This window comes from Syngnathus typhle, linkage group LG15 (genome assembly GCF_033458585.1).
Source record: "Syngnathus typhle isolate RoL2023-S1 ecotype Sweden linkage group LG15, RoL_Styp_1.0, whole genome shotgun sequence".
NCBI classification, from domain to species: Eukaryota; Metazoa; Chordata; class Actinopteri; order Syngnathiformes; family Syngnathidae; genus Syngnathus; species Syngnathus typhle.
In genome coordinates, this window is record NC_083752.1 from 1560897 (window position 1) to 1682792 (window position 121896).

General features: G+C 42.6%; 1 protein-coding gene across 5 annotated transcripts; it reads left to right on the forward strand.

Moving 5' to 3' along the window:
- Nucleotides 1–14677: 14677 nt before the first annotated feature.
- cadm2a (cell adhesion molecule 2a) lies at nucleotides 14678–116974 on the forward strand. Of its 5 annotated transcripts, none has more exons than XM_061299738.1 (11): nucleotides 14678–15063; nucleotides 84107–84133; nucleotides 89545–89694; nucleotides 94889–95041; nucleotides 96538–96675; nucleotides 103505–103666; nucleotides 103734–103824; nucleotides 103901–104079; nucleotides 106310–106420; nucleotides 114705–114827; nucleotides 115161–116974. In XM_061299738.1, the coding sequence occupies exons 1-11, from the start codon at nucleotides 15003–15005 to the stop codon at nucleotides 115277–115279; spliced, it is 1314 nt and encodes a 437-aa protein (XP_061155722.1). In that variant the 5' UTR covers nucleotides 14678–15002; the 3' UTR covers nucleotides 115280–116974. The 5 variants fall into 5 exon arrangements, with proteins under 5 accessions (XP_061155722.1, XP_061155724.1, XP_061155721.1 ...); XM_061299737.1 differs by having other exon boundaries at nucleotides 14679–15063; nucleotides 106307–106420; XM_061299740.1 differs by lacking the exon at nucleotides 106310–106420.
- The last annotated feature ends 4922 nt before the right edge of the window (nucleotides 116975–121896 follow it).

A 121896-nucleotide genomic window follows, 5' to 3' on the forward strand; every position in this document is an offset into this window, starting at 1 on the left:
GATTTGCATGCAGATTCACATTCGTATGTTATATAAATCCAAGAAGCTAGCCTACACTTTTTTAGGTGAATATAAAATGAGAGGAAACTGATTTTCGTGTCACTCTCGCACTGAATATTTCATGAAGAACAGCATATTCTCCATTCATATTTTGGAATTAGGTCTTGTTTTTTTTCATCATTGTATTTGCACGAATTGACAATAAAGCCAACATTGTGGCACTAAGCCGCTACTTAGTAGCATTCCGTCTAGTCTCTATATACATGTGGAACACAATCCGCTCCTTATTGACATTCTTTCAAACTAGAGAAGCAGAGTCCGATGAGCGGCGGGCTAACAATTCCCCTCCTTTATGATGAGATTTCCATATTACCGTTAATAAAAATAAAAGAACGCTCAGGTATGATGAGGGGGCATGAACCGAGACGAGGGCTTTTTTTTTTTTTTTCCGGAGTGTGCTTGGATGCAAATAGATGAGTGGAGGAGGTGTTGCATTTCCAAGTCAGCGTACTTTTATTACCAGTAATTTCACATTTCATTGCCAGAAGGTAAGCAGCAGTAGTGCTGTTTTTGTCCTCCCCTGAATTTAATTTCACTTTTTGGCAACAGACATGAAGCCCAGAATACAATATGCATGCAAATTGGAACATTACGTTTGCAGTTGAAAAGCAATTGAGATCTTTGAAATGTTCTTTGAATGAAATGTACGTACATTTAACACACAGTTGACATTTTAATGAGAAAAGTCCAACAAAGGAGCTGCGCTAGCAAGCATTTATATCTGAAATGATCGCACAAATGAATTTATCGTTCACTCCGGGACGCAACGTTTCCATTGTGTGGTTTTGTTGTCACAATTCACAAGCTTGACTGGAGTCCATTACTTTCCAGTGGTCCCAGTACATTTGGGAAAATTAGGCCAAACACGAAAAGGATTGCTGTTTTTCCTTGTAGAAATTTTGAGTAAACCTCTCCTGTGCTCCCCTATCAATTTACAGCAAGGCGGCTTAGCTCGAGTTATTTCAAGCATGACCAGCAAAGTAGCTCACAATGGAGTCAATCCTGCACAAAAAGACAGCCGGGAATTGCTACGCACACACCGAGCGCATTGGCTTTTGCTAAAAGTTGCCTTGCCTTGTAAATTCACACGAGGAACAAATGAGGAAATCATTGTAAAGCGTCCCAAATGATTACACCGTAACCATCACTGATGAAGTAGTTAAAGGCGGAACGGATTTTATTTTGACAAAGGGCTATTACAAACCAGTGACGCTACATTCATCCCACAGATTGCTGCTCGTCTATTGTTGTGCATCGTTTTTAAAGCTTTCATATTTACGGGAGAGTTTTCTTCGGCCACCTCCGATTGAAAATGAACAAAGCAGTTGAGCTTGGTGGTCAATAAAGGGCGACGCCGAATTAAGCGGTTCCTCTTGGTTTGAAAGAGTTCAGTGATTATAGAATCTCAATCTTATTACTGTTTGGAAGGTTTTGTTATTGAGAAGTTAATTGCTGTCTGACAAGGGACTTAAATGAATTCAAGCCATTTCCATTATAAAAGCCTCCAATGATTACGATACAACCCATGTGTGCATGCACATTTCAGCTTTCCAAAAAACACACACTTCTCGAGTTCAAAGTGAATTTTCTGCTCAACTTAACCTGTGGAGCCCTCCAGGCTGTTTTTGCAATGAGTGTTTATGATGGATGACATGTGGCTAGCACGTGTGGCGCACAGTCAGCATGTTCTCCACATGCACATTTCAGCGTATGGAATAATGTAATCCTTGAAGACTTGTAACATGCCAATTTGTCCCACTTGAGTTGATAAAACATGTGTCCCAATGCTCTGTTTTTATATTTTTCTTCCAGCAGGCACAAGGTTGCTCTGGCTCTGACCACGACGCGGCGAGCGACGAGCTTTGGCGGAGAATGGATGAGCAAGACAAAAAGCAGGTGAGGATGGCGAAAAGACGAGTGATGAATGAGGGAAGTGGCGGGGGATTTGATTAAGGAGGTGAGTCGTGGGACGGGTGGGAAAATGGGCTGGAAAGGGTGAAAATAGACGAGGGCAGATGAATAGCTGTCAGCGGGGTGCAATGGGTGGTTATTGATAAATCATAAATAATAATGAAAGCCTGCTGATGGGGACAATATGGATAACCTAGCGGATGGGAAATCATGAGAGCAAAGATCAAACGTTCCTCTAAAGCAAGGACAACACTGATATATGACGACACGTTTTATTATTAGAACATCTTCATCATCACTTATCTCACTTTCCCCTCATTTCTTTCAAGACCATTCTTTCAGTCACTTTCTATCAGTCCAAAAGAATATTGCGGCGCAGCGTATTATGCCCGCCATTATCTGTATGACTCTAACGGCCTCCACACTGATAACAGTAATCAATTACATCTCCCGGGGTCATTAAGTACTGGAGCAGACTTTCTTTGTACCGTAATAATACCTTGTGCATTTTTTTTTTTGTTTCAAGCACCTTATTCAGGTCTCATTTTTGCATTTATCCAGATTGATGAAGCCATTTATTTTTTAAATCCGCTCCCGTATGCTCCACCGTATTTGACGATGTTATGTACTAAATATTCCCAATGAGGAGAAGTTTGTTGTTGTGTTAATAATGAGAAGTTTTTTTGAGTTTGCGCTTGCCGTACTGCATTTTATTTCTTTATTTCCTCACAGATCGAAATGGCCGTTTTTATTTGTTGCACGACAGCAGTTGGAATAAGGAGAGCTTTATCGAGTCTAATACTCAATTAGCGTCTGCCGCCGTTGTAAAGAAATGATTTTCAAAACCAATATTGTGTCCGGAAATGAGCTGCTCGTTTTATCTGGTCTTTTTCCACGACACAGAGTTGAAGGGGTCAGCTCTAATTGCAAGATGACTCATGGCGACCTCTTATGACATTTCCTTTATGCTGAGTCACGAATGTCTGACCATTGATATACCTGGAGAGGAATTTAGGATGTTGAAAAGTTTCAGACTTGAAACAGACCTTAACTAATTCACCGCCAATGACAACTACACACGTCGATTTGTACCTGGGCTAGCAGTGGATAAGTTCAAAGGCATACGCTAACAACGTGAATCTCAAGATTTCATTTCATTTTTAGAGTTAACTGTGAGGACGGCTTAATTAGTTCTGAACGGTTTTCATTCATACCATCTGCCGCCGAGCAACGCTACAGGAAAGGTCATTTTCTTTCTTTTGCCGCGTCGAAGCAGCAGCTGGTCCTCACTGGACAAAGTGCAGGTATTTTCCTTGCTTCTGTGCACAAATGTGAGCTTTGATGGCTCAAAGAGGGCCTGTAAAGTTACTCAGCCTGATGAGCGGAACGTTTGCGAGCACCCCGAAATACTTCAAGCCTAGCGCGGTCATCTGGACAGCTGTCATAAAGCAAAGGTTCATTACATATTGGGGACTTGGAAAGGCATAGTGACACCTGAGTCTTTAAGAAATATTAAAAGTGATTTGATGAGGCATCAAAGTTAAAGGGTCCTGTGAGAGATGGATTTGGAAGGATGGCGCATTAGGAATTCTGCACTGATGCGAAGGCATAAAATGTCTTGATATGCTTTTTACGGCCTTGTGTGTGTTTTACGGATCGCGGCTAAGAATAAATCTGCCCTTTGCACCGTTGTTCTTTTTTCGGTTTGTCACATTTTCAGAATAATATAAATCATAAAAAAAGGAATAAATAAAAGAATAGATGAGAAAATAATGTGAGAAATTAAAAACTGCACAATATGACAGTCAAAATAATATCAATCATAAAAGAAGGAATAAATAAAAGAATAGATGAGGAAATATGAGAAATTAAAAACTGTGCACAATATTACAGTCAAAATAATATCAATCATAAAAAAAGGAATAAATAAAAGAATAGATGAGAAAATAATGATATGAGAAATTAAAAACTGTGCACAATATTACAGTGGCCTTTTATGAGATCAAATATACTTTGTAGATATGAAAACCTCTGCCTTGTTTTTTGGATAAACGCTTAGCACTACTACACTCCTGTATTTCAATGCTCTTGTGACTTGAAGTGCAAATTAATCCCGGAACTTGGTGTGGAAAGTTTTGACAACTACTCCTTTGTATTTATAAGCTACTCTGCACATTTTCTTTTTCAAATGAAGCAAAATATGTTACCGGCAGTGAATTTCCAAGAACAATTCCAAGCACCTAGTCCGTTAATACCAATGCCCGAGGCAAGAAGTTGCCATGTTTGAAATTTAGTTAAGCAGCGTTGTAATGCCCCTGTAGTTTCCCAGAAGTGTTAAAGCTTTTTCCTCATTGTCAATAACACAGCTCAGGAAAGTGTCCTCATTTCACACATCGCTTTGCGTTTGTGTCTTTAAACGCGACGCCATTGGCGGGTGGCTATCTGTCGCAGGGAGCAAAGCTAATGCACAAATGATGACCTTCGATCCAGACATGATTATAATGCCACGTAGCGCAGCCGAGTAGATGCAAAGCAGCTTGAGCTGTGAATACTTTGGATGGATTGGACACGTCAAAAGGAATGAATGGACACATCCGATTTTGCTCGTTTTCACGTATGTGGAAGCTCTTACCGGTTAAAGGGTGACAATATCAGGGAACAATTTCATATTTCTTCCCATTGAACCGTTTCCCTTCCACAAAATGCTAAAGCAGTAGCACAGCTCACCTTACCACACAACGGTAACACAATTTTAACAATGATAACCATTTCAAATCAAATGAGAAAAGTTCCCCGTCAATTTGCTCTGCCTTTGTCTCAGTCTGTCGTCTATTTCACACACACCCTGCAAGTGTCACCGCCACTGGGATGTTTTTCTCCCGGCCGGAGGATCACAAGAAAGCCGAGCTGTGAACGCTTCAGTCTCCATCCACCTCCTCTGGTGTGCGCACTCGCTGCGCTGGGAATTAACAGCTTCACTGCGGTTCATCAACTGAACCAAACACGTCGGCGGAAGAGTGTGGGAGCAGCCACCGAGACGGCACAAAATAAACGATAAACCAGGGAGCGCGTGTCGAATGCCGGTCGTGTGTATCACGAGGATGTAAAAGATAATGGTAGAAAGCAACCAGAGGCCGATAGGCATGGAGAGAACAGAAAATAACAATTAGTGGCTGCTGAGTCAGATTGCCCATGGTGCCCAAATCTTCATTTTGGGGACCAAAGCAAACTACTCTCGCATGCAATGGTTCGTTATTTTCAGCCTGCTTACTGTTCATGGGCCAGGCCATGCAATCACTCCTGCCCTGTAAGGTCCAGCCAGCCCAACTTGCGGGATTTCTTCTTTGTTCTAAAACTTTGTTTCAAAAAAATCCAAAGAATTTAAGATTAAAAGTAAAAAAATGAGAAAAATGAGACTAAAAGACTTTTTGATCAAAGTTTCTTTCCTTTGTCGTTTCATTTTTATTTCCCCTCTGTAACTGACTGCTAGGTGTTAGCAACTGTTAAAAAAAAAGTTAAAACAAAGTGCTGACAATGTGTCAGGAGGCAGCCAAGGTAGCTCCCCTGAGTTATTTGATCATAGCGTTCTAGCAAAGAGCAAAGTGCGTTGTTCGTTCAGATCGAGCATCTCTGCCAGCCTCGTAATTTACTCACTATATTATCACCTCTCTTTGCCCTTTTTTTACAGCAGCCTTAACCTCCTATGCAGTCCCAGACTTCACACCTTGACTTCAGACCTTTGTTAAAGGTCTCCTGTTTGTCACTTGACACGCAAACAACCTCAAACATATTATTTATTCACTTGACATTGTGCGAGTGTGTGTTTGTATCAGTGTGTATTACTGTTCAACTGTTCGATAGAATCAAATATCACATTTGTTTATTTATTTGTATTACGCCAGGCTAAAATCAATTAAGTTCAATTACAAATGACCAATAAGACATTTTCTGATTATAAATCAGTGCTAAAATGATATTACAATCACGGCGTCATATGACGTCACTGGCATCGGCTGCAGCCGGTGATTGAACGTAAATAGACAACGGCAGCTGTTTGTCTGTTTTGTCGGCGGGCTAGCAAGCGTTCTCCATCATGATCAATAGAGGGAAATGGTTGAAACCTCCTGTCCCATTCAGTCTTCTCTCTCTCTCTCCCTTTGCCTGACATTAACGCCAGCTCTCATCACTCCATGTGCTCCTCGCCAAGGGAACCCCTGCTGGCTCCATGCTAGAGGCAAGGCAGTAAATTCTTGGAGCTGTAGACGAAGCACCGTAAACAAGATTGAGGAAAGAAGAAAAAAAAAAAAGCCAATAACATTGATGTTCCTTAGCAAAACGTCTTGAAAGAAAGAGATAAAAGGAATGAGTTGGAGTTGCTGCAAAGGGCTGATGACTCTCCATCGCCTAGAAGTGAATCATTCAAAATTCTTTACTTTGGTCTCTATAATGGTAATAATAATAATCATACTAATGACATAATTGCACCACTGGAAGTGTAATTACCAATTAAATTATAGTTCGTACAATAACGGCAAACTGCTCTGTTGCTTAAAACAGCAGCACTTTTTGCCAGTTCAGCCAGTTCTGTGCAGGAAATAAAATATGTTAAATCCATGTGGGAATGTGCCGTATTTGGCACCCCCTGAAATATGCATGAGGCGGCCAGATAATTAAGTTTTGGGTATTTTCTGATTTTTCCAGAAATTATTTTCTCCATTTCCACCCGTTTGCACCCAATGAATCTGTATCACAATTTTTTTTGAAGAATTTTGTGGGTTCGTAAAACCAACCCATTCATAAACCCTGCCCCCCCGCCCTCCAAGAAAAAAATCCTAGCTCTGCCAGTGGCTGCAGGAATAAGTTTAAGCCCTCCCGAACGATTGCGCTTTTTAAAATCTTAAGCACATATTTGAACGGGAGGCAGCGATTGTGTGATCTGGTTGGAAAGTCTGAATATTTTGCTGAAATCTGATGCAGAGTAGTTAAGATAGTTTGCAAAAAACAACAACAGCAGCTTACCTCAAGTAAACAGAGAATCATTATTCATTCAAGGCTGTTTGGCATTATCAGGAGACGAGGACGCACGCACGTTTGAATCCGTAATGAAGCTATTTGAAAGAAAGTACAAAGACAACCCATCAGTTTGCGTGTGTTGTGTAGAATGAGAGTGCTCCATTTTGTCGTCTCATTTTATGAATTTCTGAATAGCTACTTTTTGGCACGGTGGCAGAGGGAATTAAGATGCTCTTGTACTACTACTTCATTCATTTAAGACTAAATGTGTCTGAATACTTTCGTTTATCAGAGCATCATTTCCAGTCCATGTAGGTAGCTTAGCATACAAAATGGCATTTTCTTTTTTTGCCCGTTACAATAGCAACGCGTCTCGCCGGCGTGTGAGCAGCAGTGTGAACGGATTCCTTTTTGGCAACAGCGTCAAAGTCCCAACAAGTATCAAATGAATTCTCACCCTTTCTTTGTCAAGTCATACATTGCATTTTTTTCCCCCACTGCTGCTCAGACATATATCTCTTCAATAAATAAAGACCTCTTTACTATTTTGCGAGCTGTTGTTTTTCCTCTCAACGCCCCGTAGCAATATTCGAATGGGATCGTGACAGGCGCGTGGCAATTAATCACAGAGTTAATTGACTCTACTATGCACGCATCATTGTGCAACAACTGGAGTTTTTGATCCCAAAACAAACACGTTCATTTGCATACGTGTAATGTGGTTTATTGAAGAACCATCAGGCTGTATTTGGCCGCACGGGTGGATAGTAGACTATGAGTTTGGCTTCCTTAATTTGATGATGATTTGCTGCCAAATTGGCTTTCATTACATTCACTCCTGCAGTCTGTAAGATGAACTGAATTCCAAGCTTTAACAAATTCCTGGAGATATGTACGGCGCGTGTGTGTGTGTGTGTTTATTTTTTAACGTCAAGCGCTGATAAATTCTCACTTACAGACTTTTATTTTTTCCTTTCCGCCTCTCTAAATGTCAGCGCTGCCAGATCGGTGCGCCGTCGTTCCACCTCTGAACACTCAGACGGAATTGAGGGGAGCCAAGAGGAACCGGAACAATTTGGCCTGATAGCGCACCCTCTGCTCAACATTGCTAAGCGACCACCGTGAACTCAATTTCATGAGCCTTGCCTTACCTAGAGGCTAGAAGTTGGATGTGTGCGTGCACAGTACTGACCCTTCTACTGAATCATTCCAAAATCTGTCCAAGTGCTGCTCTGCTGAGGTTCAGTAAGCACTTTAAGTGTGTGCGTGTGCATGTAAGCGTGTGCATGGTCATATGGTTCTGCATGAGTGAGAGGTCTCTGGCCCGACTTGGTAGCTCAGCTGTGGGTAGTCGCATTCATATTAGGAATAAATTACAAATGATGGCGCTTGTCATTCTGCTGCTGGCGGCTGCATGATTCACGTTCTTGGTGCTTTCATTGGGAGATGAAATGCCGTATTTACGCTTGTTGGCTGATGTTGTTGAAGATGTACTGTGTGTGTGTTATACGGTGGTTTACGTATATTAAAACACAGCGTTAAGATTCTTAGAGGTCAGACGTAAAAACTTAACGTCAAATAATAATGTTATTTCCATTGTTTTCAATGCGGTGAGATGTTTTGAGGTGCAAAGGATTTGTAATTCGCTTAGTAATGTGTTCTTGAGCGTTCAGCATTTTTTTTTTGCTTGCACGCCATTAGACCTCATGTGTTTTTCCTCATTTTTAGGGCATTTATACGACTTTATATTCTTAAGGTGTCCTTGGCCATCATAATCCATATTAATTTTGCCTTTCCATTTGTTCTTCACACAATTCGCTTTATAATGACTTGCCTGTACGAGCTGGATCATGCGTTTTTGCATATCCACAGAGTAAATCGTCTTCTCTCTCGGACTATAGATAAAGCATCAAAAAGTCATTTCTAGTCATTTCATTTCATATAAATACTCTAACCGCTCATCATATTGCATTCAAAATTTCCTCTTTCAGCCTTGATTTTTTTTCTCTCTCTCTCTCTCTCTCCCACCCGCCCTCACATCACAGTGTGCTAGGCAAATTAAAGCACTGCGAGCCCTCTATTTAGCACTTGATCTTAGCTTTACTCCCACTGCTTTGCCGTCACTGGCACCGCTTAACTGAATATGGCAATCTGAGGCGGAAATGTTACTTAAATGGACTGGCTAATAATTTATTCCAGGCTGCCAGGAAACAGTTGGCGCTTTCAGTTCTGGCGACATCCCTGCAGACCAGTGTACGATGTAGTCCAAACACAGACAGACACAGGAAGGGAAAAAAAAACTTTTTTTTTTAAATCTATTGCTATCTAACAGTCCCATCAAGCTGTTTATTATTCTGCACAAATAAACGAGCAGAGGAACAAAAGCTGCTGCAAGCCCTCCCACCACCCACCCAGCTTTGATGTTTAAAAAATGACCACAATTGCTTTTAACAATAAAACTCATTATTTTTGCTCGAAATAAGTACACCAATAATTTATATGCCAGTAACTGAAGTGGGTGGGGCCACGTGACTCCGACTCAATGTATGTTATTTCTCATAAATGTGCAGTTGTTATCGTCTGTGCTATGCCGAATAACCGGCAATGCATAATGTGACATTTCAGCGTCAGGAAAACATGCAGAAACTGGACTTGTGACCTTTTACTTTTCAAATGTATGTTTTTAAATTACTTACCATGCACCCATGTTTTTATGAAATCAGAGTATTGGATAGTTTCCCAGATTTAACCGCAACGACGCGTGCAACTATGTTTTAAATCAGCCTAGTTTATTTTATGATGCTCAAATTTAATGGTGCTGTAATTACTGACTGAATCAAGAGCCTCCTCAACTTGTTTCCATTTCCAATTACCGTAATTTTCGGACTATAAGTCGCGTTTTTTTCTCATAGTTTGGGTGGGGGGGGGCGACTTATATACATATATATGTTTTTTTTGACTTTTTGGGCATTTTATGGCTGGTGCGACTTATACTCCGGTGCGACTTATAGTCCGAAAATTACGGTACTGTTATGCAGACTTTGGTTTTTAAAAACAAGCGCATTCAGTTCAAGTTGGCAGCAAAGATGTTCTTTTCTTTTTTTTTTTTGCTGCATTCAGGCGAAAAGTAACCGATATGGTCGTCATCCAGTCTGCAATTCAGCCCGTTGCCATGTAAACTGGTGTCAGGGCTGACCTGCATGTAGAGTTTAGTAAGTGTCATCTCGGGGAGACGAGGAGAACATTTTAGAAAGTTGCCGCGATTATTTTTGAAGAGTTGTACTTTCTGCTGTCAGAGAAAATTTCCATGCGATTCTCATTCCCATGCACCAAACACCCGCTAGCGCCATTCGTAAACGTCCTCCGAATAAACCAAATTTGATTGGATGATCCCTTGTCGGTTGGGAGGAGTTGCAATGCGTGAGATTGTAAATACAATCTGTCCAACAGGTACGGAATGTTCCTAGAATCGTCAGCGGGTGCTACCGCAGTGACTAGTTATCGACCAGTTAAGCACAGTATCTGCCTAATCATCTCAAATGGTTCGGACAGCTTCTGGCTTCTACTTCTGTATTTTGGCAAAATGGCAGGTGGTCAATTTTGGCCGCTGCTGAAATCTTGGTTGAATGGATACTTTCATCACAGCTTTGGCCAGTTTTGACTCCACACTAAAATCATTCATGTGGATGTCTTCTTGGCAAAACAAGCAGCGGCTTACTAATTTTGGTAGCTCATCGCAAACCTGCCAAAAAGCACCCCTACCCAAACAGAAACATTGTTATTTGTGGATTACGTGGACAGCCAAAAGGCCAATAAATGACAACAGCTAAATTTACACAGTCCTGACGGTAAGGTTTATTGTGTATCCGTTACGTTTTCTGGCTAATTAAAACGAGGCATGCTGCAACTGGGATCGCTGGGAGATTCCGATTTATATTCAGACAAGTTTATTGATTCCATGAGACAGGAGCATTGCTTGCGCATGGTAGAGGAAGGTATATGACATAAATGTAGATTAAGGGGGGGAAGAAATGCTTTAAATAACAAGCCAAAGAGGTTTGTGGAATAAATTTTAAAAAAAAAAAAAGATTAAATAAATTTAAGACGGCCATCAATTTGTTTGGGTCCACATATCCTGGGATTACAGTATGATGGAGCCCATCTCAGGTGAATGATCATCAATGTGACAGAGAAGCATAATGCTGCATTCAAATTCGATTTTCCCACTAGGACGTCACAGCGTCCGACTTCAAAGCCTTCCTTTGGAAAGTACAGTCGATACATTTGTAGACGTCATCTTGGTGTCAGGATGCGGAATGGACAGGTTTGTTTAAAGAGCAAGCATGATTGAATTAAAACAGATGCACTTGTTGGACTGATTCAATGACACATTTGAATAGAATGGAACGTCGACGTTCCCGATATCAAGACGCTATTCCCGACGGTCCGTCTTTTTGTCCCTTAACCGACCGATGGACTGAGACAGCCATTGAAAGCGCCGCTGTGTTTTGCACGTGTTTGCGTTTGGCAGGCAGCGCGACAGCCCGCTAGGCGGCTGCTCTCTGTGGCACTTAATGCTTGCCAAAATTGGAGGGAAAGGTCATTTATACTCCACACGCAGTGGGAGGTTGCATACGCGCAGGTGTCTGCATGAGAAGCCCCCTGAGTCATGACTGGAACTCCATTTTGGAATGGTGGGCTGCGAAGGCTTTTCAGCCAACTGGCGTGTCACATTGTTTCTCTTTGCAGAAGAAAACCTACCGAGGTTGTTGCTTAGTTTCTTATTCCTGCCTTGGCCCTTAAACGTGATGTGTGACCTGGCCGGATTCAACTAACACCTGCTCAATAAGCTGCACCATCCGTGCACTGGCTCATTTCATGCTTTTCAACAGTTCCACGATAGCGTTAGACTCGTTGGCAACGCAGAGCATACTTTGGTGATTGGAGCATTTTGCCAAACAGGAAGCAGAAGAGCAACCGTGCAAAGAAAAAAAAAGATCATCACACTGCATTCACTCGCCTGCAGGATCTTGGCAACAAATATATATTTGCCCAGATGTCACTTTGCAAACTTCTTAGCTTCACCAGATGTCTTCAATTCAAAGTGTGAAGGAACTATAATTCCAAAATAGAATGCATGAATACATTCTTCTGTTTTTCTTTCCCTTCACTACAGGCAGCAGCGTCGCCATAATGAACATTGCACAATTCAATTAAGGTGCTAATCACAGCAAATTTAAAGGAACTGTCTACAGGCGATTGCTCACATATGGAGGATAGGAACAAACCCTGGCAAATGTAAACAAAGCTCCATAACCGTTATTACGTAAAATGGGCAATCGAGTTTGTTTTATTTTTACATGTCTGTAAAATAGAGAACATACGTCCTTTTTTTATTGCAGCTTGGTGTCCCTCAGGAGTCCATTCTAGGTCCAGTGCTTTTTAGGCTTTTCATTAACGACATAGCATCGAACAACTGTTATTCGCTGAATGATTCGAGAAATTCATTTACGCTAGTACTTAATGTGAGCAAAAGTAACAATATTATACTAGCAATGGTAAAGCTACGTATGTGTTTGCCAGCATGCTTTAAGGCATCCTCTGTTCTTTCAAAGTTGCAAGGGAGAAATGTTGCGTGTAAAAGGTGAAATGATTCATGCTGTGCCTTACCTTGTTCCATCTCAGCCTGGCGGGCTGCTCTCAGCTTGGTAACATGTCAGCCCATATTAGGTGCACCAATGAGCAATGGTCGCAGCCAAGAGCAGGTGGTGGTTTCTTCAACCTTTGGGAGGGGCCGTTGGTGTCTCCGTGTATGGGATGGGAGGCACACAATTGGTCCATTTGCCATCTGGAGCACCGGGACCATCCCAGGTGAGGCGGAAACCTCAATGTGCTGTTTCCATCTTTCCACATATTGGCTTTGATCCTGAAACCAAAACACCTTTTGGAGGCCAATCCTGGCGCTCTTTGCCATGCCCCCTAGTGAGGGTACACACCAATTCGGAGGGTGTGAAATGAGCCATTATAAGGTGTGTCGCAGCCCTACCAAATAAAGCCAAGTGACCCAAATACCGAGATCAGTGGGCCAGGCAGATTTCTTTATACAGATTCACTCGTGAAAATCTTCTGCTAGAGTTGAGGCAAAGAAGTGTAGGCCTAAACAATTCACTGCTTCTTGTATGAATGGACAGAATTTGCTTGATGGATTTAAGGACATTGCAGGACATTTATTGAAGAAACCTATGCACTTGCACGTTTCAACTTGTCTTTCTGCAGATGAAATTGGAAGAATTGCAGCCGAGAAGCTTCCTGACTAAAAATCAAATGGAGAGGTTTCTCCATTACTCCAGGAACAACAACAAAAATAACAGTAGCAAGACCAATAGTGTTAAAGAAAAAAAGAGAAAAACAATCTGCTCACATGCCATTCAAAAGCTGTGAAGTGAATTTCAATGCAATGGCCGACTGAAAAATCATCAACCATAAAGAGCCAATTAGAAGAAGGAAGAAAATCAACCACTTTGCAGATATTCCAATAATAAACAGCAACAGCAACTAAAGAAAATACAATGAAATCTATTTCTTTAAATATTACATTAGTGATTGTGTTAAACCCGACATGAAAGGAAAACAAGAATGACTCTCTCTTTGTCAAGTAGCTGCAATTGTGATTCAAAAGAAGCTGGACTGTTATCAGCATATATACCGGCCACTTCAATAGAGCCCGGCTAATTTGATAAATAATGCATAGGGTTCTGTTCAAGGCCAGCTCCAAGTCAAGCTAATGATGCAATTAAAGGGAGAGGCTTCATACAGTATGTATAGCGAGTGGAAATCAACATTGCTAATGTCTACTCACTCCTCTTGTGTCCTCTCTGCTCATTCACTTCCTTTCTCTTATGTTTTAAGAGGGTCCCCCCCCCCCCCCCCCTTTACTGCTTCCCCACCCCTGACCTCTACACACCCATACATGACCTTGTCCCCTCCATTCCTCGCCCAAGCTCACCTCTCCACCCCCAACAATTGTTCTTGCCGGGAAATCTTCTAAGCCAGTTTGCTTGTCACCCTTAATCCCTTACAGTCCTTGGACCAGAAGCGTTGGGATCAACGTAGTAGTAAGCCACAAAGTGTGTGAGTTAGTTCGGCTGTTTTGCATCCACTGCTTACACTACGTGCGTGTGTGCTGCAAAGGCCCTTTGCCTTTGTATTCCAGGGTTAGTCTAAGAGCTGTATCAAAAAAAAAAGGTGGCCTTTATAAAATAATCATAGTGTGAGAGATGTTTCGAATATGTTGCCAATTGTGTGTCAATCAAAACAATATGATACAATAGATCTACACAAATGAAAACTATTTGAAGGCCTGAAGGGAATATAAAGCTCAGGTTCTGTCTTTGTTTGACTTCACGTTTTCCATCATTTTGACTGAGAGCGTGTTTGGCAAAAAAAAATACTTGCAACCCCAAGGAGGGCAAGCACTATAAATAATGGAAAGATGGACTAGGCATTAATTGATTGCTTGTGTTTATTATAAAATAAACGGGAAGCCTTTGGAAAAACTCGAGCGAATCTCTTTTTTTTTTTTCCAACGAGTCTTAGGCTCCGAGCGCCTCCCCACATCACTTTTCTTCCTCTTGCGTATTGGCTAAAGGCTCGCGTCGGTCTCCGCTGTGTGGGCGGAACTTGGTCGACTCGCTCTTGCTCCACACAGGCAGGGAGGAAGAGAGGGAGCGAGCGAGCGAGCTGGGCCAGGCAGCAGTGCATCTCCAGTTTACCGGAGGACGCCAGTGTTGTGTCGCTGAAGGCTCCGCAACTGATCCCCACCGCTGTGCTGCACATCCTGTCCACAAAAAGTAGCACCGTTTTTGGGAAGCATTGCAAATCTTGCTCGACTTCACTTTGCAAGCCGAGGACTCGGTCCAAAGTGTACCTGGAACGGAGCAGGTCCGGTTGGGGGGGGGGGATCTACGAGGCGGACAAATCAGCGTCGAGCGCGAGGTGCAAGACAACAATAAGACAGGATGAATCTCAACACTCATGCCATCTTCACCCTCTACACGGTTTATGGGATTCTTCTTAAAGGTCAGCCTCTTTTTTTTATTCTTCTTCGAGTTCGGGATGACGTGTCTGTTTGTGCACCTTGCATGCGATCAGGGGCAAGATGATGGGTCAAGCAAGCGCTTGCCTTTCTGCATGCATAGTGCGTGCGTGCGTGCATGGGAGGATGCGCACCTTTGTATTTGGAAAGTGATGAGGGGGCACCCTGGGGGTATTCCTCCTCAGATGTTGTGGCCAGCAATGAGTAAGGTGTTTCTACAACACCTTTTTCCTCTGCAGCCGTGGCAATAAAAACGCGTGCCCAGGAAGAGGCGCAACGGAGGCGGACACACCTCAACGTGATCCGTGCAGCATCCGCCCCCCCCCCCCCCCCCCCTCCCTTACCTCCGCCTCCATGAGTGTTTGTCGGACATGCAGCTTTGTGATGAGTCACTGTTGCGATGTCGCCGATGCATTTTTGATCAAGAGATTTTTTTTTCTTTTTTTTGCAGCCATGCATTTTAATTGGTGTGAGGATGCAGAACAGGGGCATCACCCTAATTTGTCCATATTGTGGTGGGATGTGTGAACTGCATGATGAATAGTTCAAGCTGTAGTGATGTTGGAGGTCTAGGTCACATGGTTAAAAACCCCAACAGCGGGGTGCATGTTTAAAATGAGAAGCACCATACTGGATAATGGAAAAATATAGATTTTGTTTTTAATTCTATTTCTGCTGCACTCAAGAAGATGAACTTAGAACACCAAACACATCATTGAACATATCCCTGATCCGGATTCTCATAGCCCGAGCCGGATGTCAGGTGTAGTGCCAATTCTGACCTGTGTGGGGGCAGCACAGTGCTGCAAGCCATCTAGAATGCTGGCAACTGAAAAGAAGAAGAAAAGGAAACAATTCGGCAAATGATTTGAGCTTGTAACTGCACCGCAGTTGCCAGCTCTGTCATTTGTTTTGTGATACAAAACATCTCGTCATCTGCTTCAGGTCACGTCCTATTTTTCGATGTAATATCGCTGGGACTGTTGCTCGGCTGATTTCAGTGTTGTTTTGGGACCCAAAATGTTTCGCAGCAGAGGGTCGTCTATTAATCGACAACTAATCGACATCACATTTAGTTTTGCAGAGCGTTCACCAAAAGGGGGCCCGGGGAGAACCTGGGTAAGGTGGACGGTCTGCCATATTTGTCGCCGGTTGCTAAGCGACCCAACTGCAAGTGGGCTGATACCTTTTGCCAAGTGTTGCCTGCAGTTTGGCGTTATGTCGAGTATTTGACACCTTTAGAAAAGAAAAGCCCTGGCTTGTGATTGAAGAGCTGTATGGATCGATTTGACTTGTTTTGACTGGCTTTGCATAAATTGAGGAGGAAACAATGAGCGGCAGGAAGAAAAATTGAGGCTAAAACTATTTGGAGACGGCTTGGAGCTGGACTTCCTTAAGTTGCTAAATCAACGAAGAGGAACCTTTTCCCCATCAGATACCATTTTCCTTTTTATAAAGTGTCATACTAAGACTATTTTTGTTCGGACTTAATGATCAATTCTTAGTGAAGTATTTGAACAGTTGCAGTTTCATTTTTCTAATTTCATGGCGGGCCTGCTCCGTGGACCATTTATGGCCCACCAGTCATATATTGCCCACCGCCTCTGCAAAGTGTCATGCGTCTCGAGGTGCTTCTAATATTATTCTTCATTATACTCTATCATTCCCAAAGCACGGCATATTCCTGCAGAGTATGTTCAGTATGTGTGTGTTTACATCTCCCTGCGAATGTGTGCCGTGTTTGCATAGCTTATGTTGAAGAGGACCTGAGCAATGAGAGCAGAGAGCGCGCCGGCGTCAGTCTCTTTTCATATAATGCTGGCACACACAAATGCGACACAGAGTCTCGGCAACCCTGAAGAGGATAATGCTAGGCTGCTTGATTTGAACAGTCATTTCCCAGCGCAAGGCCTATTATTGTATAGGTCGCGCACAGCAGGCAGGTCAGCCTCCTCCTGAATGGAGTCGATACCGCTCAAGTCACGTACAGAGCACGGCGGCTGGTGTCGCCATATCCGCAGATTAAACCTGCGCAGGTGCAAATGGAAATTTGTGTTGTTGTTTATCCTTTTTTTCTATTAGTTTTAAGATGTCTGCCGCTTTCCGCGTTTTTTGTCCAGCCTGTGCCCGTAAGCCGTAGAAAAGCGCCTGTTATGCAAATGCGCCTCTTACGCAAGAGCCCCGGGCTGAGCGGCTGGGGAAGCAGAGGGCGACGGAGGGAGCTGATGTCAGAACAATATGGGAGCTGCGGAGGAGGAATCTCCTGACGATAAGAGTGCAACTACTGCACTTTGCGCGTTGTTTGGGATTGCCAGTTTATCTCGCCGGCCGGCTCTTTTGGAACTCTGATCTGGCGAGCCCCCGCTGAGGCATGTGTTTTTATCCCCTCAGTGAGTGTAAGCTGCTCAAGGCTGACCCTCCATCCCTCTGCGCTTTCGTCCATTCCTCCCTCGCTCTCATCCGCCAGTTCCTGGTGTGGAAGCTTTGTAGCGCAGCAGCGTGGGAAAGCTTCTGATAACAAGCGGCCTTGTGTGCGTCTGTCCATGTTTGTGTGTTTCCAGAGCCACTGATTACACGCAGGGAACAACTCTGGTTTTCCCTCACGCGCAACACTCTCCCCTCCCACTTGTGCATCTATTTTCATGGCTGTGCTCCGACAGGTAGAGCAGATGAGGTGCTCTGTACCTCCTTGCCATAAAGCCTCAAAGCTTGGAATCTTCTGCGGAGCGCCGCTTGGACCACTGTGCCTCCTCGCGCACGCATGCAGGCATGCAGGCAGGCAGGCAGCCAGGCAGGCTAACATGCACAGAGCCCCAGTGTGGTGGATTCACTACTGCCAAAGGATTTCCCTTGATCAAAGTCAGTCTTTTTGTTAGTCCAGGTGTTAAAAAAGTTGAAACAGTGGCTGGAGGGGATTGTGGTAGGATTCAGAAGCTACAAGCTCTTCCTGGCAGAGGAGAAGTACACCGGGTGCAGAAGCGCTCGGAAAAGCACGGCGCGCAATTTCACACCTGGGGTTGCTTGATTCCCTCGACTCACTTGATGAGTTTATCTTTGCCTTTCCTTTTCGCCCAACTGACACCAAAAAGGCCTAAATGAGAACATGGAGCTCTTTTTAGAGCCGGTGTCAGCGGGTTTATGGCCTAGATGACTTTTTCCTTGTTGACATGACACTGAGTTGTGCTCATCCCTCTACTTAGGACCAGCAATGACAATTTGGATCGCCACCCAACTGCCAACTAATTCAGGGCATTTATTTAGAGTGAACCCCGGATTATGATGACAGCTACCGCCATTCTGTGGCCGCCACAGCGAAAGGTTACACGGCAAGGTCGAGCAGATTTTCTTTCTTTTTTTAATGTGATAGCCAGAACCAAATACTTGGGCAATTGCAAGTTTGAAAAAATAGCCTTCATGGAAAACATGTGGAAGCCCTGTTTTCCATTTTGCTGCTCACTGAACTCTGCCACTGTGAGCTTTTGCACTTCTTGGCAAGTACATATTCCTCTGGAGTAATTGATGGTATGATGGCAATGACGCTCTGTCATGGCTTGTTACGATAATCACAGTACAATAGACGCATGCTAGTCATCAAACATCCAATTAGGTTGTCGGGCGTACATTCAAACAGCATGCAGCATTTTTCAGAAAATCATTTTAAGTCTGATGAATTGCATATTACTAAAGGATACTGATGAGACGTTGCTTATGCCTCCCTGGCTGCAAATACATGTTGTTCGAGATTGGAATTCATCAGAAAAAAAACAACAACATCTTTGTCTGGAAATACATTGTGGCTTCATTCATTTCCAAATTGGCAGTGCAGCTCTGCCTCATATTCTTCAGTTAAAGTGTATGAGAGAAGACGATAATGAGGCGGTGCCTTTTCGGCCCAAAAGAGACTCCCAATAGGCAATGGGGTTTGTTTATTTGATTGTAAACACTTCTTATAGAAACCAAACCACTAATTGGATGTGATTCATCTTAACTTTAAAATACAATTGACTTTTGTTCCCCATTTATTGGCACATTTTTTGTGTATTCTCACAAAACTACGAAGAAATCGTACATAAGGTTAAACATGATAGTATGCTCCAACGAGGCTATGATATATCGGTGTGCGGCTGCCCGCCTTTGCAAGGCTTGTGGCTAAGTGAGAATCGTTTCCAAAATAATCAACTTGATATACGGGGGGAGAAATTTGGATTTCTTTTCACCTACAAGACTCACAAAATGCAATTATTGGTTTGGAGCGAGATTTCGCCCCTGGCTAATCAAATTTACAAAGATCGATATTCTGTTTTAATCAAATGTGAACATGCCTGGATGTAAACACGCATGTGATGTCTCTATTAGCGTCAAAGTCTCGGGGATTAGCATGTGGTTAATCTCACAAGTCCTAGAACACCCAGGAGGATTTTGTACATTTTTGGTCGCCCCACCACGGCTAACTCACAAACATATGAGGTGGGTTAATGTAGCATGCAGTTGAACTTAACACGCTCTCCGGGTTCATGTATCGCGCTCCTTCTTAACAAGCCTTATCCTTGATAATGTTCTTTTCATCCTATGTGCCCTTTCATCTGACGGCTCCTTTTCATACAAATCCCCGCGGGCCACAGTCGAGAGACTTGCTGGTACGTGTCAGAGTAATCATTTTCTTGAGCCCAGATAAAGATACGACCACGACGCAGCTCGGCCTCCCCTCCCTTTGCGCTCCCGCCCCGCCGCCAATATTGTTTGGGGACTCTGCGTCCGCTTGTGACAGAAATGAATTCAGCCGAAGCCAAGACGGACCATATTGCTGCGCAGAGACAGCCAGCGCCTTATGTTTTGTGCACGCCAGCCACAATACGCACATACTGTCAATGCACCTTGCACACTTTCCGCCCCGCAGCTTGTAGACACAGCGGTGAGAGGAAGGGAAGAAATATCCACTCTTGTTTGGAATTACATTTGTTCCCATGTAATGGACTGTAGGGTGCTCCTATTTCGTCCACATCTTTTCTGAAATGCCAAGAAGAGTACACTCGTAGCAAATTCATAGATGTTGAAGTGAGCAGGTCCAAGGCCTATAAATACAGGCGTAAGACAAATTCTCTTCTCTCTAGTGCTTCATTGTCTCAAGCGTTGAAGGGAGCATCCATTCAGTGTCTAAACAGGAAATGAAGCCAAATCCACACATAATCCCACGGTTCCCACCACCTCCCACCCTCGCGGCGCCGATATTCGTCTTTGCTAATCGTAGCTGTAATTCAACAAAGTAATCCCTAAACTGAGAAGCATCCACGATGCCCATTTCCCTTTGTGGCCATCGGGTAGTGGCAATTGAGTCTCTCTCTCTCTCCGTGATTTGACTTTGAGTTTTCAAATATAGCCGTGTTAGTGATGCTTGTTGGACTGTTGTGTCTCTTGTCATATATTTCAAAATAGGGATTTAGAGCTTAATTGCCCTGCAAGTTCCGAAACATTATTAGAGTGGAGTTATGGCATGATACTAATTGAAAAGTGGGATTCATTGCACTATCTGCACTTGTTTGAGCATGGCGAAAGAAAGAAGCCTGGAAGTAGCAAAAGCTAATTGAAATATAATTCCCCAAAGACACATGTTCATGTTAATTGACTTTCTGTGTGCGCTTGTGTTTCCGTGTCTGTGTGTAGTTGAGTGGGTGTATTTTTTTTTGTAGCCTGAAGTAAGTTGCTAGTCGCTTGTCTCATCAACAGCTGGTGTCGCCTGGCGTTCCCTTCCCCCTCTCCACCCATTTTTTAATTCAACCTTCGAAAGCTATTCGGCTCCGTTTTGCGCATGGCACATTGACGTCATGGAATTATAAATTCAGATTCAAAACTTTCATTTTGGCGTCGAGTCGTTCGTCCTTCAATGCTTCCTTCACATTGCTCGGACTAGTCGGTGGGAAAATGCCAAACAATGGAGTTTCGGGCTGCCTTGAATTAGGGACTCTTTGTCAACTGTTTAGAATGGAAGACTGCAATTAAGGGATTACTTCAGGTTTCTAGCAATCGCCACCCACTAGATTTCACTTGACATAAGGAGATTTTGATGGGCTAGTTTTGGCAAAACCCAATGTTTTGTTTGATTGTGATGAATGAATTGTTGGTCCTGAAGCTATTGATGCAGAATGGAGTGCGCGATTTGGCTAAAGATTTAGTGAGAAAATGATTAACAGTTAAAAAAGAACGCTCAGTTCTGGTGAGCAATAGCCTCCATAATGTGCTTTGGGGCCCCCACATTATTGTGTGTGTGTGGTGTCCACATTTCATCACTTCTGCACCATCTGTCTTTTTTTTTTTTTTTTTTCCGCCACATTGCAAATCCATTCTAGGATCCTCAACATGATTCCTCCCCATTTGAAGTAGTGCACTCCCCGCCGCTTATTGCTATTGCTGCAGGATCCTGTGGCTTGTTTGCGACTTGGCAGTAAAGGCTCACCCATGTTTTGTGCAAAATGAATTGTCCATCGTAAAAAAGCCAAGCCGAGATTCAATTGAATTTGAGAGCTCGCCATATTTTGGAATATGTTAAAGAAATATGTCTTTGAAGCCTTTTTTTTAAATATAATCTTCCCGTCATTTAATTGCATATTAGCACGCTGCTCGAGCACAGCAAGACGCGCTCGAATCTCACTAGCGTTCGGCTCACTAGTTTTATAGCGAACTCATCCCCACTTCTAATCAAACTGATTCTCCGACTCAAAACCTCCTGCTGAGGAAACAAATAAGCTATAATGGCTTTAAATGGTCTCCAATTACGACTAATTTCAATGCTTATCTTAAAGACGTTTGCTTTTTCTTTCTTATTGGGCTCCAGTTGAGGAGCACAAGAATTGGCATCGGGATCATAACCAGACCGACTTGTTTGAAATACAACAGATGCCTTCTTATTAGAGAGCAGAATGGTTTCTGTTTCTTCTCAACTCTCATATTTAGAACTGAGAACCTTTATCTTCATTATTACTGTTTGTCTCCAATCCCATCCTGTTTAGTGGCAGTCGACACGAATTCATTCTCACTCTTTTGTAGACTTAATACCAAGAAATGACTTCAGATTCACATTCATAACGTTTGCCCTTGTTATGTTCCAAATAACAACCCTGTTATTTCATAACGGAGCTCATTTGCGAGCATCATCTCCAGACATTGCCAGACAAACATTAAAAGGGAGAGCTCCATTTATTTGCGTGGATTTAACCTTCGCTTTTTAACCTTAGCATTTTCCGTTGGTCACAAAATACATCTAATGGTGCTGCTAATGGTGTAGTGATAGGTACTTGGCTGCAAGCAAGGGAGGTCCAATTGATTCAGCGGCAACTCGATTGCTGTCTGAAGACCTCTGCATCCGCAAGAAAACTACTGTACATCTTTGCAAACCAATAACTCCTCCGAGCATTGGAATTCTCCTTTCCTAATCCCACACTGTTTTTGTAACAAGAGTTCAGAACATAATTAGAAAAAAAAACAAGTTTAAATGGCTTTGTTTTAAATGGTTGCAGTGAGGACACGCCTAGTGACAGCTACGCGTATCCATGCAGTTGAAATGGACCAGCTAATGCTAATCTGTGCTAATCCCTTGAGCAGCGCCCGTGGAGCAAAATGATCACATCACTCTGTAGTTGGGATGGATCACGGAGACGAAGAGGAAGAGACATGTTGTGCATATTCCAGGCAAATTCAATTGCTGTAGCTTTGTCGAAAAAAAAAAAAAATCTTATAACAACAAAACCCGGTAATTAGTAGCATGCTTTCTTGTTGTAAGCATACTAAGCCTTATTTAAATTGCGACCCCACATTTCTCATTTTGACTCACTCTAATCGAGACTATCTTCAAGAAGGTAAACGTAAGGAGATAACCCTCACGCCGCTTGATCCCGTCACAACCTTTGACCTCCAAAGGCCAAATTCTCCAAATGCGTAGGCCGGCAAATTTCATTTGTATTATCTTTTTCGATCTTTTCTCTTACAATCCAGAAGCTTATTGCACATGGCAGCAAGTAATAAATTGAAGATGTATAACAAAAATCGTGAATGTATTGTCAGCAGGATTCGCATCTCGCACATCCATCCAAGTTCCACTGTGGAGACGTCTAATGAGATTTCACACAAACTGCCTCTGGTCCTTACGCCCACTATTGGGTAGTATTTCTCGTAACAACACTGTTTTTTTCAATCCTGCTTTTCTGGATGAGCACCAAAATGTAGATGCATGGAATAGAAGGCAATGTAATGCTTCCGAGAAACTGATGGGCTTTCTTGAGGTGTCTCGTAAAGTCCAAGTCGTTTCCTGCGGCTCGTCTGGGATCCTTTCAAGACATCGACCCGGCGGCCGCAGTCTCGCCGGTGCTTCCCTGCGATGAGATGTGATGAGACAGCCACGGCGCTAACAGCAAACATTGCATTTTGGCGTGTCGTCAAGGTGTGGAGGGATGAGACATTTGGACAGTTGTTGAACAGGAGGGATCGGTGGAGAGGGGGATGGGGGTTAGAGGAGTTCACATTTTTTTCCCTCACCACAGGAAAATATGAATTTGGCATGGAGACAGCTGGCCCCACAGTGTCTTGGGGGAAAAAAATAGAGCACGGAGGAAATAAAAAGTAGCACAAAAAGAACAGCGACCAGGCGTGAGATATTCACTAAATGAGCCTTGACATTGCATCAACCATACAAACATGCACACACGATCTCTAAAATATGAATAATGCATTCAAGCAGTTGGGATAATTCATTATGCATGGAGATACGATCACAGATAAAGAGCCGTGCTGAAAAGGTGACACTTTTTGGCAATTTTTATTCTTTGAGACATAAATGGATGGTACGTGTTGGACAACAAACATCAGCGTTTCATTTTGTTCAGCTCCCAACATGGAAAGACTTTATTTTTTTTATCATGACTTCCTTTTTTTTGCATTTTTGTCTCACTCTAGCTTCTGTGACGCGGTTTCATTTCTGCCTTACCCCCTGACACCTCACCCCGGGGCTTTCATCTTGGCGGGGTGCTCTCTTCATCTCTGAGAATTCTCCAATTGGCACACAAGCGCCCTTGTCAGACACCATTCATTGCACTTGCATAGATCCGAAAAGTGTTTTAACAAGCACCGCCGAGTCTTGTGATGCGGACGAAAGTGCTTACCGGTGTAAAAGGAGATCTTGTGACTCATTTCCAAAGACCCGGAAGTTAGAAGCTCCGTTTTGTTGACGCTAGGTAAAGCATGATCATTGATTTGCCGATTAATCGATTGTTATGAAGTGTGTGGAATTGATTGGTGATGCATCTTATTTACCGAGTCGTCCTTTGATACAAACAACTCATAATTTAATGGTCACCAAAAAAAAAAAATCACAAGCAGAACCACTTTGAAATGATCACAAAATACTCGGCTCCAAGCTATTCCCGATGAAGAGGCCAGTAGGCACGTCCTGTTTAATTTCTAGCTAGCTTTGTCTTATAACGAGAATCAAAAGTGAAACAGTGCTGCAATCCCCGCAAGCAGCTTGTCTCACTGTTGCTGTTTCATTTCACAGTGAGCTCCAGCACTTGTTAATCAGTTTGCGAATGTGCACTCTATCTGCTTTTAATCAGTCACACAGTGCAGATGTCACACATGACATATTTGAAAAGACGTGGGATGCATATGCAAATGTCTTCTGTTTACATGTTAGAGTGCGTACTGATAATTGCAACCCCAGGCAGCCTTTAGCATCAAGCTTCATCATTGATGAAAATATTTGGCCTGTTCTGGCCTCTGAAGGACACCCAGAAGAGAGCGTTTTGAGAAGCATATATGGTGACTGCAGGGCTTCCAACGTCATTTTGCTCTTGCTCTGTTTTGATCCAAATATATGAATAAAGGGGAGAGGGAAAGTAGCTTGATCTTCTCCCGTCAGTTACGGCCGAGAAACTAAGTGGCTTAAAAAAGAGCCCATGTCATGGTGAGTGAGTGTTCGACATCCAATGTACAATGATCACAGCCGCAAGGATACAGACTCTGAAAATATATGAAGTGGCTGCTTTATAGACCATGACATATCATTTCCTCTACAGAAAGACACGTACTGCCTTTCCATCAGAACGCAGCCGGGCTGTTCTGATGGAAGTCGCCAGCTATGTTCTTGTACACCGGCTGTACCCCGACGGTGGCTTAAGGTTATATCATCCAAATGACTCATCCGTCAGAGCACTTTAATATTCTCCTGACCCTTATTAAAAATATTTCGCCAGTATATACGTAATACAGTGTGCAGTCAAGATCTGGGTGTTTCAGAGGTTTTTGAAAACTGACAGGGTGAAGTCCTTCATTTTATTCTTTCTCTTCTGGAAATGATTTATTCATCAGAATTTGAAGGATATCTGATGCTGATTGGTTTGCTGTCTAAAGAAGATGAATATGATTGAAATGACTTCATGTCGAAATAGGATTTGAGAGCCTTCGGCCTTGAACTGGAAATAAGAATGCATGAAAAGAAGACTAATTGACATTTGTACCATCGCAACTGTGTTTAATGTAAAGGGAATGAGGCTGTTGAAGATTGTGACGTTCAAATTAGCTTGCAAATCTCAGTCTGAGTCGATGTAGCTCTTAGGAGTTACCTACCGTCTTTCTAGTTCACCATTGTGTATAATTCTGTTTGCTTTCAAATAAACGGTGAACCGAATCGTTGAAGTTCTCATTGGGGTGAACGCTTCGGAAAATAAATTGGAACGAATGAGGTCCGTCAAAAAGTCGGATATTAAAGAGCTCACTCTCTTTCTTATTTCTCCTATCAGTATGATGCCTTTCATATAACACCATGGTACTTAGCGTGCCATTGTGTGCTTAATTGTGCTCCATTCCACAGGTCACGTTTGAACATAATGGCTTCATAAACCTTTACAGCAGACAGTGGTGCTGATTTTGGCGGCTGTCGAGCAGCTGCAGGTAGGCTCGCAAATCCTGACTTTGCTTCGCTGCTCGCCGCTCGTCATCTAGAGAGGAAACGTGACTTGTTTACGCAGTTCCATCGGTCGGATCGTTCAGAGGGCTAATTGAGGCGAGCGCTCCCATTAGCTGTCTGCCCACACTTTGTAAGAAGCCAGACTGATCAATGTTTAACCTGACTTACTGTAGACACTTGAACAAATGTCTGCTTTATTTTCGGTCAACATTCTTTTTCCTTAGAACTTTTACGGGACAATGGAAATGGCACAATTAACAATGATGTCATGCTTTCTGTGGTCTGAAACAGTTCATAGGTTTGTAAATGTTGGTTTTCATGTGGCATTGCTCTCTTCTTCTTTTATTAGCCAATGGCAGAGGCTTTGATATCCTGGCGAAATGAGTAAAATAGTAGAGTGATGTCATATTTACCAGGTTTCATCAACTGATTTCTATTCGGATAAAGTGAAAGCACCTCCCGATTCAATCGTACTAAAGTCAGAAAGCAGCCGAACACAAAGATGGATCGGAAACTCGGAGTCAAGCTGCTCTTCCTTCATCGTTTTGTAGCCTAAGAAGAAATCTGGCTGTTTCCCCAGTCTTGGCAAATTGCGTTTTCCCAAATCCTTCTCCCACTAACTCTGTTGTCCTGCCAACAGTGAGTGAAAGCGCACAAGTGCATTATGGGCTGGTCATGCATGAGTAACAAGAGGCCCCGCTAAACTGCTGCTGTGTCTCCCCCCCCCCCCCCCCCCCCCACCGGTTTAAAAACGTTGTGATTATGCAGTGGTCCAAAGTGACCGTAAGTGGCCCTCCACACCGCAATTATCACACACTCACGTGGCGGCCAACATGTGAAAATGCACACTTCAGCATTCACTAGACACAAGTATCTGGATTCCGGTGCTTGAGAGTCATGAATCCAAGCCACCCCCTTCCCGCCCGCAGCATCTCACGCTTCTGCATTTCCACAAATAACACTTGTGTTAGTTTCTAAGTGTAAAACACATTTTTGGACATGGGAACATGTGGTGTGTTTTTCCCACTGCGGACAAGCCAAGACAAACCTGTCGCCGTTGGTGTAAAGCAAAGTGTGACATCATTTTGGTGGCGTAGCAGGCAGCTGTCTGGATGCAGTCTTGGGAGGATTATGGTGATGCAGTTAGTCCGATCTAAAAAAGCGGCCTTTGGTCCAGCGTACCTTGGCAAAGCTTCGGAAAGCTGCACCGTGTTTGTTTTTTAATGCGTCGTTCTTGCCTTTGTGGCATGGAACAGCATTGGCCTTGTCCCTAGAAATCTATCGATGTATACTTTTTATTTCAGAGGCGCCTCGGTTCACCAATGACCTTGTGTAGTTCACAAAGGTGATTTTTGACTTTGCGCTATTCTTGAGAAGAAATCTTTCTTTCTGTATTCCTTTCTAAATGAACCCATAAAATCAAGGCAAACATAACATTGTTCTGGAACAGAGCAGAACCGGGACAGATTATTTTTGTTGCCATTAATTGTTGTAGAAACATTTGCTTTGGTTCAAGTTTGTGAATTGAGGTTTCAAGGTACATATATGTGGTTATGTTCACAAATCTGCCACCACAAGATGTGGAAAAAAAAATCAAAGTACAGAACTGCAGCTTATTGTTGATTTTTTTTATTTTTCTTAAACACTGCGCCTTATAGTCAGGAACACCTTACATATGGATGTCAGTGCCGGAGCTAGGCTTTTATCAATGGGGGGGGGGCGTGGGGTGGGCTAGGTTTTTTATTCAATTTTTTTTATTACAAAAGTGTGAAGCTTTCATTTTTGGATTGAGATCCTGTGAATGATTCAAACACTCCATTTGTTAGACACTCCCATGACCCTGTCTGATCCGGTGTCTCAGTGTCTCACTCACCCACAGGTCAGATGTAATCAGTCCGCTTCTCACTATCACACCAGAGCATACCTTTCAATCAAGGTCATGTTCTACTCATTCTGCACGCCGAGGTGCATTCCACGTCTCTTTGTCCTCCTTTTTCGTCACATATTTTGGTCAAACTCCAAAAGTGGAACAGCAGAGTTTGTGAGGCTCGAGATGCTGACCTTCCACTATGTATCCATGCATGTGCATTAGCACGGCTCCCAGCACTGTTCTTGGATTCATTCTTAGAGTGCCATTTCGAAGCAATTGTTTGTGAATGCGTTTGCATGCTGGCAGGGCTAAGAGAAACAACAAATTCCAACCATCAAGTGATCTGTATCTGTCACTGCGACTCATTATTTGACCATTTGCCAACTGTTTCACAACAACTTTACAGCCAAGGCAGCACAGCCTTTTGCATGGCTTAAATGAGTGCACGTATATCATATCAGCTAGGATCTCTTAATATCCTTTCAATTGAACGTCATTTCAGCCAATTTCCTGGAAGCTGATGGGCATTAATATAGCACTGTAATTCATTTGTTTCACAGAATGTAAGTGAGAACATTATCATTGATGCAGATTTTTCCACATGAAAGCCTTCATCAGCATTGCTTTTAAATGGATGGCACAAGTGTCCCAAGTACAAAGAGAATGGATGAATAATACAACCATACAAGCATTTCAAGATGTCTGACCATATGTAACATAAGGTAAGAGTTGTTTTCAGCTTTCAGTTTAATGCGAGGCATTTGCCATTATGTTTTCAGCAACATGCTATTTGTTATCTTTAACTTGCTTCAATCAAATACTTTTTCACTCAGCTTAATTCATTTGAAGTAATTATTGCTGCTCCAAATTGTGTTGACCTTCAAGATTCCTCTCTAATAGTTTCTATTCGTGGCGTTATAGGAAAATCCGGCCCAGCCTAGTTTTTCCATTTGATTTAATTCGCCCTAAACCATTCTATTGATTTTATTTTATTTTACTCCGACTTTGTGGTTGGGAAATGGTGGGAGTATTGTGTATGGTAAAGCACCCACTTTAACAGTGCATCCCTACCTTGACTGGTGGTTTTCTGCTCGCTCGCACTCTCTCTCTCTTTGCATTTGTTACTGTGTTGACTGCTTTGTAATATCCACCTGCAGGGTGTGCAGGCCTCAAGATAATGTGTGTTTTAATTGATTAATAGTCTCATACAATGACTGTAATGATATTAAACAAAAGACTGCGACACAAAACCAACATAGGAGTAATTGGCGTGTGTGTGTGTGTGCCCGTGTGTGTGTGCCCGTATTCAGTGTCATTAATCAAGTGGAGTTTTATTGTTTTCAGCATCTAGCCCAAGTCTACACATTAACATTTTAATGGCATTACCGTTCTATTAATCTGCTTACCCCCGCTTCCAGCCACTGCTGCAACTTATAAAACTATCATAGAACTTGAAGTACTTTAATATATATTTAAAAAAAAAAGAGGAGAAAACAAGGCCGTAAAAGGGAGAGCGAGGGAGCAGTAATTAAAAAAACGACTTCACTGAAAGAAAACTCATAAACAAGAAATAAGGGTAAACGAGTGGAAAAGTGCCGTAGCCGCAGTTTGGAATTAGACGGGAAAAAAAATGGATTCTGAGCTTAGAAAGTGTCTGTGTGCGGCAATACAAAGCCATAGTGAATGCCTCCGGCTTCACTTGCTATAATTCTAACTGCTCTCCCTTGAGACTAATCAAGATAACTAAATTAAAGACATCAACATACTGCCGTCTGGATTTAGCATCCGTCCAGATGCTTTTTTTTTATGTCTGCTTTCCAAAGTTAAAGCGGTAGTCCTCCATCTCGGTGACACTCTGTCGCACTGGCCTTTTCTAAAGCATTTTGCCGACGGACCTCGGTCAATACGCCTAATGAATGTGTGAAATTCATTGACATTATGGGCTTACTTGCATCAGAAGGGCAAATGAGGGGCAAATTGGCGCTACTCGCATTTTGTTTCCCTCCGCTTAATTTCTTCCACCTCACATTTTCAACTGAACTCATATTTAAGCAAGACTTTCCTTTTTAGTGGGTCTCCACAAATGCTTAGTGTTATAATACAGTCTTGTTCTATAATTAGATGGAGAGGAAACTTACACTATTCTTATTTTGTGGCCTTGGATAGTGGAACAAGTCATTACTATTGTATTTTCCGGACTATAAGCTGCTACTTTTTACTCAAATTCTGAACCCTTTAAAGTTCAGTGCAGGACTTTTCATGATTTTTGATATTGTATGATTTGTGCATATTCTCTTATATATGGAAATTAAATATAAAAACACCTGTGTCTTATAGTCCAGTGCGTCTTATATCTGAACAAAACAGGATTTCCCCCCCAATTTTAGCTGGTGCGGCTTGTAGTCCAGAAATCACGGTAATACAAAAGTGGAGTAGTAGAACAAATAAGTGAGGAGCTTGGCCAGCTGTAAGCGAACATTGCGAACTCACCTTTGTCATTGTGGTGACTAACCTGTTATGCAAACACTCGGTATAACCAGTTGCTCCAGTATTTGTGTCAACAGTGCGAGCTTTAGGTTGCGTCACATTGAGCAGTGGTGACAGCGGTTCAAGAAACCTCAAAGTTGACCACACCCGTAAACATTTTCAAGCAAGTCACGCTCGGCCATCTTTTCACTGAAAAAGTCTTTTCAAATTGCAAGGACTCTGTTTAGACATGTTTTATTGTCTGTTTTGGCCTTAAAGGTTAGGGTATTGTTTTTCGTCCCGATTTTACGATCGTTTTCCTCGACCTCCGACATACGAAGGACGGGGCGCTTAACAGCCTGGTGTGAGGTTGTCTAGGAGCCCGGTCTTGATTAACTACCAGCCATCTCACCATCTATTTTAGCCCTGCGCGGTGGTCGGAGCCGGCGATTAATAAAAGTCAAGTTCTCTGACGATTGTTCTGCAACGACTGCTTCAAGCGGCAATTGTCTGCACGTGTGAAAGAAAGATTATATTTGGGTTTAGTCATTTCATGTAACCCACCGATGCCTCAAGTCGATTCACGTGTGAGGAATACGGAGACGGCAGACAGACTGCCTGGCTTCCTACGACACAGGAGACACAAGCATTATTTGGGATTTGGTAAACAAAGACATATGCTAAGCTTAATCATTCACAGGTTTGCTCAACGGCTTGAAAAGATTTTCAAAAGACTGAATACGTTTAATAACGGGATGGTTTCTGTGAATGCTGTTTCAAATCCCCTATTGAACGGGATCCCCTTTGATAAAAGACTGCTGCCTAAATAAGCGTGAACAATTTGTCCAAACAAGTGTCTCCCCTTACCTCATTTTCACTCGTTTTCATTGGCGATCATGTTTCAGCGCAGGAGAAATCGAATAGCCAAGGTTGCAAGCGGCCAGTGAAGTATTTGCACTCATCATTTGGGTTATGTGCGGTTGCAGTTCATCTGAGAGCCTCTTAAATTTGACATCCATGTTTGCTCACTCTGTGGTTACGTCAATTAGGTTTCACTGAAATCGATACCGCAGGTTTTGCCATTTTGTTTGTGGGCCACATGATAGTTTTGCTCTGGACCCACCCTTCCTTTCTCGAATGTCCCAAGGGATTCCTAAAGGACCTAGCTAACCTAACCTGCTTGAGTGCAAGCAGTCTGTCTATGAATCCCTTCAACCGTGTCTCAGTGTCATTTGCACAGATGCTCTGACGAGAGAGAGGATTCCTAAAAGTCGCAAACGGCCTGTCCAAGAAACTGTCTTATTGGCTTATCGTGTGCTGAGAAGACCATTTCCCATAATCCTTAAGTAGCCAGAATCCAGAACATCCATCCCTGTCAGCCATTGTTCAGCTGCAGAAAATGGATCATGTGCGTTTGGCTGCGGAGTGGCTGGCACATGCCTATGTACAATGCTGCCTACTGGCTCATGCGTTCATGTATTATTGTTTGTCAAGAGTGTTGGTGAGCAGCGATCATCACTTCGTCAAGTTTCAATCGGGAGTTAGTGCTGTGTACCGGAATGGAGCGACCCAGTTGCGAGTTTGGGTGAAGTTGTCCTCAGCTCTTGATAGGTGTGTGGGAATTTACAGGGGTTGTTCCTCTCCCAGCCTGAACAGGGTCAGCATGTCACCCATGCTTCAGTGGGTGAGTATGTAAATGAGGCCAGTGCCAGCCTTCAGACATCAGCACCAGCGAGCATTTGCATATGATCGACTATTGCCAGCGGAAAAGTAGGCCATGAAAATGGAAGACAATAGAAGCAAGAGCGTGTAGACGTAGTGAGTTAGAGAAGAACAAGCTTTGGCGTTTCTTCATCCCGAATCGCTGTTTACACTGGGAATAGGAAGTCGAATAAATGTCCTGTATATGGTGTGGCCATGATTGAAATGAAATGGATTACTTGTTGATCCCTTGAAAAGACGATGAAATAACTATTCAAATGGCCGTTCGTATTCCAGATTGCTTTGTAACACGTTAGGTCTCGACTTTAATACTGCTTTTGGCCATAATCAACATAGCTTGATAATGGAATGTTAATGAGTACCTTTGAATACGAACATAATGTTTCGAGTGGATGATTGCTAATGATGGTATTTACTGAACAGAGTACATTTGGATATAGCTTTTTAAACGATGATTTTTTTGTTTCCAGTCTTTGATAAGATAGAGTGCTTTGAGTAAATACGGTTTTAACTTGCTATCGGTTTATGACAATACCGGCATATGACGTTTCAAGGTTATTGACAGAATGTGATTGGAGTAAGCGATGATCATTTCCACTGGTGGCATGAGAAAGCTGATGTGCAAAACATTTCACAGACTCAGTGCAGCTAAAAATGGAATATAATCAGAGAATTTTACCGCTAGCATATTTGTGTATGCTTATGCTTGTAATTTGTCTCTAATCAGCCCCTCACACGCCGAGCTGTGCTCTGGAGATCAGAAAGCCCGCACTTAAGCATCCTCCTTGTGGCTCAGGTGTTGAGATTCCAGCAGCCCCCGCCTCACTCTCCCCCTCGCCTCTGCCTTTATCTGTGGATTGCACTGTCCCTGTAGCTCATCAATTTCTCTGTTTATGTTGCACCACTGCAGCCTGCTATTGTCTCTGGCGCTGTGCAGAGAGAGAGTCGGCTGAAAGTGAAAATGATTTCGGATGAACATGCCATATTTTCTCTTTTCCTCCATCTGTGTCATATTGAGCTAAAGCAAAAAGACCCCGAAATGCTTCTCTCAAGTTGACTACCAATGCGGCGTATTTTAAATAACGCACATTGCAATAGTGTCTTTTAGTAACTTTCCGGCAAAGGGACACGAGAAAACGACATACGTACTTTTGTTTTCTTTTTGATTGTGCAAGAGGTGCATTCAAGGACCACAAAGAAAATGGATTTCTTTAGTCCTTTGGACCGAGCAGAAAAACAGCAGAGCCGAGGTTTTCAGCCAAAACAAAGGATGGGTTGGAAAGCAAAAAAAAAAAGCCGATTCGTAAATGTCAAAATCGCGACCGAGACAGGTTTGGGCGTATGAATGTTTAAGGATCTTGCAAAGGCAAGGTAGACGTCCCTTTCCTGTCTTGCCTCTCATGGAAAGGAAATGTGCTTTGTCTACGTGGAATACTCAAAACAGCGCTGAAAACTTAACACTGGGAACATTCAAAGGCTCTTTCTCTGGAAATGCAACAAAAGGAATGTGCAATAGGAAGCAATCTTTTCCCAGAACTCACCCACTTCTCACCTCGCTCTCCATTGTCTTCCCATCATTGCAGCTCCATCGTCGATTGAACAGGTGCCTGGAGTGAAAGCTTACGCAACATCCTCCGCTTCACACACGCACACCTACGCAAACCCAAAAAAATGGGCATTTGTATGTATGCACATTGTTTTATGGAAAAGGATGCAAAGGAATAATCATAGAAAAAAGTTGGCCAACTAACAGGCCAGGTTTTGCGACCTATCGAATCCCATTTGAGTTTACACTCAAGCCTCTGCCACGCCGTTAGCTTCAATGACTTTAGCAAATAGGATATGCATGGGTACATCTAATCTTGAAGTATATTGAAGATCTAAGATGAATGATCTGAGGCATGACAATGCACAACCAAGCATCTTCCCACTGGCTCAATGGTGAGCCATTTTAACATGACTTGGAGATGCCTTTTAGTTCTTTTCTTGGTTTTGCCAAACAACCATTGAAAGAAGGTATTAGGCTACATATTAAGACAGGGCCATCTCACTGCTTTTGATTTTCCGAGGAGGAAAAAAAGATCATCTTTAATTTAAAATTCATTATCAGATCGAGAAGGAGGACAGGTAAATGACAGGGAATTGCTTCCGAGTCAACACCAGCATGCTTCCAACGTCGCCGCATAGAGAACAAAGCAGGTGAGGAAAGAGAGACTGAGTTGAAGTGGGAGGAATGAGACAAAAAGGACTCATTTCTGTCATGAAAAGGTAATAAGGTGTGGTGTTCGTTTCAGTTTCAACTCCTGGCTCCAGGTCATTGTGGGCCACCAGCCATGCATGTTAATTCATTAACGTTCTCTTCTTCTTCTTAAATGTTAATCGCAATGTGTCTAGAATTCAGCGCACACTTTTTGTAAAATCCAATAGCAGCCTCCCGCCCAAGCTCGCGGTACATATGTGCACAACAAACACGCACAATACTACTCGCCACCCAGCGTCATGAATGATTTAGGACTATGCACATTGACTATCTGCCACCTGCCATGGGCTCGGCTCGGCTCAGGCGCACCTAGCGGCTACTGGCCCTGCATTTTAATGGACGCTGGATACGCACTTGCATGTTAACGTGTCAAGACAGTCGGTTGGGGAGAGAGAGTGACAAGGAGCTGACGCTATGTACCCTGAAGGCCCAAGATAGGATGCAGAAGAAGCTCCCGTCTTTTAAGTGGTGAGAGATAGGGGAGCAATCACAGCTGAGACGCCACACAAAAGGTCGATTTAGGCATTGCATTTATTAGGCAGCTTCCTTGGAATAGAGCTTATGAGTTGTTTTGAAATCAAAATATTTGCCCCACTTTCTTCATTAAATCTACGATTTAGAAAATGTAGAGGAGAACAGGAGATGTTTTGCCATTGATGGACGGAATGTTCCAATCAGCGAGTGCTGCTGCTGTTGCCAGGTTACTAAATGAAACTAAGTGCATTTCCTCTTTCCTGGCTGAAAATGATCTGTTTTGCGTTGTGTCATCAAACACGCTGGAGCGACCTTTGGTTCAGTTTTCAACAAAATGGCGCAGTTTTTCCCCCCCCCCCAGTGGGAATAGTGACCCACGTGTGCGTGACGTTTCCGCATACTGCAAATGTGCTTGGCTTCTATTTAAAAACGAAACGGGGGAGAAAAAAAAATGGAGCAAACAGATTGTGCTTTGTCTTGGTTTCCACAGCCTGCCAGTGTGTGTTTGCAAGCTAACGCCTCAGCTTAGGAAAGTAATTGAAATTCAGTGTTTGTGTACGGTCACTTTCTCCCCATTAATTTTTGTTTCCAACTCACTTGCTCCTCCAAATAGACTTCATTCTTTTTCAATTCCAAAACACGTGCTTGAAGAATATTAATGTGTGACATGCCGAGGCTTTGAATACATCACCGGTTTGGCGGGAGCGCTTCCTGAATAATAATTAGTGCATTTCTTAATCCAGCAGAAAGTATTTTGAATGGATACTGTTGATGAGTTTGCAGCTTTTATTCTTATTTTCTTTGTTCTTATTGAACCTGGGAATTGTATTGGCCAAAGCCGACCGACCGACGATGGCTTGAGACATTCCACTTAGCGGGTAAAAAGAAACAAACCGAAAACCTGATGTGAACTTCCCTCCACTGTTCAAAGATCTGCTGTTTGATTCGATGTTGAATGTGTTTTCTTGGTGATAATGTGCTTGGTGCATAGCTGTATAACAGGATTAACCCAGCTGGGTGGAATATCTCTCCCCACCATCTCCCACCGGCAATGCGGAGAGTGTCAAGCTGAGGAGGCTGTCAGTGGGTGGGCGACATATTCTGCACAACTAGAGGGGGATTTGATAGAGTCTGGCAACTGCTACAAATAGGGCACAGGCTGGCAGCTCCCTATCCTCCATCCACCACCCTCTGCCGTCTGGGCTTGTCACTGCTAAAAGGGGAACAAAGCGCAAGCAGCTCAGGGATTTGATTGTTCTTGTTTGCAGGGGGGGAATGTGTTGCTGGTGTCTCGCTATCACTTTAACAGGTTGTTCGGCAACATCCCCGACATGGCTTTTGAGCAAAGGTGTGCAGGATGTTCAAGCTGGCTCATCGGAAAATCTGCTCGCTCCACATTTCCTCCAGATAAACACCTCGGGGATATTCCCATTTGCTTAATGTGAGGAAGAAATATGCTGCCTCAGTGACATTTAATCCCACGCCCTTTAAAGCATGAAGGCAATACGCATGCAAAAGTAGCAATGTTAAATATCACCACTGTCATATTTATGACTGATGGACAGAATAGGGGGAATTTAGGACTCCATTGATTTGGATCAAATCCGAATGGAGATAAAAATAGCATTTGAATCGGATACATGCTGACCAACCAAATAACAAAAGTTAGAATGACGGACCACTAAATATATTTATTTGACTAAAGATTTGTTTCAAGGTATCGGTACTCGTGACAGGATTTAGTAAACTCTTTACATTTTAGGGATATTTTAGTGAATTTGATTGTAAAAAATAAATCAGATCTTACTAATTGTGTCACACATTCATCAGTCAGCGAATCAGTGCAAGATCAAAAAAAAAAACAATGTGAAAACAATTAGCATTCCCAACGTGACATGAAGGAACTTTTAATTATAACCCCCTCAGCCAGGCCCATCCCAACTCATGTCACAGTTGATACAAGAAGCCGATCAATCACAGTGGTGGTAGTCGGGGGGGAGAGTAATTTCCTGACATAACAACAGAGGCAGCTGCTTGCGCACACATGCAGATGCATCAAGTTTTGTTGATTGTGCCCATTAACATTCATAAACCGAATGGCTAACATCCAGTGAAGCAGTAATTGTAATCCCCATCACCCGCGACTTGCCGTTCCCCTTATCGTTCCTCATCTCTTGCAAATATTCAGGAACCGACACAATTGCACATCAACAATTGCTTTGACGGTAACAAAACAGATGAAGATGGAAGTAGTTGTTTTTTAGGGCAACCAACCCCCTCCTTCCAGTTATGGATGGATGGGAGTGCATTATGTAAACAAGGTGACATCATTTGAACGTGATTATGGTCAAGTCCTTCTTACATATTTACCACGAGAAAAGACTGTCACTGGTCCAGGTCTTATCCTTATCTGTGCATGTCCTGTATGAACCTACTAGCCCTCTGCCTCCCATATAGTGTTAACTATTCACCCTTGGTGGCGCTGCTCTGCTGGTAGTAATCTCTTCCCTCCCTGCCCGTGCCCTACTTCCTAAGGTCCACGTTGTACACAAAAACACCTGTGGCTATTGTCAAATAATAAATTCTCTGATTGTATTCATAATGCAGTGACGTCCATGACTCAAAGGGACGGCGGGATTAGAGAGCCAGCATGACATCTGTGTTCAAAGCTCAGACAAGCCTTATCTTACTCCAAGGAAGCACACAAACACTGTAATAGTAAACTGCAAACAATTCAGTTTTGCTGAATTACAAAAGCAGCGGTTGTTTATCTACACCTGCATGAGAATACACTCACTTTGTGTTTGCTACAGCGCCGCAAATGTGGAGTGCATTGAAAAAGGCCACAGACCTTCTATGATTTGGGCTCTGTCCCTCTGTGCAACTGAAATTGCACTGCCAGTTGGTAAACAGACGGAGCACAGCCATAGGGGCTGCAAAAGGGCTCATGGGGCCGCTCAGGGGACAGCCGCTATTGGTTCCTTTGAGGTCAGTGATGAAGGCCACATCACAAGGTGCCACATGCCACCCGGGTCATTGCGGACGGGTCGCCACCTTGTCCGGACCCTCCATTTTATTTTCCAACTAGTTCAGAATGATGCTTTTTACTTTGCTTTTCTTTGGGCAAATGGGCAAATAAGATAAACATCTTTTCAATTGATCAACTGATAGAGACCATGGAAAGCAACCTAGATAGTCTCAGCTTCGGCCATCCTGTGGGAAATTTGAATGTTTCCCCCCCCCTCAATATGCTTATGCTTTTTCTCTAGGCAATCTGGCTTCCTCCCCCAACTTTTTATTAGGTTCACTGAACTCAAAGTTGTCCTCTGTGAGTTATGAAGGGTTGTTTGTATGTACAATATGCCGATGGATGGATGGATGGATGGATGGATGGATGGATGGATGGATGGATGGATGGATGGATGGATGGATGGATGGATGGACGGACGGACGGACGGGCGGACGGATGGATGGACGGACGGTTGGTTACTGGCCTTTGTTTTTTAATCGCACCAGTGGTTGCTTTGTGAAGGTGATGCAGCTTTTATGTCCTAGAAAATCAGAGCCAGAGTGTGGCCATCTTTGTTTACAGTAAACGCCTCCTCTGTCCCCATTTATCAGGCGCTTTTGTTTCAGGTACGTTACTAGCTCGGTTCCATCCCAGCCCGTGTTTCCGTGTCAGGCGATGATGAAACATTAATACTAAAAGGAGCCGTGATCTTGATTGGAACAGATGTGACATGTTTGTCGAATGACCTACTTCTGTCCCTATTATGAATTAAAATTGCATGATGGTGACTGGAGGGCTGGGTGTATGTGTGGGGGTCTAATGTATTGGGGGGCAAAACAAAGCTGACATTGTTATGTTTTTTTTCTTTGGCACTTTTGATGTGCAATCATATATCACACAATAATTATTACACAACAACAAATTGCATTAATCCAGACAATATCCCTGCAAACAGGTTCGCTGACCGACACACCACCCACTGAGCACCGGCACTAATGGCTCTTTAATTAGTTGAGTGCTATTGCAGGGAAGTATCTGCAGACAGCTGTTCTGTGGCTCTGCTCTCTGTAGGAGGTGAGAAAGGGGCTCTAATGGCCTGTGCGTATGGAACTTGGACTCGTGGCTGGAGACACAGCCTGCTGATCCGGCCCCTTTAGCAACTTAGCCGCTGAATTAGTTAGCGTGGGATGACTGCTGAGAGATATTTTTCCACATTTCTGTATCAGACCGTATTGTGCCCACGTCAGCAAGTTTATACACAGCTATTTGTAACACTTTTCTCGCCCCCTTATGGCAAAAGTTAGTCTGAGTGGGATGCTTTTCTTTTTTTAGTACGTATCAATAGGCAAGAAATCTCCACAAGAAAATGTTTAAACAAGCCGTTACAGTAGGCCTCCGGTTTCTTTGTACTCGGAATATATTGGTATCTTAGAAAATAAGATAAAAGATGATAAAACATGGTCATTGGAGATGCCTTGTGACTTCCCCATCTTACCCCAAAAAGTAAAATTGCCATGCGGTAACTAATTCATAATGGTCATGCTTAGGTTTTAGCTAAGCCGCAACCCTACTGTGGATAATTGTTGTGGAAAATGGATGGATGGCACCCTCGCTCCGTTCCGCCTTGCAGCAAGGCCTTCCTTCCTTCCTTTCTATCTTCCTTCCTCCCTTCGTCTTTCATGGCACTCTCTCCATCTGGCATGCCCCGTCCGGCGGGGCTCGGCGAGGCACAACTGTGCGTCGTAAGAGACCATATCCTCTTGACCTTGCTGCAGGAGTTCTGTTATATTTCATTTCTCATCGATTTTCCATCCCCTGTTTTTTTTCTTTTTGCCATCAACTGACTCCCTCTTTTCCATGACCATCCTTCTTCCTTCACAGAGAATCATTCTCATCTTTCATGCCATACAAACACACTAACAGAATTTCTATTAGTCAGGGAAGAAAAGAAAGCAAGGCGACCGGCCGGACAAGATTGCATTTTCCATCAGAGTGAGCTCTGAGGAAAATGTCCACAAACAAATAGAAAAATACAGGTGTGCCGCCAAAGTGAAGATGAGAAAACAGGTGGAAAAGAAAATCAATAAACTCCTACACAGAACTTGTGTGTTTTATGGCTGCTCCCTACTTACACAGCAGCCATTTACTTACAGTGCAATAACAGCAACACTTTCACTCTCAGGGCATTTCATGCACTTGTGTTCCACCAAAAGCTCTCAAAACAACTTCTTGTGACCTTGAAGCCCTCGCTAATGTCTTTTGCCTAACACAGTCTGTGCCATTAGCATTCATGCTGTCGCAGGCCACGAGGTTCCGTGCCGTATGCTCCGATAGCCGCGGTTCAGGGTCGTTGTTAAGCGGGAGGCATCGGCATCATGTTTAGCGTCCAAGGAGATGACCCTGCTTCCTTCTAACATATGGAGCTAAGCTAGCTATGACTTTTGAGTCACCTTCGATGCTTCTTTAAAGCATTTAGAGAACACGCTGAAATATTTGGAGATTGCAATTTATGAGCCCCAGGAATGTTTTGCTCTACATGACTTAATACTTTAGTTGTCTATAAATAGCAATGAAGCTGTATTGGATTTTTCTCGGCAATGTTTTCTCTGGAGTAATTCATAGGACAACACATAAATGTCACACTACATCATAAGTGGATTACTTACACTACCGTTCAAAAGTTTTGGGGTCACAAAATTGTTTGGGTGACCCCAAACTTTTGAACGGTAGTGTATATATTTATTTAGCTAATTATTTATAGATTATTCATATAATCTTCTGCGTAAAATATCTTATAATATATATGTATACTTATATTCATAGATTATATATAATCTTATACAAATATAAGATATAATTTATAATATTTAATTCATAATATTTTATTATAATAATATTTACACTACCGTTCAAAAGTTTGGGGTCGCCCAAACAATTTTGTGACCCCAAACTTTTGAACGGTAGTGTACGTTGCCATATAGTACGTACCGTTTCGTGTCCTTTCACCACCCCATACTCTCCTGTATAGGGAAAAGAAAAGTGAAAAATGCACACCACTTGCTTTGGTGCATTCCTACTCTGGCTAATGAAATATCAAATGCATTTGACCGACTATAGCGGTAATGGAAATTCAGTAGCACAGGAAATTGTTGCCTTTGTGTACAAACTTACCCTGACCGTCTTTAATCAAGTTCAGTTCTTTTTTTAAGGCAACCCATTAAACATTTCTAGGAAATCTTGTTAAATTATAATCTAAATAGGCTCTCTGGAAGGATGAACAGTGAAAACAGACTCCCTATTGATGTGTTTACGTGATTCAACACGCGATTATGCAATATCTCATTCCATCTTGTTATTACAACTAATTAGTCTCTAATTTAGCCATCAAGAATATTTAGCCTGAATGCATCGCTCATCCTAGACTTATGTAATCAGATTGGTTCATGCACTGCCAGCTTTAGTTATGGTTACCGAGATAGCAATCTGAAGTATTTCTATTTCCGGCTTTCCTTTTGGAAAATAATGAAAAGGCTTCTTGCGTAAGTCTTGGCTCACTGTCTTATTACTGTGATGTTTTTATTCTTGCGAGACCGATATGGGACAGCGCGGTGTCAGCCTGTGTCATCTTTTGAATCCGATTTTGACACCGAAAAATACACAGCAGAATAGGAATGCTACGTGCTGTTGTCGCTAAGCACAAGTATCCAAAACTCTGAAGTGAAAAAAGAACTACGACCTTTGTCATCCTCTAATCATTTGATACCAAAAGTGGCCAGGCAAATTAATTTCTCACGCATGCACTTTATTACCGCGGTTCTGCTTTGTGGCCTCACCGAACCCGACCGTCCCTTCGGGGAGTAAGCGAACGTGGTGGAAAACTTGACCTTTGTGTATTTTCACGGTTGACTGGGCAACCTGAGTCGACGTGTCCCTGTGGAGAAAGACATGAGTGCTGAGTGCTCGCCATGACAATCTATTCCCTGTGTGCTGCTGCTTGGCCTCTCGTGGACAGCCGGCTTTACATCTGACATTTGACCACAACTCACTTAAATTCTGGAAAAGAGGCATGGCTGATCCAATTGAGCCCCAAGTAGGGAATACACGCATGTGACAGGCTGTGTTTAACTGACTTTTATTTCAGGGGTAGTGGAAATAGACGCATTTGCATCTGTTATTTATTATCCCCTTAAAAATCTTTCTCCGCTAATATTTTGAGACTACTACTTTAACCTCAAAGTGTGTTTGTGGAAAAGTTGTCTGTTCACATGTGTTCAGCTCATTATAAGCAGTAAGCATTAACAAATGTGGGTCCGTCAATGGCGTGCGCGGACCAGGAAGTAGCTCATTTAAATGTTTCACACCGTTAAGTGCACGGAAGACGCTCTGTTGCTCTCGCTGCATCTTGCACTGCATTATTCTTTAATGCTGACCTCATTTTCTCTTGTAGGTGAGTTGGCCGATCCCCTGGCTGTATGCGGCGGAGACTCTCCGTGGGGTTTGTCGGCCCTTAATGGGCTTTACCTTCCTTTTTTCAATTAGTTCATGTCCTGAGAGACACTCGCTGAGATTCTTAAGGGCATCTGCGCATAAGCGATGGCTCACGATAGACGCCAGGAGTGACAGTAGATAATCATTATCCATATGCAGCGGAGGATTTGGAGAACAAATCCATGGCTGCCAATATGTTTGCGCTCACTTGTGTAATGGGTCTATTTTGTGTGCAAAAGACTGTGGGAGCATGTTCCAGTCGCAGAGCCGCCGTCCATCTTGGCAGCGCTGCGTGTCGCTCCATTATCTTTGCGTCTCAACAGTTTTGCCGTCCCATGCATCATCCACCCCCGTCTGTCTCCGTGTCAGGCCCGATAACGGGGCCTATTGCCCACTGAGATGACTAATCAATAAAGCACAACAATGGGAACAACAGCTTGCCGTCCTCACACACACACACACACACAGCAATGGCCACGGAAAACGTGGAAATATTGGCTCACTGTCCACAAACATTGCATTGACTGCTGTGGGGGTGAGACAAAGAAAGAGAGAGAGAGAGAGAGAGAGAGAGGGAGAATCTGTTGTTTTGTTTTCAGATGTATAGATGGCTCACACTTCCACAGTCCTCCCACCATAACTGCTCTTACAGCATACGTTTCCGTACAATTAAGAATAAAACGTATATACCGGCTTATCTACAGCCAGACGTGTCAGTATCAGCAGGGTGATGCAGAGGATGTATCTTTTTATGAAGAAGCTCCACTTTCCCGCTCATTGCATCACATTAGTTCCTAGCGGAGAGCACGAGGACGTGTGTGTGCTTACTGACTGACTCAATGCTTGTCATCTTCAATCAGTCTCCCCGTCCACCAAGCCCAGCAAAGGAGAAAATGAGAATAAATGCATAAGAAAGAGATGAAGCGAATGTGCCCCCCGCCGCCCGATAGTATCTTTTTTTTCTTTTTTTTTTTTTTTTAAAGCCTACCTCTCGCTGAGGTGTAATTCCCATGGACAGCCAGACCAGTAGAAAAGCTTTGTCTGCTGTCCTGATTCCACCCCCGAGGTGCCATTCTGACCCAATAACTCCTTCATTCCTCTCTCCTTCCCCGTCCTCTTCGCACTCACTCCCTCACTTGCTCTTTCTCCCTCCGGTGGCCACAATGCTGTAATTGAGTTTTTATTCAAGTCAATTAAAAGTGCAAGCCCAGCTCGAGACAAAACAAGTCTGCGTAGTGGCTTTTTTGCCTGGGGTCTTCTCGTTATTTATTCAGTCCGCTCTTTATATCACTCAGTGGCGCCCGCCGTGCGCTTTCATTTCATGTGTGTCATTAAACTGTTTTGACATTGTTTACAATGTAATTTATCTTTCTGTATAATACCCCGCCCCCTCCACAACAAAAAAGGAAATCCTATTTAAATGGTAATTCAAACTTCCATTAAGTTGGGGCCTCTGTAAGCGCCATACACAAGTTGCCCGCTTGTGTTTGAACAGCCAAGTTATGATTGTTTCCCCCCCCTCCCCGAAAAAGACAAATATTCTTCAAACTGAAAGATTAGATGGCTTCGTCTTCCGTTGATGATACTTGGCCTTCGCTCGTTAAGAGTGACTGAGTGTCTGGACTGAAAGTTCAGAAGGACCATCCATGATAGAATGTGGCGGATATGGCCCCTCTGCTGATGCACAATAACGTTGTAATCAGACGGAAAGTACGCTAAGATTTGAATAACAGCCTCAGAAGTGCAAATTGACCGCATAGGTCTACTTACATTTGGAATATTTCAATGATATGCAATTGGTCGGAGCCCAAAGCGCATACAGAGACTAGGAGGACTAACTTTGATTTTTTTAACCCATATGTGACATTTTATTTGATCTCTTTATTTTATGATAGCTCCATTTTTTTCCCCCCAAATCTAGCCTTTCACTTGTTGTCCAACATTTCCAATTTTTTCTGCGTGTTCCAGTACAGCTTTGCTCTTCGACATCAGGGACAGTAGCGAGGACATGCACAAGCCAGGAAGTGATTGATGTTTCTCGCCTCGGAGGAAGTGCGTGTTGGGTCAATAGCATTATCAATAGCAGTTGAGGTGATTGTACTGGAAGCGATTGGCTTCATATATAGCAGCCCGAGCACGGCAAGATAGACGTAGTAAGTAGGTAAATCAAATGTCTTTTAATATTATTCCATGATGCAGCTGTTAACAAATAAGGAGGTTCATATTTCCTCAAATATTAGCCTCCACATTACATGCTTGTTTTTTTGCCAAAGGGAAGAAAAATATTCATGTGTGCTCGCAATACTTAGCTCAAAAGTAAATACGACAGTATTTTCAAAAGTCCCGGGAGGCTTCCAATTTAAAGTCGATTTTACGCCATAAAACGTTTCACGTTTACTTGTTGAGCCGCTTGACGCAAAGGAATATCGACGCACTAAATCATTTAATAGTGGTAAAAGGAACAATAGTAGGCTTTTGCTGAAGTCTCTCAAAGAGAAGCACTTTTGGGGCTGTACGACTAATATTCACTCCCTCTGTTTTCCATCGTGAAGAAAAGTTATCAGAGAAAGGGATTATAAATCTTCTGCCCCCAAATTTTAGGTAAGATGGCCCCTCTGGTGTGTCATTAATAAATGGGAATTCAAGGTCAAAGCTATTTTTTTATTTTTTATCTTTCAGCCTTTTTCTCCACTCCTAACAAACACAGTGAACGCATATCAGGAGACTTTTTTTTTTTTTACTATCTAACATTACGTGCCCTATCAAAACATTCCTTTTTGCTCCGTGTGCAGGCTTTGCGTGTTGTAGGGGAAGCGATAACGCCGTGGAATATAGATTGTGAAATCTGCATAGGGATAACTTCATCCCTTTGTCGAACATTTTATCTCCATGGTAGCCGAGTTCTTCCTTGTCTTTCTTGTTCATTTCACCTTTCTTCTTTCAGTTTCCATGGTGACTGAACGCAGGTACAACTTGATGATACACTTGAGGTTGCTCGATTAGTACTCACCATAATAGACGGCCTAATAAACATATTCAGTGGATCTATTATGCCTTGCCCATTTTCAGGGAAATTGACCATTTACTACATTTAAATTGAAATAAGATCACGGGAGGATGGCTTGCTTGCCTTTGACCATGCCACGGCCACCCCGCATCATCTTCTCTAGCGGTGTGCAGTGTTGGACCAGCCTCGACACTTGTCATGTTGTATTAGCGCTAGCACCTTGGCTAATGTAATGTTTAGTTGTGTGCAAACTTGGCCTCACGCTAACACGATGAGACTTTTAATTCAAAACACTCTGATATCACAGGTGACTTATTTTAGCTTCCGACCCTATCCTTGTCGCTTAAAAAATTCATAGTTGCAGATCGAGTGACTTTGTATTTGCCAGAGTGACACTTTTGGGAACAAAAATAGGCCCAAATATTTTGTCCTTGTGCTTTAAACGAGATCATGTCGAACGTGAACACGTCATTGTAGGGCTGGGTGATATAGCTGAAAAGTGTTGCACGATATAAATAAATAATATCAGTCTATCTTTTGTTTACCTATTCAAAATTAGTAAGAAAAAAAAATATCTGTACTTTCCTGCAGTGGTAGTAGTAGCAAATTCTTTCCCCACTGTGGATCCCCACTTGGCGCTTATCTTCAGCTCTGATTTCTTTTGAGTCTAACTATTGGATTTGGGTCTCTGTTTTATTGTTTTCCAGACAAAATATTGTTGTTTATTGGAACATGTATTGTTATTGGACACAGAAGGATGGAGTTGATTGAATCAGCAGTGCCTCTGCTGGTTGCCCCCAAGTAGTGAACTCCATTTTTTCCTCCGTTGCAGACGAGACACAATTTCATAATAATCCGGTCAATTATGATGCACTAAAGAATACGTGAATGGACCGTCTGGTCCAATCCGGCCTTCCCCAAACACGACAATCAATGAAATATATGAACACAGCGCATTCTGGAAGCGTGCCGACGGGGCGTGGACTCAGACCGGATCTCTTTGTCAACTCATCCTAGCAGGACGCCTCCATATTGATGACAGGAAGTCATTGCGGAGGACGTGTATCACGGCAGGAAATGGCGTGGATGAAACATGTGCCCGACTCTGCTCATCAATTCTTTAGCGAGCTGCCGTCACCTCACTCTTGGTTCTCCTTTGCTTGCCTCTCTGGTGCTCGCTGGCTTTCTTTGTCTGCATTTGGCTTTCTAGCTCACTTTGCCTCAGTACACACAGGCGTGGCAGGATGACTCAACCTGTGCCTCCGCTGATCCTAGCTGAGTGACTTTACGTAATCGCCCTTTTTATTAGATTTTTTCTTCGCTCCTTCGTAGTGTCAAGTATATATTTGTCATTGTGGTCTGGTTTACCGTCATAGTTCTGGTTTGAATTACACTGGGAGTACAACGGTACAGTTTCAAAGTCCCCCAAAATTAGCTCTAAATTTGATCCCAAAGAAACGTATTTGGTTGCCTGGCTTAAAGGCTTCAAAACAGACGGACGGCTCGCGTGACAGCAGCCTATTGGGAAGTTTCAGGAATGAAATTGGAAAGTTTACACTCTGTCATTTGACCTGTACTGGGTTATCTTACCTGCACAACACCGCAAGGTATAATTGCACAGACCTGGCCATTACATACGCTGTAATGCGAGCGCCAAATCACCTCCTGCTGCCGTCTGGATTTAAATGCCAGTGGGAAACGGCCGCCCAGGTGTTCAAGCGTAGGCTCGGTGTCGCTTTCGGGCGATTAAAAAAAGCAGACCTGGTTGAAACGAGCCTGCTCCCGAGTGCATTGGTGCTATATGTATTGGTTTTTGTCATTTTAGTGTCTTCACTTGAATCCAAGCCACTGCAGAGGTCTGCAATGCTTTCAGCAAAGTGCAATTAGCAATGTTATTTCCTTTGCACCTGCCATGTTTTTTGATCACCTTACTTCCTCTCCGCCCACTAAGCATGATTGCCCTTTAAAACGAATGAATACCTCGAAAGTGTTTCTATGGGAAAGAACATCTACATTGGAATCATGTCTTCACCGCAGATGAAATGGTGACACGTTGGTGTGCGAGTGTGAATGATGTCGCGGAATTCGCACCCTCCAAAGTGTGATGGCAGGTGATAGTCTGGGATTTTTGCTCTTATATTTTATTTTACCTTTTTTAATAGCCTAATTATACACTATGGTGCTGCCTGACAGATAAAAAAAAAATCCCCGTCCCCTTTCTCGTTCACTATGTGTCTGCATCTCCCGCTGAGCTGGAGAGAGTCTGGCTGTTACGTTGAACCTGCTCGTGAATTAGATACTTTGCAGTGGAGCGGGTGCCTCATTAAAAATATTAGAGCTACTATTTGTAGCCCAACATTCTTTCTACGTTTTCATTTGAAAAGGTTTGAGAGGGCTCAAGGGAGGTTGACCCTTACCTGAACTGACCAGCTCAGAAAAAATTTAAATGAAGAAAATACACAAGAAGAGAGAATTAGTGCACACTTGTCACACAATGGGTTGAAATCACTGGGAGGACAGTTGTCTACCAAGTACGGCAGTTGTTCCCGCGACAACCCAAGGCAAAGTTTAAAGTTGTAACTTTAAGCCTGTGTTGTTCTATTTAACAGCTTTTTTAACCACTGCTTTGTTTACCACTTATTGTTTCTTTTCAAAAAAAGTGACTTGCCACTTCTGACTTTTTAGCAGACTCCAAGACTCACCCCACAGACCACATGTTCCATCCTCTGAGTTCAGACCGCACATTTATTGCTCTTGTACAAAACTACAACTGGCTAAGTCAGTATTGCTTTAATTTTTTTGGGTGTATGCATGCATGTCAACTGTCAGACTTGCTTTATTGAGTCGAAAACAATACCGGTTTCTTGATTTAGGATTCAGGCAGCAGAGATGATGGTACAAATTGTGATCCTGTCGTAAAAGGTAATTCTTTCTCACAATATAATCTTAGCAGGCTCGGGATATCCAGATCATAGCGGGCTGGAAGGCGATCACACGGCGGAAAGAGATTATGTGCACGGACCATGCATGTCGGTCGGCCGTGCCTCTCTCTCAAGTGACACTCTGTGAGCTCGTTCTCCAATTTTCAGTGGAAGGATTTGTTCGCAGGCAATAGTCGAAAGGAATATTGATTTGCCGAAGACACTAAAGTCATTCATTCGCCTGACTTTGTCCAACATAAGTACAGAATCACAAAAACTACCCTGCTTGGTATTTCATAGTTTGGCCTCCACTGTTTTGTTGAAAACGTGTTTTGCAATCAGTCTACGAAATGCCGAATGGTTTTGCACAAGCAGTCTACCGTTTGAAAGATAGATTGCTTTTGTTGATTATGCGATTTGTGCGTATCGGTGTCTTAGTTGGTTCGCTGACACAAACAAGGAGGTGGTACAATATGACATTTAACAATATAGGATAATGGATGTCTCCCGGGGAACAATCATCTTTCTTGCGTGACATTGGAAAAATGCAGACTCCTCATTTGTATTATTTTTGTTTATAGTGTTTGCTTCAGCTGTTAGTAAAAAAAAAAAAAAGTTCTTCTGAGGTCTTATAAAGTGTTCTGTACTGTGCTGTACTCACCATGACACACAATAACCACGTAGAAAATATATTAATTGCAGTTCCCCACCATCCACTCCCTCAATCCATCCCTTGGCCAAAAAGACGTCTGGCAGATGTTACAAGAGCGCAAAGTCTCGACTGTGTCTGCCAGGAAATTGAAATAGGTTTGAGAATGGCGTACATTTGATGACTGAGTCTGAAGAAAGCACTTTTAATCCGCCGACTCCAGGCGGGTCACATTCAAATGTTTTAGCTCTTCTCCCTGCAGTTATTGTTCCAAGTCAAACAGTCTGTGTGTGCTTACAAAAACATCTTGTTATTGACGGAAACAAAAGCCAGTGAACTATGTACACTATAACTAAGTCTCCAGTAAGTTCATAATTCTGAAACTATCTTCACTTATTAATGACAATTTTTTCATTACCTTGCCATGCACATAATGTGGTTACCGTAATTTTCGGACTATAAGTCGCACCGGAGTATAAGTCGCACCAGCCATAAAATGCCCCAAAAAGTGAAAAAAAACGTATATATGTATATAAGTCGCTCCTGAGTGTAAGTCGCCCCCCCAGCCAAACTATGAAAAAAAAACGCGACTTATAGTCCGAAAATTACGGTAAATAAAACAGAGTATTTAAAGTATTCAAAGGTCATGTGACTGAAAGATTTTGCAAGGGGGAAATAAATTCAGGTAGAAGAGGACCACAGCGTGCGTCACTCCTGTCAGCTGTAAACAGACTTTGAAAACGTTGCCTGTTCTAATGATCCTTGACTTTTTTGCCGTGACATGAATGTGTTATTGTCCGAATTTGGCGTAAACAACATGGAAGCACGGCGGCTCCATCCTGTTTTCTTGCAACAGTTGGGGCTCCTTAGTGACACTTAGATGGGATTTCAAAACAACAGCCCGTATTGCCCTCTACGTCCACTGTGAACTGCCCATTGATCACTTCTAATACGATAACATGCGGTACTTGGGTATTTTTAGCAACGCTGTTGTGAGTGTACACTGAATAGATGACTTGGCTTCATTCATCTGCGTGACGTCAATCAGGCGTACAAACACGCGTTCCCTTTTTACCTTGTCAGCATTTGCAGCAGATGCGATGGCTCAAACGTCCATTAGCGTGTCTTTATCCGTTTCCGAGCAGCCGCTAGACCCGATTTTGTAGACTGGTGTTTACTTGTGACGATGCAAAAATTGAGCCACACGGGAAAATAGAAGGACGTATACTTCCTCCATATTGAGGACAATGCATTTGTAAGTGGCTCTCATTGAATTTGAAAATGGGCTGCACAAAGCTGCTTTTAGAATGGACCCATTTGGCCATCTCCGTTTAATTTTTTCCAAAGAAGTTGAAATAACAAGCAAGCCAAGCCAAAAAGGTTTCACCTCCTGAAAAGCCCAGCTGCATTGCACTCAATTGTTGGCTGGAAGTTCTTTTCCAAAGTTCTCACAGTTGCTTTTCTTGCCAAGAGCCATCATGCTGCTACATTTTCACCTGCAGTGGAGACCATTTCTGTTCTTTGAACATGGGTTAACCTCAGGAGATCACAGAGCAACATTTAAGAGCTGAATCAACTTTTGCAAGGCCCTATATAGCTCCCAGTGTCCAAATGGAGGAAGTCAATCGTCTTCTCCTCATTCCCCCCCCCCCCCCCCCCCCCCCATGCGTCTTCAAGAATCCATTTGCTAGCTGCCCTCGGCGTTTCCCTTGGTTACTGTTGGATAAAAATGAAAACCACAGCAGTTGCTGAGTGGTTCGTTCTTAATCTATCACATTTCTTTGAGTCTCCAATTTCATTTTCTAAACTCTTCTGTAAGGACAACAAACCTGAGCTCAAGTTGAATTTAATTACAATTCTGTATATGAAACAAAAAGAAATCGGCCTATTATTTATTTGCAGACAATTAGTGAACACTTATTGTGGAAATGTTACTATGCTTATCAGGTGCATGTATGCAAATCTGCTTTCCAGTTGAACAACCTGAGGCAATAGACGTCGACCAACAACAGCTGAAGGGAACGTATCAGAGCGAGATTCCCAACTGTATCCCTCACAAGCCACCAGAGGCAACGTAAATAATGAATGATTTAACACTTGTTATTAAAATAAACACGCTTTTGCAAACAACAGTTGTGCAAATACAGATTAGGGTTGATCTCAGCTCAATGTTTTTGCTTGTATCACATATTGGCGGAAGTGGCTGTACTGTAACCCCTTCACCCTTGGAGAATAGACAAATCAATACATGCAAAACTGAGCGAGATTATCTGAGTTGATCATCAAATTCTGCTGATAGATCCATTTCCCTTCATATAGCAGATTCCTGCTTTGGCTAAAAATCAATCAATAAAATCTCACGGTTGATAATGTCGCTCCGTAAATCTAAGAGGTAACGGCTTCGCTCAATATTCCGTCGTGGCTTCTTTCATCGAATGATGCATTTGAGCTTAATGTTACTGCAAATCTACGTTTGACATTCAACACTGAGCTCAATTTGATTACCGTTGACTATTTCATTATCAGTTGAGCCAAAACAATTATATGATGATTTATGAGCACAGTGGCAAGTTTTCCCCACCCGGCCTCTGCCAGCCAGCCCGATGGCGAATTTAGTCCATAGCGCTTATCTTGCCTAGACAGCACAACTTCCTATTTCTCAACCCAAAGTGGACCCAGTGGTTAACATCAGCTAAATTCATCAGATGAACTCTGACCCAACCTTTGAATATTTTTTCACAGGCACACACACACAGTTGCTTAAGAGGACCTTTATATTAAAGTCTCTGCTTTTGGCTTCTGACAAAGCTCCTACCAGTCTGCAATGCGCCATCTGATAGATAGTGGGGCTGGCCTATCTTCAGGCTCTCCATATGCAGTCTTATAATTGCAATAATTGTCCCCTCGTGTTTGCGTGGTGACAACTGTTCAAATCCTTTTATTTCTGGGTAGATTAGTTGCACAACTATGCAGTCACTTTGAATCCTTTTTTTCATTTTAATACTGTAAAAAGTAGAGATACTCAACTAGGAGTTGATGATGACGATTTGGAGATATTTATCTTTTATAACCATGAAAAACTACGGACATGGTGACTCATTGTCTGGACATAAGCCCACCCACAATGACCCTCTCAGAACACTGTAGCTCTTGATTCAAGCTGTGCTTCTGCTAGGTGAAGCACATCTTCAAGAGAAGCATGCGCCACCCCTCTTGATAACGGAATATATATATTTTTTTTTTACCTCAACAATGCCTTTCTGATGGAATTAAATCAACACAATGCACAGATTAACCAAGCCAATCGAAGGAAATATAACGGCATGAGCAAACACTTGAGGGGCCGCTTGTAGTAAAAGGATGCTCTCGCTTCAGTGTCCTCTTGGGGAGATTGAGGAAATAATGGGCTTGAGATCAAATCAACCTTATCAGACTCTTCACTTACCGGAATGACTCCTTTATGCACTCATACTCACAAGGCGCACACCCATGGCTCTATTTTCTCTTTCATTTCTCTTTTGCACTATTATAGTCCCTTTTGCAACGTTTCTTGTCGTGCTTTTTGCCTTAACCCGGTCAAAAATAGAGACGGCACGGTACTGAACTCCAGCCAACCTTCCTGCAGCCTCTTTTCATGCTTTCAGTCCTCTGCCAGGACACAGACATTCGGCAGACATGCCCTCCGTTTCCTCTGCCTCTTTTTAGTTAAGTCACTTTGAACAACAGAGCATATTTGGCTTACACAAATACACACGGGGAACTCTCTCTGGTAAAACATTATGCAAGCAAACTTTTGATCATGCAGAGTAAGTAAGACTTGCGACAGAAATAGCAAGAAGTCAACCGTGCAAAAAAGTGAAACTCTGCTCCCGTTTTTGTTTTGGTAGGAACTTTTAGTGAGGAGCCCACCGTGGTGCAGGGAGTCTGGTGTGCATTAGTTCAGTATTACTCATCTGGGATAGACTTCTGTCCCAGCGCTGCAGGCCCTTCTGTTTAGCACTTTCTTAAGTGGTTACTACAGTCACGGTTTACTGCTTTAGCTCTGTGTAGAATCATATAGAATGAAACAAACCAAAGAGAATGTCTGGCTGTGATATATGGGGCTGTCATATTCCAGTGTTTTGTCGCTTCACAGGGTGGATACAAAAGTCCACTTGTATTTGGTTGAATGAATACTGCAAACGTATCGGTTGTATACACAAAATATTTGGGTGACTCTCAAGGGTCGCTTTCTCGATTGGCAGCAGTTTTTATGGCTTCTCCACAATCCTTTATTGAAAATGGGGGAGGGGGGGTAATCATCATCATTCAATTTTAAATGTATTAAAAATAAATACAATGAATACATAATGAATAAATAGATATTCAGTAATCATTAACAATATTACATTTTTTATCATTCATAGGATTTATTGGGATTTTATTTTCTGTTTAAGCGATTATTAACAATAATGTCGGCAATTCATGATTTTCATTGCTCGGCTATGATGTTCCTCATGCACGTACTTCCCATCCCTGAGGACCACAGGGCTTCTTCCTCTGCTCTTTGCTTCAGTAAATACCACAAATTGGCCTAATTTACATAGGTCATTGCACAAATATGCTGCCTGTAGGATTTACAGAGAAAACCTTCAAGTTTCATCTCTCTACCTTTGGCAGCACTTTGATTTCTCCTGAGATGTATCACAGTCAATTTTCAGTCTGGCATTGATTCATAAAGCATGCCACTGCATACCCCAAGAGCCTGCATATCCCTTCAGACACGCACGTGCACACACACACAGACGGACGGACAAACTGTGCAAGCACATGAAAACCTCAGGTTATTGGCCAATGGAACAGTTGGCCTCCTCTACACAAGCACCAAGAAATACATGAAAAAGAGAGAGTGAAAATCTGTGCCCCAAGCTGCCAACCATTACACACAACAGCCTTTTCGGTTCCGCAAGTGCCGGGAAAAAAAAAGTCGTAAATTCAAGTCATATGGAAAGCAAACACAGCGGCGACTTTGATCTTATTTGAATTCATACGCAATAAAGCGACTTCTTTGACAACCATTATCTTGGTTACTTCGCCGACTCAAGACACACAATGATAAATTGACGTACTTACTGAAGAATTGCCTTTAATTAGGGGTGAAGACTTTTGGAAATCTGCCTACTGTTGATTTGGAGTCGCACGCGGGCTCGGCAGTCGGTAACAAATCTGCCGATTCCTGTGTTTTATCGAATTAACGAATGCGGTTTTGTGACGCAAACAGTAGTTGGCGCTGTTCAATTTTATTTGCAGCAGCCCAATCAGCAGGGATATGTTTGTGTTGCCGTTAAAGCAACTTCAGAATCTGAGCATGTCAACCATGACAGACATTTAGTGTCTCTTGGAAGCTCTTTGAGGTTTGACTATTTTTCCTCCTATTTAAAGCCCTGTTTGATTCCGTTCAAATACATAATCCATATTTGTGAATTTTATCGACATTAAACCAAATGTCCCCCAACCTGTATCATGTTTGCAAATGCCATCAAACCACTGGCGGTTGATGTGTTTGGTCAGCAGCCATTTTCTTGTGCCGTGTTGAGACGATGAGATTATTATGAGCTCTCAGGGGAAATTCGGTTTAGTTTACACTGCTGTCATTTTGTCAGTCAGAAAATCAGACTACTCGCACATGCAGGCCCTCGTAGATGTCAAAGTGCGTGACTGCTTCCAGTCGCACTTTTTCGATTGTCCGCAGTGAGCAACTGATTGAAAAGCATCGAAATAAATCTGCAGCCGTTGGCAATCTAGCTTTTAGCTCACACACCCAAAACCTGCTGTTATGTCTCTATCTCCGTTCACCAGGATATACTTTGCTTAAACCGAGCTACGTTGTTTCATGCAAGCTCAAATCCTTTTTCCCCATTCTTATATGTTTCGAGTTATAAACCAAGGGATATACACACTACATTTCTCCTCTTGTTTATCTTCCCGAGAGGTCCCCATATGTCTCCCAGATGAGTAACAGGATATAATATTATAACGTGTTTGGGTAGTAGGGGCGAATGTAAAATGAACTGGGATTGAGTGGGTGGGTGGGTGCTGCGGTCTGGGGGCTTTGCTTTGTTGCCGTTAACTATAGGCTGCAGAAAAGCCACAGAATCTGAACCCAACCTCTGTATTAGATCACTCGGGCTTGCTGGCACACAGTAATGAGAACCACACAGTCATGCTGCATGTGCACACGTAAAACACACAGTCCAACAATAATTCGTTCGCGATGTGTCGTTGGGAACAAAACATGCGCAATATTAGGCAGACATTTGTTAATAGACTGAATCAGAGGTTTTAATGGTAATGTCTGCAGTGAGCAGTTGTATCCATCTGGCTTCGCTTGATCCTTTAATGTGGTTTTGCCGCATGCTAATATCACGGTGGCAATTTGTCTCTTCTAGGAAGCTTTGCACAAAGAGTCGATGGTGGTTTCAGCTATTATTTTTTTTTCATGACAAAACCAAACATCCCCAAAATAGAATTCACAGCAGAAAAAGTGTTTTTCCACACTGTTCCGCCACAGGCTTTCTGATTTCTTTTGTACTGACCTCAGCTCAAACACAGAACTTCTATGAGTTTGACCCAAAGGGGCAGGGAATCTCATGGGGGGATTTACCGTACACCAAGTGAGAGCCAATAAACACTCCAGTGTTGCTGCAGAGTATTAGTCGTGGGAAGGCTTACTGAAAGGATGGGAGTGGCTGGAGTCAAGCTGATTAGTGTTCCTCCAGGTTTTGTGCTTATTCTACATATGGCACACCTAGGCGATGATATCACAATCTTACCTATTCAGTCAAATTGAAGTGGTTCTGCTTGGAGTTTAAGAAGATCCTCTGGTGGGTAAAGATCAAAGTCACGTAAAATTGGCACTTTGGGAGAAGCATTGAAGCCAGGAAGGATGGATGGCTGTTTGATAAGGTCGGCGCTGGGTTGAGGAGAAAGCGTTGAATGGTGGAGGGTCAGAAGCGATTAGAGGTTAAAGGATGAACCAAAGCTGAACAAATGCTGTTAAGTTGTGTATAACAGCCTGAGTATGGGGCTTTTCTTTTGATTGGGATCTATCTGCAGTCTCTGCACTCAAAGTGCGAGCATTGATAACGTCTGTTGCGCTATTAGAGTCCACATGGTGAAGGTGAGCAAGGGAACTACAAAGGTTGTCGGATCCATTTGTAAATGCTTGCGTGGACGACCTTGTGGTTTTTTTACCGTACGTTGTTTGCAATGTATCACTGGGAATAATTCACGTTGTTTACATATATCGAGAAGAGAGGATGCATATAAACAGATTGAAGCACGGACACACACTTATGCACATACGTACATAAAGTAGGGCGCCGGAAGCTGTGATGTCATCAGTGAAGGGGAAAAATAGTGAGTCATGTTTGTTTATAGCAGCTTATTTAAAGATGGTCTACCTTATATATTTTTCATCCAGTTAGGTTATACAACAATAGTGTTAGGAGTGTTCAGGAGAATTTTGTAGAAAAGGTACCATAATAATTATAAAGGTCCTGTGCTGTTTGTGCCTACCTGGTTTAGGTATTAAAATCTGTTTGAATTGAATTTCAAATCCTTCAGCTATAAAAGGCAAAGGAATTTGTCAGAATGCTTCCATGAAATATTGACGTTGACATCACTGAAAAACATACCAGTTCTTTTCGTACAGTTTTTTTCTCACCGAGGTTGCATTTCTGACACAAGCTCAAGTTGTGTAAATATGAGTGAATAGCATTGGATCCTTTTTTTTTTTGACAAACCTGTGACAGCAACCTTGGAATGTGACCTTATTATCCAGTGTTAAATGAAGCATACTTGCCATCCAGTTATTGTATGAGTGAGGCATATTGTGTGAAGGAGAAAAGGAGAGCTAAAAAAAAAAAAGACTATCCTGGAAATATTGACCCACATACTGTGTACAATATACAGCACAATGCATTTGAAATGGCAAGCGTCCTTTTAGCTGCTTGTGTCACGCTCTGCCCCCAGAAGGGATTGCAACCTTCAGCTTTGTCCTTCACAAACAAAAACTCATAATCTCACTATCGCCCTAAGGTCACCGGTAACAAAGTGATGAGTTTAGGTGCACTTGAGTGGATATAAATATATATATATATATATATATATATATATATATATATATATATATATATATATATATATATATATATATATATATATATATATATATATGTGTGTATTTATTTTTTTCTTCTTTTTACATCTGTTCAAATGGTCTGGCATGAGAAATATCTTAATAATCCACAACCTTTTTTTAAACCTCCTTTTCAGTCCATTTCTCATTTTCCAATTTCAATATGCTCTTCAGAAGTCATTTGTGGTTTTATACTTTTCTTCAGTGCACTTACCCGCGCTGAGAGGCAGTCTGTCAGCATGTGCATGAGTGTGTGCATCTGCGAATGTGCGTGTGCGACAAGAAAAAAAAAATAAAAGGGCTGTCTGCAGCTGGGAGAATATGAAAAATGGACAAAGACAACTTCTTCTTTCCTGTCTTGTTTAGTTTTCCAGTTTCTCCACTGCCGTCCTCCCCACTGAGGGCCTGTCAGATTCTGTCTGACATTGCGGTCGTGAGTGTGTGTCCAGTATATGTGTGATCACGCATGTACCTGCGGCATTTACACGTTTTCCGTCTTCGCTATCACGATACCGCTGAGGTGAGAGCCAAGTGTAATGATGTTGCTGCAAGTGGCCAGCTGGCTGTTGGCTGTCTTGGTCTTTCTCGTGTCAACACATTTGCACCCGGGGGAGCGTCAGACATCCCAGAGTCCTTTGTGCTATCCTCTAGGCCATTTTGAACCTTTTTACAGACATTTTATGGGTCACTTAGTCCTTGGTGTCTTTTTTCTTCATGCATAGAGTAAGGCTGGGTGATCATTTATTTTCCCATATCATTCAGTCGCAATTATTATTGGTTAAAAATTGCCCATTTGAACATATCTGCAGCTTCACATGTATTGCAAACGGGCACGTGCTTGATTGAGAAACGGGCACTCACCTGATGGCCGTAATCCACCTGAAATGTATGGCGATGAGTAATCCCGATCACATAATAATAGCGTGTCTTGGTTAGCCTCGGTCTCGCTCTCCCGCCATCTCCCTGTCTGCTTCTGTGTGTCTGCTCAATGCCAATTACAGCACCTCTTACCCAAGCGTTGCCTGATCTCCTTTGGGCATGTGTCATCTCCCGTCGTTTTAGCTTCTTTCCTTTTGTCAACTTTAGGCCTACCAACACCTAATGTCTGTCATTTTCTCACTTCTTCATTGCAGTGTGTAAGATCTACGGGAGGTCTTTGTCCCCATATCCACTGGAGCAGTTCAAACTCTCTTGAAGTGTTTTCAAGATGATATTAAAAGCAGTTTTTCCAACCAATACCATGTTGGGAATACATTGATGTCATTTAAATGCTCAAAGATTTTGAGGTTGTAATTGTAGGTCAGTCCAAATGATGCACTCAACGTCCATTTTGACACGATAGTGTTTCTCCGTAGTTGGGCCGTCACTTGCGAGAAAAGAAAATGGCAACTCTGCCAAACCAAGTGTGTAATTTCACACTTGATTGGCACGCAGACACTCGAGAGACCCAACTATTTGTACACAAGCAATTAAAAAGTTCCTTTTCCATGATATGTCCTCTTGAACATTTTCTTTCCGCTCACTCAGCGTTTCTTGTCGGTGCCTAGCCAAGCAGCATTGTTTTCCTGGATGGGAATGATTCTCTGCCGCCTTGATTTTAAATCGAATTAGTAGGTGAGCTATGATATTTTAGGCCAATGTTTCCCAAACTATACTGAGCCAAGGCACATATTTGACATTGGAAGAAAAAAAAACCTCATGGCACGCCACCAAACAAACAGACGTATGTGCATTTGGTGAAATTGGAAAGAGGATCATTTCCCTTTGCTCAACGCTGATCTCTCACAACACACTCGTCTCCCAAGACACGAGTTGGAAATGTAATCATTGTGATTAAATTTGACTTTGAAATGTCAGATTATCTTCACGGAAAGCAATCGTCTAGTTTTGAGACTGAAGTCGCCTCCTGTGTGCATTTCACTATCCTTGCAGGTGTGCTGCAACATATAAATCAGCACAAGCACACACTTGGCTGATGGTGCAGTTTAGTGCATTCGCTCCAGCGCCTTTGGTTTGTACACGGCCGAGTGACGCGGCATCGCGAGGAACTCGGCTCAGAGCTCCACCAAAATACATTCCTACAATACATATTGCGTGCAAAATCCGATCTGGGCAGAGGGGAAAGACATCAGTCAAAATGACACTTAAAAGCCTTGTCGACGGAGATGCTCGGCCAAAGTGGAGTCCAAGTCCCTCAGCTGGCTCCTGCTACTGTGCACATCTATTTTAATCTTACCTCTCGCTGTGATTCTTGCCTGACCAGCACGTGATCAATACGGGCAGGCTGCCATGTAATTATGATAGATTGGATTTCTCTGAGCATGAAACTGGTGACACGGGGCAGGGGGATTTTGTGACACGTTTAGTGAGATGTTAAGATTTCTCGCAACGAGACAGGCTTGCTGTGTGTTCTTGCTGCCAGGCGGAAGTCTGGACCACCCATGCGCAGCAGACTAGATGAGACGAGTCCCGTGTGCCTTAGTCTAGCTTCGAAATACAGTTTTATTTCTTTTCTACAATAAGCATTTTGTCCCACTATAACCAAGTGCGTATGAAATGCATGTTTTCCAAAAAGCAATTGGCTTTAATTGAACATGCTACTAAATTCTCATTAGAATATTGTTGTTTTTTTTAGCACCAAGCAGTGAAAGCAGCTCATGTTAACACTGTTTTTGTTTTGTGCAAGTTTGATAATGAAACCCACAAAGAAAATATTTTCTGTAGCGGGAAAAGCAAACATGGCTGAATAAGTCAAGCAAAGCGTTTGCCAATCAACACAGTTGCGCTTGCGAAAACATGCAGATTATTTCATCTGTTTGAGTGGACTCCAGCAGGCACATTTGATGCTGCGTTGGCACCGTGCGCATCTACCCTGCGAATAACAAGCAAGTCACTGGTGTATAAGAATTGCAAATCAAATTTCATGTCACTCACAAGCTCCCAAATGCAAACAAGGCGTGGTGCACTACTCCAATGTGGCTTTCTAAACTCTCCTCATTTTATTGTCTTTATTAATATCCCAGTCCGGCAGTAAAGAGCCCACACATTTGAATGGAACTGAACCTTTTCCAGGGCATCACTGAATTCTTGTTTCGGTCCTATAAGACATATTTTTTATATATTACCGTTATAAAACAACATTCAAATGTGTTACACCAAGAAGACTGTGACTCGTTTTTCTATATACACTTATATTTTTGCTCGAATTTATTGTTGAGTCTTTCTTTATACGGATTGCCAGAAGGGCCTGCCAGAAAATGGAGGTTGACCTCGGCGCCCCGCTAAGAGGGTGGAGGGTGCGACTCTCTGTTCTCCCGTCTGACCGCATGGCTGACTCCCTCGCCGCGAGAGTCTGCCACGTGTCAGCTAGCCTAATTACAACGGCTCCGCTTCCCCGAGACGAGCGGCGGACTCTGTTCTCAACATCCATCATCTCATCCCTCTCATTTACATTCTGTGTACAGTACTTGTAAATTCCCACTTTGTTTTGCCCGCTCACTAAAAAGGCCTAAAATTCATTGGGAAAGAAAAAGAAAAAAAGAAAAACACAGCTCGCTGTTTGACTCATTTGTTTTCCTAATTACCTGCTGTGTGCAAAATTCAAGTTTGCATCACTGTTGAGAGCCCGGCTGCTGAGCCTTTGTTGCGCAAGGCTTTTGTTTACTTTCCTGATTATTTATTAGCTACACTGTATGCGTTTGGGCACACATTGCATGAAAGTATGTGCGCTGTTTTTTTTTTTTCTTTAACTCTGTGAGTCATTTACTGAGTCAGTGACAGGGACTAAATCTCAGCAGCAAATGAGATACGCAACGGATCAAATCAGTCACATGTTCAGTCAGGCACCATTAAAAGCCCCCACAAAAGATGATTTATAAGGTGAGGAGTTCTCTGGCTCGCTCTTCCCTCGGCTACTCGTTTGATATCATACCTATGCTTCTAATTTTCTGTCTCTCTGATCCAGGCACCATGACCTGATGGCCACATGGCAGGAAGCAGCAGCCTAGTTGAGGGCCACTGCCCCTCCATGTAATTGCACATTTTAATAGGGATCAACAGTGAGAAGGCTTTCAACTGGCTGCTCTCTTTTGGCATGCCAGTAAATCCATTTCGAATTAAACCCCCAGTGATGCATATTTGTTTAAATAAATCGCAATGGCGGTGAAAATGAGGTCTAATTATCATGCAATTTTATGGTTGAATCAATCAGCTTCTTTAGTTAGTCTTTCACAACCCCCCCCCCCCTTTGGATGTGTCATAAATACAAATCTGAAAAATAACAAGATGCTTCCAGCCAAATTAGTTATTAGTATCTATTTATTCCTACCCTTCTGTCATTGTCTCACTTTTTTGCATAATAAAGCTGTCAACAGGAAAGGATGGGTGAAGAAATGGAAATAACAAATACAGCTTGAAGAAAATCTTTCACCATAATTATGCAATTACGGGCACATAGTTTTAGAAATACTTTGGAGATGAATGCAAAAACATTTTATATTAAAACCAGTAAGGAGAGAAAATTCAAGTGCGCCCCCCCCCCCCCCCCCTCGCCATCAGAACCAACAATAAGCATGTTCCGCTTTTTAATAATTCATATTATCGCCGATTGTCTAATGCGTGAAATGAGAAGGATCAGTGTGTTAATTGATTGAGGAGTCGTTCATTTACATGATAATGTGCTGGAGAAAAATACAGCCCCCTGTGACAGATGATGGATGATGATAAGCAAGTCAATTGGCGGGTAATTGCTGGTGAAGGCTTCACAGTCTGTAAGAGATTTGCAAGATTTGCAACACATGGACGCCCTCGGCAGTTCAAGTCAGGTGACATGAGAGCAACCTCTGCATTCAAATGGGACTCTTAGGGAGTCTGAAAGATTCGGACCAAAAGTACTACTAGTTTGTCGACTTTGCAAATCTGTTTGGATTCATGGTAGTTGGTGTGCAATGCTTGGCTGCGACCAAGGGTGGCGCTGACGAGTTGCGATTTATGAGTTCCTTTTTTGATTTGTGCCTTCACTTTAATATAGCCAAACAATTTAGAGTGCTAGACTTTTTGGCTTGTCTCCGCATTGTTAAGCAGCAACCCTGTTGGGCGCTCACGAGATATTTCCGATGAATGCTAGGACGGCGCATTAATCACTGGACAACCTCGCCAGCACCGCTTTATCATATCTTCTCCGCACAAACTATGTAACAGGCGGCTTTGGCCGCACGCATGGATGGAAGTCTCCGGCATGCAGAAGCAATCATTCCAGCCCAGGCAATGCGATCCCTGATGAGCTGCATCAATAGCAATCATAAAATTTGCCACAACGGTGATGGATTTTTCTGCCATTCTGCCCTCATTACAGACCAGTCCGATGGCTTGGCTCAAATCATTGGTACCCAAACTGATCATCGCAATGCATTATGTAAACATTCAAAATCATCTTCAATTTGTTCAATGATGTGCTACAGTGTGTACGATCTCTAAATTCTGCCTAAACATAGCAACCGAATGGAATTAGCTACAAAATAGGCATGACGGGTTTTTTATAATGGATGTCCTGCTGCCAACCGATGATGAAAAAGACGAAATTTCCTATAGGAGGCAGTTAAGCACCTCTGATTAGCAAGTGCAGCGGCGTGATAACGTGTTTTCCACCGTCCAGATTTTTATTTTCTATCTTTGCCCCGCTTACATGTTTCCCGAGCAAATTTTAATACGAGTCAAAAATGCACAAGTCAACACAAAAGGCAGTTTTTAAATGAAGGTTTTTATTATTAAAGAAGGGGGTGGGTGGGTTGGTATGGGACATATCTCTCATTGTGTGAAAAAATGATAGGCCTAGAAACCTAATAACTGGCTGGGCCCCCCCTCAGCAGCCATAACTGAAATCAAGCATTTTCTATAACTGGCAAGGAGTCATTCACATCTCTGTGGAGAAATGTTGGCCCACCCTTTCTTGCAGAATTGCTTTGATTTAGCAACACTGGAGGCTTTTTGAGCTTGAGCGGCCTTTTAAAGGTTATGCTACAGCATTTCAATCAGATTCATGTCTGGACTTTAACGAAGCCACGACAAGCCTTCATTTTTATTGTCTGTCTGCATTTGTTGATGCACTTTGTTCAAATGTCACATGCCTAATTGTATAACACCACCAAATAAATGCTAATGGTCATCAGTCTTTGATATTTTCCATTGGATGTAGTCGTTTTGAATAGGCAACGTCTTTGTTTTGTATCTACTCGGTTGACTATGAAACTGGGCGTGGCATTTGTGCACCACGAGGAGAAATTGCCGTAATTTGATCCTGAGAGAACCCAGCAGGTTGCTTTTTTTTCCTTTTTTTTTCTCCTCCCACATACGTGTTGGCTTTCTTTCCTTTAGCTTTCTTCTTCTTCCAAGTGTACAGTATATGCGACGTGCTCTCCATGCGGCACCTCTCTCGGTATCCATTCCCAATCAATCCCGCTACTTGTGTTTTGCGCCAGTGAGCCGCCTTTGAATTGAGCACCGAGCCATTAGAGGTTTGCCCCTCATTCATACGACGTGAATCCTTTTATGCCAAAGGTGTTGACATGAAAGAGCGAGTTTATTTAGTTGGCCGTTTCAGACGGCCGCGCCGTTTCCAAGGGAACGGCTACGATGAGCGTTGTTTTGCCGCCGCAGCCGTTGAATTGGAGGGCATTACTCGTCGTTATGGTCTGAAATTGGCTGGGATATAACAGGATAACATCTAATCTCTTCAATTAGACCCAGCAGGGGGCTTCCCACCGTGTACGTGTGCGTATATTAGCTTTCATCCTTTTGATGTGTTTGTGTGTGAAAGAATATATGCTTCAGACAGCACTTATTTATATCGTGGGAATATTTGTATATTTATATTAATACAATATGTAGTATATCCATCTTCATGTATCTTCCACTAATTATGAAGCACGGCGGCGCCGAATGAGCATCAAAAGACTTTTGTTCCATCTTCTCTAGAGTTCTTTAATCATGAATCACCCTTTCCAACCATTAATGTCTTTTTTTTTTTTTGCACACACTGTAATGGCCATGGAGGTACATATTCAATACTCTTTGTGTTAGCATACATAATGCATAACTATCTCCACTCAGCCCTCCTCAAAGTGTTGCACTTGCACTGATTTCCTCTCTCATTTGTCCTTTTCTGCCCATTCCATCTGTCCCCGAGGCTCAAAATTGTGTTCCACTCATCTCTCGCGAGGCGTTATTCTCACTTTGTCACTCGGGCGCTCTCATCACTTTAGTACGAGCAAAAATGCTACTCTAACCGAGCAATTGAGGGGACCGTGTATCAACTCAGACCTGCAGCCTGCTTCCAAATTGGAGTCTGTCTCTTGCAAAGATTCTTATTGTGTTTATTTGGCCTGGGAATTGGCCAATGATATGTTTAATGCTCTAAAAGTGGGCTCTGACAATACACTGCTCTTTTTATGCCTCCAGATACCTTAGCAGTAAGGTGATATGCTGCCAGAATACAAAGCAGGCGTTTTTTCGGGGGGGGTCAAGTTCGAATGTCATGACGACACCTCCAGAGACAACCACCGGGGATAGTCTTTGGCTCAAGTGTACTCCAAAGTAGCTGAGGCTTTGCGTCATGGACATTTGTGCTTTTTTTATTTAGCCCACTGTGGAAATTGAACTTTTTTTGGGTCATGTTTTGGCAGCATTGTAAATAATTTCTTTTCAATTTGAATTGAATTTTTTGTTGAATCATGACACACCTGAGATAGTCACAACAATATTTAGATGATTTTTTTTTATTCTTTTTTTATTTTTTACAAATAATGATAAAACATACCCTTTAACACGTGGACAGTATTAGGCAGATACTGTACACTTTGTGTGCCTGTGTGTGTACATGTGTGTGTACATGTGTGTGTGTGCTCACTCACATCCACTTGCTCTCTTAGCTACTCTCCAAATCAATACTTCACATTCTCCAGGGCTTCCTTGGCCTGTTATTGAAACAGTTATGAATTCTAAAAACTCAGCTCACTGACTCTCTGACCCTGAAAAATGCCCGGTGAAAAAAGATGGAGGCTGCCACCAGTACGAAGCCCCAGCCTCCCGCAACCTTTGTAAACAAATGCGGAATGACTGTTGAGAAAAAAAAATCAAAATAAAAGTGATGCCTTTCAGTGCTTTTAATATTTGATTCTGTTAGATGACCTCAATTCCCAAAAGGTCCCCGAAAGAAAAGTCTCATTTCACAATGAGATGTGGAGGATCGACGATAAAAATAAACTTTGCAATGCATTCAGATGGCCTTCCTTTGAAGATAATGCCCTTAAAGTGACTTAATATTTAATTACGAGTCTCCAGCCTGTTTTTTGCATTGCATGAAATAAATACCCAATGTCAAAGGAAAAAAAATCAATTAATCGATGAAATAATTCATTCCAATAAGCTTAGCTTTAGTCTTCATTTAAAATGATCTATCATTGGTTCAATAACACTGTGGCGGTCAAAATGTAATCTGCAGCAATGGTCAGAGGCTTACATATGAGTAAATTCTGGTTTCACCGTGCGCTGCAGCAAGACGGAGTTTACTTTATGGTGAACTGACAGAATCACAATCGTCCCTGCCAAGTAAGTCATTATTATGCTTCTTCACCTTTGCTTTAGATGGAATAAAGAAGTCATGCATTTCACAAGCAGATCATTAAACATACTGTTTGCAGGCAGCCGCCTTGTGTTGCTGTGTGATCATCAAATATACTGTGCCTACATTCCGTGTGCATTGGAGTGTGTTTGTCTTTACTCATAAATGTGTGTGTGTGTGTGTGTTGTGTACACACGTGCCTAGCGTGGCTCGCGAGTTTGCCAGATAAGAGAAGCAGTGGGAAGCCTATGAAAACTTAATGTTAAGCGTCACATTTAAAAGGAAGTGCATTAGGAAGCAGCACAGTCTCCTCACAGCATCCCTCCTCCCCAACGCGGAGACCCCCCCCGTCAGATCCCACACAAAACCACTGACCCCCAACTAGCCACTTATACTCAGTCCCCCACCACCCGCCGACATCTTACAGTCATACGATTCAGCCCCGAATGAATGAATAACAATATTTTGTGGGGGATTTTCTCTGCTCGGGTTATCATATGCTATGCGGATGAAGAGAAATGGACTATTTTGAAGAGACTGAAAGATATGTGGAATCAACTACGTATAGCTTGACAATCTTCTGTGCAGCTTTTTCATTGAAAAACAAATCAGCAGATGGTTGTTTGCAATCTAGAAATTTTATGAATGAAATAAAATGTCAAATATTTATAATTGTACCTGCTCATGTGACCCTTTCCACTAGGATGTCAGCCCAAGAATTTTAAATTGGATCATCAGCAAACTGCACACATTCTTAAATACCCCCTTCCTCATTTCCCAACACTGGTAATTGTACCATTCAGAACAAATTCCTTTCATGGACTATGCTCGGGAAATTGGTTCAAAATTGAAACTGAGTTAAGAAAACACAGCTTCTGTGGCAGAGCTTTTGAAAAGAATTAATAATGCATAAGGCTACCACCTTACTGCACTAAAGAAGAGAAGAGTTGACATGGTCACACAGTGAATATTTCTTGTACTTTAGAGGCTGGAAACACATTCTGCATAATAGAATAATGGACCCTATTATTTGGTTTCAATTTTCCTCCAAGCGTCGCACTGAACTTTCATTTCTATGATAGGAACTAATGGAACAAAAAGTAATAGATTCAGAATGTCAAAACTGACCTGTAATAACCGTAACAGGCAATGTTTGAGTGCCATTTTAATTCTTTTAGTATAAAAGTATAAAAAAAAAAACAAGTTGACCACTGTTAACATTACCAATGCAATTTGCTAAATTAGATAATAACTAGATTAAAAAATATATATTTAAAAAAAAGTCAAGTGTGACCAAGATGTGCCTTTTGCATATCACAATGCCACCAGATTGACTCCAATTCTGAATTGCAAGACTTAAGAAGCATTCCCTTACACAATCCAGTTTTGTCAGGATAATTAGCTCCTGAAGTTGTCTTGTCCAATATAGAAGCTAAAGAAGAGCTAATGAAGTCCGAACAAACTAGCCATTAGAAGCCTGTGTAATTAATTAGGGACCCCATCTATTTAAATTGGTGGCATGTTGGCTGGCGTAAGATGTTTCAGAGCACCTTGATGGAGGTTGTTTTGAAGCTTTGAGAGTTTCTCCATCAGTCACGCAGACGCAAAGCATTACAAGCTGGCACGCACTCATCACTGCCTTCGTCGTGCATCTCAGCCTCTCGTTCGCACGCCGCCGCCGTCGCCGTGCTTCATTAGACAACAAAAGCTCGTTGGAGGCATGTCACAAAGCTAATTTGCGACACGTGGCTACTATCTCTTTGAAACCGTATCACACATAGAGTGTCGGGGCCGCCAATGAGTCAAGCTGGGAGGAAAACAGCTCGCTACTTAGATCCCATTAGCTGCTTTTTGCGCCACTTTGGATCATCCGTTTATTTGCTTTTCGAGAAACATTGTTTAAGAGGAGCGCTTGCGGAAATGCCGTCCTCCGATTTCCATCCAAGTGATCTTGATTATAGTCACGGTCATTTATTCGAGCGTAACAGCAGCTTTTAATTGTTTGATTGCTAAGACCGCTTTCTTCTCCTAATTGCTATTTTGCTGCTGATTTAAACCTCATTTGCTTTAACCACACTCACCATTTGTTAAATATTACATTTGTTGCCAGGCATCATGGGCAGAACTGCAATGGAGTCAACAGGGGAAAAATTATTCAGCTCACTAAGCATCCAGTCCTATCCTCTATAGCGCTCGGCAGATCCTCTTCTTCCTTTGGATCACCCCATCCGTAACCTTTTGACCTTCACAGCTTCCGCTACTTTATTGTGCTATACCTCTCTGTGGTGAGTGAGTAACAGCAGGTGTCCCAGGCATAGTAAATAAAACATCCTTCCTCTATTGGTAAAATACTGAAAAGGTGCATGTCTTGCCAGAGGTAGGGGGTTTAGGGCCCGAGGGGTGATGAGTACAGAAATAGACTGGGCACGGTTTAATGTACAGTCTCTGTATGTGCACTCGAGAAATGGCACTCAAAGATGTGCACGATAGGATGGAAAAGAAAATTAAATCAGTATTTGTTAATGATCAAACAATGGAACCGTACTGAGAGAATTACTGTTCTTGGATCGTACCACTCGCTTGAATGAAGCAAAAAAGAATTCAGTCCCGAAATAGTCCAATGCTCTTGGTGTCATTCACAGCATGTCTTAGTGCTCTATATTATCTCTTGCTGCCATTTCAAATCCCTCTCTCCAGTAAAAAAAAGAAAAGTATCCCCTACCCCCGTATTATCTGATCTCCCACTCACCTCCACACCTGTCCATCTCCCAGTCACATCCCCCTCTGGATACCCAGATCAGGCAACTCCTGCCTTTGTTCCCCTCCACAGTGTCTCACTCGTCTCACTTTTCCAGCTCCCTGTCTCCCAGATTGTGACCCCGCCTGTCCCCTACTTCCTGTCTACCTGTCCCCTGATTTGATTTGTTTACTTCAGCTTGACTGACCACCTCCCACTCCTCTGCATATTTGAGTTGCGCATACACAATGTAGTTTGACTCTGAGTTCTGACTGTTTTGTCACTTCTTTGTCGGAATGTGTAATTTAGGCAAGCACCTCCTACGCATGGCCACAGGACTACATCGACTAATTACTGCTGTTAACACTGACACCAAAGGACAGTTACGTGCAAAAGCCACATTCGATTCCTTGGCCATCTATTCTAGTAGCCTCCTCTTAAAGATCCGTTCGTATTTTTGCAGGGATGTGCAATGCCTCACTCCGATGAAATACGATTCAATATGCCTCTCGATGGGTTGGGTTTGATTTTAAAGTGGAACGATTCGATTCAGCGGGATTACGATGAACGAGTTTTTTGGGAATAATTCGATTTGATACGCCCACATCAATGGATTTTGCAGTTCAAATTGTTTGTTTCAAATCTAGTATTTAGTATGAAAGGTGACACAATAATAATCTTAATCATTCATTCTAGAAGTCATGTTGTGAGTTTGAGTGACATAAACTGCTGTTGTCAGCACAGACTATAAGGATAGCTAATGATGCACGATGTGATGTTGCAGGACAGGGGTCGTGGTCCACAGTCAAAATGGAAGTCATTAAAGCTTTTATCCATTAGTAGGAGTCGACTGGCATGAATTAGCAAACAGCTGCAAGATGGAGACAACCAAGGCCTGTCAAGAGCCAAACTGAACTGGTCATTTCTTGGACTTGCCTGTTTTTAATTCCTTCTGCTTTTCCTTCGCTCTTTCGTCAGTGTGGAGCACCACTGAATAAATGTTTCCTAATCGTGGCACTCGTGAGACGTTAAAGCGATGCCTCTTTGTCAAGCATCCCCAAGTTCAGGAGATCTTGGAGGGAACATGATTTGATTACAGATTCCACTTGCCATACTTGTTTGTTATGCAAAGACTGACAGGCTGATTTGTGTTTGCATGATGTAGCATGTGTTGAACAGCTGAAACGCACGGAGCCCGCAATAGTCATTATGGAATTGATGACAAAGAGACTTAGAAGAAAGCCGATTGCTATCTGATTCAGACTAGCTTTTAATCCAATTTGCATTTGGAATAAATTTGTAAAATGGTATGAATTTGACATTTTCTGAAACACTTCGATCATTTCCATTTGATGATTCTTTTTAGCTTGTTTATCGATTCTTCACGAGTAACAGTGTGTAAAAGGATGGCTGATGCTATGTATGCACTTAGCGCTGAAGAGGACTTCCAGTCATCCTTGGTCCGACCAAGTTTAAGTGGCAGCAGAGGCACTTGAGCAAAGTTTAGATAGAAATGCTCAACTGCCACTTTAAAGTAAAGTACTATGCTATGGCAATAGCCAATTGTTTTTTTCTTTGGGGGGGTTCTTGACAAGTACTGACATAAGTGTGGCGAGTGTAGGCTGGAAGTGACTGTGATGAAGAACACGGCGATCCCATCACGAAACCGTCTAAGGCCGCTTAGCCTTTCCATCGTCCCGAGAGAGTGGAGGAAATGACATTATCTGTTCAGCGCCACTCTTCCTCAGCAGTAGCAGAATAGAAGTGCAGGCACTGCCAAAGATGTTGCTGATGCCAGTTACAGTCAGTGCCGATAGAATTGCTTTGGAATGCGACTTTTGAAAGAATTGATTCCCTTTCCCGCTCTGGCGCTGACAAGTTTACTTTTCTTCTTCACTGATGCGAGCTTTCACCCTCTTAGATCAATGTGTGTATGCAAATGCACAGTGTCCATTAGTGTGTGTTTGCCATCACACACACTCTAAACCCTCTTATCCCTCCTCTGAGGGCACAGCTTAGTGTAAACAAAGGGGAGCGGCAGAGGGAATTATCGTCAATCCGGGGGAGATCTGCGAGTCATTTACAAAACATAATTCATTTCAAGCATATTATCCCCACCAAAAAATTAATGGACTTAAACACTGTTGACAGATTATGACACATCACAGTCCATTAAATGCTAATGAACTCTGGGGTGTCACTGTCGTTTGCTATAACAGTTTTTCGTCTCATCTTGGAATCCTTCAAAAGTTATTCTTGATATTCTCCCTTTTTTCTGTTGTAAGTTGAAAAGTGACGGTTGAGTGGACCGCTCTGTCTCTCTCTCTCAGCTTCTGCTGCCTTTAAATGTTTTGTTTAAACAAGGCACTTGAAGATTTTAATGCGGAAAAGCACTTTTGATAACGCTTGGCGCATCGCGATGGGAAACAATGCTATCCCACCTGGTGTTGATTCTAAGTCGCTCCCTGAGTGTGGACGTTTGTGTATGGCTTTGACCTTATCACTGATGGATTACTGCAGACACACAACACAGTGTGCTCCATCGTCAGACCAGACCCAGAAGCCAAAAAAGGAAGCATTGTTTCACATTCACAAACATGTCATCCATTTGTTTACATTAAGTCGAACTAATGTTTTGTCTTTTCCCATTTTGTCTTTCATTCCCGGCTGGTCGCTTGACTGCCATCTGACTTATGACTCCTCGTCATCAGGTAAGCACACAACTTCCTGTTTGTCACATTTGTTGTGTTGGTCCTTCACCTTTAACCATTGTATGTAACTACAATTTTTTCAAAATCACAATTTTCAAAGCTATAATTGTAGACTTAAACCTATTATTAGTGTATTTTCCTATTTCCTGTAATGACTGAACACATACTGTACATTCACTTGTAGCCAAATGTTGGCGGCTTCTATAGATGCATAGTGCGTCATTAGTTTAAAGTTAGCAGGAAGCTTTGAGGGACCCTGTCACTTGCTGTAGCTGCGCTAAATGATCGGTAATGGCCAGTAATAAACAGCCAACGTATACGGATGCTTGCTAATGTAAGCGGAACGCAAGATACTGCGTCATTTTAATGGCGTCCCAAATGGACAATGCTGCCTCAGAGCGCGCCGGGAACAAAAAGCCACCGAGGCTTTATCACTTTAAACTACACGCGTTCCTGGGAGACTTGCCTCATAAGATCCCACTGTAGAATTCAATCCCTTGAAAATCGGATATTTGCCCAGCGTCGGGAGTTTTAACTGTTCGGTGGACGGCTTCGGTGCATGACATTATAGTTGCGGGTAACGTCTCGCATTATATCATAGACTTCCTTCGTGGCTATTCCCAGGCACTCACTTTTTCCATCTACAGCTTTACTGCTGAACTGGGTCTGACAGTCAACTATTTTTTTACTCCCCCCAAATGAGCCCCTGTTCTAGCCGACATGCACTTTTCCCACTCACAGCGTCATTTAGCCTCGGCCAACATGGTGGCATTAGTACTCAAGTAGGCAGGTCGGGATTAGAGCGTTATATTGTAGTACTGTGGGGGCGAGCTGATTTGCAGAGTCACCATTGAATAGTCAGGGCAGGAAGACAAGGACAAAATGACGTTGCTTGTCATGATAATCATAATAAAAGAGTTTTTGCAAGTCGGTTCTTACGACCCCTGACACTAAGGTACAAATCGATAAATGAAGGTCAATGATTGCTTTGTAGTACATCAAACGGATTGTTAGAGGCAATTAAACATCAAGTCTGAGCTTCGAGTGTTGAAAACGATCGGTGCGTTCATGCCACCCTCAGGGACAATGGAATCTTTGGGGGCCAGTCGTCGATCGGTCCGTCTGGCCGGAGGATTGTAGGTTGAAGTCTCTTTGCAAATAGACAGATTGACATGTTGATGGAGTGAGTCAAGATCGCTGCACTTAGATTCGAGAAATACTTTCCAAATCTGGACAACCAGATGTGCTGAAACGATTGTGTTGACCTTTGAGGTTTTATTCGTGAAGTCATTCTGACAGAAGTTGAGAATATAGTAAACATGTTATATTTGCAGAGTAGGGGAAAAGACATTAGACAAACTCTGTGTCACTGTTCTGTGAATCCAATTTGCTTTGTTTCACCCGCAGCCTTGACAATGCTGCACTGTTTTTTTTTTTTTCTTCTCTTTCTAAAAGTTCTTCCAATTATTGCACCAGAGCATAGTTCTCCACTGTTAATATGCGACTGGCATAAAGCGAAGCACGGAAATAAGCTGCTCGTCAATGCTCGGGATTCTGATTAATCATTCATATCGTACAACACCAAGGGTGGCAAGTGACAAATGAAGTTTGTTTGATGTTCCCACTTTCACCATATTGACATTGTAATACTCGGAGCATTGCGCAGTCAGTATATAATGCAAGGCGTACTTAGCGCTCGGTATAATTCAGCATCGAAGCGTCGGCTGGCAGCGCCGGGTCGCTCATTACTCGTCAGCCCATTTGCCAGCTGCCTCATCATTACATGTCCGTCTCCCCTAGTGGCCTCTGTCACTCAAACGGTGTGAGAAGGAGTTCAATTCATGTTTGTTCTATGTCGATCTGTTTTGCTCCGACTAATGGCTTGTATGCGGACTGTGAATAATACTGAACAAATCTTCCATTCAGAATTATAATTTACAAACGTGTCATCAATAGTTTTTGAACAAACTTGCGAATGTGTTAGGCTCGCTTTGCACCTTTGTTGACGTTCTGAAGCAATAGACGTCACGAATAAAAATAGAAGCATCGTAGACCAAAAATTGATCGCTGCAGTCGTTTTTTTAAATTAATTAACACAAGTTAATGCCATTCCTGTTTCAACAGCTTGTTTTTAACCATCCAAAGGTCATTTCAGCACATCAGCATGCCAAGTGATGCTTTACTAGCGCAGCACAAATTAAAGGCTGCAGATGGAACAGCCTTCAGTTGGCTGTAGGGAGTCAAAATCTCAACAAGGAAAATACAGCCTGGTAGCAATTCTGCTATTTTCGATGTGGAAAATGTATGAAATAATATCTCCTTTTTGTCTTGAACGTTTTTGAACAAATCGGATGTAGCCGGTGAAATGTGTCCATTCAACAGTAGTCACCTTGATAGCTGAAGTAAAGAAGAGATTTTCATATTTTGGAGTAAATAGAGGAGGACATCTTCAAGGTCTATTCATGTTCTATTCAACTCCTTAAATCCACCTATTGGTAAATCTCAGTTAATGAAGCATTTCGGTGGAATGATAGAATATCTCTTTGGGTGTTCTACACTCACAGCGGAAGCTCAAGCGTATGCGTGGCGGGTAATGGCACAGCTGACGACACCCAAGCCAAGGCAGATGTGTGGGGAGAAGGAGGAAGGGAAGTTATCTCCATACCAGATGGAAGACCAGTTGGCAGCTCTCTCATTACAGTGGCGATGCTATTTTCTTCTCCTTCTTTCTCCATGGCAGCCACACATGCTTAGAATCACACTTCCCCAGTCCATCGTCGAGAGCACTCTCATCAGTAGCGAAGAGGGAAAGAATAATAGCAACAGTCGGAGTTGAAGGATGCTTACGTCGAATAAATGTGGATTGTGACTTTTGGATCAATTCTGCCAGATTCTTCTTATAAGCCGTCTTACTGTGTATATAGAGGAGCTGCTCTAAATAAAGTGTGACACAGTGAAGAACTTGCCCACCTTTGATCCAGGCAACAGCCGAAGCAGGCCAAAAGCTATTTAACACATAATGGATACCACCAAAGGAAGAGAGCTTTATGGTCCCTTTGGACTCAGGCCAGGGCAGTATGCAGGACACTCGAGTTAGCCTTGTAAAATCCACTAAGATCTCGGGATGGGAACTATAATTGATTGTGTGACATTGATTGTGTCTTTGAAGCAATCGAGACAAAATGGAGGCTACGACTTGGCTGTAGAGGTCCCGTTGAGCCGAAGGTTCTGCCCCTTTCGTTCGGTTGTACGGATGAAACAGCGGCAGTCATATTAATACCACTGTGACTTGTTCACAAATGATATGGTGTGACAAAATGTGTCATAGCGGTACAATAGACAATTGTTTTCTTTGCTATTCACATGTTTTTTTCTTTTTTCTTGATTTGATCACTTTTTGAAGAAGCAATCTTGATAAGCTCTATTAGCCTGTCAAAGCGCATCTCTTCTCTAGCCGTAACTGCAAGGTGACAGTGTGCCGACGCTGAATAATGTTCTCTAATCCAAATACACTCGTCCGCATTGTACGGCAGATACGTCAGTCAAATTGAAATTATACACCAGCGGGTTATTGTCAAACGTTGAGGCGATATGATGCGCTGTAGCGCATTTTGAAACACCTTTCAGCTGGGAGTTAACTTCTTGTCATCCTTATCAATCAAAAGTATTTTATTGTAGATAAAGGAGAGCCTTTTCAGACATATTTTCATATTTGTCAATAAATGCTGACATCAATGTTAGCAGTTTAGAGCTTCTGTCTTCTTACTAACAACGTCTCTGTGAAATCAGTCCACAAGTTTATGGCTCACTTGTAAAAAGGACAGCCATCATTTTTACCTTTTCACTGAGCTACTGTGTCCATATTGTATCAGGTGCCCGGCGAGCACTGGCGATGCGGAGCTACTCGACTCCTCGTGTTATCGACATAGCGATCACTTTAATGTAGCGCATGTATCTAAAAATGTACACATCCTAATGGCATACTCATGGAGATCCTCTAGCCTCACAATGAGATACGATACCACGTCTGCTGCTCAATAGATGGAGGCTGAAGACAAATCATTGTGCAGCCACCCTAATGCCTTGGGATGTAATAGCCTATTAGATTCCTGCTTTAATACGGGAGCAGCGCTGTAGTAGTTACAGCAGACTGTCTTTCTACAACAGATCTAGCATTGGCTAACCTCTTCAATGACCTTGCGCTCAATTTGGATATGTTGAATAGTCTGCGTTTTAATCTCATCCGTGTTGAAGTAAAAAAAAAACATGCCGTAATCTTCGGACTATAAGTCGCGGTTTTTTTTTCATAGTTTGGGTGGGGGGGCGACTTATACTCAGGAGCGACTTATATACATATATATGGGGGTTTTTTTTCACTTTTTTGGGCATTTTATGGCTGGTGCGACTTATACTCCGGTGCGATTTATAGTCCGAAAATTACGGTACATGTCGTGGGACATGTTGTGTATCTCTTGAATCGCTTTAAGTCTATGCAGTTTTACAAATGACATGTATAACAATGTCTTCAAGTATTCTGTCATTTTTTTCTGGTTCCCTTTTGATTTCCCCACCCAGCCGGTGTAGTGATCGTTCAAGCTTTCATTGTAGCGTATCTTCGTTTGGTTGTTTCCCATCGGGCAGTGCCCGGGTATCCTAAACACAATTACAGTCCACAGCTGAATGGAGAGGAAGGGACCACTGGGACTTGTGGAAACAGTAAATGGTCAAGAGGGTAGGACTGAGGAGGGAACAGCAAATCCCTAATTCAATCGGCTGAATCTCGGCAAGAAGCCTCTGGTGACTCCTCCTGCGGAATCAGTGGAATCAAACAATTCGGCTCAAACCGCCCGAGAGATTTCCGTTCACATGCGCAAACGCGTTCCCGCAAATTGACACAAATGCATAACATTTCCCCCATGCACGTAGTTTGCTTCTATTTGTACTGCAGTCCTAAATGGAGGATGCAAAATATTTGATATTTGCCAGCAAACAAGAGATGAAAGGTATCAAGGAAGAAAAATGGAGCAGGGTAGCCTGATCACAAACCAAGAGCAAAAGTTAATGTGCGGCTTTAAAGAAAATTTATAGTTCCGATTTCTGGGATGTCTGCTATGAATTGCTCATGAAGTCACGCCACAGCATCTCATTCTCATATCAAGATGTATTTACGTATTATCATTTGTACATTATTCACCTTGGGACACTCCCAAATATGAGTCACACAGTCATGTGATTATAATGTGTACATTGATATATTCAACCTATAAATACAAGGCGAAAATCGAAAAAAACAAACGAAGCCAGGAGTTGTAGTGTGCTTAAAAATAAGCAACATTAACAAACTCAAGCCAAGTTGGCTGATTTGTTGCCTCTTCCACGATGCTGCATCACCTATGTCGATACGGTCGCCTGTGTGGCCCCATGCTTGTGCAAATAGCAATATTAGGCTCCATACCGTTGGAGATAATTGGAACAAAGTGGGGGATCGATACAGAGGGCGCACGCGTACGCGACAATATAAACAGCCAAGTCTTCACACAGGCACATTCACACACACACACACACACACACACACACTAATCGATACAAGTCAGGGGCAGGATTTTCCTCTGCATTTCAAACATACTCAGCATTGAACCGAGATAACCTCGCTTCTTTGTGTAACAAATGACTTGGGTTGTTTCATCCACACTCCTGGAAAAGCACCTCACCTCATTCGAGGCTGAGAGCAAACGACTTCCAGGTATTATTGTGTACATAGAATGCCCATGCATTGTGTGTGTTGTGCTAAATTTGAGCACTTCTCTTAAGAGGAAGTGAAAGCAGCCAGTTGAAACTAACAGGCGGATCTGTGCAAGCGTGCTGATGCCTCTAAGTGGATGCGTGCTGATGTAGGAAGTAACCACTGAGCATTAAAACACAGAAGATAGTTGATGGTGGCCTCCAGTCATCCCTTTTGCCCAGGACAACTGCTCTAGAACACTCTTCAGTCTCTTGTTGACATGGAAGTGAAGTCTAAATATTTACAGGAATAGAATCGCTGCCAAGCTTGTAGAGAACAGAAATGCTCAGGGCGTCGGATCGACTCTTGGGCGCTTAGGGTTGAGTTGATTGGGCGCCATCTTTTTAACTTCACTGAGCAAGCATGGTGCCTTGCCCTAGATAGTATATGACGACCCAATAGCCATCACTAGAGTTGACAGGTGAGCTCATACGTATATGCGATGGGCGGGCGGGCTTTTCTTGAACTTTCCATGTTGACAGACAGTGGTTGGAAATCAGCTATGAGAGCATGGCTATGTGTCAAGTATCTGACACTTGAATGGCCCCCTCACTCACCGTGTGGTGTTGCCGTGTCAACACCTTTGTCTGGCTCTGACAGAAAAGTCGGCGCGCTGATGGATGTGACATTGCCACTCCTTGACTTTAGTGCTCCCTTTGAGACTTCCATAGGAGTCCGAACCTTTCCTACCCAAAGACTGAAGATGCATTTGTGTCCGACTCACAAAAAAACAGTAATTGGGCGTTCATTCTTCCCTTAGTATTGAACCAACCATTGTGTCTTGTCCGTTAAGTGTTTGTTTTGTGTAGGTGCTCACTAATTAGAGCTTCAGTATGAGTTGGCGTTGCAAAGGCCTCTATTTTAAGGGCTACATAGTACGTATCTGCTGCATTTGGTGGATTACGCTCGTTGGTTAGTAACGTCTTCAATCGCATCCGGTTGCCTTCTCCTCACTTCATGTTGCCAAGCGGCATGTGATCCAAATGCTTCGCAGGGATGCTTGGGTGCCTTGTGTGTGGAGTACTGTGATGTTGGGGGCGGACATTTAACAGATGGGACCAGCCACCTCCCAAGATAGTAATGCTCAATTATCTGTATCCAATTAGCACCTTGGGCGAGAAAGCCAAAGGGAAAGTATTAGAAACTTTCAATGAACTCATACGGACATACCGTCATTTTCGCACCCGAGTATAAGTCGCACCAGCCATAAAATGCCCCAAAAAGTAAAAAAAAACATATATATGTATATAAGTCGCTCCTGAGTATGTCGCCCCCCCCCACCCAAACGATGAAAAGAAAACGCGACTTATAGTCCGAAAATTACGGTACATAAAATACGGTAGTGGGAGTAATAGAAAATGTAGTTTCTTTTATTTTTGGAACAATAATAAGCCTGTGTGCATTGTCCTCTTGAGGCCACATCAGCTCCACACAGCTGTGCCCTCCGCATCCCGCCTCCGCTGCATTTCCACCGATCCCCTGGGTGCCTTTGGAGAACACAATTGGAGCATGTCGGGGGGTCAGCTGTAATTTGACGCGGAGGGGAAAGCAAGTCATCTACTTTATTTATTCCATGCAATTAGAGGACTCCAAAAGAATTTGTTCCGTTCCTGTCCGCCGTACAGTCGACTTTGTATTTGTCTTGGGTAATTGAACACAATGTTTCTTTTGTTGATCCGAGGCACATTTGCATGGACATGTGAGATTACTTTTGTTTAATCAACAGCATTTCTACTGGCTGCGACCAAGTCGGCCGAGCGCACACCCTTCTGCCTCCATTTGATTGGAGACACGATTAATCAACATTCAATTTCCACACAATCAACGGAATCCTTATGGTGGCAGCAAACAGCCAAAGCACGACAGGTTTGGCAGAAAACAATTGGTGCTTGTTTGAATAAAACATTGAATCCAATCACATCATTTGACTAGATGAGTGCTAAATGTAAAACACCATCGATGAAACTATCACTGATAGAGTGGAACGATACTTACAGGCACTGGACTGACTGCTTTTACGTTATCGCCATCAGACACAGTGTTTTATTTTGCAAAATAACACTTTGTTACGGTGACCAAACAACTAAAGGACATCGGCCATTGCTGTTTGTTTGAATCTACCCAAGGAAATCTGTGCTTGTAGCTTCATTATCAAGACCACATCACTTTGGGTTTGTGATCAAAGATCAATGTTCACAGTATATGTTTACATGTGGACATCAGATCAGGAAGAAAGCAAGACTTTGAAAATGCTTCTACTGATTTGGTGTGAGCTGTACACTGGAATGTGTGTTAATGAGCAGGCATGAATAAACATGCATTAATGAGATACGACTCGTGTGTAGCGATTGAAATTGCTGTGCTGCAAGTCCCCTGGTATGCTAAAGCAGCATCGCGAAGAAGTTCAATGCAAGTCCAAACTTTAGTTTTCAAAATATGTCATCTTTGGTAAGTAAAGTAACAAAAGGAAAACTGGTGCCCGATGGATCCCTAATTGCATTGGCAAACTCATATAGAACCTAAATCGTTGCTGTGGATTGTACGAGTGGTTGAGGCACCTCTCAATATGCAGGGAAGACAGGTGATGTGGCATCTCCATATAAAGGTGATGGTTGGAATATGTGTGCTAACAGGCACTGGCCTTGACTTGAAGCAGTAACAATCACAGCGAGCTGGCTCCGTGTGATGCCAAACGCTCCCTTGAGGCCGAGGTCACCTGTCAGCTACCCCATTGAGACACAGGGAACACATTGCCAATTTAGCGCCATCCTCGCCTTTGTAATGCAGCGTGGCACCTGCCTGCCTTTGTTCGTTGACCTTTGAATAATTCAGGCCCGGCAAAATGCTATGACACATTTTTGATCAAAAAGGCACGATCAAGAGGAGGCGGGCCTTTCCAGACGGGTGACGTGTTTTATGTCGCAACCGTTTATGTGGTTGATTAAACACAATAAATCCCACGGCCATGTTATATTAGTGTAGTGAGTGTTTTTTTTTTTTTTTTTTTTTTTTACAAATGTCGGTGGGACAGATACAAATATTCGGTAGACTCAAGCCTCCCTTTCGAAGACAGGAAGTAGCCTTCTAACCAGTGAAAATAGATTCCGACTCCATTGAATTGTTTTTCGTCTAATGCAATATTGGTGTGATCTGCTGGTTTGACCATCCAAACCATAAATATCGCAAAGATAAAGTGATTTTCCGTCATTGAAATGGCATCCGATTCAATATTTAGTCTGTGGTAGGAACCTAGCCGGAAGGAATAAGATCATTCATTCGCCTGGCTTTTGAGTGATAGCACACACTTTATCCTCGAGGAAGTTGACCTCTGCACAGGGTTAAAAAAAAAATGAAGATTGTATTATCGGTTAAGTTTTCCTGCCCCCTCGCTCTCTGATGAATGGCAGCAGATTATAGGTTGGTGACCATCCGCCTTTTGCTTCAAAGCTTTGTCTCCAGGAATGCTTTTGTTAGCCCCCAGGCATCGATCACAATAGAAGTTCACCTTTTAAACTATTCATTTGAAGAAGCACTGGAAACAGAAAGCATTTGCTGAGTTATGGGCTCTACCTGGATTGTACATCATCCTCCGCCAGCACCTGTTTGACAGTGTGTGTGTGTGTGTGCTCATGTATATATGCGTGTGTGCATTTTTGGTGCACACGCCATCCTGCTGCAATTCCCATTAGACTGCTCTTGTTAGGGTGATTCATGATTTTGATATCCCTCAGGATTTTTGTCGAAATGGAAATGTGCTTCTCAAGCTGAAGGGGGAGTCAGGCCGTGTCCGTTTGTGCGTGCGTATGTCCTTCTCTATGTGGACCTGTTTATTTTTGCTGTGATATTTTTAATATTATTGTTTAATGAAATGAAAATGGTCTTGTGTAGTTTCATCCTCCGTACTTAGCTGCAGAAGGAAAATCAAACATCATAAAGGAGCCCATGAAATGTACTTGAAAATACTAGCAGTGATATTTTTAACTAATTGCAAACTCACACCTTTGGGATGGTATTCATGGGGATGAGTCAAAAGATCTTACGTGGCCACCACTTCCCTTTGGCGACATTTTTCTCCGCATAGGATAATTATGTTGAATTAATTTTACATCCACCCAGACCCAAGAAATAAATAGCACATTACAAAGACAAATGTCACATACCTGCAATTCTCCCTCAAGGAAAATCCATTGTAAAGCAATTTTCATGTCTGCTTGACAAGAGAAAGTGGCTTGTCCTTTAATACGTAATGATTTGGCAAGTCTAATCAAGTCACTGTTATTACTGTCGTGGTCCACAATATGCATCTAGTGGCTTTTAACTATTCATCAAAATCATGGTTGTACTTATCATCACTCAGTGGACACACCATTAGGTAGAGCGACAGATTGAGGCAGTGGGGAATTTCACTGCATTACCGTAATTTTCGGACTATAAGTCGCACCGGAGTATAAGTCGCACCAGCCATAAAATGCCCAAAAAAGTGAAAAAAAAACATATATTTGTATATAAGTCGCTTCTGAGTATAAGTCGCCCCCCCACCCAAGCTATGGGAAAAAAACGCGATTTATAGTCCGAAAATTACGGTATTTCTAATACACTATTGTCCTAAATGGAATGGTCGTCAAACCAGCAGTACCCAACTAGTGAGAGAGAGACTGAATAAAATAATATAAAAAAATAATAGAAATATAAAAATCAAATATGTCTCGGTCACGTGACGCAGGAGCAAAAATTTAAAAAACGGTGATTAATTCTCTGCTATAGAAAACATACAGCTCGGAACTCCAGATTGTGTGTTGTCATTCACACATGACAGCATCGCCGCCTGCGCATTCCTACAGATGCAAACACACGTCCATCCATGCAAATGAATTGAAGGAGGCCAAATTCAAGTGGCAAAACAAACAGATGTGTACCCCCCTGTAATGATGCAGTCGACGGATTTAATAAAGCAGGCAGTATGTTGGCAATAAGCTGCGTTAAGCAAGCGCCATTCCGTCCATTAACACTGTTTACCGTCGTCTTTATTGCGCCGAGATGAATTGCAGCCGTTAGCGCAAAGCGGGCTAAATAAGACGCAGTTCCCCCGTATTTATTCCGAGCTGTTGTAAGACTAACAAGAAAGAATCACGACTTTTTGAGTGACTCACTGGAAATGGGACGCCTGGTTCGTTTTAACTGGTGTGTGCACAAATACATTGTACAGGCATATAATCTGAGAGGGGCAGCAGAAGTGCGAAAGCTTTTTTTTACTGCGGTGGGGTAACACCACTACAATCTAATACTGAGCACATTTATTATTTTTTTAATACTAGACTGCGGCAACGATATGACGTAACCAAAGGATGCTGACACTAACTCCAAGTATCCAATCAGATTGCTCTGATGTCATCCATAACTGATTTCCATCTCCGGGAGGCATTTATGATGCTATGCTGTGATGTAATAAGCAGCATATTGAGATTTGACTGCAGGGCAAATCGGCCTTCTTGTTAGAAAATCCAAGAAGGAGCCGTAAAATTCTAAATAGTGCTCCGGTATATAAAAAAAGGCAGTTGTGACAAGACCGTCAAATGAACACTGGTCCTCCCAGGAGACCTTTACCCTCGGGGAGCACTGTGATCACCGCAGTGCCTTGTGTACGTGGATGTGAGTCACAGCAGGTGGTTCCTGTATGAAGTATCACACAGTTTATTTATGACAGCTCCCCTGCTGACGCTCGGAGACTGAAAACAAGCTGCTCACAAGTCAGAGCATCACGGTTGTGACACCAGACACTCATTCGCACCACCTGCTCACAATGCATTTTCTTTGCCCCTAATGTTAGCCTTGAGCGCAAATATTTCATTGCAAGGGTACGCTCATGTTCATACCAATACGGTGATGCCTGAAGATATCATTTTAATTCATTCGGTGTCAACTCCTGTAATTCAAAACACTTTTCTCAAATCATTGTTCCCCACCGCGATGAATGGAAATGTCACTAATTCGTTCCGGTCCTCACAAATATTGAAAAACAAATAGGTAATGTTCATTTACTGGATATAGGGTAAAAATAATATATATAGTGATAATAATTCTAATAATTCCTAATGCGCAACTTGTTTACCAGGGACCAGTCATATGAATGCAGATAAAGAAAAGTTGTAAGTGACTCACTCCTTTCTTTTACAATTTTGCTATTTCTAGCAGGTTTGTAGTAAACGGCGGCATACGATATTACCACCGTATGAATGGAACGCCGTCGCAAGCCGAGACGAGCCCTTTATATTTCGTCTCCAATCAGGAGCATGGCAAACTTGTAATGGGCGGCCATTACAATCAATCTGCACATGGCATGTGAAAATGGAGGACCGAGCGAGAGCGCAAAATGAAAAGTGTCTACAATATCAGCTTCCTGGGACTTGCGGAAGTGTTGTGCCGGTTGCTTAGTAACTGTAATGCTCCCAGATACAACTGGCGAGTATCCAGCAAGTAAGCTTTCCTCCATTTTACGTGAACACACACACACCTTGGCCTTCTAGCTGTAATTTCACTCAAAAGCTGAGCTATGATTGATGTCCTTCATGTCCTAAACGTTTCCTTACTGTGAAGTCTAGTGACATGAATGAAGCAAAATCAGTTTGCTCATTTGAATCCACCAAATGTTTGAACAGCTGCCAGATAGAAAGACAATCCTTTCTTTTCAATTCCACGTAACCCGCAGAGTGTACCTGCAGTAAAATTCTTTCTTCTTCCAATCCTCTCCTCTTTTTCTCCTCCAAGAACTGTCGTTTTGAGGTTTTCCGCTTCACTAGAGGCATTCCGATAGATTCATCAATTGGGCAAAGCTGCGTGGATAAAACGTTAGTCGTTCCCTAACAAGACACGCACACTCTCGTGTGGAAGGCTTGCTTCGATCTTCTTCTGTGGTTTTCCTCTTTTTGGACCGCGTCCCACCATAAGTTATTTTTCTTTCTCCAACGGCAGTCCTGTTTGGGCCTTTCGTGACTGATGACACGGCTGTCAGTAGTTAGTCCTCATACAACCTTTCGTACACCTCATATAGAGACACGCTGTTGTTCCAGCAGTTGTCTAATCATGTATTCTGTCTTTGTCCCTTTTTTTGTTTTGTTTTGTTTTCTCTTCCTTCCTATCGCTGTCTGTCCAACCCCCTCCCCTTTTGACTTCTTGTGGACACCAGTGATGGCTTCCAAAGGCAAAGTCAGAGGTGAGTGGTGGCCATGTTCAGTTTGGCTCCATTTAGGATTAGAATAGAACCTTCTAATTCCACAGTTTGGTACTGTTTCATTCAGTTAAAGATTCATTCATGGCTGATAAGAAGAGCAAAGTCTTTTGGTGCGTCGGAAAGCTTTGCTGGCCGACTAATAGAGCCGCTCCTCGGCACAATATAGGAATCTATATTGTGATCCAGTGCAGGTGAAGCGTTTGCTCCGGTTAACCTTCTCCTTTCCCTTCTGCCATCATCACATTATCATCAGCGGCAATCATGGTAGTAAATGCAACCTCGGGTCCGATCCCATTACTCTTCCTCATTCCCGGAGTGGAGTGTGCTTGGCAAATTCATTTCAACCATTTACAGTATCTGCAGGCCAGAATTTGACAAATAAAAAGATATCATGGCTGTCATTGTCTGCTTTAGAAAATCTATCCCACTTCAATTGGGCCAGCAGATGTTGTGGAATTGAAAGTCAAGCACATGTCTGCCTTTGGTTTTGCTTGTCATGATATTCATTTTGTCATGTTTGTTTTTGTTAAATTGAAGAGTTCCTTCATCTCCCCGGATCCCCTATAGTTTTGAAGGCAAGAGTCGCCCGCTTTGTAAATAAAACTCAGCTATGGGAATCCTGCATTTGTTCATCAAAGAGCGAAGCTCGTTTATTTACGGGAAAGGCTTTACGCTGTGCTTACACGTTTGTGCACGATAGCGGTCGTAGTATGGGATTGACATCTGTGTTGTCCTAAATGTAGCCTTCAAAGAACCTTCAATTCATTACGCTGATTTTTATAAATGTTGCCAGCACGCCTCAAGTGAGATCTTCAGCATCAATCTGGCTTCCGCAAACTTTTACTGTATGCTTTCCCTAATATCTCCGCCGCACCAATCTGAATGATATGAGGTGCTTCGATGTCTTCTCATTTTGCAGTCAAAAATTTCCCGGTGGGATACGGCAAATTTCTTCTAAGCGAGCAGTATCTGTCAACATATCAACACATATTAAAAAATCACACTATGTGGCGTTGATTCCAGCAATTTGGGAGTTTTACGACGGTGATGGTGATTAGTGTGATTTCCCTCGTGCACATTGCTCGTCTCTTGGAGTGCATTGCTTCCCGTGACGGAAAAAAGAAGAAGCAATCTCTACACACTATCACTTCCGGAAGAAATGTTGAATTTCAATACTCCACTTAGACCCGATTCCTATGACCTTCTGCTTTTATGACATTTAATTTACAAAACCAATTAAAGCAGGAAGCATGTGAATGGCCGCTAATGGCGCTTTGAAGGCCTCACAGCTAAGGAGGATGCTGAGAGGAGGACTAGCCTTATGGGATGAAAATAGGGGAAGTGAATTCTTTTTGGACTGGAAACAACACGGATAAGCTGTTGATTCAGTCTAAAATACTTTTGCCGGTTTAAAATGAAATATTCCCTGAAAATGAAATATTAGAGATTTTGCATCGTGCACTTTTCAGCTGTAGTAATAAGAATAATGTAGAAAATAAATAAATAAATTAAATAAATTAAATAAATTAAATAAATTAAATAAATTAAATAAATTAAATAAATTAAATAAATTAAATAAATATGCATGCATACTAGATTTAAGCCTGCCTACCTTCCTCCCTCTTTCATCTATGAGACAAGCATCTTTGGCTGTTTGGATATTTCTTTTTTTTATTGTTGCTCATTTCTTTGTTCTCACTCTCACCTTGCAGCTGTCACCTTCTCCAAATTTGCCATGTGGAAGACAACAGCCTTTGCAATATTCAATATCCGATATAGCTCCCATCTTAAAAGCCTCCATTGTGATGCCCTTGGCTCAAAAAAGATCCTCGTGAGTCTGGATAAGAGGACACTCAATATCACCTTGAACATCTTCCACTTTGGTTTATATCTTTGCCCTTTAAACTGATGGTGTTGATTCAAGGACAAATTAGATCCATTTCCAGTGGAGGAAATTGTCTAACATGATTTTTATTTCATTTCAACACCAAATGATGCCATTGCACTCATAGGTTCTTTCACCATTTATCTTTATTTTCATTGAATCTTGACTTATTGATATGAGAAATGCTGCTGCCTTTTGATCAAAATTATTACTTCATAATTATTACGTCTACAAATGTTGGTTTGGTTTTCGAGGGATAAAAAAGATTGTAATTCAATTTGTGAGGCTTCAATTGTTCGAGAAATATTTCTCTATTACCAACAAATGCTTCTAGCAACTCTCCCAACAGCGCCCGTTTTTATATCTTTTGTTGCTGGAATAATCACAGGTGCGACAATCTCTAGATATCCTTTGTTGCGTTCCATTTCAGCGTTTTCTTTCAATTTTGAGACAAATACGCTTTTGTCTAAAGGGTGAATCCATTAGATTTAGTTTGTTAACATATATTTTTTTAGCTTATATTCATATACAGCGGCTGTTGTTGTGGTCAAGGTCAGCGGGAACTCACAAGAAGTGTTTCTGGCAAGATCTCAAACGTGTACACTGATTCTGACTTTGCCCTACTGCATACTAGGGAATTTGAGCTTTTTGTCCAAAAGGTCAAACTTACTGTTTGCAAATGCTTACCACGGTGTTTTTTTATTTTTTATTTATTAAATTGTGCTTTTCAATCAACATCCAAGGGAGATTTGTCATCTCGATCAGTGTAGTTTTAATTTACAGTAAGTTCAAAGGCAACCGCTCTGGACCCAAAAAAATTGCGTTCCGCCTCGATCCATTTTTTGTTCTTGGTCATACATCATGGTCTTACAGCTCAGTTGAGCTCCAGTCCCGACATAAAGGTCAGCAGCTCCGGGCTGTCCATCTGTCTGGCTGCACTTCTCCTCTTCTTCAATGCCTGCTGAATGCCTAAATAAGGAAAGTTAGAAGACTCGTGCTGGAAAGGTCATGCCGCAACGCACAACGGAAGCGTGGAGGAGGCATTCATTCCTCCTATATATGAAAAAAATAAATTTATATATATATATATATATATATTGATTGGTGGCACAAGTCCAAATGATTGCCGGGAAGCTCTCCAGATTTGATTGTTTGGCAAACGTGGGCTCTTGAAGGTAGAGTGAGCAAATGGCTGTTGAGTGTTTTTATTGGAACATTCAGCTCATCTGCAGCGTCAGCCATAGTGGGGTTAAAAAAATGGACGGAAAAAAAAACCAACATGGCATTTGCTCAGAGACAATGTCAACCTTCAGGGCTCCGACTGGTTGTAAATGAAAGAAAGCTAATTTCCCTGTTGCATCACTCGCTAATGTCATGCAGATGAGGACGCTGTTGACCTGTTTCAGCCTTGGCATGTCATTCAGATGCCAGGGCAATTAATTCCACCGCTCCCCCACTAGGATTCCCACCCCATGATCTCCTCACAACCACAATGCAGAGCAAGCACGTCGGTAAGGATTAAGATAAACGCAAAAGAGCGGGGAGGATATGAACATCCGAGACAAAGAATGTGGAAACGCACCCTTCGGGGATCGACTCCAAGAGAAAATGAGCGACAGAGGGCGAGTGAGAGAATTGAGCGGCGTGAACTGGAAAAGAAAGTAAGGGAAAGCTTCGTCTTGAAGAGAAGATCTAAATTTAGACATGGAAATCAGGGGAGAGCAGCTGCCTGCTTTCCTCTGGAGATACATTTAAATCAGGTCTAGGTGGCCAAAAGGGAGGAACAAAGCAGCTCTTCCACTGGTCAATTAGGCACACAGAGGACTTCATTGTTGTAATAGAACCATCATGGTGCCCCCTTTGGCCCTTTCTCTCCCAGTGGACTATTCATGGAGTGGAGTTCCTGGATGTCATTGGGCCTACTCCTTGTGCAACAATGTGTTACTTGGAGAGGGGCGGGGTTCTTCTCAGAAGGACATCCCATCGTGGAATACAAGCAAACAAACCCATGCTAATAAAAGGACAGATTTGGAAACAGGAAATAATGGGAGCCGCAATAATCCAAAATAGCACCACTAGAAAACATTCCTGAACTTTACGGCTATTTTTTATTTTATTTTAGAAAGCAACTGTTGGGCAACTCTAAATAAAATAAAAGCTTAAATTGCATCTTGAATGTTTTTATTTCTCTCCAAAAGGGTCAAAAGAAGTTAACTACTGTATAATATAACTTGTTTAACCTTCAGTCCAATTATTTGTGATAACATGCAGAGCCCTCCTCAAATATCATCGGCGAGAGTCCGTCGGCGTAGACAGTCGACTCTTAACTTTCCCTTTGTGACCAGAGCAGATGAAATGAAATCCATTCCACCGGGCTGAAGGGTATGAACGGGCAGCCCGTCGGCGCAAGCTGGGGGGGGGGGGAGGGGGGGGGGAGGGGGGGGGGGGGGAATGAGGCAAAAAGTAAGTGATGTGCAAAGAGGAAGCAATAAAGAGCGCAAGGACAGCGACGAGAAGCTGGTAAATCACGGGGCAGAGCACGCCTCATGCAAAACTGGCATGAATAAAACATATTCCTCTCCTCCCAAAGCTCCGATCCATTTGCCTCCTCCTCGTCTTGCCTCTCTATCTCTTCCGTGCATGATTAACCTTGGGAGGCCTTAATCAAGGCTGGAAATGACCCGTGCTCTTTGACTTACCCTTCAACTCCTCCCGACAATCTCCCTGTCCCGTTTTTATTTCTCCATGCCGGCCATTTGTGCGTTTGTTTATCTTACCTGGCCTGTCGAATAAAGTATCTGGCAGCTACTCAACTAAGTCTTTCATATTGACTGTGCTATTTTTCCCCAAATAAATTCCTCATTTCTTTGCTCAGTTTTTTTTTTTCTCTCTCTGTATGGTCCTATCCTGGGGGGGTTAAGATGAGAGTTAAGTCAGGGATGAATAATCTTCCTAACCTAAGCCTTTATTCACACAGCCTTTAAAGCCCATCCTCTGGGGACGGCAACAGGGATAGATTTATGGTTATTTTTATTTACTTGTCCCCGCCTCGGAACACACACCAACGCGACACATATAGGGGCAGAACGGTGAGCTAGTGGTTAGCAAATCCGCCTCACTGCTCTCCGCATTCCAAAAGTCAGGGACGGCATAGAGACGCTAAATCTTCCGTGTGTGCAGCTGAGCCGGAGTTATCCATTGTGCTCCCGGAGCTCTCCGTGGTGCTGAAATGCTTTTTGTCATTGTGGTGTTACCTTGCTTTTGTGTTTATGTCCTAGCGTCACTCACAAACGCACACAGGTCCCCGGGGAGCAGCTTCTAATTTGTTTTTCTCCGTGTAGCGAGCTTTCAGGGTCGTCACCGCAACCGTGGTCACCTATGTTGCGGGTCTCATTGACTGCGTGCCAAAATGTGTTCCTCCCCCCCCCCCCACACACACACACCTGCTTTGCTTTTACACCTATATAACAAATGAAGCGTCATGTCTTCTATTGTCTCTGTGTCGCAGGCATCAGCGGCCAGCATCCTCTGGTTCAGAATGTCACCGTGACAGAGGGCGGGACAGCCAACATGACATGTCGCGTGGAGTACAACGACAACACCTCCCTCCAGTGGTCCAACCCGGCACAGCAAACTCTCTTCTTCGGTGACAAGAAAGGTGAGTTGACTCAGTTAAGGATACAGAAGAGGCCGCTCGGATAACATTTCATTTGATTTCATGTGTTCAAAACATAATTCCTCTTACTTCAAATTCATTTTCTGTTGCACGTTTTCTCATTAGCGTGGCGGCTGAACCGGAGCTTATCTCAGTTGACCTTGGGTGAAATCTAGGTTGAATTCATAACTAGGGACTTGGAGCACAGGTGTCAGAGCCAGATCCAACCTCCACCCCCTCAATTTTGCCCCGTAAATCGTCTGTGTCTACTTCATGCGCCTTGAAAATATCCATCCCAAATTCTACAAAGCATTTGAAATCTGACTCCAAAATAGGTTTGAACACAAACGGTGCAGCAACACATGTAGACAATACAGCCAATATATTCTTTCCCGAAATGACAACTAGCAGTGCAGCTTACTGAGGATAGTCTTCATATGCAGTATACTGCCCCTGGTGGAATACACCAGAATGAGCAGTACAGTGTCTGTTGAAATGAAGCAAATATTTGGTCAAAAGCTCCAAACGAACAAATGAGCCTTCTCAAGTTGGCAGACGCTCAAAGGTTGTCCTTCCATTAGTGTCTGACCCCCATCGCAGTCACACAATATAGGCTTCAAACCCCCAAATGAACCTTGGCACAACTCAAGTGCTTCAAATGTTTGGAAACGTCTGTGGGCGTGGTACAAAGTCGCCAGTGTTTTAATAGCTAATAAGTACGAAAAGGTTTATTTCTGACCTTTTCCACTCTCTTCAGTTAAGTCCCAGTAAAGAGGATTCATGGATGTTATTTTGGAGGTTCAAGTCTGCTGACTGATTGCGCGGCGCCGCCGCCGCCGCCGCGTCTCTCGGCACCATTAGTGGAGTGTAATAGAGTATGAATCACACTCTCTTGTAAGTGTCCGGATTAAGCACGTATGGGATTTACACTTCTTCCATTATCCCTCCTCTCTGCCCACAGGCTCACTTGTCTGACTGTGTGTGTGTGTGTGTGCGCGTGTCTGTGTACGTCTGCACTTTTTTTTTTTATCCCAGAGACTGCGTGTACAAGCGAATTTCCGAGCGGTTCCGTCAGAGCGGCCGTTAAAAGCAGCCCCTGAACATCAAATTCAACAGTTGATGTGCTCTGCGGGTTATTCCATATCGCACCTGGCATGGGGGGGGGGGGGGGGGGGGGGGTTGCTCGGGGTGTATTCCGTGGCATTTCCAATGCAGAGCTGTGCCAGATTGGAAATGGAAAAAGCACCCGAAGACTCTCCTATTATCAGCAGAGCTACTCCTGAGACCCCGGAATTGCACTGCTTTTTTTTTTTTTTAGGGGTTTTGCCTGGTGTGTGTTTGTGTGTGATGATGGGGTGGGGTGGGGGTGGTTTGTCTTGCTCGACGTGCCATTTCACATGCTGATGGGCGTGCTGAGATGCGGAGTGTTTCCAAAGTGCCACTGGCAGTCTTAGAAGATGTCTGAGCTGCTAACGACTGCGAGCACAGTCGCTTGCAGATTAATGTTGCTTTTGCCTGCTGGGAGGAAGATGAGGATTAGGAGCAGGGCGCACTTTTACTCAAATACACAACCCCAGTGTGGCTTTTTAGATATACTTTTTTTTTTTTTGATCCGGACACTGTTTCAGCGTATTCATCTAGCAGAGGTATCAAACTCAAATTTGTCCCGCAGTGTCATTTTATTTGTCCGACTTTGTGTCAATACTAAAATTGCAAAATGTCTTCACTTTTGTTTCCAGCAATTTGTTTTACCATTCATCAAAGACGTATGCAGAGGTGTCCAGATTTGATATGGATCTGGGCTATCCATCCAACTGTTAGTCCTGTGAACTTTGGCCGTTGTTTTGAATGTCACGGCGAGCGTTCACGGAAGACACTCAGACCCCTCTTGTCACTCGTCCTTGCCGAACGCTTGGGCGACTGCAAAGTAGTGTTGTTTGAATTTCAAATAAGTCATTGGCACAAAAGTAGGCACTTTGTCCTCCTCGTCACGACGCTACTGAGGGACCTAATCTGTGCCTCGGCGGCAAGAGAGAGAGCGATGAGCGGCGGCGGGCGAGAGGGATTCTCTCACCGCTCAAAGGAAGCCAATATCCCTTTACAAATTGCCCTTTTGCTTTCGCGAAACTCAGGACTTGATAATGGCTTCAGTTGGTGGAATGTGACGTTTTTCTATGATCTCTAATTACAATATCTTCATTGCTCCCACAGCATTGAGAACCAATGTCTAATTACTTTTCCAAGACATATTTGCAGGAGTCGGTCGCACGCTCACAACATTAAGAGCATATATTCCGTATGTCATTTACTAGCCTCTTCCTTTCCCCATCCAAAACATTTCTAATTACATTTCCAATTTGAAGTGCTGCCCCCTCGATACACTGCTTGTAACTTGGATTGACCGGTCTTCAAAGCGGTGTTAAATTACCTTTGTGTTTATAATTAGTAGAGCAGAACTTATTTAGACTGCCACTCGTCAGACACACTAATGTCCTCTGCTGACTACACCAGGCTCTGCTTTTTCTTCTTCACTGTTTTGTCGAAAAGAAAATCTCAAATGGAAGAGCGTTTCATTTTTCTGGGTTTTGCACGTACAAAACTTGAATGAAGCAGGCGCTTAATGTTTTTTAAATGTTTAAATGCTGACTGTAATTATGTCTTTCCAACTGCATTGGCATACTAAATTAGTGAAAGCCAAATTTTGGTGAGGCACCCTCAATGTCACCTTCCGTTTGACTTTTTGACGTGTCAATTGGATATTGCCACCACAAAACTACCATTGAATAATCAATTTGATTTCCATCTGCTGACTGATTGAATCTGGTCAAACATTAAGATTAGCGTTACAGGTGAGCAGATAAGGGCCAAGTGCTCATTTCTAAGCTCCAATGTGCTGAATATGAAACTAATATGGCTGGCTGGCTCAAATCAATTTAGTTTGCGTCGGTGCATGGCTTCCTTTTCCGCCACCCGTACGTACACGTGTGTGTTGTGTGTCGCCTGCCAAGCCGCTCCAGCATGCAGCCATGGAAGCATTCCCAGTATCTCTACCTGAGCAATTTGAGGCAATAGGCTTGCCGGTAAAAAAGAGTTAAAACCTCACCTTGCTTCAAAGGAGGTGAAGAGAGACTTGTGAGATGCAGAATCTACATGTTTCAATAAACATTCCATTCCGTTCGCATGGCTCCCCCGCCTTCACTCGCTCATCCGCACGCACGCCGTCGCAATCCATGGCCGACGGAGTCAAGTCCCCCTGATGAGTTGTTGACAAGAAAAAGAGAGAGCTGTCGCTTCCAGACATCGGCGGCCTGAATGTATATTCAGAAATTTGCACTTTTCTCATTATAAAAGTGTGTCAGCTGAATGAGCAAACACCTGCCAGGGTTCTATACGGATGCGCTCGCTCCCCGGAGAGATGAAGGCAGCCGATGCGATGCGATGCGATGCGATGGCTCGCATGAGAGGAAAGGGCAAAGGGAGGAAACGGTTGTCGGGCGAGTGTGCAAACATGATGGGCTGAAAGCGAGTGAATTTACACGACAACTCTTTGCTTACGCGTGCACCTTGTCAAAGCAATCCTAATCGACCGATACGATTATCCATCCACTCTTTTCCACCCTAGCACTGAAAAAAAAAAAATAATAATAATGCTAATAAATAAATAAATGTCTTTGGAAGTGAATGAGTTTTAATAGCGCTAGGAGGTAAGGGAGACACAAAAAGAAAAGCTTTCTGGGCTGAAGTCCATTGTGTGGTTTTCCACTTTTCGGCCACAAACAAAAGAGAAATGATTGCCTGTTTTCTAGTCTGGTTCACAATCCAAGTGTTGTGAATTTGGAGGATCACTGGACAGTTTGGTGGTCTGGTGTCATTGTGCATGAGAGGATAATGGAGCGGCCATCATTATTTCGGGCACCCAACCACAAGATCAAGCCCCGTAGTGTTTTGTGGCTATGTTTTGTGTCCGTGTGTGTGCCTGCCTGCCTGCCTTTTTAAAGGCCTTGTCTGGTCAGGGGAAATGTAGTGGTTTTAATTGGGGAGAATACATAACCTGCATTTTAGTGCACATCTTGTATATCCCAGAATGCATTGCAGTTGTAACATTTTTTTTTTTGCTCCTTAGCTTCCACAAACATAGGGTTCTCTAAAGTTCAACACGTAGTTTAGGAAAATGACCCATTCCAGCCTGTCTCTAAAATCCAAGTGATGAAAGGGCAAGTTAAAAACAACATCAATAAACCTCTATGATACGTATCTGGAACTGAAAATGCTAATGTGGTTCTCGGGCTTTGCTTTCCTGCTGTAACATAATGTATTGCTAATTAATTTGCTTCGTCTTTTTTTTCCCGTTCCTGGCATCATAAGTGATTTTATTTTCAACTCATATGATGCTTTTCATGTTTCTAAAGGCAGCCGGAATCTGCCCTCACCAGCAAAGTGGTCCTGTTGCTTTTTGGCATGACAACTAACCACATTTATGTGCCTTTAAGCGCTGAACAAAAACACACCAACAGCTCTCCCAGCATAATTAAATGACTAACCCATAAAGTGAATGATCCGAATCAGGAGCATTGACTATATTTTCTTATGCTGGTCAATGTCACACGGGAGCTGGAGCCAGCTATGTTAACCGCTACATTGCATGTTAAATATGCACAAATTGTGGACGCCCCCCCCCCCCCCCCCTCTCCTCCTCCCTCCCCCTAAGGTGTGTGTTTCCCACTCGCGCTGATCCAGGTCATTTTGGAAGTCGTGTACCTTGTCTGGTTTGAAAGATCTTCCAACGAGCCATCTAATTTCAGCCAATCCATTTCAGTTCCCTCATGTTGCCAAAGTCTCATTAGGGTTCTTTCGCAGCCTTTTATTGCTCTATTGATTTCCATTGATGTCTTTTCGGAGGATGGCATCTTCATATAAGTAAAACTTTGTTCAAAGAGGTCGGGAAGATTGTGCACCGCATTTTTTTTTGTTTTCTTTCTGCAGGCCCCTGGTCATGTTTGATGTCTTTTGTACAAAGGTTTGCATAAGTTTGAGGACACATCTAGCTTTGTTCTATTCCCTTTTGCACAGGAGTTCTTTTGATTTCATCTCTATATTTATACTTCCATGTCTTTTTTTGTTGTTGTTGTTATTGGCCTTCAACTTAAATGACGACAAAAGAGGATGGAGTAACGTTTTTTTGTGTCTCTATGTCCAGCTTTGAGGGACAACAGAATCGAGTTGATCCGTGCGTCGTGGTCGGAGTTGACTATCAGCATCCATGATGTCACGCTGTCTGATGAGGGGATGTATACCTGTTCGCTTTTTACCATGCCCGTCAAAACTGCCAAAGCCTACCTGACAGTCCTTGGTGAGTAACTGACAACTCTTCTGTATTTCTATGTCTCTGCAATATACACAAACACAAAGCAGATGTGCGACGCTGCAAAAATGCTAATTTAGTTGAGGTTAATGCTTTCTAATGGCTGAAATTGTTTCTTTGGCTTTGACACTTCCTGCCTGTGTTTGTTTGGTGAATAGGACAAACACATTTAGTATGCTTAAAAAATGGCATACCCCTTGTCCAGCACCCCCCCCCCCCCTCAACACAAACATCTTTACTAATGTTTGTGATCATTGTCCTGCACAAACATTGTCTCATTTCTCGCCACTCGCCTTATTATCCCGCCAATTAGTTTTTGCTAATGTTAATAGATGTGCTCGTGCACTCCAGGCCCATTAGCTGTCTCTCTTTGTTAACAAGCATTCCGAGAATTACAGAAATTAACTAGACCCGCTCAGTGGGGAGACAGAGGAAAATATTTTTTTGCAACACTGAGCAATAGTTAATGGTGCAGACCAATGTTTTAGGACAGTGGCTGGATGAAAAACAGCACTTAAAATTGAAAGCGCTCTGAAATAACATTTGTGTTTCTATGCAAATATCTGAATCGGTTTTTTTTTCTATTTCTTGTTCTTTTGTTTTCACCTTCACTGAATGCGACTGCTTTGGCCTTCAAGGTGGCAGTGTGCTGAATGAGACAATTGAATGTTACCGCAAAACCTCAGTAACACGGTTGTCAATCCGTATCAAAAGAAATACGTCAATAATAAAAGAATTTCAAAGGGTCCCAACTCAAGTGCATTTGGCGTTGACATTTCATTGCATTGTGAAAGTAGGAATTCATTTGCAAAAGACAAACCGAAGAGCAACTCGCAAGGACTTTTAAGGTGCCTATAGACGAGGCGATGAGACAGCCAAGGCCAAAGCGAGTCAATGTCAATGTCTGAGTGACACGGCTTTGAGTCCTTCTTTCTGCTCCCGCCTGAGAAATATATTAAAGCCTGCGTCGGGAGTGAAAAGTACAAAATATATCGAGACACTGTGAACCTTTGAGAAAAACGGATCGGATTTGTTTTCCACCATTATTTAGTGTCCAACGCAATACATTTCAGACCCAGCCGCAATTGGTGGAAAATATTGTCAGAGCATATAGTTAAAAATGTTTTGGAATAATTTTACACTTCCCACATACTTTTAAAGCCTTCGCACCTGTTCTCACTCTCTTGCTTCAAGCTGTTTCAGTGTCACTCCCAGCTGAAGAGAAAACCAAATTGTATATTTCAACACCGATATGTTCAAGCAAACCATGTACAGTAATGACATCGAATGAATATCTGCTAGCTTAATGCTCCTATGTAATGTGAAACACCACTGACAGGCTCATTTTAATTAGCATAGATGTTAAGGTAAGCTTTACGTTTTATTTTTACATGATTTGGGCTTGGAGTGTATCTCAAAGCGCCATTGTGTTCATTCTTTCACGAGGTTGGAGCGTTGTGTGTGACTTCATCTCCATCCCTCAGGCGTGCCGGAGAAACCCAAGATCGAGGGCCTGATGAAACCCGCCTTGGAGGGCGATCACATCACTCTGACCTGCATGACGCACGGTAGCAAACCTGCTGCCGACTTGCGCTGGTTCAAAAATGAAAAGGAGGTCAAAGGTGAGGAACGTTTTAGTCACATCTCAATCTCTTTTTCATTTGAGAGCATTTTACACGACTGGAATACATCGAGATTCACAATTGATTTGTTCACTGCGATTATGAACTGTTGACATTGGGACAATTTTAAATAAAAATCCAGAATTATTATTTAGTAATCAATTAGCTGCCGATGAGTCGATTAACCATTGCACATCTAATAGAGATTGATAAACATTCAGCGGCAGACTAATTCAGACTAATGAAGTTGTCACCGTTGCACTTGTCAACATCGCAAGTTTCCTAATAAGATCGCAAACTCTTTGCTGTTGTCACGTCCGTTTTTGTTGTTTTAATTTGCCGAATTATACTGTCATTTCAAGAGGCCATTCACTGTTCTTAACTTCAGTAAAGTGGGTCGTGACTTTGCAGCGATAGGTAAATGCGGATCCCTGGATGACAATAGTTGAGAAAGAAAGTATAAAGCCTCAGTGTGCAGCAGTGGAAATAAACCGTCATCACACGGGTACACTTTGGTACGCAGGTACCTTCTTTGCGGGGGCTTTATAGCATCTCAGGTGCACTTTGCGGGGGGGCTTTACGGCAGCTCTGTGACGCTTCGTGGGGGGGGTTGGCCTCCCCTGGCTCGCTATAGAATGCAAACTCTGAATATTACATTGTATTTTCCCATACCGTTATGTAGGGCATATGGTAATCAAAACAGAAGAGAATCAGAAATAGTTTGTTATTGTATGCCACTGGAATAAAATCCACCTTGTTTAGGCCCATAATATATCTTTTTTCCACCACTTGTAGCCTCTCACTCAAAATAACAAGTTGACAAAGCAATTGGGGATCATGGGACTTATCGTCCTGATTTCCAGCTCGACTCGTATGTATATGAATTGCTGAAGCAAAGTACTCGAGTTTGATGGAATCTCAATCGAAATGTCTTTCATCGGCCCTCCTAAGAGCACTTGGGTTTCAGCCTTCAGTGGCTGCAGCAGATGTCACTTCTGATGAGAGTCAAGCGTGGATGTACGTCATGCACGTCCTCCAGTGGGTTCGCCCCGTTTTTCTACCGTGTCAAAACAACGTTGTCGACTATAAAGCCGTTCCTAGTCGGTTGCCACGGGAAATCTTTGTCTTCCCGCCGCTCGCTGTCTGCCACTTGACTGTTTCTCGCCCCTCCAGCTTAGGCTTAGCCTGGCGTCTCGATCGCAGGCGGCCCAAGTTTCCGATAAGCGAGGAGATTGTATCAGATCAATGTTGGCTTCAAGCAAACGTCATTACACATTTCTATTTAATTAAACAGTCTGGAGACATTCACTTGCCTTCTCTCCAAAGCATCTTAGCGTGTTGTTTTCTTTGATTAAACAAAATCAAACTGTCAATTTCATTTAAAGTAGCGCCATTGACAATTCAATAGGATTTCATAGGAGAAATAGCGTGATTGTATTGACTACAAAAATCGCTACACTCCAAAGTATATCAAACTATAATATCGGATAATCCTTCCAAATTTCAGTGCTGCTGTTTGGTTAGCAGCAGAGATCATTTTAGTCGCTACGGGTGTTTTCCTCATAAGAAAAGGCAGGTGTCTATTTGAGAGAGGCCTTTATTTGTTTAAAGTGGGTGATGCTTCCCCGACTAATTGGTTGATTGGATCGACAGCCACGATTTGAGGAAATTTACCATTCGCACTTCTTACGTCCCCCGTTGGTGATTATTACGTTTCCCAGCGGTCCACTAAGAAAAGAAGAGCTCCCAATAAAACAAATGGAAACACATCCAGGACTTAATTCTCTCTTAAATTACCACCAAAGGTTAACAAATGCAGAGACGCTCCCTGAAATGTTCTTAGTGCTCGGCAAAGAAGGTCAGACATTATTATCTATTCCTGCAATGTTGCGTGTATCCTCTTTCTTCTTCCAACTCTTTTGTATTAATGTATTCTACCTCGTGACAACCGTCGCCTGTCTCTGTGCGACTCCCCCCTCCCAAAACACTTTTCAAAGCTTTCAAAACAGGAGGCAGTTTTCATTAAACCAACAAAAACAAGAGCATCAGTATCATGTCGTCGTTTTTCTCCTGGTAAAAGAAATTGCACCCCCGCCCCCCCAATGACAAAAAGCACCTTGAGACTTCATACAAACGTCAGATTAGAAGATTGCTGTCAGCTGCACTATTGGACTCGTCAAGAATTTCGATCGGGGCGATGTTTCAGCCCACGTTGGGTGTCTGCCATCGCGCCGCCTCCCTTAAGCTGCGACAGCTCAGCCCGCTATCTGGCAGCGGGGCTTCTCGGGGTCCAGATAAGACGGCAGATAGGATCAAATCAATGCTTGTTTTCCGCACCATTTTAAGCAAACCTTGCTCCATATTTCTTTTTAATGACTGAAATGATATTGACTCTGTGTCGTTTTCTTTTCACTTATTGTGTGACCTCTAAAGTGTAATGCTTGAGAATGGGAATTGAAAGGAAACTTGAAGACGCACGAAAGCTTCAAACGGAGAAATCAAAGAACATCCCACAAGCATCATAAAATCTTACTTAAAGCCAAATTGACTAAACGTAAACACATCATTGTATAAAACATTTGCATATTTGTTGCTTCCCTTGCTACTGTTTTAAGCGACTTGAGCTTATCAACTTTGCTTCACCGTGAATGCGCATCTTCATCTTTTCTAAAAAGGTGTGAATTATTTATTGGCGACTGACTGTCAAGACTGCGTGACATTGAGCGTGATAGTAACACAAATGCAAATAGATGTTGGTTGCATTTAAATGTGGAAGAATAAAACCAGCAGAGCCAATCAGATGTTCAATTATTATTCGTCCATTGACCTTCAATGCGTCGCTGCTCTATATCTGCTTTCAATATACCTTCGATGGAGCGGCGTTGAAAATGGCAAAAATCAATCAACATGAAAGCTACGCCATCACATCTTCACTAATTAATACAGTACGATTTATATTCTCAATGTATATTTGTGCAGTCCAGGTGTTCATCATGGTGACAAGTGGGTGGTGGGGGAGGTGAGGCTGGCTCACCCTGAGAAGTCACCTGATGGCAGGAATATCGTCAATGACAATTCTGACATATTGTGCTGGGATCTTTGGGAATAGCAGCGATTATATTAGCAACGCAGCCAGCGGAGCAGTCCATCACCCAATGGCATTCATTTAGCTGACAACCTATGCTAAGCGTATGTGCCTGTGTGTTTGTGTGTCCTCGTCCCAACACAATAGACGAACGAGACGGAGCAGATAGCCTGCATTTAAATTTTGTGTGTGCGCGCTGGCACGAAATCCAATATTCTCATTTCTCCCCTTTCTTTGTCCCTTCAGTCCCCAACATGTAATGATGTATTTCTATCTCAGTTATACACCAAGATCCATGGAGACCTGTGCCAGTACCCGAGCAATGTAGGGCTTGTTTACACACAAGTGAACGGGGAGGGGCGGGGGGGGACATGAAATGAATATTTATTCCAAATAGGGGCGGCTATGTTGGCAATTGGATGAGTATTATCATACTGTGTGACCTGAACAGTGGAGGTTATTGCTTGGTGCTGATATGTGATAGCTGCATTCCTAAGGGGGCTTGGAAGAAGAAAAAAAAAAAAAAAAAGATTTGATTTCAAACTGCTCGCAGTCACATAGTTGTTCTATTGTCAATGTTGTTAGTCAAGGACAAAGCGGCGCGTGCGAAAGTGGCTCTCGTCTTCAGGACGCTCCACTGGCGAAAGGGCATCTCTGCATAACCTTTAGAAATACTTCCAAGTCGTAATTTGCCTTGAGCAGGTAGTTGTCATTACTTGATGAGCTGGTGAGGATTCTCATTTCACTCAAGACGGAATGGTTAGTGAAATACTTTTTTTTCAAGCGTCAAAAGTAAAAAAAAAAATAAAAAAGCTTTTTATCTGTGGACTACATTCATAGCAGCAAGAATCCACAGAGTGAGGTGGAGCGGATCAATGACCATTAAAGATGTAATTCCGAGATGGCTTTCGCAAGCCACGCTGGTATGAATAAAAGATGCCGTCACACAAAAGCGCTCATTCTCCCTCTAAATCTCAGTGCTTTACTATTACTACGGTACAGTATATTAATTGAAATCGAGGCAGCGGTAAAAGTCGGGTCGAGTGCCGTTTCGCAAAACTAACTGCAGCATCTTTCTCTTTGCAGCGTTTGAATTGCTGGAACTGCAGCTTGCTTCGAAATTGTGTGTCAATGCTAAAGAGATGATGTGGCTTAAGACTTGACAGCAATACTGAGATCCAATGTAAATATTCCCACGAGGGGCTCTTAGCAATACAGCCTATGACCTCAGAGAAATGTGATTGGATGCTAAGTAGACAACACTTTGCTTGTCTCTTTATTGCTTTTCTGTCTGAGATCTCATTATTGAACTTCTTTCTGGAAAAAGTCCAATATTCCAAAGTGAGAAGTCTTTTACCAAAGTATAATTAAATACGGTTGACGCTACGGCGGAAGAAAATCCATCCTGGATGTGAATTCATTTGTCCTATGTCAATAATTCTTACAAGTGTCAAATTGTTACCATTTATTAACTGTGTTGATTCCCATTGGAACTTTTCATGATATTGTTGTTGCTGGTCAGTATGTAATGCATACTGCAGTGCTGGCGGACTGACTGACACCATGTCCAAAGAACAGGAGATGGGACTGTGACACCTCCGCTCTCAGCCCATTAGGATCAACATAGTGGAGGTGGACAGCCTGCCAAGGTGCCGATACCCACCGGACCCACAGGTCTCGCTCTTTTTGGAGACCTTTCGTTTCATGGAGACACTTGTTTAGAAGTGAATGCTTAGGGACTTGTGTGAGGACATTGCGGTTTACACCTGCCAGGTGTTGATAGAAGCGTCTTACTTTTAAGACTCGGCCGTTGTCGAATGTCAGTGGAGCATATCAGATCTATCGGGGGACATGTCTCAACATCCGCAACGAGTGAGTTCCTTGTAACATGCAAAATGTCAACAGCAACATGAGTTTCTTTGTCTTTCAATACAAGCTTAGCTTACTTAAATGGCCGAGAAAGCATACAGTGCGAGGGATATGGGCAAAATTGATTTTTAAAAATGCTCAGTGGGCTGTTGGTGATGATCCTCCCGTCATCACGGCAGTCCTCGCGCGCACACATATCAGTTTCTTTCCCTTTCTCACTTCTTCTGTAAAAGGCCATCATGTTTTCATAGTTTAGCAGGTGTTCTCTCCATTTTTGGGCCTCCGTCCTCAAAACTCCCACAAACCTAATGTAGTAGTGGGCTGCACGTATCTCCACTGCCAAGGACAGGATGCGTTTAGTCAAGCACAAATTATACAACAGATATAATTAAATAAGGTGTTGAAAATGGACATGCTGGAAATGAATATGAGCGGGCTCCGTCCGGGAACAGAACTTTTAAATGAGTATTTAACAAGCAATACAGATTTGCATTCATTTTGCTAATTGCACTTCAGTGGAGCTGTCGTTACAACAAACTCATACTTCTTACTAGGTTCAGGGCTAATTAGCGCTAACAATGCCGTACCGCTACACGAGAGATTCAGAGTCAAAGAATTTGGCAATCAAGAAGACAAGGTTGATGTGATTTTCATCATTGGAACAAACGAATGGCAAACAGTTTCCAATTCCCCGCCATATCCAATGGCCGAACAACGTTCTTTGAGTAGAACAAACGTTTTTATTGGTGCACAACCCAAACAGTCCTCCATCAGTTATATCTGCCGTATATTACAGCATTACTGAGCGAGCGTGCGTGCGTTTACCGGTAGCACCTTAATGCCCTTGGGTCCAAGATGTTGGCAAATAAACTCATTTTATTATTGGACCAATATCACCGTAAGAGATTTATGTCGAGGCTTATTTTGTTTTGTCGGGTGGAAAAAGTGCAGGGGATAAAAAGTTATAAATCCTTCACTTCCCCGGTTATAGCTGTGAATTAATTTCGAGGTGAACGGTGTGTGATACTGAAAAAATATGTTTTTCTTTCACGCTAATATTGTAATCATGCAGTTTTAGTTTTGTTTTCTGTAATTCAATGATGCAGGATTACCAAATACTTTGACCTGTAAGCCTTTATTGTAACCATTTTTCCGAGTTCATCTTCGGATGGATGCCGCAGACTCTGCCGAGCTGTCAGTCAGTCATCTCAAGTGGGAGGCGAGCTCATTGGCTCGCTATAGGGAAGTGACAGAGCGCAATTGTTGATTGACAGGGCGGATGTGAGCGGTGAGGCGTTGGAGTCTGCTGGGATGATTTGGAAAGTGGAGCAGATGAGCACACAGTCGGGAAGCACTAGGAGAATAAACAGTCTCTTTAGGAGAAGCAAACAAAAGGTGGCCTGCACGAGGGGGGCTGGCGCTCCCTTGACTGTGCTCAGAATACACAAGTAGGCCACCTTTTTACAAAGGAGAACGGCAACAAATGAAGATAATAACCATGAACGGCATACACTTCACCGGACACGGCATTAGGTACGCAGTCGAATGAAATATCCATCAGCGCCACCGAGTCTACTTGGTCTTGTTAAAAGGGGATAGTGTGGCCTTTGTGAAATGTTCAACCTTAGCTCTGGTCCCTTCAACATTCCACAGCAACCATTTTGTGCTTATTTGTTGTTTGAAGTGGATTGGAGGTGGCTGCTTATAAAAGCAGATGGAATCATTCTTGCACTTCCTCTATGGACTTCATTTAATTGCATTAACAGAGGACTATGGATATGCTAGCTCTCCTTTCGATAATATCCCGTAAAAGCACAACACGGTGATGTTCCTCGGCGCTGCATGGCTGACACGATTGCCACCTTTTCCGGGCAGGAGCCAAGCAGGTCAACGCTAGCGGGAAGACTTTCACAGTGCGCAGCTCGTTGCAGCTGCACGTGGACCGACGTGACGACGGAGTGGCGTACACCTGCAGAGTGGACCACGAGGCACTCGCGCAGACGCCGCAGCAGATCACCGAAGTGCTGGAGGTCCACTGTGAGTGTCAAGCCGTGAGCGTCCTGGACCAATGCCATTCATTTGACCTTGTGCGTGTTTGCCTTAGATGCTCCTCGGGTGGAGATCATCCACTCTTTGGCCGTCCCTCAGGAGGGTCAGTACCTAAAGTTGGAATGTGTGTCTCAAGGCAACCCTTCGTAAGTCATTCACCTGACGCCGCTCTTCTCCGGGATGAAGTTCCTGTCTCTATCTATCTATCGTTTCTCTTTCCAGGCCAGATCCTGTCATGTGGACGAAAGACGGCGTGGAACTTTCAGACCTGGGCAGGGTGATTGTGGAAGGTCGGGAGCTGACGTTCACGTCACTGAACAAGACTGACAACGGCACGTACCGCTGCGAGGCCAGCAACCACCTAGGCACCAGCAGCGCTGAATATGTACTCTACGTCTACGGTGAGTCGTATGGAAACAAAGTTGGACCTAATTGGTCCAAGTCGTGTACAATAAGGAATAAAAGCAAGCACCAAATTCAAGTGCTAGAGGCTTCTGCTGTGCATTTGCATTAGCAGTGCGAGTGATTAGTTGTAACATCGCTCACAGGGCCTCAGGTGACACTAATACCGCCAACGTCTTTCTTTAAATAAACCTGCGTCCCAGATCTTCTTCACGCATGCACATCATGAGGGAGGAGCGAGGGGGTGTGTATGGGTGTGGAATTTAGTGCTGTGTTGTCAGAAATATTACCACGGAGAATAAGTCATTGAGAGCAACGCCAGAGGAAGTGGAGGATGAAGTGAATCAGTGTCGGGGAAAACGGATAGCTCGCCCTCCTCGTTTTCCTGTCTCTCCTCAGCCGTTTGTCTCTTGGAATTAAGTCTCTGTTCCGTTTGGTTTAAGATAGTTGCGTGTTTGCGTGTGAGTGAGTTGAGGGAAAACAAGTCGGAAACCGAATTTCTGGAACAATAAATATTGCTTGATTATTACAACTCCAACCCAGCGGGGTGTTTTGTATTTTGCAACGAGCATGAATATTTTTAGGCCAAATAATGGTGATACCTCGTATCGACCCGGCCGCCCGCGGTGGTTCCGCAGTCATGAGCTAGCCGGGCTGTTCAAGGATACAAGCAAGGTTGCTATCAATAGTTTATGAAGTGTCTGCTTCAGGTCGTACTCACGGCCACTGTGACGTGCGTGAATGGAAGCTTCTTGTTTGGAAATGTTGAATATGTGTAGTTGCACCCAAAAAGGGTTATATATTAGCAACGATTATGATCATCGGTTCATCGTTTTTTTAAACTTAAAATGTTCAAATCCTCTTAAATATTCTCAAATTCTTGTAGTCCTCCATGAAAGCGAAATCAAGTCAAATTTGCAAAAATCGGCATTTTGGAAAAGGGCAATCCATTTTCTGATGATTGTTGAACTGAGTCATAATCGATTTATATTTTTTGCATGCTCAACTTGAAACAATGTCCTGTTTGAAAAAAGAGACAGATATTAAAAAAAGTAATTTAGAGATTCTTCTACTATTAAAATAATTGCAGCCTTAAAATATATTAAATGAAACAGGCAGTTTACTTGTCAGGCATTAAATAAAAGAAACGACGACTCACACTTTGCCAAGTATCCATATTTCTGGGGAGTTTTAATTAAAGCGTGTGTGATTCCATGCAGGCATTACTTGCAGCCTAGCACATCTTAAAAATGTCATGGAAATAGAAGAGCATAAAAATGTGATGCCCTTAATAAAATTGATGTTCAAAACTCAACACCTCAGAAAAGAGCAATTGTGGCTTAGGAGGGTCAAAGTTTATAATGGAGATTCATTACTTGCTCTTGGAAAATGGCACCCGCTTTGTACCCGGCGTTCATTAGTGATTAGCGCACCTTTTAGCCTTTTACAATTGCTGCCATAATTCTCGGGAAATACCTTTTTAATGGTTCCTCTGCAGCAAGGAGACATTTTGACTCGGAGACACGCAGTCCATCTGTTTTGTGATTCTCGCCCGGGCTGAAAAGTCACGGAGACGACCGGGCCTTGCAGCAGGGCCAATCAAAAAACCTCCACAGTGCCATAAAAAAGCAGAGGGACACAAACAAGGTGGCGGTGTAACCTCATTAACTTTGTCAAACAATGCTTCACGTCTCAATCCCTTTGTCCCGTTAATATTTGACCATCGCTTTGGATGGAACACCTCGAGGAATGTCTTCAAGCCCTGACTCAAAAATAAAAATCTTTTGAGTCTGTTGGTGAAAGACTTGTTTTGAGATTGTGAAAGCAACATTTTTTTCTTTCTTTCACGTTTGCTCTCTCCCACATCATTTTTGGAGTCGGACCTCTGCTCTGCTTTCCCATTGAGATTAAAAAAATGATGTTTTTTTAAAACAATTTAAAACTTTTTTAAAAAAGTACTTTTTTTTACGTCATTAAAATGACATACATAGCGGCAGAAAGTTGGTTGCAACACACACAACTGCTTCTGTAATTCCCTTGTTGTCAAATGTCAATGTGCACGTTATGTATTTCTGCTTGTTTTTAACATTTTTTTTTTTTTGCTTTCCCATTGCTATAACATGGCTTGCCATCCAATTCATGTGTGGTATCTAATTTCTCCCATTTTTTTTAGTTGCATTTTGTTTTTCCCTTTGTAAATGTTTGTATGTCTATCCCTCCCACCAGAAGAACCCACCACCCTGCCTCCATCCACCACCCCTCCCTTCCATCCCATCCCCCCAGACTCCACTGTTCTAATAGGCACCCACGCTTCAGACCCCACAGTCACTGGAAACCGAGGTACCGTACCACCATCTGCTTTTTTTTTTCCTTTCCCAACCTCCTCAGCATATTGTCGCATCTCACGCTTGTCTTAGATTCCGATGACTCCCTTGTGCGATCACTTCACTGTTAATATTCCAAAGTAGAAATTGACAGGGGTTAACTTCGCCCCCAATCCCCTTTTTAATACTTCCTCTCGGTAGCCAGACTTATTGTATTCAGTTGGAGTGGCGCTGTTTAAAATCCAATGTCCCCTTGACATTCCTAAGACTTGTGTCGTCCCGTGCCCTGAAAGCTCAAAGAAGTAAATGTCATGTCCAACTGCAAATGTCTGCCCCCCAGAGATGACTCATTGTGACTCCTAATGCTGTGTTCAATCCAGGAAGCCTTCACACTTGAAAAGAAAGAACTTTTTTTTTTCTTTCTTCTCTTCAAGGCAGTAACTCAAACTTTTAGAGAGTGCTGTTGATATACCCACTCATATTAAGTTGGACGAAGGATATTTTAATGGATGGGTTGTCATCTGCAAAAAGGATTTGAGTATTATCGGAGGGAACACTAAATGCTGATGTCACCATTTTTTTAAGTGTCTGTCATTCCTGCAAAAGTTGATGACATGCCGGATTATGATTATAGATTTGGACATTAATATCCACTGGAGTGTGGAGTATGAAACCACCACTATAGTTCTTCACATTTAATCAAAACTTATAAATATAAAAATAATACAAAAATAATGTAAACATAAAGTGACCCCATTTTCAGACATTTTCCAATATTTCGTATGGAATTCTGTTAAATTAGTACAAAATGATGCTTTCGCTATAAATGTATGATTTTTATACACTGTACCGTGCAATCTAGTGTGAAGAGTTCATGATCATGTATCTACGCGCGCCTTTAATCCTCTACGAGGCTGACAGCATCATATTTGAGCTAACCATCCTGCAGCCAAGCCCTCCATGGTGTTGCTCCAAGATTGGAGTCGGAAAAGGTTGTTAGCGTCTATCATGGTGGCAACCAAGGAGCCCAGAGACGCCAGAAAGATGTTATCATGGGATTAGAACTACTTTCCCAGACTGGAGGATATTGTCGAGTGATACAAGGAACAATTGAAGGACTTTTGTTGAACCCTTCAACATAATGGAGGAGGAGTTGACATGGTCTAGCACATATTTCAAGAATGGCTCAACGACATGTTGGAGTAATAAGCCACTTGTTGGATGAGATCATTCTAGATATGGGGAATTTTGGGTGGATAGCCCAACAGACTGAAAGGAACTGTATGGGCAGAAAACTGAAAGAATGGATGGACTGAGAGAAATGAAGCGTCAGAGGCTTCAAAAATATTTTCATGACGCACTGCAGGTTTCTACGTACATATATTTCCCCCTTATTTTAAAAGTCAGACAGCTAGCAATAACTGGACTACCTTTGTTTGTTGGAATGACTGTTTCCCAGGTGATTGTGTGTGTGCACCCCACCCTACGATAACGCTGACATGGCGCCACGTCTGAAATGGTAACACGAGACGTTGCGTTTGATTGACGTATCAATTTAAAAGTTGGGTGCTGTGTTAAGCAAGATGCAAATGAGTTTGCTGACCCTCAAAGTTGAAGGAACCCTTTCTTTCTCCCTCTCAAACCTTTTCCCTCAGCGTCATTGGCTTGGTCCCCATATTCCTTTACACACAATGTTGAATATTCCCCATCAGCTTCTGATGTCTATTTGTGTTCTGCTGACACACAAGAGGGGCGCAGCTTCTCTACGTGTTGTAGGGGAATCTGGATATCAGACTCCTTCAATGCGTCCCCAGTTGCTACGCTATCTGCTTTCATACGTCTTCTTGATTTATTACCCGCTCTTTTCACGGGCTCTAGATGAAAGCAAACATGCATGGAGCGCTTGCAGCCCCCATGACGTTTTGTCTTTTTAATAAAGTTGTCCGCCTGAGCTGAAGACGCATGGTAGGTCCAACCTTGGAGCTCCTAAGGCGGAATATTAGCATATAATACACCTGATTATCTCCTTTATGCATTCCACCGCTCACTTTTTGACACCTTGCTTCTATTTATCAACCCACGCTGAATAAAACAGTGCGAGTTATCTTGTAGCAAGTTGTCATTCTCCGCAAAGTATTTCTAGTTGCTCAAAGATTTAATATAGTTTATTTACAAGCATTCTATTAATTAAAGGTCTTGCTAAAAAAAAAAATTGGTTTATTTTGTGAAGTTCCACAGATAAAGACTCCTTGGGTTGGAGCCACATCTTGGTGATAGTTTTTGGTATTTGCTGCCAACACAAGTCATCTAGTCTCACAGCAAGAGGTCTGGAAAAAGTGAACAGACGCCACATTAAAAGTCTCCCTTCTTTTGCTTGCTTGGGTAGTGCCAAACCACTGAAGTTTAGGGGCCTAAAGCAAAAGACAACTTCACAATGATGAATGATAAAAGCAGAATGTGGACGTTTGGGTGATATTTAACACTTATTATTAACATTGATTTATTTATTTACTTATCTATTTAAATCTACTATGCTGTGGAAATTTTTTTTCTTGCAGTATAATGAAAATGGCTTTGAAAAGAGTATAGTTTATACGCATTTAGCCTTAATACGTAAATTATAGCTCGGATATCTTAGACACAATTACCATGCGGAGTCACATAGTGGATGGTGGCGTTTATTCAATCTTGTAGAAATATTAGCAAATAAATATACAGCAAACTTGATGGTTCTAATAAATCGTCTAATTAGCGCCAATGTGCTTTGTGCCAGCTGTTGACCTCTAGGGTGTAACTACAGCAAAGATAAAGATTCCAAATCTCCAGTGTATGACTCGAGACTGATGTCCGAGCTGTAGCTTGTGATTCACTGTATTGATTAAGCGCCGGAGCGTGCGCCCGCCCGCCCGCCCGCTCAGTCTTAATGGCAATAATACATCTTTGGCTAAGCACCAAAGGTCTGTGCAATGTCATCAAAGTGTACATAAACACATCCTCGCTCTGCATGGCCGCTTACCTCTTTGCCGTATCGCTCTTCGTGGCTTAGCAAATTAGCTGTGACCTTGGCAAACCGAAATTAGTCATCACGCACAACAGGGCTTTCTTTGACATATTTACTGTTCACTCCAAGCAATCAGTATTCCTTTGGCCAACCCCTGTTCCTGCTAACAACGGGTCCTGCCTCAGAGAGGACAGCAAAGTCAAAGTCTGCTTTATTGTCAATTATTCATGGATGGTGTCTCTGTCCGTGGAGGTGCAGAAATAATACAAATAAAGCACGGCCAAACGTAAAGTTATCTTCTCTTACTTTGTACCTGAGAGGAATGGAGGATAAAAGAAGAGAAAACTGTACCGGCGGCTTTGACACTAACAACTACTTAAACTTGAGACATGCATTGGAAAAGTGAAGCTGTTGGACGCCCGATAGGTTAGGTTGCATGAGCGTCATGCTCACATGCATTCATTCGTTTTCTATACTGCTTATCCTCTTCAGAGTTGCGGGCTTTGTGCTTTAAAAAGTCGACTTGAGGAAAAAAAAAAAAAGGTTTCGAAATCAAAGCTTAAATAACTTTGACGTTAGGTTGCGTGTTCGCACAGCCAGCCTCTAGATCACTGGTGTCAAAGTCAAGGCCCGGGGGCCAGATACGGCCCGCCACATCATTTTAGATGGCCCGCAAAGACAACGGAAATCGATTTGATTTCAATATTTCAGTTTTTATTAGTCTCTGTTTTGAAAACTAGTTATTCATCAATTTGTTGTGTAGCCTATACCGTACATATATACAATATTGTTATTTGGGTTGACAATTTTAATGAGGCTTTGAGGCAAACGATGACTATGATGCGGCCCGCGACAAAAATAAGCCTGAAGCCTCAGCTTAAGATACAAAACCAGTATCGTTATTTATTATTCCCCGCACCCTCACACACACACGCCTCCCTGTTGCTCCGGGTCGTCCATTTGAAGGGTCAAAGGGCATGGGATCAATAATGGGTTGCCGCAATGTGGCGAGGCGATCTTTATCTCAAGCCTGGGTGTGTTCAGGATGCAACGTGGATTGTCTGAAGACAAGCGGCAGCTTAATTACCAGCCTTCCTCCGGGCTCTGTTCCTTGAGGGCTTGCGCCGTCTGCATTTAAAGACAAAGGGTCTTTTCCTTACAATGAAATATTCATGACGCCGGCTCTTGATTGTGAAATCTACCTGACTTCAATAAAGGTTTCAAAAGTTCTGGAAATAATGAAACCCCAAGTACGGCAATGGAATTTCTATCAATGAAGTTCCTTCATCCAAATTTGTCCGCAAGGTGGATATAATCAAATCATCATGATTTCACTGCTATCTTAGGTTAGATGCTAACATAGCAGTAAAATCATAAGTTTTTGGACTATAAGTCACAATTAAAATTCTTTCGGCGCTCCCGTCGCAACCTCAAAAGGTTCTTCACATTTTTTCTGTTAGCCATGATTGCAATGCTAACCTTTTGAAGAAAAAGCACAACAAACAGTTTCCGAAAACTTTGGATGGTAAAGGACAAAAAGTGCAACGTGTACTTTGCAGGTACTCCGCTTCAATCTGCTTTAGACTGGGGGGGAAACCTGTTGTGAAAACTCAATAAGTGAAAGGACAATTTTCATTCCTTGGAGGGATTTCCAACAGCTTTACTTCATTGCTATCGATCTAACGTTAGCGCCGGGTTAGGACGTGCGATGAGCAGAAATAACATTTTCTCTCGCAGCCGCCGCTTGGGTGGGTGACTCGTGTTCAAAGCAAAAGGCTTATGTCCCCGTGGCAGCATCCTCAGATATTTCAAAAGGGGTTAAATATTGAACAGCCGCGACAATCTTCCGTCCATTTCCTCCCTGGCGTGGGGCGCAGGACGAATTAAAACATAATGCAAAGGTCTTTGTGCTTATTGCTGAGCCAGCTTATTGATGAGCTGTCACATTAACTGGCTTTGGGGGGAAGAGATATAGCAACAATTTGGAAGTAAGTGTAGAACAGGGAGGGAGAAATCATTAGATCTCAGGGCTCATGCGATCAATTACATAGAATAACCCCAACTCCACCCACTCGTATTCATTCAAACACTGGAAGGTCTGCTTTTTATTTGTTGAAGCTTTATTCCTTTGACTTGTCCCTCGAAAAGATTCTCAAGTTTAACATGCCCCCTCTTGTGTCTATTTCATTGAAGCCATTCCACTTGTGCAATTATGACGGAAAATTGTCGGCCAAGCAACAGCGCTAAAGTTGTGATCAAGTTAACGCTGCTGCCTTGATTTTGTCCCCGTTGTCGCTTTCTTACCGCTGAGGTTATCGACTCGGCCGATCACGCCGCCGCCGCGATAGATTGATTCTCGCGTTGGGCTTGATGAATTCATAAGATTAATTATCTCACTCTGATTAGAACTTCATTTTCATTGTGAGAGCAGGATAGGAGGGCGGGAGAGAGAGAGAGAGTCTGGCCGCTTGAATATTCAAGAGAGTATCCGCGACCATGTGACGGGCTTTATTGAATGATTAGCAGGAGTAATTTGTTTTCAGAATCTAATTAATCCTCTCAGAGACACCAAGCAATAATCTGCAAGGACGTGGGGGGGGAAGAAAAAAAAAAAAAAGTGAAAACGCATCTCTGTAGCATCTTTTGCTTTCTTCAAATGCATCCGTCTTTTTTCCATCTCGGCTGGAAGCTGCAAGCACTTTGGGCTACTTTCCTAAAAGAAATTTCACATGAAATGAGTGGCCCTGCATAGGACATGAAACTATCCCAACAAATGAACAAACAATACCGATACCAAGTATCGATACCACTAGTACTTCTGATATTTGACATTTGAATGAGCACAATACCTGAACAACGACTTGACAAACAATTGTACTAGTAGCTGTAAAACATTTTAATGAAAAAAATTTAATTTTAACAAGCACGATAACTGAACAAAGACTTTGCTTCAATGCTTGGATACCTTGAAATAACCGATACTGGTATAGGTGCTTGCCCATCCTTCAATCGAATCCCTATTCATTTGATTTGATCTATTATGGGTATGTATAAGGTGTAAGTTCTGTCTGAAGTATATAAAGTGAGGTTGTTCCTCTTGCCTTGTTTGTTGTATAAAGCCTCAAGGACACGCCATTTCTGTAAGCCTTTTTGTTTAAGGTGGTTATTAGACTTCAGAGATGCTACATTTGATCGTCAGGGGCTGAGCCGTTAAGCCTCGCCAGACGAATGGCGTCGCAAAGGACAATTCTGTTTGGTAAATGACTGCACTGACACTTCTTTAGATGAAGACAGCGGATGTGCAACAGACAAACTTTGATAAAGAATGATTCCCATTTGGAAGGCAATCCTGTGAGGTGACTTTCAAGCCAAACATCAGATGAGCAGTCGGGCACCTTTTTACAGATAAAAACATCTGAAATCTTGCAAAAGTATCTTTTATCTTGTCGCTTCACGGTCATGAGAAAAATGTGCTGTTTTGCTTTCATTATTTGACTCACTTCGCCGTGTATTCATTGAGTCTTATCTTTCTGTCGAGGTGGAATTTTTCACGGCGCTCGTTAGATGGTGCATAATGGTGTCTTCGACAATATAAAACGTTCTGTATTTGAAGTGATACGTTCGTGACACCCGTGTCTATTGTTTGGCCGAAATGGAGACCAGATGTTTGTTGTCAAAGTAATATAGTTCTGCAGTTATGCCAGCAAACCGCCTTGTTTATCGAGGCACACGGTCAACAGAAAGAAGCCCGTGGCCGTCAGATAAGAATTCAGCTGGCGGCTTGAGGAGGAAGACTTTTGCTGGGAGTCGGCGGCGACTCGCACAAGCTGCGAGCCTCTTTGATTTATTCAACACGGCCGGGCGACAAGGAGAGCGCCATAAATATTGAAGGACAACTTTGCTCTGCTATGAAATCGCACCGAGAAGATATGTGCCCTTTATTAAAAGATCATGCGATGACGCTTAGAGACCTAGAAGGTTCCATTTTGGATTTCTTTCTTTTTGCTTCTTTCATTTCTTTCCGTAAGCCAAACATTTCAGTCTCTCTCTCTCTCTGAGTGACGCTCTAAAAGAGAATATTTATGTTTGGGATCACATATGGAAGATTGTATTATGGTAAAACATGTATTTTTATGTGCAATATTCTCCAAAGTGATTCAACAGCTACATTTATATGCATCAAGCGGCGGGCGGGACTCCAAGTCCTCGCTGTCGTGCCGCAATGAGGTACAGAGACAGCCATGGGGGGGGAACATTGCTTCCTCCTTTGCTTCACTGACCATGCAGAACTTTAGCACAGTGAAACCCTCCTAAGTGCCCATGCGTGTGTGCGTGTGTTCTCACGTGTGTGTGTGTCATTGCGGGCGTTTGTTTGTCCGCTGGGAGGCGGTGAAGTGTGAAGGCCTGGTCATTCACACGACGGCGGCTTATGGAGCGCATGCAAGCCAGCTGTTCAATTGGGCCACATGGGAAGAGGATAACGAAAAAAAAAAAAAAAAAGCGACAGCTATGTATGTTGAAATTGTTTCTACATATTCCTGGTAACACCTTCTTTTTTCTCTGTGGAAAAAAATGTCAAGATAAAAAATGTCAATCCAGTTGTGATGCTGTCAGGTGGCACAAAAATAACCTGTAAGCCTAACCCTCATTTGAAACCGTACCCCTAATTTAAAACCCTACTTTGCAATCCTTTCCCTAATTTGAAACCCTACTTTGAAAAACTAATTGTAATATAAAACCCAACTTTGAAGCCCCAATTGAAAACCCCAACCCTAGTTCGAAACCTCAATTTGAAACCCTACCTCTCATTTAAAACGCTCATTTAAAACCCTACTCCAGGCAGGTTTGTGCGACGTGAACAACTTGACAAGAAAGATCCTTTATCTTCTTTTTCACACTTCTATTCGGCTCACAAGAATCACTCTTTTGTTCTTTTGGGGATTTTCTGATCATTTATTTACCGTACCTTTGCGACTGCCAGCCTGCTTTGCATTTCGGAGATTCTCCATGGGTGGTTCCTGAATTATTCAACTTCCTGATTCTTTTTTTCCCCCTAACTAACAATGTCGTCGTCTTCACCTTCGTTTTGCTGGCTGAATGTCTCTCTCCCACTCTCACCCTCTTACTCTCCGTTTTATTATTCCCTGAGAAATCATGTGAAAGGAGCAAGCTCTCATCAGAAGCATCCTTAGAAGAAGAGAAAAGTGGCAAAGAAAAGCCCCTTCATTCCTCGTTGCAGTGTTTGCTCTATTTCTTGATTTGACGGTAGCGTTCTCCTCTCCCTCCCGTCTGTCCTCAGATCCCAACGCTCTGGCCCATCACGGCACGGACCACGCTTTGATCGGGGGTGTGGTGGCTGTGGTGGTCTTTGTCACCTTGTGTTTAATCATTGTTCTGGGAAGATACCTGGCCAGGCATAAAGGTAGGTAGCAAGCACCTCGGACCCCGCCGTCCATCTCGCACATCGTCCCATTGGACATTCCCGTGGCTCAGAGAATCCTCAGGTGGCAGATGAATGATATGCGCTGGCTCCTGTGAAGGACAAAGAATAAAATAAGACACAGAATCGGTGAAGATTGAAATCCCTTGAGACGTGAGGGCAATTTGAATCAGGGCCCACATATGACCACGTACATTGGAAATGAACGATAAAATATGTGCAGAGTAAGGACGGCACAAAACTTTTCGTCCAAAATAATCAACAATAGGGCCGCACGCTATTTGTACGCACTTTACATGTGGCGCTTTTACGTAGGAACGTACCTGACAAACGAGGCCAAAGGGGCGGACGACGCGCCCGACGCCGACACGGCCATCATCAACGCCGAGGGCAACCACGCGCACGCCGAAGAAAAGAAGGAATACTTCATCTAGACTGTAGAGGGCGCCTCCCTTGCCATCCGTCCCTCCTTGTCTTCTTCTCCCTCTCTCTCTCTCTGTCTCTCTCTCTCTCTCTCTCTCTCCCTCCCCCAGTGTTTGCCCTCTTTTTGGCTTCATCTTTTCCCATCATGGTTCAGCGGCCATTTTTGGCAGGCATCGCTGCTGAAGTTCCCACGTATTTTTGCCCCTTCAACTCTGTAAATCTGTAAATCTACCATGACTGCTTCTTACACCCTCCAGTCCGACACCTGAACACGCTAACACAAGCCCCTCCCACTCATCCACACCACCACACCACACACACACACGTCTCACATCTACACGGTGCCTAAAAAAAATACAGACGCCATTGAACTCGTGTCAATGCCTTCATGTATCAGTCAGTAGCAATGTAAATGCTTTTGTAGGTGGTCACCCGGACGGCCCATCATCCCGTTGCTTAGCTCACAGCATTGTGTTTTTGATTCTTCTCAATTTTTTTTTATTTCGATGATGATCTGTGCTGTTTGGCGCCTTATACATATCTACTACACTCAATATCTTAGACGACGGATCCCTCCTTCGTTAAATAGACTTGTAATTAAAATGTGGAGCCATGTAAGATAAGAAGGCGGCTTTGTGTGGTACTCGAGTTGCAAGGTTGCCCGGATCCGTGTGTAGTTAGTACAGTAGAGCGGGGGGGTGTAGCGTGCTACCGTTTAGAACTGAGAATACACACCAAAAATTTTGCAAGCGATGCTAGATGAGATCTTTCATCCATTGAGAAGAATAGAAGAGCTTTTTCTAAATCTGCTACCAATCTACTTTTTGTGTATATTCTTGAACTCGGCAGCCGCTTTTGTTTTCAACACGATGGCTTCAGGTCGACTAGTTGTATAAATTGTATTTAAGTTAGCAAAAAAGCATTTATGTTCTAATGAGAAGAGAGGGAGGAAAAAAACATCCCGTCAAATGTAAAATCGGAAAACGGATTGAAAAGAGTTCATTAGTTACGTTATGTACAGGGATTTTGTGATCAATGCAATTTATTGCTGTAAATTCTGTTTTGATGTGCACTTCAACTCATTTTATCTTTTTATGGACCAAGCAGTTTGACTTTGAAAAGGGAAAAGTACAAAAAGTTCAAAGGTTCAAAGTTGAGTATTTTACCTTTACATGAGTCCGGTATTAAGTCCATCTCAGACGTGCGCAGTGAAAGTTAATGTTTGTGTGAAATATTCACAATTGGAACAACCGAAGGGGCAAACTATTTAAAAAAAAAAAAAGGTCATGAATGTGTTGCGTTGTTTTCCATACATTATTTCCCAAATGATAAATCTTGATGGACAAAGATAAAAGCACAAGATGGAGTTAATGTTTTGCCTTGAGGGTGCTACTTGATTCAAATTGACAGCGATCTTTGTTTCCAAATCGTCCAAACAAAAGAAAAAAAATCCAATACTTTTCTTTGAATGGTTTTAAACTCCCTGCTGTGTATCGTGTCTGCTAAAACGTGTTTGATTGTGAAAATTGCTATTGAATTCCAGCTCTCTTATAATCTTTTTGTATATTAGCAACTTTATCAATTGTTTTTTATTTTTTTTTATTTTTAATCTGTCATTACATATACTTTGACCAATTTTTGCATTTTGTTTTGGCACACGGCATGTAAATAATGTGTGGGAAACTAAAGTTGGTAAAACCACATCAGTAAGTTTTTGTTGGCCTCTTTTTCATGTTTAAATTATTTCAAGAGGTATTTTAGAGAATGGGAAGAATGTTTAGTAACTTGATAGTAGAGAACTGAGGGGATTGTGGCTTTTTATTAAAGATGAGGATTTAATCGCATTTTCTTGATTGAAGTTGTAGAAATTTTCAAAAAAAATTTTTAACCCCTGAATGTTAAATACCGGTGGCGTATTTTACAGTGTAAGGATGTAGCTCAACTTTCTATAGCTAGTGCGATTTTTGTTTCCTCTTTTCCATTTTGTCATGAGTAAAATCTCACCAGACAAAAAAAAAGATGTGATTAGCCAAAATCAACACAACTAATGAAAAATCTATTTGACAAAACAGATTATTATTATTATTCCTATCTATGGCTAAGGAAGTCATTCATCAAACAATAATTGAAAAACTCCAACTTGTTTTTGCTTGCAAGCAAGTCGCTGGTTGACTTAGTCAGGTCGTCTATTGTGAGCAAACAGTGAATTAATCGAGCAAGATGGAGGCAATTGTTACCAAGGGCAATGGAACAATTGGCCCAGCTGTCTCCTATTTGGTGACCAATTTTCGACATTATGCAAATACGGTCAGTAAGTAATGTCTTTGTCACTGAGTGAACTCAAACGCTGCTGCAGCGTCTCCTTGAGTGGAACAACACTCACTTAAGTTCTCGGGGACGTGGACAGCTGTGTTTTCCGTCACGACCGTAAGCGGCTTTGCAGTTTGAGCGTCAGAATTCACATTTTGCACCACGAAAAAAAAAGGAAGAGTTGTGCGTCAACGACAGATTGAGAACATCAATCTTTCTTATTCACTGCGGCCTTTCTGACTATTCATCAACATGATAGCACATCCACGTGCGCATCCATTTGTTGTGTGTAATGATTTGGAGACGGTACAGGATGAAGTGAGTCACAAGTTGGGGAATAAATAATAAATCCGCTTTTATCTTTGCCTGTCGCTGTCGAGGCTTGTTGATTTAAAAGCGCCAAGTGTTGCTTTCAAATGTTTACGCGCCGTTGCTATCGTGCACTGACAGACTGTCCGCAACATGTGTTTGTTGAGGATTTTTCTTTTTTTTCCCCCCCCCCACCCACTTTTTTGTGTTTATTCCATTTTTTATCACGGAAGCAATGTTTTACATGAATGGATAATATGGAATACATTTTTGAACTTGCAGGTTCTAAATAAAGAATTGGGCACTTTTGGACTACATGAAAACATGTCCCATCTTAGCTTGATTATAGTTATTTTTAATTTGAGTTATTTTTAACTTGGGCAGTTATGCTATGCGGCTAACAATGAGCAGCTTATTATTATTCAATGCACTCCGCTTATGTTTTTTGTATTTTTTTTTTTTCAATTGAATACTTTTTTAAATAACTATTTCTGACTGGGTAGGTTTTGGTGAGCTTTTCAAGTTGTTATTTAAAACAGGCTGACTCACTCTGAATGATGAGTTCAAGTGCAGTTGTATCACATCTGGGCTTGGTTTTCTGAACTTTGTGGGTTTTCTTTTATTTTTTTTTTAATGAAGCTTTAAACCTCTCGCCCCCTCTAATGCATCATTTCCATGAGTCATCGCTGGCCTCTTATTGACCCGGGCAGCATGATGTTATTGGAGCAACACAGTCGAAGCTCAAGATCACGGTTGATTCTTTTTTTTCTTTTCTTTTTAATAATGTTGTTATTGTATGTAAGTTTGCCATATAAATGCACACATGGCTCTGAAGTCATAGAGTGTATTGTTGATTTGATTATTATCATTAATTGTTTTATTGACTTTAATTTGATGGTTCTAGAAAATCATGGCCTTACAATCACTACGCATGAAATATATTTTTTGTTTTTCTTCAAATGATCATTCCAGCTGTTTGTTTCCGCATCTCAGGAAGATATTGCTTCTATTTTCCAGACATGGTATGTTTGTTTCTTTTTTTTACCTAATTGGGACACAGCGGACCCTCTGTTACACAACAAATATCTCACTTAATATTAAAACAATAACTTGTGTAATTGTACTATCCTTTCCCTCACTGGACTGTTCCATGAACAAGAGCTGAAAATAGGCCAACTTTCTTCTCTATGTTGTTCGATTCCAGCTATTGGCAAGTGCACATCTTGAAGTCATTGAGTGTGTAGTTGTGCTGCACTGTCGCTCACTACGCTGCAAACACAAAAGGTCAGAGTTCCCGCTACAGACATGTTAGTGTAGCTTCTTGGTGAAATCACCACTTCATAATATATTGGGCAGTCATAATGGTGTCCTTCGCACCATGACAAAGGCGTGTTTTCTCCCATTGTATGTGGGATTGATTTATTTAATTTAGAGGTTGCTATTCATGTATGAAGTTGAATTGTTGAATAAATAGTTGCCAAAATATCTGCCTGAGACCTTTTCTTCTGGTTGCTAATTGTAAACGCTAATATCAGAGAAATGGTGCAACAGATTTTCATGACTTATCTTATGGAGTCTAATTTGTTTCTTTGGCTAAGTTTCAACTGTTTTGTAGGGAAATCACATTTATGCATTAACATTAATCACCTTGAACAAAAAGGAAAATAACATCGCAAGAGAACGTAGGCCAAATTGCAAGAAATGAGGAAGACGGCACACCGTGTCTGGCTCTAAACTCGCCAATTTGGTCTGCCTCTTTGTTCCAGGCAAACAACGCGCGGGCGAAGGGGAATGTTGATTGATGCATTCATAAAAACAATCAGAAAAAAAAAACACAGCACAGTGCAGCTCTCAGGCTGAGGAAGTACGTGACAATGCTAAACACGCTCGGACAGATAAAGCCGAGATCCAAAGATAGCGAAATAAGTCCCGTAATCGGTCATCAGAACAACAAGAACGCTGAGGTGTTGGCTTCATTTAGTAATTGCTAAATGTGCGGCAATTAAGATGATAAAGCGCTTTGCTCGTATCTTCGCTTTGCGAGGGAAACAATAGAGCTCTGTTGAGGTGCACCAGCAAACCCAGCTTATTAGGTGTCACTGCCGACATTCAGCAGGCTGAAAGCGGCCCACTGCTGACCCATACGGGTCGCATTAAGGTCAAACGCATAACTTAAGTCAAATCTTTCACAGCGTGTCTTGGTTCAATCCTCAAGCCTGGTCATCATGTCAAAGCATCCTAGATCAAGATAGCAAAAAAGAATTCAATTAAGTGTGATGTACACAAGCGAGTCACAGCCTCTGAGTGGGCTTCTTATTTAAGAGACCCCCTGCTGGGGAAGCGAGTCAGCGGGGGTCGTGTTGCCATGGTGTTAGCCAAGAAATCATTACGAATGTTCAGTGTCATATTAGCGTCAATGTGCAGAGTGACGCCCCCTGGAGGAACCCAGATATTTGACTTCTTTCACAATATCCAACCCATGATGGACAAAGACTTGCATCAGGATTGCAAATTGTCTCTTTGCTAGTATCTTGATCCGCTCGTCGGCCATGTTTTTTGTTTGCGCTTTAAGGTCTGACGCTATAAGCGCCAAGATGGACCACTTCCTCGAGTGCAGCATTTAAGTCTATCATGAATGGGGGTGGGGGGTCACAGCCATGATGAGGGGGTAGAGATTTTAGATAGCCTGCCCTAACTGATAAATGACATGTGGTGAGAGCCAGAGGGCACGGAGGTAATTGTTCACACTGCATAATGTCAACGTTAACGAGTTTGGTAAAAGCCCGCCAAATGAGAAGTTTCCGCTGTTGGGTTTTTGGGGAACCGTTTTTGAGAGCGGACGGCTGAATTTAGTATGTCGTCTGATTTATGGCTTTAGGCTTTTTTCGAAAGGAGTGACCGACCGCATCATTAAGAAAAGAGAAGCAGCCTGAGGGTGGGGTTGACAGAGTTCACGGCAGACAGCTCATTTATTTTTGATAGGACGCTTGAATTTCTACCGATTAAAGATTGGTTGGATTTTAACCGAGATGAATTGTTGAGCTAGGGAAAAGAAAAGTTCAATTACTTGGAATTTCAATTTTCGCTTGCCTAATTTCTGAGTTAACATTTGTTGAAATAAATGGAAGACTCTGCTTGATTATGATGAAAGCATTTCAAAGTACAACCGAAAACAGGAAGTCATCATCACATGACGACATTTCATTTCCTCCCGTGGTGACGTAATTTATTTATACAAGAGTGAGGAATGTAAAGTACGACCAGCACAGTTAATAAAAGGGTGAGCCCTGTATTTTAAAGTGAACTTCCACATGGATTTTCGCATTGAATTTCTTGGAGATGCGAATGGCACCGGTCGAGTAGCGTGGCCCTAATAATGCTAATGCAAGTAATATAACACAGTCAATTATATATGTGTATCCTCTCAGTGCCTCTTTTGAGATTAATGTCAAAAATGAGTTACGCTTTTCATGCACATAGCCATTTTTGCTGAGCCATCTGTTGGAGGCTTTTACAGGCAGTTTAGTTGGACAGCAAGTGCAGCTACAAGGAGGTGAAAATGGGGACAAGTGCACTTTTAAGTCGACAGAGAAAAAGGATAATGAGCCTGTGGTCACCTTGTCGTGAACTTCATTACGGCTTATTACTGCCATCCGTCCTCTGCTTTTATCACTCGGCGGCACGACAAATAGTGGCGTATATGCAATATTTAGACGATACATCTTTTTTACAGACACGGACTATGTCAAGGTGGCAACTTCAGGTTCAATTCCGAGTGTAAACATATGGGAGGTATAAATTTGAAAGGCAACTTGCGCAAAATTTGATCGAAATATAGTCAATCGAATGTCTCATTTTAGTTTTTAATTTAGTTTACATTTCCAAACGTAAAATTATCAATGGATAAAATTGATTATTACAATTTTTTCTTTGTATTTCCCGGCAGTCTGAATGTGCTCTAGCACCTCTCAGGTCGGTCTTGGTACTACAACAGATGTCTGGCTTGGCG

What these genes read in the sequence shown, in the direction of transcription:
- cadm2a (XM_061299737.1), top strand. Translation starts at nt 15,003, where the DNA reads ATGAATCTCAACACTCATGCCATCTTCACCCTCTACACGGTTTATGGG. An exon ending in GTGTCTCAAGGCAACCCTTC is followed by an intron (nt 103,825 to 103,900) that starts GTAAGTCATTCA and finishes TTCTCTTTCCAG; the next exon opens with GCCAGATCCTGTCATGTGGA. An exon ending in ATATGTACTCTACGTCTACG is followed by an intron (nt 104,080 to 106,306) that starts GTGAGTCGTATG and finishes CCCTCCCACCAG; the next exon opens with AAGAACCCACCACCCTGCCT.